The sequence below is a fragment of the Rhinolophus sinicus genome, linkage group LG07 (assembly GCF_036562045.2).
Source record: "Rhinolophus sinicus isolate RSC01 linkage group LG07, ASM3656204v1, whole genome shotgun sequence".
Taxonomy (NCBI): Eukaryota; Metazoa; Chordata; class Mammalia; order Chiroptera; family Rhinolophidae; genus Rhinolophus; species Rhinolophus sinicus.
In genome coordinates, this window is record NC_133757.1 from 97,270,945 (window position 1) to 97,392,840 (window position 121,896).

The following is a 121,896-nucleotide window of genomic DNA, read 5'->3' on the forward strand; positions in this document are numbered from 1 at the left end:
CTGACACTACTGAATGAATGGTATGTTTTAAAAATGCCAAAGATGGTCAATTTTATGCTATGTATAATTCCACCATAATTGAAAAAGACAAAAAACAAAAATGACAACATGGAGCGTGGGGAAACTTGAGTACTACTTTTGAAGTACCTAAAGGAATATGTGGTGGAACCTTTTACAAAACAAATCATTAAAGACAGTTTTTTATCTTTTGTGTAAGTCTGGATTTTCATATGTGAGTTTGCTTAAAGCTGATCCACTGGTATTCCAGCTTAGCGCTGGATCTTCCTGATTTGTAGGTGGAATGAATACACCAAGTTTTCCTGTTTTTGAAACTCATCAGTCACAAGAATACACTGACACCGACTGTATGCTCAGCACTGGGCCGGTATAGAAGAAGCTATGAAAGAAGAAATATGAGTAAGAAATAATGTGAAAATAGAAATACAAAAATAGAAAATACGAAAGAAGAAATAACTATCATGTTTATGTATTACTATTTGCTATGGGCTGAGTGTGTCCCACCGAATTTCTACATTGAGGTCCTAACTCCTAGTACTTCAGGATGCAACTGTATTTGGAGAGTCTTTTTTTTCTCTTCTGCAATTTGTAGAGATAGAGTCTTTACAGAGGTGATTAGATTAAATGATGTCATTGGATGGGCTGCTAATCCAATCTGACTAGTGTCCTTATAAGAAGAGGTGATGAGGGCAAAGACACACACAGAAGGAAGACCCATTGGAGGACAAGGAGAAGGCTGCCGTCTAAAAGTAAAGAAGAACAGCTTCGGGAGAAACAACCCTGCTGACACCTTGATCTCAAATTTCCAGTCTCCAGAACTGAGAAAACAGACGTCTGTTGTTGAGGCTGCGATGCACCCCCACCCCAGCCCTACCCCTAGTCTATGTTATGGCAGCCCAAAGTACTATTCCATTTTCAGAGTACTCTTTGAATCCTTAAACCAGCCCTGCAAGAGAGTCATCGTTTTCTCTGTTTATAATTGAAGAAACTGAGGCTCAGAGGACTTGAGTTACTCACCCAAGGGCACACAACTGGAAAGTTCTGGGCAAACCTAGGTCCTTGACTTCAAACCCATGTACGCTTTTCCTAGTTCTGCCCTGAGAGTAGGAGGAATATGAAAGTAGATGAAGAAAAATCATTGCAACAGACAGACAACAAAACACTGTGGGGTACCACTAGAATCCCAGAGGGCAGGGGAAACCCAGTGAAGGGTGTGGGAGGTTGTATTAGGGTCTTTGAAGGCTTTTCTTTGGGGGCCACAATAACAATAATAACAGCTAACATTTCTGAGCATTTACCATAAGGCAGGCACTGTGATAAATGCCTCACCTGTCCTATTTCATCTACACCCGGAAATGAGCCTATAAGTGTTACTAGTATGCTCATTTTACAGATGAAGAAACTGAGACTCAGAGAAGTCAAGCAAAGGGCCCAAGGTCATCCATCATGGGAGAGAAGGTGCTTGAATTGAACCCAGGTTTATCTGACCCAGAAGATCTTACTGTTATTCATTTTACAATAAATGCAAGTGTGTGTGTGCTGGCTCTGGGATGGAGCGAGAAGGGAAAAACACAATCTCTACCGTAGGCAAGAAGGCGCCTGGGGTCCAAGGCGGGGTATACCCCTCAGCAGAGTTCTGGGTGAATGAGCAGCAATCACATGCTCCAGATGTCTCAGGCCTGGGCCCCCTTTCCAGCATCCACACATGTGAAGATTAGGTTGGGAGAATAGAGTCTCCACAGCCATAAATAACCTCCCCTCCCACTGGGAAGTCAAGTTCGCAGAGCAGGAACTGTTGCTTTTGCCCATTCATGCTCTCTCTCTCTCTCTGTTGTTTCTGTCTTCTCTGTCTCTATCTCTGTCTCTCTGTTTGTATCTCTGACTCTCTCTGTCTCTGTCTCTCTCTGTCTTGCTGTATCTCTCTCCACACTCTCACACTTCACTTTCTGGCTGGGAATTGGAAAGCTTCTTGTCCTTTCTAAACACACTCACATACCTAACAAAAACCACAAGGACACGCTGCCTCAGTCTGGGCACTGCTGAGGCGAGTGCGCCTCCTAGTGGGGAAAAGTCTCGCTGGTCCTTCAAGGGTTGGCAGCATCTTACCTTCCCCAGGCATCCGCTGCCGCAGGAGGCGGAGGAGGGGATGTGCTTACCTTGCCTGACAACTTGCCTCTGAGAAAGTGCGGGGTTTCTTTTCTAGTTTCCGCAGGTTGTCACTTGCATATCAGAACTGGAAAGAGCCACAGGCATGAGCTGGTCTTGCAATTCCAGGATCTGAGCATCAGACTAACCCCGATTGACTTATAGCCAGCCTCTCTGGAAACGGAACTTCCAATCCCGTAGAGCCGAGCCCAGTGGTTCCCAATCCTGGCTGAACATTGGTACCAGCTGCGGATATATAATATATGCTGATGGCCAGGCCCTGCCTGGAATCCCGGCACTGATAGTTTTAAAGGTGCCCTCTCCACACTTTCCCCTACTTCTATCCCACCGTAATTCAAATGTGCAGCTGGGGCTGAGAACCATAGGCCTAAGCTGGGAGTCACTTAGACTGCTTAGGAAAGATGGGTCTAAGCTGGAAATCACTGATTGCTTAGGAAAGGTGAAGTTTCCACATCCTGCCTTAGATCTGCAGACTCAACATCTCAGAGGGAGAGGTCTAAACACCTGTGTTTTAAAACGAGAAGCTGATGTGATTTTCATGAATAGTGAGGTTGGCAAAGCACTCAGTGACCCATTTCTCCTTTAGGGGAAGGTGGGGGGGTCCAGAGAGGTGATGAGCCAGCCCCAGGCCTTGCAGCTCATGGATGGCTAGGGTCCAAGTTATGGGAAACTACTTCAGAAGGGCAATGGGAGGTGGGAAAGTGGGGAGGTGGTGCCCAGGTCCATGGTTCAGGCTGCAAAGCCAGAAGGAAGGACTCATCCATCAACACACTGGTATTAGCTCCTTCCCCAGCCCTACCTCCAAGGTACCAGTAGATCCTCTCAGGGCCCTTTTCATCTGTGAGCCCCAGGGGCTCAGATTTGTGTCAGTCTGGTGCCCCCCTGGCAGGGGCAGTCGACTCTGGTGGCCTGCATCCCAGCTTAGTTCCCACCAGCTACACTACTTCACCCCACGTTCTGGGCCAGGCAGCCCCACATCCCGGAGATTCTGGTGGGGGGGGGGGCAGGGAGGGAGGAGCAGGGTGTAGGCTTACCCCTAGTGGTTAGCCGGAGACTGAGCTGTGGGGTGTTGTTTTTTTCAGAGACTCAGCAGCCATCTCCCCCACAAAGAGCCCTTGATTCCTGGGGGAGGTCAGGGACAAGTCTCTGGAGCTCTCATTGCCCCCAGGACAGTGTTCCCTGCCCCTGGGGCCTCCACATTCAGCATCCTGGACATCCGGGGGGAGATCTGTCCAAGCCCCAGCCTGACCACATCCCTGCTCCTGCAGGAGCCACCTGGGAACTGTGCAGGGAGCCTGCCAGACCTACTTTTGCAGACACCCCTTCTCTGAGAATGCAGTGCTTCTCCACAGCTCTTATGGCAGGGGCTGGGGGCAAAGAATGGGTTCAAATCCAGGGTCCAGCACTGGCCAGCTAAGAGCCTCTGGGCAAGCCTGGTGGTGTGGAGTCTCTGTGGGTTTCACCATTTGTGGAAAGGAGCAGGGACATACTTAAAATGGTGATGCCTATCTCCGTCCTTTCCAGGGCTGTCTGAGAATCCAGACTATATGGGGAGCTTCTCTAGAAATAGCCAGTACTCTACACATGTGTGTCCTTCTTTGCCCAATCACTTCTGTTCCCCTGCAGAGGCAGCCCCTCTAGGGAGGTTCTCCCAGCCCAGCACCCCCACTTGCTCTTCTGCCGCAGCCCCACAGCTCTGTTCGGGTCCATATTCCCATCCAGCTACTAATGAGCGACATGACCCAAACCAGGCAAAGTCTTTGTGCCTCAGTTTCTTCCTCTGTACACGGGATGGCAATAGTCCCACAGGATCAGAGGAGTCACAACATGACAAGTTAGTGGCCAGAGGTTCAGAGGGAGGGAGGGAGGATAGGTGGGGCACAGAAACTCTTCTGTGTGATAGTGTAATGGTGGCGACACGTCATTATACATTTGTCCAAACCCACAGAAGAAGACATACAACACAAAGAGTGAATCCTAATGGAAAGCATGAATTTAGTGAACAATGTGTCAAAACTGACTTATCAGTTATAACAAATGTACCATACTATGGCAAGATGTTAATAATAGGAGAAATTAGGGGGGCAGGGTTGAGGGGTAAATGGGTATCTCTGTACTTCACGCTTATTTTTCTGTTAATGCTCAAAAAAAATTTATTGCAAACAAAACAAAAAACATGGGAAAGGGGGGCCTCTGTGAGCAGTGCGGGACCGCCAACGTTCCTTGGTGTTACCATTCCATCGTCATCCGCTCGTTGTTTATGTGTCTGGTCCCCGGGATGGGAGTCCCGAGCGCTTGTTCTTCTTCTTTGGGCGCGCCCCCAGCAAGCGCTGTTCCTTCTGTCAGCTCTGGATCTGTGTTAAACTCAGGGTCCCCAGCTCAGACCTAGAGGCCAAGTATTTCTGAGGTGAGGGCGCCCCCTGCTGGCCCTGCTCAAAGGCAGTGACAGCTGGGTAAGCACAGTTGTCCTGGGGCTGGGGATCGAAACCAGCGTCATCTGCGAGTCCTTACAGGCGCCACTCATGCACCCATGCATGGCATGGGTGCGACTTCCAGTCTTATCACCAGTAATGACACGGAAAATGTTAGCTCTCTTGACTTTATTGCAGAAAAGTCCCAAAGCGCTGGAGCACGGTCCACGTCAGGGATCCTTGCCCAGAGCCTGCCCAGGTAGTCGCTTCTCAGAGCCTAAGTCTAGGAGTACCCAGACTGCGCGGGGCGTGGTCCGCGCAGGTGGGAGCATGGCACTTCCGGTCACCTATGTCAGCACAGGGAAAGCTTATATGATAACACACACTGAAGAGTGTGTCAGGCGTGTGCCAGGCACTGTTCTGAACATTTTACCCGGGTTAATTGATATAATCCTCATGCGGAACATATGAGGTAGGTACTATAATGGTCCTTCCTGTTGTACAAAGGAGGCACAGAGAGGCTAAGTAACTTGCCCAAGGACACACAACTGGAAAACGGTGGGACTGAGATTGCATCCTGCTCAGAGTCCATGCTGAGACCTACCTGCCAGGCTGCCTCTAGTTTCCTCATCTAAGAAATGAGCGCACCAGTCCCTCCCTGCCTTTCCAACCTGTCTGGGGCTGGAATAAGAGCGACAAGGTTAACATGCCTTGTCAGTTCTGTGGGTTGGGCCACAGGTGTGCGTCATCCCTGAGCTGTGATACCTGGACGGGACTGGGGAGACCCCTGTGATGCCATCGCATCCCTGAGCTGGGCTAGGGCTGCATTTCGTACTGCTGCTCAGTGGCCGTGTGGAAGTCCTCGAGCACCGACTGCAGGAACTCGAATGTGGGCCGCTCCTCGGGCCGGCTCCGCCAGCACTCGGCGATGACACCTTGGTACAGCTCAGGTGGGCACGAGTCCGGGCGCGGCATGCGGTAGCCACGCTCCAGGCTGCGGATGACCTCGGGGTTGCTCATTCCTGGAGGTGGAGGTGATGTAGAACAATGCTGAGAGGTGGCAGGCGCCACATACCATTGTCTCCTCCCTCGCAGGTCACCTGGCTGCCCACCTGGTGTCACCTTTAAACATTCTTTTATTTACTTTTCATTGCTTGGAGAACCACTAGAAATGAGGCTGTAGATTTTCTCCTTAGTGAGAGCAGTTCCTCTGTGGATGGGACCCGAGCTTGCTTATCTGAGATTGCCCTGCACACAGCCGAAGCTCATCACTCCCTGGGCAGGTGCTTCTTGAAAAGTCACCACCCGCTAACGAGGAGAGACCCTTCTGACATGGGGCTCGGGGCTGGGGGTTTTACAATCAGGATGGAGATTTTGGGAGTACATCCAAGGTGTCAGGCCAAGAGAGGGACAACCTGTCCTCAACTGAGCACAAACCAATTGGGAGTGAACTTGAGTTCAGACTCTGACCTTCACTTAATTTCAGGTTTGGGAGCTCACTGACCCCTACTGGAGGAAGGGAACACAGCCCTGTTGCCAAGAGCAATACTGAGGAAGGGGGCAGAAACCCACCCTTCGACTGGTATGCCTGGGTTTCTGGCCCCACCATCGAGACTCCATTCTGACATATTTGGGCAGCCCCAGGCACATGGATGGGATATCTGCCATCACAGCTGTGGGGACAGAACCCCAGAAAGCAGTTTCCAGGCTCTCGGCCTCACGTGGAAATGTGCTGGCTCAGGTAGTAAATGGCCATCAACTGTGATTGCATGGCCATCAGCTGTGGCTAATTGGCCATCAGCTGTAACCAGTGAGCCATTGGCCACTAATATAACTGCCGTGGCTACACTAGCAGAGAATGGGGGCTAGCAAGAAGATGGTAGCTGAGCCAGCAAGCAGCGGAGTGAGGGTTGAGAATTGTGTGGCTCCTGTTTCCTGTGTCTCCAACCCAGCCGCCAGCGAGACTATAGTGGTGTGACTCCCCTATCTATGGCTCCGTGGGTGTTCCTTTTTGGCCTCACCATATCCTGCGTTCTTATGTGGGGAGCGGGAGCTGAGACCCTGCATGACACCCTGCACAACACATGGCTCAGCAAGCAGGGTACGGTGCCGCCAAAGCTCTCCGAAGGATGGTGGAGCAGTGTGTGCGTATGGATACCCAGTCTGAGGAAGACCAGGAGGAGCAGCTACTGGAGAGCTGGACCCCCATGGAGGGGTGGGAAGACATGGACGGTTCCCCAACCAGCATAGGCTGGAGAAGGCGAAGGTCGTTGCAGCCCTGTAAGCTGGGAAGTGCTTGCTGAGGCCCTCACCCCCAGGTTGGGGAGGACTTGGAGCCCTCGCCCTGTGGAGGGGGCACAGATTGTGAGGCTCACAGCCCTGGCAAATGACTATGGACTATGGAGAATTGCCTTCCATCCCTAATTTAATGGACCACTTGACTGTTTGCTTGGGAATGTACCACCATGTAGTGGAATTGGCGGATTATGTTTGCTTTTGTGTCTTGACAGACCGCCATCGAGAATATGTAAGCACCTTGACTGTGAGTCGCTGTTGTTCTAGCACGGTGCCCTGAGAGGCCCAGAGAGTGGCAGTGCCCTGCGAGCCCTGGCTGTGTCCAGGAAGTTTGGCTGTGCCCAGAGAGAGTGGCAGTGCCCTGAGAGCCCTGGCTGTGCCCAGGAAGTCTGGCTGTGTCCAGAGAGAGTGGCAGTGCCCTGCGAGCCCTGGCTGTGCCCAGGAAGTCTGGCTGTGTCCAGAGAGAGTGGCGGTGCCGAGACGTCCTAGCTGTGTCTGGGGAGACTAGTGGTACCCTAAGAAGCCCAGGAAGTCTGGCTGTGCCCAGAAGTACTGGTGGTGCCCTGAGAAACCCTGGCTGTGTCCGGGAAGACTGGTGGTACCCTGAGAAGCCCAGGAAGTCTGACTGTGCCCAGAAGCACTGGTGGTGCCCTGAGAAACCCTGGCTGTGTCCGGGAAGACTGATGGTACCCTAAGAAGCCCAGGAAGTCTGGCTCTGCCCAGAAGTACTGGTGGTGCCCTGAGAAACCCTGGCTGTGCCCAGAGAGCCTGGCTGTGTCCAGGAAACTCACTCAGACATTCTCTGCATTTTCAATTGATAGAGGAAGAAAATGAGGCAGAAAATAGAAAACTTATCTCTTCAGGCCTGTTCTGGCAAGAAACCAGCACTAGAATTGATCCCACCTCTCCTTCAGTTTCCATTTGTATTGGTTTATCCATTCACACATTCATTCATTCATTCGTTCCTTCACTAAATCATTCCTTCGCTATATCATTCCATCCGTACATTTACTGGCATGGAACTGTGGGGACTGTAAAGCTGAATCCCAAACATCGTATATCTGGACAGCACTTAGCAGTACTCATTCCATTAATAAATATACCCATATTGAGCAGTACTAGGAAAACAAAAAGTTGAGTAGAACCCAGATCTGCTTTTAAGGAGAAGAGCCTGCCACGCACGATGCTGATGAGAACACATGAGCTAAGTTCTCTCTAGCACCTTTCTGTCCAGGGAAAATGTACTAGAAATGACATTTCACTTGGGTCAATGAACACTGATTAGGCTTCTGCCAGTTGAGAAGAAAGGCAAAGGCATTCTGAGCAGAGGGGACAACCTGGGGAAAGGCTCACAGGTGTGACAGGACATTGTGGAGCTGCCATGTGGCTCCTGGGCACCTGGGGCCACTTGCACTTACATTTTCCTGGCCACATCTAGCTGCAAGGGAGCTTGGGAAATGTAGTCTTTATTCTGGGTAGCCATGATGGAATGAAATGGGTTCTATCATTAAGGAAGAGAGGGAGAATGGATGGTGTGGGAAACCCAGAGAATTTGCACAAATTCCATTTAATATGGTAGGCAAGTGTTTTGTGGTGGCACCTGGGGTTGTGGCTGGAGGGGAACTTTGCATTTCATCCTGTAAAGCAGGAAAAGGAGCACACAGAAGAGCATTGAGTGTGTGTGTGTGTGTGTGGTAAGGTGTTAGCATGATCAGAACATCATTTAGAAGCTGTTCACCTGGTAGGTTCTGATTTTTGGTTTCTTTACCTTCAGATTCTTAATCACACCTAGATATGATTAGGTCTGAACACTGATTAGGCTTCTGCCAGGTGAGAAAAGAGTCAAAGACATTCTGAGCAGAGGGGACACCTACGTATACACTCTGGTGGCTTTTCCCATCCTTTGCCCCTGGGTGACCTAAGATTTCCCAAGGGACTGAATGTAATACAGAGGAGAGTGAAAGAAGGAAAAGAAAGAAAGGAGTGCACTGGCTTATGTGATTTGAAACCTGTTATCAGCCCTAATTTTCTGAGACCATCTCACCAACCTCCTCAAAGATGTCTGTGCTCACCTCAGTGGAAAAAGGGTGTCATGACATCAGTTCCTGCACTGATACTAATAGCAGATAAATCAACCAAGGTGGGGACTGGGTGGTGGGGGGTAAGGGGAAGTTTCCTCTCTGGAGCCGGATGTGTGCGTGTGTTTACATGTCTTACAGGTTGACCACAGACCAAAGATTTTCTGCTGAGAGTTCCAGTTTTAACAGACACACACTCAGAGCCATCAGATGGGTTTTCCTGCCAGTTAGAGCCCTCAGCTGAAACCCTTGGGGAGGAAAGCTCCTTCCTGTCCCTTTTCCCACCTGCTACAGTACCATCTGAGAAAGAAATGAAGTCACCACAAAATACTTGCCTACCATGTTGAATGGAATTGGTGCCAACTCTCTGGGTTTCCCACACCATCCATTCTCCCTCTCTTCCTTAGTGATAGAACCCACTTTATTCCATCATGGCTACTCAGAATAAAGACTACATTTCCTAAGCTCCCTTGCTGCTCAATGTGGCCAGGAGGATATAACAGCAAGTATAATGGGTGACTTCAGGGAGGAAGGTGGACTTTTATCTCGCCTTACTTCCTCCTGCTGGCTGAGAAGAGGACAAGATGGTAAAATGTGAGCAGCTGCCTTGGGCAATCAGATGACCTACTTAGAGACCTGGCAAGTGGAAGAAACCTGGGTCCCTGTAAATTTGAGGGGCAGACCCACTGACTGCCCACCTTTGGATGTTTATAAATTTAAGCCATTTTTACTTTGGGTTTTCTGTCCTTTACAGCCCAGCCTAAATCAAATTGATACAACTTCTAAATAGTTGATTTTGTTAAGCCACAGGGCAGGAAAGAGAGGCCTGAGCCTCCATGAGGGGATTGGTGCCCTCAGGCCCCACTGCTCTTGGTAGCTCACAAACCTGGGCAGACATGTCAATCAGTCTTGGGAGGGACAATCTGCTACCTTCATCTGTCTTCAAGAAATCCAGCAAGCATCCTAAGGAAATAGAATTCACAGCTGCATTTCTGTAAATGACCCTCCCCTGGCTATGGCAGCCTCCCCCCGGTGTGGGCTGCTCTCTACCCAGGGGCCGGAAGTAAGGTGGCGCTCTGTCAGATCTCTTGTCCACAGAGAAGATGTCCACCCACAGCATCAGAGTGTCTTCTGCTTTACAGGATTCCACCCTTGGTCCTCAGAGCACCCCTGAAGACAGCTAACATGCTCCCAGCTGCTCACAGAAAGTTAAGTTGCAGCCAGGTTCAGGGTTGCATAGCCAGGGAGCCAGGAGCAGAACCTACTTCTCTGACTCTAAGTATCGTGCTCATTCCTGGCATAATATTCGTGCCCCCTTCACCCTCTGTTGGTAGAGATTCTGCCTCTGAAGACCAAGGGTGCGAGAAAGCACCAGAAGGGAGAGATCTATCCCCTGGGGTTTGGTGCAGGGAACAAATGCAGCTCCTCTGTGGCATCTAAGAGCTGGGAGGGAGGCTCACCTGAGGTGTGGCTGAGAGGTGAGCAGGGGAGCCATTATGCCCCAGCTCAATGGCGACTTTTAAGAAACGATATTAGCATGGCCCCTGAGGATCCTACCAGAAGCACTGTGTGGTCAGTGTCACAGGAGGGAAGTCAAAGGCCAGGCCTGACTCCAGGCCCACGGCCCCGAGGGCTTGGCCACAGCCTGGACCTCAGAGGCCACCTCACCCAACCTCTCTTTCCATTGTGTTGTCAAATGTTTATATGGCTGTAAAAGGTCCCTTGGCTGGTAAGTGTTCGCAGTGGAACTAGAAGCATCTCTGGATGCCCAGCCTTCTGCTCTTTTGACTTTGCCTTGCTCTGCCCTCCCCAGTGGATGTCAGTCCAGGCACAGAAGACAAACTCCTAAATGTTGGTTGAAGTGCTCCTGAACTGAGGACACAGCTCTGCAGAACCATGTACCTGTCTTGTTTCTCACTGTCCTCCCTTCCCACCCCCATGCACGTGGAACAGCCAAGATGCACAAGACGTTGGCTAGTTGATTCAGCCCTCGGCTCAGCAATCCCCTGCAGAGGTCCCCTGGCCAGGCAAACCTACAGCAGCAGATAGGTCTCCACCTTAGCCCCCTACGTGTGGACCTTGTCCCCGCCCATCCCTGCCTCTGTCTAAGGAACACAGGCCCACGTGGGGCACCACCTCTGGCCATGTACTCGGTGACGATGTAGATGGGCTCCTTGGTGACTACGGCATAGAGACGAACCAGCCTCTCATGCTGGAGAGTTTTCATCAGGTTGGCCTCGTCCAGGAAGGCCTCTGGGGACATGGCTCCTTCCTTCAAGGTCTTGATGGCCACCTTCATGTTGTTTTTATAATAACCTGATCCCAGGGAGAGGTGGGGTGGGGTGGGGGGGAGAGAATGAAGAAGTCATTCAGAAGACCCAGAGGTCATGGGAGGTGATCCCTTAACCAAAGTCTACATAGACTTCTAGGAGCCATCTACCTGTAGAATATACAGGTGGGGAACTGAGGCCAGAACCCCCCCTGCCCCGCCTCCAGGCCCTGGGCTGGAATGTACAGCTCCTGAGGGTGATGGATGTGCCAGCTTATCTTGTAGGATGCCAGCCTGTCTCAGGCTATTGAGGAACAATGGTCTATGCTTCCATTACCTCATCTGTAAAATGGGTATCATAGCCTCTGTACCTTCTCCCTCACAAGCCTTTATGGGGAAGCAGGATGTGCTGGGCGAATCCTGAGCTTTCTATGCTTCAGGACGCAGGGTAGGGAGAGAGAGGCTCCTGGTGTGTCATATACTTACCCATCCAGACTTCGCCAAACTGCCCAGACCCGAGTTTCCTGACCAGCCTGAGAGACTGCCGGGGGATTTCCCATTCATCCTGAGCCCAGGGGTTCTGAGGAGCCAGGCTCACACAGGGATGAGTCAGCCTCTGGCATAAGCCATCCCCTTTCTCTGCAGTAGGGAAGAAGACATGGGGCTGGAGGTTACCAGAGACGCCTGACTGACATCTCTCCCTCGGGAGCCATATCATGTCCAGGAGTGTGTCCCACCCCTTCTTGCCAGCTCCACTCCCACCTCTAAGTGCGCGTTTGCACATGTGCACACACACTACACACACACACACACACACACACACACACACTTTGCAATTGTTTTGCATAAAGCAAGGCATGTTGTCATTGGCCTGCTCTCTCTAAGACTGAAAATACTTGTTACTCTCTAAGAGGTCACATGCTGAGCTAGCAGAGGGGATTAGGGAAACACACTTTGAATCATTATATTGACAGTTGTCAACTCCTTGGGTCTAACCTGGGGATAATCTCCCCCCTCTGCTCAAGAGGCACCGATGATTCATAAAATCTTGAGATTTTAGCAATAGGGAGATACAAGGGCTGCTCTGGCACAAGCCCCGCCCCCATCAGACACCCCCCTCTTACTAGAATAGTGCTGCACCAAAGCCTGGAGAGTGGGGAAGGTGATTCGGGGGGAGATGTAGTAGCCCCCTTCATCCAAGGAGCGGATCTTATAGTGTTTGATCACCTCGCCCTGGGTGGTCACATCCTTCACAGACAAGGAAAAGGCACCTAGAGGGATTAATAAAGACACAGGCATGAGCGTAAAGCATAAAGAGGGGAAGTCAGGATTAGGATTTGGGCTTCATTTCAATGCCTTGGAAAAAAGTTCCCTAAATTCTACTCTCCATTTTGACCACTTTCATCCCAATTATCTTTTCCTTCATCTCAACCTCAGCCCTCCTTGAAGCCTTCCCTATTGGCTCCATCTGACTGTTCTTGAGGTTTCTTCCAGAGTATCCCCAGGGAACCACAGAACTCTACAGCAGAGAGGACGTTCTCTTAGGAATCAAGCTGTGCCTCCGCTTGGGCATTTGGTCACTTTGCAATGGAGGGACTAGGAAGTTGATTGATTCATTCATTCTGGCTGACAAGGCTAGTTTTACTCCCACCTGCAATAGCAAATCGCCACCTCATCCACCCATGTCCAGGAGGAAGAGCATAAGCTATTTCCCAGGTGTTCTGTTGACATTCATTCACATGTCTATGTATTTTGTCATCTATGTTAATATTTACCTGTAAACAGGGGGTAGCAGATGCCAGGGTTTAAGAGCAAGTTGAGGCACGAGTCTCGAGTTGAGAAACTTCCCATAAGCTTAATGTTTTTATAAAATGTCTCTGTCCAGCTCTCTGGGAACCACGTCCCCCACTCTTTTTTGGAAGACGAGGAAGCTGAGGCCCAGAAGGGGAACATCGTTTGCCCAGGTTATTCTGCTAGTTAAGAGGCAGGTTTGGGGTCTCCGGGGTCCTCTCTCATGGTGCGCCTACCGCAAACAGTACCACTCTCCCCCGCCAGGGGTCAGGCTCGGACACCTCTTTTTCTGGGTGTGTAACTTTGATTTTCCTCTGCGTGGTTGGTCTTTAGGCATCTTTCCTCTCTTACCAGACCATCATCTTATCTCAAACCACTTTTCCCCTCCCATCTCCCTTAGCCATTGGATCTCTCTCATCACCTACTTGCGAAAGGATGCCACAGACCACACCACTCCTGAAACCCTAGCTCCAGCTACAAGTTGCAGACTGCCTTCCCCACCTCACCCTGGTAGGTGCAACTCTGCCCCAGTATCTAAGAAGCCAGAGAGTGGCTCTAATGAGTTCATTCATCCTCTCACCAGAGGAGTGAGGAAAAGGGTTTTCTCCCCATTTCCTCGCCTGCACCCTGTGTGCAGGGACTCAGAAAAGCCAAGGAGGCCTCGCTGCCCTCCACGCAGTGCCACTGCCCAAGCTCATGATTTAGGGCCTCTCACTTGCTCAGGCTCATCTAAGGGCCCGTCCCTGATATCTTTTCTACAATTTGGTATCCTTCTTAAAGGGGACCTCCAAATCCTATGAGCTTCAGATTCACAAAATCTAGACCCCTGCCTGCTTTTGGGCCATGCCTGAGCTCATGTAGGGTTGGGCTCCCACAGACTGAGAGTTCTTCACCCTACAAGGACCTGAGACTAGACCGAGAAGCCGCTGGACTGAGAAACTAGTTGGTCCTCACATGGCCATCAACAGACTGAGGTTTGAGAGGCTAAGGCACGTCCTGGAGACCACATGGGGCTAGAACTTGCTCCCCCTGCTTCTGAGGGCACTGTTCCTTCCTGCCTTGCATCCACTGGCCGTGGCTTCCAGATGCGGATGGAGCCGCCGGCCCCAGCTCCATCCGGCCAATGCCCAGCTTCCCAGGGTACCAAGAACAGGAGGGGCTACCCCACCCTTAGAGAACCTTTTCCTCTTCCACACTAAGGTTGGGGGCCCCTATCCCTCCAGAGGGACCCTTAGCCATAGGCAATGATAAAAACATCATCTCCAGGATGAAATGACACGATGTCTGGGATTTGCTTCAAAAAATAGGGTCAGGTGGGGATATACATGAAACAGGACTGACTGAGCTGATCATGGTTGAAGCGGAGTGTTGGGTACAAGGGATTCTATTACGCTTGTCTGTCTACTTCTGTATGTGTTTAAAATATTCCACAACAACAACAAAACATTTACGTCATCTCCAGTGATTCCCATGTTGTTTCTTGGACATAGGTGCTCTGCCATGAAAATGGAATAGTGGCAATATCCTATACATATCATATAATTGAATGCATCCATTGGCACATTTCAGGAAATGCTATACCGAGCACCCCGACTTATCAATGCACCCCTCCTCCTCCTTAAACGGCCCTGACCTGTTGAGAGGCAGTGAGGCCGAGGGCTGTCCCTGGAGCCTCACAGTGTGTTATAAGCAGCTCTTTGTCCAGCTTTTGCTGCTCTGGTGCTTCCACTCACGGCAGATCTCGAGTCATGAATGGAGCTGTGGGACAAGGCTGTGGGGTTCTCCTACTAGGCTAACCTCTGTCCGTTCTCACTGTCCCAGCCACAGGGAACCAAACTCACAGTCCAGCCACCCTCCTCCCCTTCCACTGATGTCACTGTCGTCACCTCCTCTAGTTAAAAATTGGCTGCAACAGGTCCCGATGTGCAATGTCCTGATAAACAAAGGTTTTCTCTACACTACTTGGGAAATTTCCCTCCAGTCATCCCAAGTTAGGCCAGCTTGACACATTTTTTAGCTTGAGAAGCTATTCAGAGCCTCTTAGATGATTGGGCTCTGACATATATTCACTATTGATCTCATGTGAGTCATTTCCTCCCTCAGGGACTCAGTTTCCTCATCTTTCAAATGGGGATATTGGCCCAGTATATCAAAGAAGGAAGACTAGTGGTAAACGTGTTCCAGGAAGCATATACAATAAGGTTCATAGCAGCAATGGTCATATTAGCCCCAACCCCATGTCCCCCAACTGGAAACAACCTCATGTCTCCCAACATTAAAATGGTAAAATAGCTGCCAGGATGTTCACATACTAGGTTCTGCATAGCAATGAAAGTGAGCAGACTACTGCCATACTCAACAACGTGAGTGAATCCATTATGAGCTGAATTCCGTCCCCCCCAAATTCCTGTGTTGAAGTCCTAACCCTCAGTACATCAGAATGTGACTATATTTGGAGATGCCGTCTTTAAAGAGATGATTATATTAAAGTGAGGTCATTAGGATGGACCCTAATAAACAGACTGGTGTCCTTATATGAAAAAGAGATTAGGACACACACACACACACACACACACACACACACACACACACACACACAAGACCATGTGAGGACACAGCAAGAAGACGGCCATCCCAAGCCAAGTAGAGAGGCCTCAGAAGAAACCAACCCTGCTGCCTCATCGTGGAGCTTGATCCTGGACTTCCAGTTTCCAGAACTGAAGAAATACATTTCTGTTTTTTAATACCCCAGTTTCTGTTACTTCGTTACAGTAGGCCTAGCAAACTAGTATAGAATCTCACAGATAATACTGAATGAAAGGAACAAGACATGAAAAAATAAAAATAGTATGATACCATTTGTATAAAGCTGAAAAACATAAAACAAAGAAAAGCAAGGAGGGATTTCCCTCAGTCAGGATCGTGGTGACCTCTGGGCGGGTGGGGGCGGGGGGGAAGTTGAAAGGGGTACAAGTGGAAGAGTGAGGGATATTCTCTCTTGTGGTTACACAGGTGTTTACTTACTATGACTTTATGTTTATACTTATTATAATTTACATATTTTCATTGGTAATTTATGCATTTTTATATTTTATAATAAAAAGACTTTAAGAAGGAAAGAAGGAGATAAAACTATGGAAGGGAAAGAGAAAATCCCAAGGCCTCAAGGTGGTGGCAGAAATGTTTTGCTGAGTCAGTGAATCCCTGGGTCCCCCCAGTTCTCCACAATCACTGCCCCCTTCTTTTATATCCAGCCACAGGCCATTCCCCAAACTTGTTACCTTCCAGGCTCATGCAACTGTTTGAGGTCACAGCCTCTGGGTGAGATTCTCTCTAAGGATTCTTTCCGCTCCCAAATCCTTTGAGTCCAGAATGTGGCTCTGGGTTACACCCCCTCTTCTGACCCCACCAGCCTCAGTGCTCCTGCTGACCCACAGCTGATACAAGCCAGCCTGGAGTGGGAGCAGCTCTCCAATTGCCTGGCCAACTTGAGCTCCAGGTGCATTTCCAGCCTGGGTGATGGCAGAACTGTTCGTGGGTACAGCCTCAAGCTCAATTGCTGGGCACTAGCCAGGCTGCCCAGGTGGGCCTGAAGTGGGAGGGAGACCCAGGCTGGAAGCTGTCAGGATCTCCTGGCTGGCGTTCCTCTCCCATTGCACTCACAGCAGCCAGGCCTCCGGTGGGGGCTTCTGGGAGCTGCACAGGGAGGCGAAGGTGGCCGCCCATGCTTACCTTTGTTGGTTTCACTCTCTCTAATAAGAAAGGAGCCCGCCTTATTGATTGGAGCCAGAAGCTGCCTCTCAGCATTTTTCCGGCTAATTGATCTGAAGAACCACCTGGAAAAGGACAAAGGCAGGCAAGTCTCAGAGAGTGGCCATGCTTCTCAGAATATTCTTATCCAACCCTCCCTCCTAAGCTATACCCCTCTCCCAAAGAAATGCAATATGTCATCACGTTTTCAGGTTAACCCTGAGGAGGAACTCAGGGCATCTTGAGACACAAAATGCCCCCTGTCCCTTTGCTCCCTTTCCTTTCCTCTTTCTATCAGTGGATGGACTTACTGTTTTCTTGAAATGAAACAAGAACATTATTTGGGTGCCCTTTGTTAATTTTGTTCTGGGAAAAGGTATCCAACCACCTTCCCTCAGAGCACAGCCTCCTTGGAGCATGATTCCCACCAGGGTCCCCCTGAGCAGGGACTGGTCAGTGTGGAAGTGTCCTATGGTCCTGCATGCTGTTCCTGGGAAGGGCACAGGTCCCTGAATGCTGGGTGAGGAACCGCCCAAGGGCGACCATCACTGGATAAGGAACACCAGGTGAGGTCACCAACCCCATGCCAGCACTTTGCTCACGAGTTTGACAGACTGAGCTCTTGCAGGGGAGAAGCCACGTCTTACTCATTTTGCAGCTTCCCCAGTCCTCAGACAGAGCCGGGCTCTGGGTTCTGGTTGCATACTGCATACTGTGAGAGTGAGTTAATGTCTGAGGCCCTGGCTGGACCAGGAGGACCTTTCGGTGCTGTGTGGAAATGGGTGTTGGCGGTGCTGCTCTCCTGTCAGCCAATTCTGAATGAGGCCACCGTCCTGGGGATCCCCTTGATGTCTGAGCCCTGGATGCCTGCCCACTGGGGACACTGGAGGAGTGGTAGCTGATCACAGTGCCTTGCTGTTAGCTTGCAAGGCCAGGGGACATGAGGGATGTTTCTATCCAGGTAAGACAGGAAAGGGATCGTTCTCGTTTTATAGATGGGAAGAGTCAAGTGCTCATAGAGGGGCAACTCCCTCAGTTTCACAGTGATTTAAGCATTGTCTTGGCTGGCACACAAGCCTTGCCCAGCAGTTCCCGTTCCCTGCCCTTTCCCTTCTCCCTCTGTGCTGGGTGCGCATGGGCTCACTTTTGAGCCACTCTCTAGCCTCACCCTGCACAGCAGCCCACAGAGCAGAAGCAGTGAGCACTCCTCTGCTTTGAGGGGCCTTTTGTGTGTCTACTTACTTTTCCACTTCCAGGGTCTCTACTTGGGCCACAAAGTTGCTGGGTACATAGCCTTCTCTTCCTGTGACGAGAGACTTGGCCAACCACCAGTCTCCAGCTCTAAGGGACGAAGGGAAAAACAGAAATGGCACAGTGGCTCGTACAGGCCTCTCTGTGGGGCCGCTCACAGTCTCTGTGACATGGTCTCACCCCTGCGAGGCCGAAGGCTCACAGTGGCACACGGTCTGGCAGATGACAGGGAACTTGTGCCAGTTGCTCAGTGAGGTGGGAGTTATTTGGGTTATTTGAAACTCACCGAGAATCTGACAAGCCTAAGGTGTTCCTGCTCCAGGGGAGAAGCAGGGATGTCACAGCCTGCGGGGGCAGTTTGTCCAGATAGCCTGACCAACCCAGGGGGCCCCCTGTCTTATGTGAGTAGCCTTCCTCTTCATTAATGGGCATCTTTTAGAATGCAGTGAGCGAGTTGGGACCGGGCAGAAATACAAAGCAGGCAGAAGGCTGCTGATGAAAAGAGGAACCGGGCAGCCCACCAATGGACACAAGTTCAGGGTTTGGGCTCAAGGTCATTGCAGAAACTTCAAGGACAAAAGCACACCCTCAGGACTCTATAGGATAAGCCAGACATTTGAAAGCAGATTCTGGAGGATTTTTTGAGGAGGAACACTGGAAATAAACGCTAGCTGGTCTCACCAGTAGAATCCCATGTGAGACCTTGTCTGGGAAACAAATATGGACACAACTGACTCCAACCCAGAGTAGTAAAGGAGCAGGTAGGCGAGTGCTGTGTATGTCCGGAGGGCTGCACAGAGCAGGTGACATCAGAGGTTGGTTTTGAAGGAGCAGTTAGATTTCGACAGCAGGGCAGGAAGCCACCTCACCAGGAGGACTTTGGAAAGGCAGGTGGAAAGAAGATGGTTTGGTCAAGTGCGAGAAGATGCTGAGTGACAAGGCTGGGCGGCAGGGCAGTGGAGAAGATATTCTGGAGGCAGCCGTGGAAGGCGAGCTGGAGTGGGGTGAGGCACATGGGCGGATGGGTGGCAATCACGCAGGGACAGGGAGCCGCAGAGACCTCTGACCCAGGGACGGCATTCTGGAAACTCACTCCTTTAGGATCTGCAGCTTCTCCCCCTTCAGCATCTGCAGGTCACGGTCATTCGCTGCCGTGTAGTCATACAGCGCCACCGCGAAATGATCCTCTAGAGGGAACAAGGAAGAGAAGGCCACTGCTGGGCCCACTGCACTAATGGGAGGGCCTGGGGTAAATCTGTGCCACGAGCCATGGTCTGACCACTGAGAGGGTCAGGAAGAGACAGAGACATAGGGGAGCTCGGGGAGCCTTCTTGTTCACCGATGCAGAAGAGGAAATTTTGTCTGGCAGACCAACCTCCTGACCCTGCTGCTGGGAACAAGGGTGAGCTGCCCCTCAGAGTTCATCCCGCCTACACTTCTGGACCCCATCTAGAGGCTGCCAGGCCTGGACAGGGCTGGTGTGTAAGGGAATCCATAGCCCGAAGGTCTAGGGAGATCTGCTATATGGACATGATGGCCGCAGACCCAAGTTTGAGAACCAGTGTTGGTTAATCCCTTATTGCCTCGGGGACACTTCAGCTTCCTCTGTCTTCCCCTTCCCCACCTGCCTCTTCCTACTTCTATTGCAGAGGGGGCAGTGGTCTTGGAACATGGCAGCGGTCACCATGCCCAGGGCGCCATCGTGGAGCTTCTGGCTGGCAGTACCCCTGACTTGCTGGTGGTCCCTGGAACAGAGGTGGGGAGAGAGCTTGGCATGTCGTCTTTCAAATGACCACTGCTAGCTCTAAGGGCTTTTCTGCACCGCTCTGGGGAGCCAAGGCCCACCTGGAAAAGGTCACCTGGAGACCACCAAGCATCCCCCAGGAGTAGATGACTCATCTCTATTGCTAATGTGTGGCATGGTCGTGGGCTAGTCACATCCCCGTGGTGGGAAGAGGGGTTTTTGAATAGATGACAGAGGCCCCCTCTCGTTCTGAGATTCAAGTTCTCGTGCCAAAGGCAGTTAGTTTATTTCCTTCCTCTGGGTTTCTTTCCTGGAGATATGAGCCCTCTTCTCCCCCACCACAGGAAGTGAAGGATGGCCTCTGTTGGTAGTTAATCATGATCTCCAGCAGGATAAGAGACACTAACTCCGTTCCAGCACTTTGCTCATGAGTGTGACAGACGGAGCTCTTTCAGGGGAAAAGCCACGTCTTACTCATTTTATAGCTTCCTTGGTCCATCAGCTGGGCTCTGGGTCCTGTTTGCTCCATGCATACCGTGTGAGTGAATGAATGGCTGAGCAGACCTTTCCTGGCGTTGTGTGGAAATGGGCTATGAGGATGCTGGGTATTCTGCTCTCCTGTCAGCCCATTCTGAAGGGGGCCACCATCCTGTGAGCCCCTCCCTCAGGAATGCTGAGGTCGTTTGTTATGCCACCTCCACCGTCCTGCCCACCAAAGTGGAAGAGGAGCCTGGGGGTTGAGGGAGGGTGGTGTGGGTGGTTAGAAGGTCAGCAGGGCCTTTTGAAAGTGGGCTGGGAAAGTAGGAAAAAGATGGTGCATCCGCACAGAACAGAGCGAGGGCTGAGGGCGGAGGCGCAGAGCCATGGGCCCTCGCCCTTTGAGGTGGGCGGTTACATCTTTGAAAGCCTAGGTTTCATGATGCTGTTTGTATTTACTGTAACTCATGTCTTTTTGTGTTCATTTAGTGTATAAAGTCCTTCAAAAAAAAAAACACACAAAAAACTCAGGCTCAGGTACACTATAGGAACTCGTACTTGTTTCCTAGAGAGGCCCCCAAGGGCAGGTGAAGCTGGGTCAGAGCTAGGCCTTACCCCTAGCTGCTCCTGGCTCAGCCTCTCCCTAACCCTCTCCTGTCTGACCCTACAGGGCCTGCACTCCCCCTTCTCCAGGAAGCTCTCCCAACTGAGCCCCTGATCTAACTGCATGAAGCCGGGACCTGGGGAGATGCCCTGTGGAACCTTAGCTTCCAAAGTGGCCCGTTCTTACCGTGATCCGGATTTGTGTCGAGAGGTGCAGGAGCCAGGTGGTTAAACACGACCTGCAGCAGAAACACACGTACTCTGCATTAGTTCAACGCCCCCCGGCCTGAGCAGGGCCAGCTGGGCGGTGGGTAAGAGGCTGTGGGTCTCAGCTGGGTGGTCTGTGGGGAGCTGCTCTGTTGGCACAGGAGGTTGCTCAGGTAGATTCTATACAAGCTGCCGCAACTCCCAGGTCCCAGCGCCATACTGCACAACCCCGGGCCACCTGACCATATACATAGTTAGAGGAGGGGTATGTGGGGATGCCCCAAGTTTGTAAGAGGCAGCTGTGGAATGGGGTGAGGGTGGGGGGTGAAACACATCACCTGGGTTAAAATCTTGGTTCTGCCATTAAATGGTGAAGCTGAAAAAGGGTATTTGTTCTTAAGGAAAATTATTTAAAAGTGTATTTCCCTAAAACTCGTTCAACTTGACATATGTGCTATAAATAATCTTTGTGTTTGTAGTCCATATTTATTAAACACAATTTTGAAGTAACATTTTGCAAACTGGCATGTACAGTATGGTTCCATTGAAAATATAAACACATAATATAAATTACACCGAGAAAATGGTCTGGAGGTAGGAGCTCTGAAATGCTAACACTGGGGATCACTGGGTAGTGGGATAATAAGTACTTATAATTTTTTCCATAATTAATATGTATAATTAATTGACATTTTAAAAGTAAAAACATTCCAGGCTTGACTACTTATTGACATGCAACTTTGGGGACATTACTCAGGCTAAGTTTGAGTTGGCCCTACTATCATTCATTCATTCAACAAACATTTCATTGATCCCTGCCCAGCCCTGCACTAAGTTGGGACAGAGATAGATAAAATGCCTAGTTTATCTGAAAAATGGGAGTAGCAATCCCCACCCCCATCAGGTCACAGTTGGAGTAAAGTGATGGCCAGATAGATGTTCCTGTGGGGGTAGAGAGAGCAGGAGAGGGGAATCCAGGCGTGACTTCCAACTGCCCCCAACCAAAAGGGAGTAGGTGGCCAGGCAGGGGGGACACAATTGTCTGCTAACGGCCTTGCAAACAAACCAGAACTGCGAGATAGGCTCCATGAGCACTTGTGGGCCTGCTGGGGAGGTGAGTATCAGTACCCTCCAGTCTTAGGATGTCTCAGACCAAGGGAGGAAGCTCTTTAGAATGCTGGCACAGTGCCAGGAAGTGGACAGTGATTTCCAGGAGCTTCAGGGTAGGGGTGGGGGTAGCAGATATTACTAAATGCCCTAGACCCTTCCCCACCACACCCTTTTCTCAAGCTGATCTCCTTGATTTTATTTTCTCTTCAAGGCTGTGCTTGTTCGATGAAAACTGGCTGAGAATTATTGGGGGCTAACCATGTCCAGTCCTGTGCTAAAGGCAATATGTTATTGTACTGCATACTTGTATCTACATGGCATCTTGTTACAGCCCTATCAGAAAGGCACTTTTACTATACCCATTTTACAGCTGCAGAGACTGAGGCATAGGGGAGTTAAGTAGTCTACTTCGAAGACACAGCTAATAGATGTAGCAATCTGACTGCTGAACAGCTTACTATACTGCCACAGCAACGTGAACTGGGGTGAGGGTCTTTTGGTCGGAGCCCTGAATTATCTAGAGATGGTGCTGGGGCTGGCTGGAGACCAGGAGCAGCCCCCAGGCAGACACATGCGCTCTGGGCTCTCCCTCCTCCCCCTCCCTCTCCAGCTGGGAACAGCGATCACTCACCAGAGGCGGCAGGGGTGGGGGTTCTCTGCTTTGGGTGCTGACCTTCACAGGGCTCCATCGGCCCTTCCCCTTCTCCTTGACCTGCTTTTTGCTGCTCACCACTCCCATCCTGTCAGAGAGCACACAGCAGATTGGCGATGTGAGTAGGTCTTCAGAGCCTCTGTAAGAAAGAGCTCCTCCAAACTGCTTCTGGGTGGCCAATTAGAAAGGTGGGGTGGAAGTGGGAGGTAGTGAAGATCAGAGTCAGAATATAGAGTCACCGGAATATGGTGAAATAAACTTGCAGCCATCTTTTCTCCAAGAGCAGGAAGAAGTGGCCCAAAGAGAAGAAATGACTGGATTTAGGAATCAGGGACCATATGACCTGAGGAAACTACCAGAAACTGTTGGGGTGAACCTCAACTCTGTGGGGATGGGAGTCTTGGCATCTAGAAAGAGTTTGACCAATGTGACTGGTGGTCTGGATTTTAGTTGTCATTTGGTTTGCCACTTGGGAAAGTCACATTTCCTCTCTTGACCCATGTTAGAACACGTCTGAGGTTCTTGCCAGCTCAGATTTTTCAAGTCAGATCTTATAAATTTAGGGCACACAGATAGTACAGGCAGCTAAGGCCGATTGCATCTTCTTCAGTAATACTGGGAAATCTTTTTTCAGAGGTGAGAGAAATATGGTCAAGATGTTTCCTGGGCAGAGAATCATAGGATGATTCTAGATTCACATAGAATCTAGATGGGGAAGACTCTAGATTCGTGGCCACCACCACCGCCACCCTCATTCCAGGGGCTGCTATTTAGGGAGGGCTTACTCTTGAGCAGGAACGTCACAAACCTTCTCCTGTATTATCCTTGCAGCTCTCTAAAATAAGTGTAAGTAGATATTATGACTGTCCCAGGACTGAGTTTCGAGACGTTAAAGACCTGGTTCATGATCAACTAACCCATGCAGAGCCAACCTGGCTTCTGGCTGACCCCAGACCACCACACTTCACCTCACGCCTGGCCCCTCCCCAACAGGAAAGCACCTTGAGTTTCTGCTCTTGTCTGATGGGCTATGTGGTTGGAGGTGGGGTCCTGATTGCCCTTGGACGTATGCACTGTATTTCATCAATTCTGAGATGCACCTTTCTCACATTTTAATATCTCTGAAACCAGAGTGTGTCTCACACTTGATTATGCTTCATAGAGTAATTAGTAGCATCTTGTTTTCTCTTTTAGTGATACATAAAATAAATTCCCGCCTTCTAAGCAGTGGTGTCTTAAATTCAATAAAACACGGAAATGCTTTTCTTCCAGAGAGCTGAAGGCACATGCCTTATATTATTTCTCCTCAAACTCACTATGGAAAAAGAAAAGAGTATAATAATTTTGAATGTAGAATAGAGAGCCATAGTAGCAAATAATCCATAAGTATTTTTCGAATACGCATATGCTTTACATACAGAACATTTGTAACACTGTACATTTGTAAAGAATAATACTTTCTATATTTAAGTAATTTCTTTATGTCAGATCAGCTTTAACATCAGATGAAATATAATGCCAAAGTTACAGGTCAACATTGAGTTTTCAGAGATGTTTGGGTATCAGAATTTTGGATACAGGATTATGGGCTTGTATTAGGAATGGCAACTGAATTTTATCAGGTGCCTATTTAGTATCTGTTAATATGATAGTTTTTATTTTTTAATATGTTGATGTAATGAATTACATTGATAAATTTTTTGGCATTAAAATATCCTTACATTTTGGAATAAAAGTTACTTGGTTACAGTGAATTAGTCTTTTTAATATGTGGATGAATCCTATTTGCTAATATTTTATTTCAAATGAGAATCTATGTTCTCGTGTGGAATTTGTCTCTGAGGAATTAGCATTAAGATGATGCTGGTTTCATAACACATACTGTGGAGCTTTCTGTCTTACTCTATGGTCTTGCATAGTTTGATAATGTTGGGATTGTCTATTCTTTAAAGGCTACATAGAACTCAGCTGGTAAGTCATCTGTTCCTGGTGCCTTTTAAATTGTAGATCTTTAAATACAGTTTCAACTTCTTCTATTGAAATTTATCTGTTCAGACACATCCCGGTTTTTTATGTTCCCATTTTCTCTCCTCCTTGCATCATTTTGATGATTTATATGATTTATAGGAGATCTTTAATTTCCGCCACATTTTCCAATTTGTTGCCATAAAATTCTAAGTAGTATTGTCTTATAATTATTTCAATCTCTTCTCTTTTTGATTATGTCTTCTTTCTTGTTTCTAACATAAATTAAGTGTACTTTCAATAATAATTATAACTTTTAATTGGATAAAATTATCTGAAGGTTTCTATGACTGAATAAAGTTTTAACCTAACTTTAAAATTATGAAAAAGAAGACTGTAATCAAAACAGCATGAAATTTGAATAAGAATAGACATATCACCTGTGGAGCAGAACAATAGGCATGCAAACAGAGTCTAGTACATATGAGAACTGCATATATGTAAAAGGTGGCATTTTAATTTAGTGGAGAATTGAGGGCTTAGTTTAATAAATGGTATTGGGAAAATGGCTATCTACCTACAAGAAAATAGTTGGACCCCTACCTCATACCATATTAAGAGATAAATTCCAGGTGTACTGAAGAAAAATATTAAAAAAATAAAAGAATTTAATTGGAAAAAAATTTAGAAGACAATACATGTGACCCAGAGTTTGGAAATAAGAATTGACAGAGATAGAATAGCCAGAAGCAAAAAGACGACAAAAAGACACAGTCATAGCAAAAAGATAAATTCATAAACATTAGAGGTATTATTACATGGTATATAATAAACCATCATGAAGTTAGTAGATACGCAACAGATTAGGGGAAAGATTTGCAAAGTGTATGGCAGATAAATGTCTATTTATAATATACACAGAACTCATGAGCATTGATAGGAAGTATGGGTCTAGCATACAATCCACTCAATAGAAAAATGTGTAAAGATTATGAATAGGCATTTCATCCAACTCAAATCCAAACAGCTAAATAAATGAGAAAAATGTTAAAATTACCAAATGGAAAATCCAAGTTAAGATAACAATAAAATATCACATTACATCAGTAAATTTTGGGGGGGGGGGAATGAAAGGAATGATAATAACAATTGTTGATAATAAAACAAGAGAAAATTGTGTTTTTCTACATTTCAGGTACAAAAGTATTTATTAAAGTTACTGTAATTTCATCTGTTCTTCCCCACTCCATTTCTAGAATGAAACCTCTATGAGGTTTGAGATATTTGTTTTATTCATCATCAAATCTAAATTGCTAAAACAATGCTTGGCAAGGTATAAAAGCTTAATAAATATTTATTGAACAAATAAAATATAAAATATTAATGACCTTTTAGAAAGCAATCTTGCAAGTTCTATTAAAATTTTAAAATACACATACCTTTTGATTTACAATCCTACTTCTGAGACTCTCACAGAGTAATAAAACATCATTATATAGGAATATGTGAGATATCAAAATGTTAATTGCAACAATAGTTGTAGTAGCAAAAAAAAAGAACAAAACATTTAAAAAAGTTTTGTAATTCCTCACCAAGTGGGGAATTGTTGAATAAATCTGTACTCTAAAAGTCTGTAAACTATTACTCAACTATTTAAAAGAATGTGCTAGATCTTTACCAGTGAGGCTAAGCGGGTTTTCTGCAATTTGCCATTACGTGAAAAAAGGAAGATGCAAAGATGTGCATGATGTTATTCTATATTTAGAAATACTAAAGAATGAGAAAAGAAAACTTTAGGTTAGGCATGTGTGCGTGTTTTTATACTACATGAGAGAGGTTTGGGAGGATGAACACCCAGTTGTTTACTTTGATTATTGGCGGGGGAGGTAGAGACAGAAAAGGGAGGTGGAAGGCAAAAACCAAAAAAAACAAGTTAAAAAAATTGTGGGTGTGTGGTTGGGTGGGTGAATGGTAATGCAAAGCAGTGCCCCAAAAAGATATTTCCTAAAATGTTAATATTGTTTATCTCAAGTGACAGGACTTCAGGTTACTTTTACCTGCTTTCTGATCATTTTATGTATTCCTCGAATTCTTTAATAATAAGCCTATATTTCTGGTACAGACAGAGAAGTACAAATAGAATGTGAAAGATTCGCCTAGCAAAAGAGGGGGCATAAGGCCTAGAGCAGGGCCAGCCCTAGTTTTTAAGAAAGGCCACTGAAAGACCGGCCAAGGTTGCCTGACCCTCAGGCTTTTCCTGACCTATCCCAGCCTCCTGGCTCAATGAAGGGGGAGCAAGCAGAAGCTTCTAGAATTTCCCTGATTTGGACTCCTGTTTCTGCACCTGCCCGAATGACCAGCCTTACCCGGTTAGCAATATTGCCACCAATTTTAAACTTCCTGAGAAAAATACAGTGACAGGCCTATGACTCTGAATTAAAGATGAAACCAAAGAATTTAAATTGAAACCCGTTGTATGAGTCTCAACTTCAGGATAAATCAACCTGAATGAGGCCACCTCACCTGTGTCCCCATTTGATCCCTCCACATGTGAATATAAAATAGCAGCAGTGTTGGCTCTTAGAACTCCATATTCTGGTGTTCATTCAGTCACTGTCAACCATGTACTGAGTCAGGCATAGCAAAGACATGGAGATAAAGCAAGAAAGGAGCCTGCTCTCATGGTAAGCTAAAGAAGTGGGATATATACCCTAATCACAACAATCCAGGGTAGGCAGAATTACATACTGGAGAGGTTATGTGAGCTCAGCAAGGAGAATCACTTCCACCCAGGAGAAAACACCAGCTAGACCATAAAGGATGGTTCAGATACAATTTTTTAGTGAAATACAGTATTTTTTCAGACACAATATTTTAATGAAAAATTTTAAAATATAAAAAAATAAAGAGTGTAATGAACACCTACATACTGATTACCCAATTCAATAATTATCTTTAAAAATTATTTTCTTAATTGAAGTAATTTAAGGGAAATTATTTCATAAATAAAAGATTGAAACTTAGATATGAAATGAAAAAGATGGCTTGAAACATGCCATGTCACCTCCATGTACTTGGCCTGGAGACATTTTCTTACATAACCACAAATGTCATTATTATACCTAACAAAACTAGCAATAATTCTATGATTATCTAACATCCAATCCATAATTAAATTTTCCCAATTGTCTCAAAAATGGCTTATTGCTGTTGGTTTGTTCTAGTTAAGATTCAAACAAGCTTCATACATGACATAAGATTGTTATGTTTTCAAGTCTCCTTTACTGCTGTTGCCTCCGGCCCCCAACTTTGGTTTGTTTCATGCCATTGATTTGCAAAAACCAGGTGGTTGTCCTACAGAATGTTTTGCATTCTGGATATTGCTTCCTTTTGATGGCTCATAACTTCTCTATCTCCCTATTCCTTGCCCATAGAGTTAATGCTACAGGCTCCATTAGATTCAGGTTCATCTTTTTCTGGTAGGGAATGCCTTATGGGGGTGACATATGCTCCGTGTCACATACTATCAGGATGTGTCACATGGTATCAGGCAGTAATCACACAGTCTGTCTGTACCACTTTAGTGATGCTGCCTGATCCTGCCATTGAAAAGATCAACATTCCAACTAATGGTTCCATTGGGGGTTGCTAAATACTGTTGCTCTCATTCCATTGTTCCTTCCACATTTTTTAGTTGGGAATCGAGAGAGTAAAGGATGAGAAAGAAAGAACACCAGAAAAAATGCTGTGCATAATTCCATTAGGACTGGGTAATATTTCGACATAGAGAAATGATGCTTTCCCAAAGACATTGAGACAGGAACCGTGTTCAGAAAAGAGAGTTTTTACATTGTCTGTATTGTAGAGTATATGATAGAATTATTCAAGAAACCACAGTGAATGCCTTGTGTGATGCTTTTAAATACTAGTAGAATATTTGCCCAGTGCTAGCATAGGACATGATACAGAGTTATAACTCTTGGCTGAGTATGTAAGAGCCTCTGCACACATGTGGCCCCCTGGCAAGGGGCAAGCTATCAGTGATGACCTGTGACTTATGTGTGTCCCTGGTCAATATGGCTGCCAACTTAGGCACAGTGAGGAGGAGACACGTATGTGGCTATTTTAATTTTGTAACATGAAAATCTTTCCGCAGTGGAAATTTACTCCCCACAATGATAAAGTTGATAGAAAACACTTTTTAGGTGGTCAAAAGTTTGAGGGTGCTGTGCAAAACTTCAGGAAGGAAGACAGCATTTTTGTGAAGCTGGGTTAAGTGAAATACAGACACATGTTACTGAGTCACCTACATTTGATTCTTCTGACATCGAGAAACTTGAAATTTGTTAGGCTTTTGTGGCACTGTGTTGATATTTAAATTCTTGTCATAATTACTAGCCTGTGAATAAAATTCTTTTATTTAGAGACACTGTGTGAATTTATATATAAAAAACCCACAGTAGTGATCATTAAAATGTACTACTGATATACCAAAACATAAATACAACTACTGTTGTATTTTGTATTGATGGGACTATGGACTTGAATCTACTTTGCAGGTCCTAAACTTTTTTTGCATTGTTTTCATTTTCAAAAATTAAGCAAAAAATTCAATCATGAGTTCACTACTTCCTAATGGAGTCAGTTATGACTCCCTAGCACTGTCGTTCTCAAAGCTGAGTTTGCATTATAACCAGTGAGGAGTCTGCAGATTCTTGAGGCCCAGGCCCAGTAGTTCTGATATACAGGTCCAGGGTGGGACTCCAGGGCCTGACACCTACGATGCTGACGCAGATGGGTTCACCAGCCCCACCTCATGAAGACCCTTTCTTTTATTTGGCTGTGTTTCAGGAGTAGGAGCTAGGACAATTAAGTTTGTGAGCTCATCCTAAAAAAAGTGCTACATATCTCATTTCTGAATATCACTATGGTCGCCTTTGAAATACTCCCTTTGGAAAGCTATGCACCGATGCCAGTGCCTAGTCCACTCTCCAAAACAATTCTGGAATTCTTTTTTTGGAATGGCCATCAGAGCTGCTATTGTATTACCCTTGATGTCCTGAATGCCATCAAAATGTCTTCCTTTCAATATTTCCTTTATCTTCAGGTAAAGAAAGAAGTCATTGGGGGCCAGATCAGGTGAGTAGGGAGGGTGTTCCAATACAGTTATTTGTTTACTGGCTAAAAACTCCCTCACAGACAGTGCCATGTGAGCTGGTGCATTGTCATGATACAAGAGCCATGAATTGTTGGCGAAAAGTTCAGGTCATCTAACTTTTTCACGCAGCCTTTTCAGCACTTCCAAATAGTAAACTTGGTTAACTGTTTGTCCAGTTCGTACAAATTCATAATGAAGAATCCCTCTGATATCAAAAAAGGTTAGCAACGTTGTGGCAACAAGTTCACAAACTTAATTGTCACACCTCGAATAACTTGTAAAAAGGATTAAAGACAGTTTTGCAGAACTTGAGTATTTCTTCACGAGTCCCTCCTAAATAATGCTCACAATTTTCCTGCCAGTGATCACCTTATCTTTAAATGAAATGAATTTTTTCTGTCCTCCATACACCCATTCCTTATATATTAATATGTCCTCCATACAAACATTCCTTACATATTAATATTAATAAATTTCTGCATAGTGTTTTCCACACGGGGGAAGTAAGGTCTCTTTCTATAAAAACAATGACAGCATCTTTCTGATAGTGGCCAGTTCACAAAGCGTTTGCACACACAATATCTCAAGAGCCTCCAAATGACCCTGTGAAATAAACGGAGTCATTATCCTCACGCCCATCCTCAAACAGGAGACTGAAGACAGAGAGGTGATGATACTGAAGCGTGGAACAAGGATTTAAGTCGTGTCTCTAACGAGAGTGCCTTGCTCTCTCCCACTGAGGCTCACAGGGGTCTTTCCCAGATGCCCATCCATCCGTTCACCACTTGAGTTTCTTTAAAAAGACGCTATCCATCATTCAGTTGTTTTGAGCCACCTCACCAATGTTTATTAAGCACAATCCAGAGAAGGGATTTGTAAACAGAAGGGAAGCATCTCTACCAGGTGTTGGGGGTGGGGTGGGGTGGGGGGTGGGGAATTGGACTGAAAAAGTTAGCTCTATTTTATGCTTTCCAACAAGAATTGGAACAAATTAAAGATGGGGGGGGGATGGGGGGAAGGTCTCAGATCCCTGACACTTTTGGGCTAATTATGATTATTGAGTGGATCTAGAGACACGGATGTCCAGCTAGAGACACAGACATTTAAAATTCACTAATAAAACTGCTTGTTGTAAGAGTTGCCTGTCATATGAGAACATGAATACTAGGGATGACTGGCACAGTACCTAGTACTCCTTCTGACTCAAGGCCAGACACTACGCTAATGTATGTGCTTGACATATAGTATATCTAGCCCTACAGCAGACATACTCCTTCCCATTTTACAGATGAAGAAACTGAGGCTCAGTTAGGTTTAAGGACTTGCTCAAGACCATACAGTGAGTCACAGACTGATATTTGAAAACCAGTTCTATCTGACTCTGAAGTCTGGCTGATCCTATTCCAAAGTATGTGAGGTAATGAGAATAAAACATTTGTCATGACATCTGTGAAGAATACGAAACTGATTAGAAAATTATGTATAAGTGAATAAAAGTGGATTATGGTAGGATTTTAGAACAGAATGAGGGTCTTAGAGATTTTCAATTTATTCATTTATGTATAATCACTCTTGTAATTCTCATTCTGGACCGGTTTTATTATTTCAGAGCCAGGCAAACGTGTATGAGTGAACCACCTTACTGAGTGGTGCTAAATAATAGATTAATCTCTCATTGATGAAGGTCTGTGGTGGCATGCTTTAGGGTTCTATCTTCAGCCTCTTTTCGTCAATATTTTATGAACAATTTTATGCAGACATAAAAATCTGGCTCATTCGAATTTTAGAAAACATAAAATGAGAGGAAAAACTCATAGAGTCAGAACTTCTAAAAAAATTCCTCAGGAGTGATTGCTTGAAACTAACAAGTCAAATTAAAATAAGTATGCAATTCAGGCTCAAAAAAATCACCCAGGGAGGCACCACAGCAGAGAAGACTGACCCAATTATAGTGTGTGAGGGACAATATAGTGGGTGTGACAGAGAGACCACTTCTTGCCTTTGGAAACTCACAGAAATGTGTTGAATCTTGGCTTTGATGCTTTACAGCTCTTTGACAAAGATAATGTGATTTAGTCACTCCAAGCCTCGGTTTCCTCATCTGCATAATGGAAATAATATGCTTACCTTGCATAATTATTATAAGGAATAAAGATAGTGTATATAAGGGGCGGGTGTCTAAGTGCTTCCTAAAAATAGAAATTTTTGTCTGGAAAAGACGTGCCAGTAGATAATAAGTTCACAAATCTGGATACAACCACCATGGACAATAATAGCAACTAACATGATTATTGCTGCCAGGCACTACCATTAGCATTACATACCTTCTCACTTTTTAAGAAAGCCAATCTCATTGCCTTCTTACCTCTTTCTCACACCTTCAGAAGAACCCACACTTCTTACACAAAATGCATGGTCTGTCCTTCCATTCAAGGAAGGGGCCTGTAGGGAAATAGTTCTACACAACTGCAGAGAAAACCTGTATCAACTAGCAATACAGAACAACATAGTCCTTTATCTATAAACAGCCAACCAACTGTCAGAAGAATCAGAAGAAAAAAATATTAAAGAGAAGATTCAAAATAAACAAATAGAATTATTCAGGAGGAAATAGAGATAGAGTGTAGAAAATAACTTTTAAGCAACTCTCTAATTAGTATCCTAAGAGAAATTCTACAGGTTATTATATAAATTCAACAGGAACAAGTTGATGTGAAGAAAGAATAACCAGAGAAAGGAAGTTCTTGCAAATTAAAAACGTGATTAAAAATAATAAGATGGAGATGGCTGAAGTACACATTAATGATCTGGACTATACGGTGAAGAAATATCCTAGAAAATAGTTTAGAAAGACCAAAATATAAAATATCAGACAGCAAGTGTGTCCAGTCTCATCATTCTTATTCAACGTCAAACTGGAAGTCTGAGCAAATACAATAAGATAAGAAATGGAAATAAAAGGTATAGAGATTGGGAAGGAAGAAATAAAACTCTCTTTATTCACAGATGACATGACTGTCTATGTAAACAATCCCAGAGAATCAGCAACAACAACAAAAAACTCCTGTAGCTAATAAGTGATTATAGAAAGGTTGCAGGATACAAGGTTAATATACAAAAGTCAATTGCTTTCTTATATACCAGCAATAAACAATTGGAATTTGAAATTAAAAACACAACACCATTTACATTAGCACCAAACAAATGAAATACTAAGGCATAAATCTAACAAAATATGTTCAAGATTTATATGAGGAAAACTACAAACTCTGATGAAAGAAATAGAAGACCTAAATAAACGGAGAGATAGTCCATGTATGCAGATAGGAAGACTCAATATTAAGATGTCAGTTCTTCCCTTCTTGATCTACAGATTTGGTGCAATCCCAATCTAAACCCCAGCAAGTTATTTTGTGGATATCGAGAACCTGACTTAAAAGTTTGTTTAGAGAGACAAAAGACCCAGGATAGTCAGTACAAAATTGAAGGAGCAGAGCAGTCAGAGAACCGACACTACCCAACTTTAAAACTTATTATAAAGCAAGAGTAATTAAGAAACTGTGGTATTGGTGAAAAAAATACACAATTAGATGAACGCAACAGAATAGAGAACCCAGAAATAAACCTACACAGATATAGCCACCTGATCTTTGACAAAGGAACAAAGGCAATTCAATGGAGAAAGGATAGTCTCTTCAACAAACGGTGTTGGAACAACTGGACAACCATATACAAAAAAAACAACAAAAAAAAACACAGTGGTTTTGTTTCTATCTTTAACGCTAGCAGAGGAATCCAAAATAGACTGAGGTATATGGAGATATATATATATATATATATATATATATATATATATATATATATATATATATATATATATATGTATATGTGTATATATATATGTAGTTTAAATGTAACAAGAAAATATTTGAACTATGTACACAGAAAAAGAGAAAAGGATTCTTTCATGTCAACATTTTGCTATTCGCATTTTCTGAATAAGTAGAAACTAAACACATTTTCATTAATTTAAAACTTAGGACGAAATTATACAGCTTTTGTGATCAACTACTTAAGTTGTCTTTAAGCATAAAATTTAAGAGACTTTGAAATTTTGAGTATGAAGTAAATATAGGCACAGAACAGAATATAAATGTTAAAAGAATATACCGTGTTTCCCCAAAAATAAGACCTAGCTGTACAATCAGCTCTAATGTGTCTTTTGGAGCAAAAATTAATATAAGACCTGGTCTTATTTTACTACAATGTAAGACCGGATCTTATATTAATTTTTGCTCCAAAAGATGCATTAGAGATGATTGTCCGGCTACATCTTATTTTGGGGGAAACATGGTAATATAATAAATGTGTTATATATAAAAATAATAGTAGAGCAAAAGTTGGATTTGAAGTTGAAAGGAGCATTTCTGTGGGGGGGTCAATAGATGCTGTCTAAAGTTAATAAATCAAGATATAAAGATTTAACCATATTATTTTAAATCATAAATTCGATCACTAAAAGAATAAAAAATAATTGATAAAAACTTAGGGGATAGAGAAGAGAGGTACAGGTATAGGGAAGGTAAGGAAGTACATTCTACATCCTTCATAGTGGAATCAATATAATTAGTTCAGAGATATATTTAAAATAAAAGTGTTAGTATTCTTTAAAGTTGTAAAGGTAACAAAAAGGAGATGTTAAAACAAAAACTGTTATTGTGGCTTATTTCTGGGGAGGGAAACTTTTATTTTTCATTTTAGACCCTTTGGGATTGTCCACATTTTAAGAAACAATATTCATGGATAACTTATATAATAAAAAAAAAGTCTAACTCAGTAAATAAATGAGCAGATAAATAAATTACTAAAAGAGATCTAACTGACAACGAAAATGTCCAGAATACATTATCCTTAAGTGAAAGAGTAAATTGCAGAATGCTTTGAATTATATGATTCTGGTTGTGTAAAAAAAAGGGTGGGGGGAATCTATAAATGTATTTGCAAATGAAAAGAAATGTCTGGAAGCCCTTGGTATAAATGAAACTGCTAACAGGGCTGGTTCCAGAAAGTGAAATTCACAAGCAAAGGGATGGAGGACTTTATATTTTTGTTTTACATACCTCTGTGAGGTTTGGATTAAACAAAAAGCGATACACTTAACTATGTAATACCCTTAAATGCCATTTTAAAATGTGAAGTTAAATAAAAGAAAATAGACAATTTCCCGCTGCCCCCCAGCCCCCGCCCAAATATGGGGACGTGTGCCACTGAGCAACATTAGAAAGGACGAACGAGGTGACAGAACTCTGTCCTTTATGTGTTTGAGCCATGCTTGGAGGACTCGGCCTCCTCTTATGCATCACATTAAGTATACTTTCCCCTTTACTCCTGTAATTTGCTTTTGTTGCAGGAAATTAAAAAAGTACAGAGGAAGATAAAAATTACCTACAACACCATCATCCAGAGATAACCACTGTTAATACTCTGGTATGTAATTTTTCCATTGCCATTTTTCAAAACAGCAAAACTGGGATCATTATCTATATCCTGTTTTGTGACCTGCTTTTAGAAGAGTATATCATGGCCATCTTTGCTTGTCACCTGTTCTGCCTGTAGCATCCTATGCAAGGCGGTGGGACATGTTATCAGAAGGTTGTACCAGACTGATTTCACCCATTCCTTTTGTTACACACCCAAGCTGTGTCTTCTTTTTTCTTCAGTATCAGAAATAATTCTGCAAAGATGTCCTTTGCTTGTGTATTTTACCCTTATTTATGTCCCCCGTTAATCTTTGTTAAGGTTAAAAATCCTAGAAATGGAATTGCTAGGCTGAAGAGCATACCATGCTTAAGTCTTCTGATGTATGTTGCAAATTATCCTTTAGGCATTTCACCCAGCAGTACGTAAGTATGTATTTCCCTGCACTGTTTCTAGTAAGAGTTATTATTCTTTTTATACTTATTAAATTAATTTATTTAAAAAGCTATCTTATTACTTTTTAACCTAATGTTTGTTAAGCAAGTGATACAAGCATGTTGAAAATCAGATCGACGCAAAAAATAAAATAAAAACAAAATCATGTGAAATCCCACCACGTGAACATTCTGGTAATGAATTTCCAGGGTCTTTATATATGCACGTCCACTTTTTAAAAAATGGGGCCGAACTGTTTACACAGTATTATAATGAGGTTATTTCAGTAAACAGTACAGTATAAACTGCACATAAGTAAATACAATCTTGCAACCAATATTATTAATTACATAGCATCGCACAGACTTAACATTAATTTAACCACTGTTCGAGTAAGTTTGAAAATAATCTTTGACTATTATAAGGAAACCTACAATAAAAATCCTTATAAAATATATACCGGGGATGCCAAAAAAATGCATACAAGTGGACACTTTGGTCAGCGTTGCTCAAGCAGTAGTTCGTAGTAATCAGAAGTGTCTGGATGCTGATGGTAACCACTCTGAGCACCTCTTGTAATTGCAGAAGTCAAACGTAACTTGTATTCGTCTTTTGTTACTGGTGTATATTGAGTATTACAATTTTAACACACTTTTCTTAAAATGTGTATACATTTTTTTGGTACCCTCTGTATTTAGTTGTTGGCTCAATATTTTTAAAGATATTTTTATATAAGTGGAATTACTAAGTCAAAGAAGATGCACACTTTTAAGGATATTTGACCTGTGATACTAAATTGGTACTACGAAAGTAATACTGATTCCATTCTCACAGTGATGAGGAAAGTCCACCTCCCTGGCTTTTATCAAGTTCTAAGAAAAATCTTTGTCAATTTACTAAATGAAGAGTGATAGATAACATAGTTTTAATTTCATTTGCTATTAATATTTATCATGTATTTATCAACCACTTTTTTTTCACGTGACAAATTAGTTGTTCATGTCCTCTGCTCATTTTTACATTGAGATATGTAGAATTTTCCTAATAGGACCTCTTTATATGATTAATATACTCACTTTACACATGAATTTGTCATATGTATTGTAAACATTTTTCTCAATTTATTTTTTGCTTTTTAATTTTATGGTATTTATTGTGCACAAAGGTTATCAGCATTATCTGGTCAATTTATTAATCTTTCTTACCAATCTTTGCCTTTGATGTTCACACTTAGAAATTTCTTCCCCACTCCAAGATTATAGAAATATGCAACTAGTTTAAAATTTTTTCACTATTAATTATGAATATTTTATATGTATAAAAAGCATAGAAGCTTATGTAACAATACTAATGCCAGATGTTAATATTTTATCACATTTATTCAGTTCTCTTTTTCTTCTTCCCTTCCTCTCGTTTTATGTCACAGATATAACTAAAGCTTGATTATTATTTTCTCCTCTCTGTCTCCAAAAGTAACCATTATCTTGAAGTTAGTGGTTGTCATTACCATGCATGATTTTGTACATTTATGACATATGTAAGTAGGCAATGTGTACTCTCTCTTGCTTTGTACTCATGTATTTTGCAAAAGTGACTTCATAATACATGCAACCTTTTTGCAACTTGCTTTCGTTTTTACCCAAAATTGTGATTTTTGAAATTTGTTCATTTTCCTACATAGATCCCTAGTTCTTCTATTTGTTTTTTTTATCCTATTCCACTAAGTGAATAAACAGCATTTTATTTATTCATTTTTTTTTACCAAAGAGCAATTCAGTTGTCTCCACTTCAACATAATGACACTCTGTACTGTGATGAGCATATGTCCCCCGTGTACATATGTGAGAACTTCTCTGAACAACATAGCTTTAAGTTACCTTGTGGCCCTACAAGCTCTTTCAGCTCTACTACGAATTCCCCAAATGGTCCAAAGTACCAATTTACACTCCCAACAGCAATACCTGAGAGTTCTCATTTTCCCCATATTTTCTCCAATCCTGATGACATTACTTTTCACTAAGTGGAGGAGTGCTAAATCTTCTTGCTTTAGTTTGTTTTTTCTTGATTACTTTTGAGATGTTTATCGGTTTTGTGGAGTTTTCCCTCTGTGTATGGCCTATTCATATCCTTTGACCATTTAAAAAGATGCAGGGTTAAAAAAAAAAACACCACCAAAAAACTCATGGTAGATGAGGCTAAAAGGGACCCAATACATGGTGATGGAAAGAGAACTGAGTCTGGGTGGTGAACACACAATGTGATATATAGATGATGTATTACAGAATTGCACACCTGAAATCTATGTAACTTTACTAACAATTATCACCCCAATAAACTTTAATTAAAAACAAAAACAAAAAACTTAAGTTTAAATAAAACTAAATCCTGCAACCCTCCCAACACAAAAACTCATTTCTAATACCAACTAAAAATATAATTGCTTAGAAATATATCTAACAAAAACATGCAAACTTGTATGAAGATATAAACTTTTTTGAAAGACATTAAATAAGTACCTAAACAAAAGGAGAGATACACATTGATCACGACTAGGACAACTCATATCTTAAAGACGTACATTCTCCCATCATTCAAGAACTGAATGTGTTTTCAATCAATATCTCAACAGGTATTTTTGAAGAACTTTACTGGCTCGTTCTAAAATTTTACAGATGTGCAAAGGCCCAAGAACAGAAAATATATTCCTAAAGAAAAAGAATAAGATAGAAAGGAGTCCTTTACCAGAAACCAACGTTTATTAAAACCTGTAGCAATTAAGAGTGGAGTTGACATAGGAATATACAGATAGAACAGGGATACAGAACTGAAGGGCCCAAACAGACCCTCACATACATGGAAACTGGTACATTCCAGAAAAGACACTGAAGATCATCAGGGAAATCATGAGCCATTCAATAAATGATGCTGGGACAACTGGTTTTCCATGTGGAAAAAACATGAAACTGTATCCTTACCTCATAATCACTCTCAACTATCCAATCCAAATTGAGACTTAAATGTCAAAGGCAAAAATGAAAACATTTTGATTAAAAAAATATAGACTATCTCCAGAAGAAAGGGAAATATTGATTGAATTGATAAATCAAATATTATATAATAAAAAAATTTTAAAAACCCATCTTTCTCACTGATTTGAAATGCCTCTCTTATCACATACTAAATTCTCAAGTATCCATGAACCTATTTCTGGACTCTCTTTGTTTCTGCATAGAACCACACATATTAATTACTCCAATTTAATTTCTTCTCTTTAAAACTTTCTTCATTATTCTTTCTCACTCATTTTCTAATTGAAGAACAATTTTAAAAAGTACTGTGTTAATTTTTATTAGTATTGCATTTAAACTCATATATTATGTTTAGAAAAGTTGTTTGCTCATGTTATTATTGGAAAAAATTAAGCTATTGGTTTTTTGTATATTTTAGTTACTTTATTAGTTCTAATCGTTTTTCAATTACTTGTCTTAGATTTCCCAGGAAGACATATATATCACCTGGTGTGCGTTTTCCTTTAATCTGTAGAAGTTTTACTATTTTTTTCTTGTTTTATTACACTAAAATTTCCACAACAAAGTTAAATAATCTTAATGTTAGCAGGCATGTCTGACGTATCTTGAATTTGGCTGTTGGCTTTCAATAGATATCTGGAAAGTTCCCCTTGTCCTTAGAAACTTTAACAGGAATGTCATTGAATTCTGTTGAATGTCTTTTAAAGTACTTATCAGGACAGCAACAATTGCATTTCTGTTTTGACTTACTACTGTGACAAACTGCACTCACATTTTTCTTAATGTTGAATTCTTTCTTGATGGAATGAACCTTAGTCACAATATATTCAATGTCATGTTTGACTCAAATTGTTTTTTAAAAAACATATTTTTTCTTCTACTTTGATAAGCCAAATTTATCTGCATTTTTGTGTATGACAACTTATTTTTTTATAAAACTCAAAACTTTGTATGAAAATAATATGTGCTCATTATAGAAAAACATAGATACAGGAAGTTATAAAGAAGGAAATTTCCCATAATCCCAATATTCAAAGGCCACCTCTATTGAGATTTTGGTGTATTTCTTCTCAGCCTTTTTTAGGGGTGGGATATGAACATTTAAACATTTTTTACAAAGCTGAAATCAGTATGGGGCATGGTTTAAAAGGGAGTCTTTGGTATGGATTTAAATCCTCACTTTATGATTTATAAACTATGCCACATTTATCAACTTCCTTGATCTCTTGAAGTCAAGTTTTCCCAGTCAGTTAATTAATAACTGCCTCCCAGGGTTGTTGAGAGAATTAAGAAATATAAACTAAAGTCCTTGGCATGATGCCCAAAACAGATAGCCTCTAAATACATATTAGCCATTATGACCTCATATACGAGTCCACTTTTGTATTCTTCTTATCGTTTAATACTACAGCAAGGCCTTTCTCATAGCATTTAAACTTATCATAAACACATTTAAAATTTTCTCCTACTATATGTGTACACACACACAAAACTCCATCTAATATTTGTGTATAAATTGCTGCTCAGATTTCAGCTATTTCCCCCCATTATCTGGGCTCTTGGTAGGGAAATTGCTTTGGACCAATACCATGGAACTGTTCCTGATCCAAACTGTCAGGTTGCTTTCTAGAAAGACTGTGAAAATGTGGACTGCCAGCAGCTGCATGTGAGTGGGCCCCACCTGACGGCAGTGGGGTCCTCAAGCACCCAGGCCAATCCAGAATAGTCTCTCTCATTTCCCCCTCTGAGGAATGCATTTTCTCGCCACCAGACACCTTTGAGCACAGACCTGGGCCAGGCTGGGGGGTGAGCGCTGGGCAGATGATGGGGAGTAACACAGGTCAGGTTCCCAGCCTGTAGCTTGCATGCTAGTGAACACAGCAGTGACTGAAGGGGAAACCAGAGAACAAATAAGCAAAGTAAATGGCCAATCATTTCCAGAAGATGTCAGTGCTATGAAGAAGGTAGAGGATGGTATGACAGAATTGCCACAGAGGCACGGGTCATTCAGGTGAGGAGGAAAGACCTCTCCTAGGAGGTGAGATTTTTCAGCTGGTGTCTGAATGACAAGTAGGCAGGTCAGCAAGGGTCTGGAAGGGCAGGGGGAATGGCTGGAAAAAAGGCCGTAAGGAGGGCATACACTTATCACATTATAGGACCAGAAGAGTCAGTGTGCTTGGAGCAGAGAGAGCAGTTAGGAGGAGGCGGGCAGGTGAAGGAGCTGGGCTTTCTTTCAAAATGCCATGGTAAATCATTGGATGGTTTTAAGCAGGGCCAGCTTACCGTTTAAAAAGATCACTGTGGCTGCTGTGTGAAGATTGTGAGGTGCAAGCCCGCATGCAGGGTCACTAGACAAGAGACCACTGCAGGAGGTGGGGTGAAAGGTGGTGGGAAGAGGGTGCTGTCAGTGGAAATGGGGAGAATGGCTGGAAATCGGGTGACAGTGACCTTCAGATGTGAGAGGGGCTGTCTGTGGAGGGGAAAGAGATACCCTTCAATCCTCCTGAAGCATTAGAACCTTCTGCTGCACCCCCACCCCCTGCTGTGGCTTAGAAACCAGCATCCAGCAGGGATTGGACAGGTCAGGTTTAAAAATTGGATGTGCTGGGTTAACACACATGAAAGTGGAGGTTTGATCTTGGAAGCCAAGCTCCACCAGGAGTACCCACCACCTAGAGCAGGGGTGTCCAAACTTTTTTCAACAGTTTTCACCAAGGGCCGTATGCGATAAAATACACAAACAGCCGGGCCACTCACTCGAGGTGAAGTACGTATTGCCTCACCTGGTTTATTTAAGTAAACATAGTTTAAGTGAATATATTTTTGGAATTTGCTGCAGGCTAATTAACAATGGATCACAGGCCGCAGTTTGGACACCCCTGATCTAGAGCCTTAGCTGCAGCCCAGACACTTCAGTCTGATTTGTTTTACTCCAAAGTCCTGATCCCCACCTGACACTATAGATTTACTGATTGATTTAGCTTCTCTTCCCGTACTAGAAAGTGAACCCTGTGAAGACAGGTCTTTATTTTGTCCATGGATGTAACTCCAGTGCCTCTAGTAAACGTACACAGATACTTTTGAGTGAATGGCATCTAATATGGCATCCATCCTAATATCTACAGTGATGATTGAATGTCATCAAATTTGGTCTTTGCAAAAGTGCTGTGAGGTTTTGGAGGGGAAGGTACTAAGCTTCGGGATTATTAAATGATGTATCAGGATGGAAACCCGCCCTCATTTTAGTCCGTCGCCTTTTTAACTTCCCCTCATAGCCCAGCACTATTGTTATCACTTTTCCCAGCGTCACAGGAACAGTAAGGGTTTGAAATCACAGTGAAGTCTGCTCTGGGCCTCTCCTTAGTTGAGCTCCACTCTCCTTATCTCAGAGCAGCTGCGAGGAGCTCCGGTATCTTAGTGTGCAGCACTTCATAAAAGTTACAAACCAGGTGCTAATGGTCGCTGCCTCATTACACACACACTCCACACTTTCACTTTCAATGGGTTTCCCTCCACAATTGTCAGAGAGAAAGAATGTCTCCCTTTGGGCATAGCTGTGGGGCCACTTCTCCAGAAGGAGACCTAGCGTGCACTCCTGAAGGGCCAGCAGAATGGAGTGCTTTGCCCGTTTGCTTCTACAGAACAGGCCCAACATTTCCAGACCCCAGTTCAAGCCCTGGGAAGGCTTCCAATGAGTTTCTTAGCTTCCTGAGATTATAGAGGATTTATATAAAATCTGCAAGTCTGAGATTTTAGGTCACATCCATCTTTATTCCCACCTCCTTCTTTTCTTCCTTCCTTCTCTGTCTTTCTCTCTTCCTTCCTCTCTCTCTTCCTTCCTCTCTCTCTTTCCTCCCTCCTTCCCTTTCTTCCTTCTTTCCTCCTCCCCTCCCCCCTTCAGGCATCACCAACTGTGGGGAGCCTTTCCCCATGTCTGGTATCCATTAAGGCAGCCACTTCTCTGTCCTACAGCACTTCTTACAGCGCCAGTCACAGCCGCAGCGTATTGGGCCTTTTGTTTAATGTCTGCCTTCTAAGTTAGACTCCATGTGAGTGCCTCAAGAAAAGTGGCTATTTGTTTTTTTCATCTTTGTATCTTCAGGGCCCTTCTCAGCACTTGGAACATACTAGATATGCAGTAGATCTTTCTCTTCTTTTGAATGAATGAATTAATCAATCCGTCAGGGAAAACCCAAACGTAAGAAAACGCCTACCTATCTGCCTCCCCTAAATACCCTACTGCCATAAGGAGGAAACAGTTTAATTTATTAGGACAAGGGTAGAAAGATGTCATTCATACCATTATTGATCATTAGCCAATACTTTGGGGCCAACAAGGCACATTGATCTAATGTGTAATGTCGTATTATATCTAAGATGCCCAAGATGAAATTAGAATTTACTCTTCTACTGCATGTTTATTTCCCGTATCTCAGAAAGTGTTTCCCCTTTAAAAGCTGCCAATTGTCAGCAATAACAGTCATTAATTTAGCAGAGATTCCCAGAGGAAGCAAGGAGAGATGAAACTGAATTATGCCCCATCTTTTTCGCTTTTAGGTATCACTCTTGAGTTTAAGGCGATTCAGGACAGGATTACTAAGAGAGAAAGGAAATCAAACACCTTTGGGAAGCCAAAGTCACCTACTGGTGTCAAACAATTTGTTGTTAATAAAAACACATACATGAAAAGGTCCAGTGGTATTTAGGAAATCATGGGCTCAAGTTTCTCAACCGTTGGTTTGAAGTATTGGGTTTGGTCTGTTGAATTTCAACGTCACTTTGGGTCCTTAAGCCTTGAGTGATCAACACATTTCAGTTTAATAAACACAGCTTACCTCCTACAGTTAATACTTGTAGCAGAAAAGAACAGTTAACCAACCACAACTATTTTGGTGTCAGCCTGACTCCTTGGAGAGAAATGCAAGGTTTTAGAAAACGCCAAAACGCTTCCTTTAGTTAAGAACCATAGGTGGCCATAATCATGGCAGAATCTCTTTAACACAGAATCTCTTTACTAATTAACAAAGGTAATTAATATTCATAATTACCTTTGGTTAAAGAAGTAAAAATAGAAGCAACTTTCTTAACCATAAGTCACTTTAACCAACATGGGTTTGCACACACAGACTTGGCAATGAAACAGACTTGGGTTCAAATCCACGGCTCCCCACATGCTAGTTATGTGCCCTTAGAAGTACTTCTGAACCTCAGTTTTCTCACCCTTAAAATGGGGGAAACTATGTTCCCCATCCCATGACTGGAGCTCTGTATGCAGACACAGATGTTTAGTATTCTTTCATTTCAATCCCAGACTCCCAAAATGGGGACAGGGAGTCGAGCTACAGAGAGAGATAGAGATATCAGTTGTTTTTTAAAACATTTTTTGGGCCACAGCCTCCTTTGAGAATCTGGTGAGAGTATAGATACTTTCTCCAGAAAATACATTTACGCACATACATGTAAATTTGGTGCCCAGTTTTAGGACGCCGCCCAGCCCACAAGCCCCGCAATGATGCACGGACCTCTGATTCAGATCCTTGGTGTAGAGTGTGGGACAAATGAGGCCAAAGCCTTGGGTTTTGTTTCCTTATGAGTCATTTTACTCTTATTTCAGAGAGGAATGTCTGTTCTCTGGCCAAAGACCACATCAGTAACCCTGGCCAGCAAATATAGTTGCTGACAACAAGGGAACTAGATGAGAGAGAATGAACAACGCAAGCCACTTATCACCAGGCAGTTCAAAGTCCACTGCACTCCATCCCCAAGGGGAACTGTCCCCTGTGTCATTGTCATTCCTTGAAGGGATTAGGAAAGAATAGGCATCAGCTGTGTGATGTTGTTCAGAATAGAAGCTACGTATTATTTTGTAGCTTTTATGATTTTATGTAATCATAGTACTTTCTAATATTTAAAAAAGGAAGCAAACTAAATGTCTGGTTGAAATGGTGAAATAGAGTTAGCACAATGAAATATTATGCTGCCTCAAAAACGGTCATTGTGAAGACATGTAGCCACGGGAAAGATGTTTATGTTGTGATGGGGAAAAAAAAAAAAAAAAAAAAAAAACAGAGGAAGAAAAAAAAAAAGCAGATTCTAAAGCCAGAAGACTTTTATGATTCTAGTGATGAAAAATTATATCATATGAAGCAAGATAAGCAGCTATTGGGTAAAAATGTGAGGTTGGGGGAATTATTGATGGTTTGCATCTGTTTTCAAAAACTTTTTTGGTATTACATAATTTGTACAGTTTTAAAGTAAGAAGATAAATAATGACGCTGTACAAAATCAGCCTGTTCTTCCAAATGCCTGTTACCAACCTCCAGCCTCTAAGCCCAGATCTTTGCTCCCCTGGTAGGCTGAGAAGGCAGGCCGGCTGCGCAGCACCACTCAGAACTCCTGCAGACTCAGACAAACACAAAACCCAAACCTGCAGGGAGTGTGCAGTCCCCGTTCCCAGCAGCCACCCTGCTTCCCAGCAGACCCTGCATGGTTTAGGTCCTCAGCATCAGAGCCTGGGCTGGCTCATGCACACAGCACAAGGAATTTCAGGTCTTAATCTATGTGAGCCTCTGATTTTTAGATTCACATCATCCACAAGTAGGCTAGGGCACAGAGTCAGAAGTAAATAACTTGTCGAGGAGAACAGACCCATTCCTGGTGGGATGGCATCAGAGTCCCTCCCCTGCCAAGACTGGGGCCTGGCTGAGCATCCTGCTCCCATTTGCTGATGCTAGAAACAGATACAGGGGCCCCATGGGGTCCCCATGTGTCCTGGGAGGTTAGTTACTCTCACAACAGCCACCCAGAGAAAATTATTAAAATGCTTCCTGGCGTGTAACCTGTAGGAGTGGCAGCAGCTTTATCCAACAGGAGGCCACTTGACTGTCCTAGGGGTCATGGTCGGCACACTTGTCCTTAGCACAGAGCCTCCTAAGTAAAAGTAGCACACGCTGCAATGCGGCTCTGACCTCAAGGCCTGGCTCACCTTCGCAAGCCCCTGATCTCAAGCCCCTAACCGCCTCCCTCTCTCTGGGCTCCAGCACCTGCAGCTAGGGGGACATGAACAGTAAGAGCAGCAGTCAGCCGATATCCTGCACAGGTGGCATTTCCTTTCCAAAGTGCTCAGCAGATGCAGGGCTGCCCTGGTTCCTGTGAAATACTTCCTTTCCCGGCCGTCTTTCTGGCCGCCAGATAAGTGAGTGGCTCCCTCATCTGATGGTCCCAAAGCTGATGGCAGGACCTGGGTGACAGCCCCATTACAGTCCAGTTGGAGTGGGAAGTGTGGGTGTACATGTCTGACTTTGCAGAGACTCTTGTTTCTGCACCCTTGGGGACTAGCATGAGTCTGGCTGTCTGCCTGTTGCAATAAGTAATGACTGACGACTGACAATTTCAGGCCCAGGAGACCATGAAATGGGGAATTCCAAGAGAGGACTGATCCCAAAGGGTGGGCAGATGTGAGAGCAATGGGGAGCTGAAGGGCAGCAGCAAGAAGGCTTGAGAGAGTAAGTAGACGAGAACATGCCCACCAAAAGGGCATCTTAGGGAAAGGGAAATTTGCATATACTGACCCAGCCCAGGATGAGGCAAGACTTCTCTGAAAGGCCGTTTCCTCAGGCAAGATTGTACCAAATGCCTCCTAGAGGAATAGAAGCTTCCTCAGGCAGAGGTTTCCTGGATGCTGTGTGAACACACCTTGAGCTCCTCTGTCCCTGGCTTTCCATTTCTACCCAGTTGCATATGCCTGCAAGCTGGGGACGACTTCAGTGTATGTGTGTAGCTCACCCCGACCTGGGTGACCAGCTTCCCTGGCCTCTGTAGCACCCTGATCAGTGCTCTGCACACAGTAAGCAGTTCATAGACTGCCTGATGGAGAGTTAAGAGCACTGGTTTTGAAGTCACAGACCTGAGTCTGCATCTGGGCTCTGGCCTTCCAGCCTGGGCCCTTCGGCAGGTTCCCGACGACATCACACGGCTGATGTGGGGATTATGAGGGCTCATGAGCACAGGGCACTGGCACACTTCCTGGCACGTAAGTACTGGCAGCTATTCCACATTTGACCAGTGTGCCTTACGTGGCAAGTAGACCCATCAAAGGGCTGACTGGAAGGAATGCTCAGAGGCCGTTTAGTCTACCCCCTTGTTTGGCAGAATGGGAACCTGAAGTCCAGAGAGAGAAAGTCACCTGGTCAAGACGGCAAGGTCAGTGTCCAGTTGTAGAAACGCAGTCTTGGGGACAGAACCAGCTTGGCACAGGCTGGCACTCTGGGACCCATTTTTCCCAATGCTCCTGGTTTCTTCCCCCTCCTGGTTGCATGCTCCTGCTCCAATCTCAATTTGAGCTCACCATTCTGTCTTGCTAAAGCCACCTGCACCCCCACGCCTGGCAGATCAGCTTTATCTCCACATAGACCTTTGTATCCCCCCCAAATGCTCAGGTCTACCCACTGGAATTGTCCGATTAGCTGCTCCTAAATTCTAAGCACTTGCTGGCCTCCTGAGCTGGACCTTTTATCTCCACTGGAGTCACTAGACTGCTGTCCCTTTAAAGTTTCTTTAAAGCATTGACTTCCCGCCCCCTGACAGCACCCAGCAGCTGGAATGTGAGCGGTGTCTTCCCCTCCAACCAGGACAGCCTCACCTGCTCTCCTCAGCATCCATTGCCACTCACCCGCATTTCTACAACCTCCTGGAGGTCCAGGCCAGACTCACCAGACCCAGGATCATTCGCAGGGCCAGGGTCCAGCACAGGTAGGAAAGGAAGACGTTCTGCTTGCTTCTTTCAAGATCCGCGTGTCCAACTTGTCCTACTTGACAAGCCGTCCTTCCTCCCTCATCCTGTTCTGCTCCCTTCCTCCTTCACTACTCCCATTCTTTGGGTGTTCACACAGCAGCCCTACTTAGTCTGCACAATTTATAAACAAAGTGCCCATTTGTAGTCTGTCGGAAAAAATATCAAAGCTATAAGCCCAGTGTTGCTTACACACCGCTTCTGTCAGCAGGTAGAGCCGACACGTGTTTTTCGAAATATTAGTGGATGTTCTTTCATCTATTAGTTTATTATTTTGCTCCTGACCCACATTCAAGCCACTGCCACAGGGAAGCAGAAAGTAGAATCAAGAGAACTTTCTAGGCTTAGACCAGACAATGTGGATCAACTGAGAGAAATGCTGTGAGTCAGTCTGGGCAGATGGACTCAGGAGGTCTCACTGAGAGTCCATGGCCCAGAGTGCAGCAGGAGCCGTGTGACCCCTGCACCCGTGAGGTGGCCCAGGAAAGGAATCCCACATCGAGCCCGGAGCAGGCGGGACAGCCACCTTCTCCCCTTGGGAGTTAACTGGAAGCCAAGCCTTGCCATGCCAGCAGCCCCAAACCTTCCTGATTTGATGTAATAGGATGAAAGCCATCAATGCTCTTTGCACAAGGGCTGCTCATGTCCACAGAAGCTTCATGCAAGCTCAGGGATCTCAGGCTCCATGAAAGTCATCACGGGTCCCTGCTCTCCAAGAGTTTGGTCACAGCTGCAGCAACTCGTGCAGGGATATGACAGCTGTGGGGAGAGGGGCTCCACCCAGGGCTGTGCACCTCCCCTCTTTCCCACCAAGCACACAGTAGGGTCACCGGGTCACCAGGGCCAATTCTGCCAGGCTCAGTACTCGGGGAAGCCCAGGTCATTCACTACTTGTCCCTGCTCAGCAAAGCCAGATGCAGACAGGGGCCTGCGCTGCAGTTTGGCACTGAGATATTCTGCCCATCAGTCAGTGGTGTGCTGGGCACAGCTTGTGCTGGTTTATAAGAGTCAATTGTTAAACTGGGGAGAATGTTCTGAGCTGTTTGTTAAGCACCCCATTATTCAAAATTAAACCATACAAAATTAAAATTACATAAAATTAAATTATATAAAGTATAATTAAATGAATATATTAAAAACAAAGATAAAAAACACTCAAACCTCTTCCTAGTATTTATGTCTTACTATTATCTCTGCTCGTGACGTTTACTTCAATTGCATCTGTATGGTGGAAATTCTATATAATGGAGTCTACTGCATGCCTGTTCCCAAATTCCTGTTCAGCCAACTCATGTTTGCAGCTTAAAATTGGCAATGGTGGGTGTGTTTACACCACAGGAATAGGCAAGTGCTACAAATAAGGGATTCATTAGTTTCGTTGATTTTCCAGAGTTAATAAAGTGATGGAAAAATGTTAATAATGTAGATTAAATAGAAAAAGGTGTCCTGTTTGCAGCTGTGAATAGCACACACAAAAAATTGAGGACTTTTTTTGAATAATTAAAAACTATTATCCAATTTAACAAAGAAGTTGGTCACCTCACTGACTAATGAGTGCAGTTCCAACACGTCCTTGCTGTCTCGCTTTTGTCTCACTTCTTAACATACATGACAATATCAGTTAAAATTCATGCCAACACCATATTTGTGTATCAATTGCAACCACAGCTTGACAATAGATACAAATGTTTGGCAAAAGTCAACAAAACCATTCTATGGATAATCAGTTAGATACCTGGTATTTATAATAAAGGATATTGTATATTTTGTTATCATTTGTAAATTGTGTTATGCATTTTTTATACTGGTAAAAATTTATAATAAACTTATGCATGTACATGTGTATATATGTTTCCCAGAAAGCTGGTTGTTAAACATTTACCAGAATACCACTGCTCTCAGTCTAGAAGATACCTATCTTAACCCAACACCTCTCCCACTGCACTGACAGGAGTCAGGGAATTCATCAAACAGACAGACAGATACCACAAAATGGCAATGATTCCTTTTCTATGTTAACGTGTAGGAAAGGAAACTTCAGCCTCTCCCATACAGCCACACAAATAAAATCATGAAATGGGTTATTACTTTTGATCCTGTCTTCAAGTGAAATACTTTTTAAAATAAAATTAATTAATTTTATTTTTAGAAGTCTGATTGTATTATAGAAATGGGAGGAATAAAAAGTCTTAAAGTGAAATAATTATATATAATCTTTGTAACAATACAAGGTGGACACTCTGTGAAAATAGACAGTTGAAACTGAGGCTATTTATGTAGCTAAATAGACTCACAGCTGAATATTTCACCATAGATTGGCCCCCTTGCTAAAATTTAAAAAATAAGGAATTGTTCTGTGTTTTGTACATAGAAAGGGAACAAATTCTTACTGAGCACGTACACCATGCATCAAGCTCTTCCAAATACGTTGTCCTGTTTTTGGTCACCCATTAATTTCTTGATGCTTCCCAAAAGATTTGAGGCCACTTATACAAATAAATATGAAACAACAGGAGAGAAAAATAGATGAAGAAATCAGACCTAAGGGTAATTTCGGTCAGAAAAGCAAATTTGAGGGTAAAGCTGGTAACAGAAATTCAGACCATAAGGTGGGGCGACCCACCCGCTAATGATTAGATGCAAATTGGGCTCCAAGTGTCCTGGAGTCCAAACAGAAAGTGGGAAATTGTCTGTTTGAAGAGTCTGTATCCATAAGACATCCATTGCTTAGGGTGGTCCTGAGTGGAATGGTGGGCGGTTGTCTCAATGGCGTGGCAGCAGCGATGCCACAGGGAGTGTCCTGCCTTGTCTCTTCCAGCAGCTGTCAGCATGAGCCTAGGAGGGCACGCCCTTTCCAAGAAAGGGCACCCCAGCCTGATTCTGGAATGCGGTCCCTGAATACCCGAAGCTTTGAGATCCAGACACGCAGCTCTCAGACTGACTAACTCCACACAGTGGGGACACCCAACATATCTAAATTCAGGTTTCTCAGTCTTATTAAACTCATTTCCTCTTTTGAGAAACATAAAGTTACACTCTCCCTTTTCGAGATTTCAAAATAAATGTTGTGCATATAAATACTACGGAAGCTACACTGTGAAATGTGCCTTTTCAAATTACAAAGACCCCACTGGTGATTGTTACATGGAGAAACAAATAGCATCTAGAGGGAAATAGTGTGGACTCTTCAGTTTCAACTCACCTAAAAATTAGGGCTGTAGGGTTTAATTCTTATAACCCTCAACAAAGAAAGAAATAAGACTGAAGGGTACAAGTAAACATGAGGTAGGTAAGGCGCCAGTATAGAGTGAGGTCAAGCGATTGTTCTTTCATGGAGACATCTGGTGAGTTGCCGAAGGTCACAGAGCCACACACAGGCAGGACTGAACCTTGAACTCAGGCCCTCTGGTCATAAAGGCAAGCATTTAACCCCTACACCACAGGACCTCTCAGCCATGGCTGCTTTGTCTGACTCCTGTGTCCAAGTTCTTTCCACGCCCTCATACTCACAACACACTGAGAGAAAACATCAAATTATCCTTACTAATTACTGCACTTAGTGATTCCACATATTTTGGGGTTAGTGGATCCTTTTGGGAATCTGATGAAAGCCGTACACACTCCTTGCAGAAAGGTGTGCACACCCATAAAAGCTCGCATACACGTTCAGGGAGCCCATGGGCTGCATGAACTCAGCAGGGGTGCGTGGTCAGAGGTCAGAACTCCTGCCTTCATCCATGAGACACAGAGCATGTCGTACCCTTGCAGACACCACGTGAACATATGCAAACATTCCCTGTTTTTGAGCGATGCTGAGAGTCAGGGCCTTCTCACATTTTGTACCTCCAGTGCCTCACTTGCCTCACCCTGGTCCTGGCCCAGCAGCCCGGGTATCAAGATGTGCAGAGGCCAGGCGAGTGGTAATGACAAGGCACCCAATAGAAGCATCAGCCTTTTGTGAGGAGGCACCCATGAGCCACACAGTGGCCTGTGGAGAGTGAGGGACCATGGCAGGGCCTCTTCTATGCCTCAGGCTCCGTGCTCTTATTCAATTTAGTTCTCACATCTGTGCTTGGAGTTACACACGACTGTTCCCATTTTACAAAGAGCTAGGTCATTGGCTCAACCCCCCATCACCCCAGCTGGCAAGTGGTACAGCCAGGTCCCGTGCACAGTTGGCTGGCCCCAAGGCCCAGCACCTTCCTCTGGCCCACACCACCTTGCAGGGGCCAGAACACACCAGGACAGAGTGACACACCACCGCCCTCTTCAAAGGCCCCTGTTAAAACAACAGGGAAGTGATGGCACTGGAGCTCATTGTGGCTAAGAGTGACCATTAAATCTGACATGCGTTTCCTCCTTCAAGCTTTCTCCCTCATGTCTTCATCTTCAATTGCATTCAAGAATGTGTCCTCCTTTCTCTCACTCAAGAACCATTTCACAGGGAGCCCACCCTGTGCCAGGCACTGTTCTGGGTGCTGGGACCCAGAGATGAATAAAGGGAGGGTCTGGTCCCTGTCCTGGAGGAGTTCAGGTCCAGAGGGGCAGCAGATATGAAAACAGATAGCCCCTAAGCCTGTTCTTGGGGACACAAGGATGAATTTGGGCACTGGCGACAGAAGAGAAGACACTGGCACTGGTCCTGAGCATTAGAACAAATGATACTTGCCCAGATGCACAAGTGGGGAAGGGACCGCAGGCAGAGGAGCCAGCAGGGCATGGCCTAGTGCGGTCCAGAGCAGTAAGTGGCTGGTGTAGTCAAAGGGTACAGGTCGGCAGTGGGGGGAGAGGAGATGTGACAAGAAAGGTAGTTTCGGTTTAATGGTAATCATCGCTCTTTAGTTTTGATCTTCATCTAAGGGTTGTGATTTTCATCTAAGCGCTGCCTTCCTGCAGCTTCATAGTTCTTTCTTCTTTCTCTCCTGCTTCCGAAGTGTTTCTATAATCTGGTTGAGACATTCCTTTGAACAAGGGCGCACCTGCTCTGCCAGGCCCGTGGGGTGTGTGTGTGTGGGGGGGGGGCGGGGCCCGGAGGGGGTATCAGGCTTCTCTGTCTCCCTGTCATCTCTCCACACACCTGACTTTCACAAGCATGGATGCTGGCCCCTTGTGCCCTCATCTGGCTGCTGCAGATTCGAGGGCAGCAGAGAAGGCTCCCAAGGCCAGGTTGTCACTCAAGCAGGAGCTGGCCCTTGGAGTCCTGCTGTAGGTCCCTAAGGCCACAGCTTTGCCCAGAGAGGGAAGTGTTTTCTAGCACAACTCACAGGTGCTTGTCTGGCCACAGATTCCATGGGGATGGTTGAACCCAGAGGACGGCAGATTCCACCTGGGTATTCTATGCAGGGTCCGGGACCCCACTTGCCTCCATTCTTAGCCTCTACTTCCTAACCTAGGAGGGGTCGTGTTTGGGTAGCTGGGCATGCATTTGGAGGCCCAAGAGCCTGATCCAACCAGTGAACTCTGCTCAGCCGATAGAAGGTGGGGCATTTGGCCCTAAACCCCCTGACGCAGAGTGAGGGCTCAAAACATGCGTGATGAATGAGAAAACAAATGAATGATGAGAAATACTTCGACGAGAGGGAAATAGCGAGCTTTCCAGGAATAAGGTGGGGAGTGGGCGAGAGAATGGTAGACAATGTAAAAGACCTGATATGTTCTAGAATGTTCAAAGAGAGGGTGGAGATCACTGGGCCATGGTTGCTCGTTTTTCTCAAGCTCAGATTTTGACCACTTCTGCTCTAAGACAGGACGAGTATACATTTATTTTTGGCTTTTTAATTTGGAATAATTTTAGGTTTACAGAAAAATTAGAAAGATAGTATCCCCTTCGCTCAGTTTCCCCTAATGTTAACATCTTACTGTACCATGGTACATTTCCCAGAACTAAGAAATTCACATTGGTACAATGATATTAATTAAACTCCAGGCTTTATTCAGATTTCACCTATTTTTCACTAATGACTTTTTGCTGTTGTTCCAGGATCCAACCCAACTCAGAATGTGAATTCTGGATTTAGTTGCCATATCTCTTTACTCTCCTCTGCTGTGTGACACTTTGCCCACCTTTCCTCATTTTTTCCTGACCTTGACAATTTCAAATTGTCAGACTAGGCTGTCCCTCAATTTGGTTTTGCCTGATGTTTTCTCATGACTAGACTGGGGTTATGCATTTGGGGAAAGAATAGCACAGCTGTGAAGTACTTTTCTCACAGCATTGCAGCAGAAGTTGTGCAATGCACGACTGACCCCTGAAGATGTTACCCCGATCGCCTGCTGACGGTGATGTCTGCCAGGATTCTCCACTACAGAGTTTGTTTTTCCCTTCCCATAACTCAAATCTAGTCCTCACTCAAGGTGAGGGGAATCCAGCTCTTATCCAGGAAATAGAAGTATCCACACATGGATCACGTGGAATTCTTGTCTATAACTATGGAAGCACCATGATGACAAGTCTTTAGTTTCTTGGTAATGTGGTTAGTTGAGGGTGAAAGCAGTGGCCGATTAGAAAATGACTGGAAAGTTTGTCAAAACCCTAGAATTTAAAAAATCCTCCCAAGATATGTTATCAACTGTTCTTCCCCTTTTGCAGTTGGCCAAATTGATACCTTAGCCAAAAAGAGCAGCATTAAACCTATTCCATCTCCCCACCCCTGAATGCCTGAAAAATGGAAAACCTTATTCAAAAACAAACAAAACAAAAGCAACAACCAATCATTTACCTTCAGCCAGACACTCCCCACATATCACTGCTGGCCTCTATCAGCTCTGCCTTGTAGATACCATTACCCTCCGTTATAGAGAGGCTGGGTAACTTGCCTGGAGCCTCCACAACTGGCACGTGTGTGCCCACCCATACCCCTGGCCCACAGCCTTCTCTGTCTTTCCTCTGTGGCACATTCATTGCCGTTTCCAACTGTAAAAGCCCAGGAAGCAGACTCTCCCCAGGAGAGATGAAGTTTTATAAATAAATAAAAAAAACTCTCTAAAATAGAAACGAAACAACAACGGGACAATCTATTCACAGCTGTGGCTCAGATCACATTAACATCTTCTCTCTCCATCGATAACATCCATAGTGAGGTTCCTGCCTGCTCTTCCAACTACGGGCCCCAGAGCACTGTTTGTACGGTTTAAGGAAATGAGATGATCAAGAAGGCGGAAGATGCAGGCTTACCTTGGCAACACTCAGTGGCTTTTCACCATAGCTCTTCGAATCCCAGCGCCCTTGTGGTACAGTGGCCTTCTAATTACAACCAGTAACACCTGATGCAATCCTAAGGGAAAAGCCCATGCCAGCCGTCTCAATTAGTTCACGTAGCTCGTGGCTTCCTGCCCAGGCAAAAAGGTAGCAGGTTCCCCGGTCTGTGGTCAGAGCTGCACCAGCCCGCCCCCAAGGAGCCCCGCCCCTTCTGAGCACTTCAAAACCCTCCATGGGCTCATTGGGTCCAGTGAGTGCCGCTGCCCCAGAACAGCCTGTGAGGAAGGACCACGAGCAGCTGGTCTTTCTCTGTCCCTAGGCCACACTGGTCCCAATACCCCTGTGCCACCAGAATGTTTTCTCATGGGGTTTTGGTTTACCAACATGGATGGTGTTTTTCCTCCATGAGCCTGGCCGAATTAGTAAACCTTCAAGCTAACTCTACCAGGTATTTTGCTCTCCTTGCAGCATTTGTCGGCAAGACAAGAAAGAGCTGGGCCTCTGCTGCCTGGTGCCATCTATATGAGCCAGGGCCACCATGCTCTCAGCCTTGTTGATTTCGTTTCGTTTTCCAAATAGTGCTGATAATACCTGGCCCGTGAGATGCTATGAGAATGAATGATAGAATGGGTCTGAGAAACGGGCACAGAATTGATTTTCAATAAATGCTATTTCCCCATTTCTTTGTTTGTTTTTTATATCACTCTAGTTGATTCTGCTCTCAGAGCCTCTTCCATGTGCTACTTCACTATGAAAACTCAGAGGAGAGAAGAATGATGGAATCAATGGGGAAAGGACCCTAACATCTTAAGTGGTAAGATGTTGTTTTGGACTCTACCATCCAAGGGAACAACAGGACCAAGATGATTGCTGAGATGACCTCAGGAGACTTTCTGGTCCAGCTAGACAGGTGAGCCACTGGTCACCTGCTTTCAAATCCATGGACCACAGGGAGCCAATGGTGGGCTCCCTCCTGCCTTTGTGTCTGGGAACCTTGGGGGGGGGTGGAATTCAGACAGGCCTGCTTCTACCCCTGGCCTGGGACCACAGTCCACAGTCTCAGTTTCCTCATGGAGTTTCTTTCCACAGATTTTAGGACTAAGACAATACTTGCTGTGACTTCCTGGTAAGAAAGAGCTATTTGATAGATGTCATAGCAACAGAGTTCTTGGGTTCTAAGTCGCCTTGGAAACACTCTGCTTCATTTCCCCAAAAGGTTTTGTGAGAATAAATGGATTGATGTATAAAAATTATCTATTACAGTATTTAGAATTTAGTAAACCCCAAATAAGCGGTAGCTGATGTGACTATGCCTAATCTAAGTCCTGAATCTGATCTTTAAAACTGCTTTGTCTTTTTCTATCCTTGGTAGCAAAGGGCCCAGAACAGTGTCTCGAGCCGGCTGTGCTCAGTGAATCATAGCTATTATTAGTTTATCATTACGCCTCCTGACACCTGAGTGTTAGACCTATGCATTAAACACAAGTTGAAAGAATCCCAAACTTCTTAAACTTATAATTTGACAAGTTATTGATTTGAGATGAGATTATTTAGTCTTGTTATTTCAATTCGATTATTATAATAAACTTCTGTAAATGTCTGCTCTGTGGTAAGCACACACTAGAGCTGGGGGTAGAGATATAAACCCTCCACTGAGGGACTCAACGTAAGGAGCCTGGGAAGGGGGTCCAGTAGATAATTAGAACAGGGCATGGTAAGTGAAGCCATGGAAACCTCCACAAGACACTATATTAGAACAGGACAGGGGCAGTAACTCCTTCAGGGATTGTTGGGGGAAGTCACCAAGGAGACAGCCTTGAACCTGATTTGTGACTAAGAATCTTACAAACTCTTAGAAGCAAACACCTAAGTAGAACTTTTTACTGAACAAGGAACCAGTTATGCTGACTGAATTATATCTAATGTTTTTATTACTAGGGACTAAATAAGTGACCTTTGGACAACTATTACATACTTGGACCTGAGGATACAGAGAATATAGTGGGGAGCAGGACATCCACCTCCCAAAGGAGACAATCCATTTTCCTCTGACTCTGGCTCATCTATTTAAGGTCGGAGCGAAAGGGGAATATGACAGTTTGCAGGGAGAAGAGGTTCAGGGCAAGCTGGCCTTTGTGTGTTCTGGAAAAAAACCCTCATCTTTCTGTCCACCTCTAACAGACAGGGGTTGGGGGGGGGGGGACAAAAAAAACCAAAAATGGATTTCAGCAGTCACTCAGAAAAGAACAAGGAAATGACTTTGCTCTTGGGTTGCAGATGTCTGAGCAGAAGTGAAAGTTAATTTCAGCCATTTTCATCGTCACAGAGTCATAGAATCCATAAGAAAGGCAGAAGGGAGGGGGAAAGACCCAGGGGAGAAGATGGGAAGTACTGAGATGTGTTAGGTGAGAAAAGGGGTGTCCTTTTTAGACACTTTTGTTAGAGAACCCCAGTGAGAGCTCTCAGGGCTGCACTGAGACTAGACCCCAGCACTGAAACCCCCAGTTCAGTGTTCTGCCTCACTGGCTTCCTCTTTATTTTTGCACATTTGAGGTAACTTATGCAAAATTCAGAGCTCTCCTTCCATGTGTGTTTACCAACCTCTGACACCAGTACATTTCTGATCCAAATCAGAAGCTGTGGGCAATAGAATATTTGAGCGGAAGACACATTCAGATAACCCAGTCCAAGGAATGGTGGTGTAAGAAGTTGACCAATTTCCATCTAAAGAAAATAAGAATATAACTAGACAAAGTTGTCAAAACCAACCATTTTAGGGCACCAGAAAATGACCAAAGGCAGACAAAAAATTGAGAAGTCTTTAATCTTGAAAAACTGCTGTTGCATCCAAATGGCCATGAATCTGTGGTCTTCTTGCGTAGGGGTTCTATCCCGCCCCCACCCCTTAGCTTGGGTGATGAGAATCACAGGTTTTTCAGGGGAATATTTAGCTTGTTTTGAGGGCTGTTAGTGAAAATCAGCAGCTTTATCAGCTGGAGGTGACAGATTTGGTCTGGAATGGGGAGATGAAAACCTGTACCGTTACGTTACGGGTCATGGAATCAGTTCTCTACAGAAAGTGTAAAACTGCAGCTTTACCAGCTTAACCTCTTAACAGTTATAACCTCTGTTCAGAGGGGGTAGATGAGCACCCAGAAATGCAACAGGGGAAATCCTAGAAGTTAAAGAGCCATGAAAGGGCTGTGATAATAAACTACCCATACACCCGTGACTGACTTCTAAAATATGCTTGAGTCACTGAGATCTGAGAGAGTGTAGCAAAAAACGGAAGCCAAGTGAAATTGTAGGACTTACTATAGATGTGAATTTATTCCTCCAACCACACAACTTGGGCAGCAGCAAGTGGAAGGTTTGCATGTTCAGGGGGTCTGAGCATAACCTCTGTCCAAATAATTGCCTGACCATTAAACACTACAGAAACAAGTGATACCCTTAGAAAACAAGACAAAAAAACAAAGTAAAATACTAAAAATAAAAACTTCAAAGTGATATCAGTGGCTAGACACCATGGAGGAGACCAACTTTGCATTTAAAGTGCAGATAGGTTAGTAAAACAAGTAACAACTTTCAGGAAAATAAAACACAATTCAAAGTCACTACAGTGTCCAATTTTCAACTAGAAATTACTAGACATACAAAGACACAGGAAACTATGACGAGAAGAAGTCAACAGGTTCTGATTCCAAGCTATTATAGTTATGTTCAAGGAAATAAAGCAGAATATGCTCAAAGAACTAAAAGAATTTATGTTAACAATGAGTCAACAGAAAGGGAATCTCATCTGAGAAATGGAAACTATAAAAAAGAATCAAATGGAATTTCTAGAGCTGAAAATGACAAAAACTAACATTAAAAATTCACTAGAGGGTGGCTGGATGGCTCAGTTAGTTACAGTGCGAGCTCTGAACAATAGGGATGCCGGTTCGATTCCCACATGGGCCAGCGAGCTGCACCCTCCATAACTAGATTGAAGTCAATGAGTTGCCGCTGAGCTGCCAGAGGAGTGGCTGGATGGATCAGTTGGTTAGAGCGCCAGCTCTTGACAACAAGGTTGCCAGTTCAATTCCCACATGGGATGGTGGGCTGCACCCCCTGCAACTAAGATTGAAAATGGTGGGGCCGGCCTGGTGGCTCAGGCGGTTGGAGCTCCATGCTCCTAACTCCGAAGACTGCTGGTTTGATTCCCACATGGGCCAGTGGGCTCTCAACCACAAGGCTGCCAGTTCGATTCCTCGACTCCCGCAAGGGATGGTGGGCAGCACCCCTTGCAACTAAAGATTAAACACGGCGCCTTGAGCTGAGCTGCCACTGAGCTCCCAAATGGCTCAGTTGGTTGGAGTGCGTCCTCTCAACCACAAGGTTGCCGGTTCGACTCCCGCAAGGGATGGTGGGCTGCGCCTCCGGCAACTAGCAACGCAACTGGACCTGGAGCTGAGCTGCGCCCTCCACAACTAAGACTGAAAGGACAACAACTTGAAGCTGAACTCTCCACAACTAAGATTGAAAGGACAACAACTTGACTTGGAAAAGAGTCCTGGAAGTACACCTGTTCCCCAATAAAGTCCTGCTCCCCTTCCCCAATAAAATCTTTAAAAAAAATGAAAAAAAAATGGCGACTGGACTTGGAGTTGAGCTGCACCCTCCACCACTAGGTGTCTTGGCTATTTGTGGAGCTACCCCAGGCCTGGGACTGGTGGCACCAATCCTCAGTTTACAATGTGGGCTCTTCCACACGCCTTCAGGTCCAGTACATGCAGTGAACAACAGTGGATGGCTTTGTAGCTCCTACCAGGTAGTCCCCAGCCAGTCACAGGCTGTGGCTGACCTGGGCCTACACCAGAGCCTCTCCCAAGAGGCCCTAGAACCAACATACTTGGAGGTTGGCTTCAGACCACAGCAGGGCAGAGCACCGCCCAGTTAGCCCCACAAGGGGCACACACAGAGGATGTTCTCAACAGGCACCAGAGTCTGCTGGGGTGAATCCCACTCAGTGGTGTAAGCCTCACACACAATAACCCATAAGCTGTGGACGTGGCCAAACCTCACAAGTAAAAATTGGTAGTTACAAAATAGTCATGGGCATGCAAAGTAAACCATAGAGAATATAGTCAATGATAGGGTAATGACTATGTATAGAGCTAGGGGGGTACTAGACTAGTCAGGGGGATCACATCTTAAATTATATATATATATATATATATATATATATATATATATATATATATATATATATATATTATGTAGGGTTCCTTAAGTACACTTAACTGTGTACAACACAGTATATATATATATATATATATATATATATATATATATATATATATATATATATATATAAACACTGTGTTGTACACCTGAAATTAATATAAAATAATATTGCATGTCAACTGTAATTGATAAATTTAAAAGGGGGGAAGGGTAGGGGAATAAGAGGCCCAAATTTCCAGGTATAAAACAAATAAGTCATGGGGATGTAATGTACAGCATGGGGAATGTAGTTAATAATATTGTGATAATGCTGTGATGGCATAGTATGGTGTCAGATGGTGGCTGGACTTATGGTGATCACTTCTTTAGGTATATAAATGTTGAATAACTATGATGTACCCCTGAAACTAATATAATGTTGTATGTTAGCTATATTTTTAATACAAATCTGAAAAAAAAATTACTAGATACTAGGTTCCACAGCAGATCTGCGATGGCAGAAGAAAGAAGCTGTGAATTTGAAGATATAGCAATGAAAGTTATCTAATTCAAAGAAGGAGAGTAAAAAGAGTTAAGAAAAATGAACAGCCTTAGAGACCTGCCAGACAATGTAAAGTGTTCAAATATAAATGTAACAGAAGTCCCACAGGAGAAGAGAAAAAGGCACTTGAAGAAAAGAGATAACTTACTTGAAGAAAAAAATAGTTGAAAATTCCCCAATGTTAGTGAGTAACATTGACTTCAAGAGGCCACGCTATGGTCTGAATGTCTGTGTCCTCCCCCCCCCCCTCCACCATTCATATGTTGAAACCTAATGTGATGGGTTAGGAGGTGGGGCCTTTGGGAAATGATTATTAGGTCGTGAAAGTACAGCCTCAAGTAGGTTGGATAGAAATAAAATCTCTCAGTTCTGCTTGTCTGGAAAAGAATTAGAATTAGTGTCCTTATAAAACAGGCCTCCTTCTCCCATCCACCACGTGAAGTTAGAGCAAAAAGATAGCCAATTAGGAAGCAGATCCTAACCAGACACCAAATCTGCTGGCACCTTGATCTTGAACTTGCAGTCTCCAAAACAGTGGAAAATAAATTTTTGCTGTTGATAAGCCACCCAGTCTATGCTATTTTGTTACAACAGCGCAAACGGACTAGGATTGGTCAAGAGACTTAAGGAACCCTACATAAGCTAAACACAAAGAGAACCAAACCTCGACAGCATGGTCCAAACACTAAAAATCAAAGAAAAGACATAATCTTGCAAGCAGCAAGAGAAGAAATGATGCATCACATTTATGGCAACAATACAATTAATGGTTGACATCTCATAGGAAAAACTGGTGCCTGGAAGGTAGTGAAATGATATATTTAGAGTGCTAAATGAATAATAAAAAGAGAACTGTCACCTAAGAATTCACTGTCTGATAAAACTATCCTTCAAAAATGGAGTTGATAATAAATATTTTTCCAGATAAACAAAACTGGACAGAATTTGACTTATACGACACAAAAAACTAAAGGAAGTCTTCTGGCTGAAAGAAAATGATACCAGATGACAACCAGTTCACAGAAAGGAATGAAACGCCCTAGGAACGTCAAGCATATAGGTAAATAAAAACATACATAACAATATAAATACTGGGGGTGCCAAACAATGTATACACATTTTAAGAGATGTTATCTATGTATTACTTTTCAAAGTTGAATTGACTTATGTAGCAATGTGTAGTATGACGTTCCCTCAAAAGATGGCGTTAATCAAACGAATGCTAGCGTCATTCATTGTATTACAATTTTAATACAGTTTTTTCCTTTTTAAAAACGTGTATACATTTTTTCGGCACTCTCTGTCTATATTATCTTTTATTCTCTTAATCTTTTAAAACCACATGATTGCTCAAAGCAGAAATTATAACGTCATACTGTGGGGTTATAACCCATAGAAATCCATTTGACAATAGTAGCACAGGAGGCATGACAAATAGAGCAATAGTAGTACAAAGTTTATTTTTTTCACTAAAAAATCAGTATTAATTTAAAGTAGATTGTGGTAAGTTGAAGATGCTTATTGTAATCCCTAGAGCAGCCACCAAAGAAAAAAGTTCAAAGAAACTTAGTTGAAAAGTAAAGAGGAGACGTGATCTCAGCAAGTTAGCACACTAGGAAGTCCCAATGCTTGTTCCTCCCACAATAAAAGCCCCAAACAACAAAAGTAACAAATAAAGAACTACAGACAGATGAAAATAGGGCCGTGATTGCTCTGCAATGCAACGATGGACTTGCTGCAGCACAGTGGAGAACAAAATCCAAGGATAGCTTCATAGAAAAGCATAAGAACTCTCTTACCTGGATCACCCTACCCCCCAGTCCTAAATAGCTTGGTTCCAAGAGGGACCCTCTCCACGTGACCTCCTCTCCCCATAGACATCCAAAGCTTTCACCACTGATGACTCCAACAGTGTTTGCTGGTGCTGACCCCAGCTGACCCCAGGACTCTCCCTTGGATCACCCAATTTTATTTTATTGTTGGTATTTATAATTAGCTAAAGTTAACATTGTTGGTTGGTTTACTTAATTGTTATTGCCTGTCTTTGCTCACTACAATGCAGGTACGCCCCACAAGGATGGGCCTTATCGTCTTGTCCATTGCTCTATCCCTGGCCCCTTAAATAGTTCTTAGCACATCCATGGTGCTCAGTCATAGTTATTGAATAATTGAAGAAATTTCCATCTGGGTCATATCATCCCTATTTTATAGGGTTAAGAGAGGGAAAGAGGTTTGTTCAAGGCTGCAAGCTGGCGAGCAGTAACCCAAGGATGAGGTGCCAAGTATCCTGACCCACAGTCCAGTCTTCTTTTTGTTCCAACACTTGGCCTCTTAGAAAACTCTTCCCTGATTTCCATTCCACAATCCCACTAATGACTGGTTGGAGTTGAGAGCAGATGTTCTGGGAGCTTCAAACCCTGAAGGCTGAGCTGCCACAAATCAGACTTTTGCAGTCGTTTAAGGAGATCAGCAATGTCTGCAGCTTGGCAACTCTAGGCCCTCTCCAGACCTCCCGAGGGGCCACCCTTGCCTGCTGGGGCCCACTGCTGGTGAGTCATGGCTGAGTCAGCGGAAGCTCTTTCCGGGCTGAGTGCCCAGGGGCCTGGGCTCACACAAGGCAGTAGCTGAAACTGAGTTTGAGCTGGTCACTCAGTGGACACAGACTACGGCCCAGGAGCACAAAGAAATAGGTACGGGCTAGGGCGGGGGATAGGGAGGCACGGTGGCTATAAGGGCTGGGACCTGAAGAATTCTCCTCAGTGAGGAAGAGGAGGCTCCAGAAGACCTTGGAGCCCCTTAATTCACTGGGATCAGGGCCCAAACATCTCCCACCACTACCTGAAATACTTCACTTTAACTTCATTTACAGATGGCCCTGTTACCTTGTTCCAAAAAAGGACTGCAGTCTACCTAAAAAGATGCACACCTACAATACCCCAAAAGAAAACATTTTTAAGTCGATGGAGGGTGATGAGTCAAAGGGGTGAATAAGAGTAGAAAAGTAAGATGGAGCCAAGAGTGAGAAGAGGAGGCCCCAAGCCTGTCATGAAGTCCTTCCTACTTGCTAAGGAGGGTCACACACTTGGCTCTGAGTTTTCTAGAACCCAGAATGAAGAGCATAGCACCACATCTCAAGAATCAGTGTCCACAAGAGAAAAGCCAGCTGCTCAAAGAAGCCTAGTTCTCCTGAGGCTGAGGTCCCAGAAAAGTCCATCCAATGCCCCAGAGTGGTCTGGTGGGTCACGGCGTAAGGTAGGACATAATCTGTCCCCATGCTCCTCACAAAAGCTCAGGGCTGCTTTCTGTAGTGCACCATGGTCAGTTCAGGTCCCACCAAAACGTGGCAAGGCCCAGAGTAAACAGAGCAGGCAGAGGAATCAACAGAGCCGCCTTTGAAGCCCCTGTCAGCCTTGGGTGCTGGGTGATACAGGCCATGGGCAAATCATTTTAGTTCTCTCGGCTTCAATTCCCTCATCTACGAAAACAAAATAATACTCTCACAGAATTTCTATAAGGATTAGAAAAATTATATTGTCATTGTTATGGACTGAATGTTCGTATCCTCCCAAAATTCCTATGTTGAAATGTGATGGTATTAGGAGGTGGGCATTTGGGAGGTGTTTAGTCATGAGGGTGGAGCCCTTGTGATGGGATTAGTGCCCTTACCACAAGCAACACAAGAGAAAGCATTTCTTTCTTTCCCATGTGAGGACACAAGGAAAAGGTAGTTTGTCGGGAAATAACCAGGAAGTGGCGCTCTCACCAGGCACCGGATCTGCAGCACCTTGATCTCCGACTTCCAGCCTCCAGAACTGTGAGAAATAAATGTTGAAGCCACCCGGTTTGTGGTATTCTGTTGTAGCAGCCCTAAATGACTAAGAGAGGCACCCATATATTTTAAGCTATAGTCATTAAAACAGTGTGGTATTGGTTGATTCAGGAGTAGACAACTAGGTCAAAAGAATTGAAAGAATAATGTATATATATATGGAAATAAAGTGTATTGAAATGTTGCCATTTTCAACTCGTGGAGAAAGGATAAATAATTCTATAAATGGTGTTGGAGTACTTGGGCATCCATAGAGAAAAAAAATAAATTATGCTCGTATATTTATGAGTATAGCATGCTCGTAAATATACGCCAGGTATATTTACGGTCTATACCTGAGGTAGCATTCTCCCCCACCGCACACACCAACTCAGACCATCTGGACTTGGCTTGGTTAATAAAGGGCAAATGGGTCCTACTGGTTGGGATGTAAATGGTTACATCACTATAGGGAGGAAAATTTGTCAGTATCCAGCCAAGAGGAAAAGGCCCAGTCACGCATGAGGTCACCTGTAGGGACCTATGTTGGAGAAGCACAGGTAAAGGAGGATCACACTGCACTCCTGTGACTGGAACGATGGCAGTGCCCATCAGGAAGGGCGTGGGTCACTGACGTGGCTCAGATCCACGTGTATCAATATCAAGCGCCTACTGGAAAAAGGCACGTTGCAGGACAGTACATGCAGGATTACACCGCTAGGGAAAAATGCAAGTGAACAAAATGAAACTGTGTGTGTCCGCTTTATATAATCATGGGTATAGAAGGAAAACCACGAATAAGGACAACACACCCCAAACTCATAGCAGTGACTATTTCTGGGGAAGTGGGGAAGGGCAGTGGCTGGTCAAAAGGGATTTAGCCTTACCTGTAATATTCTAATCTTTTAAAAAGAAGAGTCAATTTAGTTACAATTAATATACTTTTTAGGACGATAGACAGTATGGAAAAACTTAGAAGCAAATATGCTGAAATAATAATAGTTCGTTATGGGTGGTGGGAATATGAACGATTGTTCTTTTCTTTTTGAACTTTTTGATTTTTCCTTCTTTTTCAAATGCCCCATATCTGCAAAGAAATGGGACAAAAACTAAAACCAAAGGCTCCAAAACTTTTGTCCCTGGACTATCCCAGGAATGGGGCTGTGTGGTGAGCAAACAGCCCAGGGGCTGGCAGGGCCAGGCCCAGAGTCAGCGGTGAGAAGACCCAGGCTCCCTTGGTCTCTCCAGCTTCAGTTCTTCTCCTCTTAGGCCTCCCAAGAGGTGAGTCTTTACTGCTTTGCCCTCACAGCACCCTCCCCCCTGGCCCTTTTCTTTCCCACAGACTCTGGCCTTGCCTCAGCCCTGGCCTCCACATTTCAGCCCAGTCTTCCAGGCAGCACACACAAGAGACTTTCTGGCCTATCCAGGGCCTAAAGCCAGAGGGGCCTAGATTCTCACTGCCTTGCTCAAGCCATCGGGAAGGACTAATGTGCCACAGAAATGAATTCAAGGCCCAGAAATGCACTGAGACCGGTCTTCCCTTGCTCTGCCCCCACTTGGTGCACACACACTCCAGATACTCAGGGGTAAACACCTCAGCTTGCCTGGGCCTTGGGGAAAGGTGGGGCAAGTCGTGGAATTTCCCCAAGTGGTATCTGATGATTTTACGCACCTTGCTCTGGAGCCCAAAGCTGGAGGGGGATGACAAGTTCTGGCAGGTGACCAGCTTCCCATGTGAGCTGCGGACACACCAGGGGAAGTGACCTCTGTCTCACCTCAGCCTCTTCATCTGCAGAAAAAAACATTGCAAAGTTTGCCCGTTGCTGACAAAGAACATGGAGTAATCTATTATTACCCTGTGTTAGCTCCTTAGGAAAGAGGAGGGATCACACAGGCCCATTCATGATGGGGAGAGATCCTGTCTTGTTTTTTTGTAAGTCAGTGTAGGAGGGCCAGTGGTGGCCAGATCACATCTGAGGTGAACTAGGGGGTCCCTTTCAAGCTCCTTCCTAGGATGGGAGAGGACAAATGGCCCAGCTCTCAAACTACACACCCCATCGCCAGCTGCCCATCTAGAACATTCCTGGCATCCCTGGCTTGTGTCCCTCCCCTTTCTTCTTTAGCAAAGGAAACAGCACAAGAGTTTATAAGAATGTGTGCTCACTCATTTGTTCATTTGCTCGCTTATACATGCATCATTGACTAGGTACCTGCTATGTCCCAGCCCTGGGTGGGGCACTGGGGACATTTTCAGGACTGGAAATGAATGAGACACCCTCCCTGGTCTCACAGGGCTTGGACTCTAGAAGGAAAGACAGAAAAGAGATCGGGGACCTCAGGGTTAAGTGTTAGAGTAGCAGTTCGCCCCAGGTGAGATATGAGAGAACACTCATTATAGTTAGAGGAGTAGTTATTGGGAGGAGGAGAGAGGGAACTAGAATCAATACATTTAAGGGAAGGTTAGAGAATCTATGTATTCTAGGACCTGCAAATAGGTACATTTGATCAGATTTATTAAACATTTCTCTACTCTCTTCTAACACTTAATTCAATCACACAACAATTATCTAGCCCAGAACCTAGTATTTTTCAGGCCCAAGTACTAGATGTATTGGTGTTGGCCTGTTTATATGTGAATGGCTTTTTAAAACTTAATACTGCTTCTGATTGCAAGAAGGCTTTTATAAAGACAGAGTTCAGATGGACTATAACGTTCAAAATATGGATCGTAACTGTATTTTAAACAGCTTCTGTCTGATTTCTTTTTTGCCTCCATCTGATTTCTTTAGATTCTGAAGTCCCAAGGCCTGAGCTGTTTGTATGGCTGGATTTCAGGGTAAGAAGGGTCAATTGGGGAAGGGGTGGAGGTTGAGAGGATTTTATACAGTCACTAAGATGCTATTCTCTCCCAACTGCCAACAGTTGATTTTCCCCCCTTAGAAAACAGTTTTCCCCCCTTAGAAAACTTCAAAGATAATCCAACCCTTTCAGTGCCATAGGCCCTGACTTGCAAGGATGCAGAAATGCCCATGGGGGAATCTGGCTCAGAAAACTGAAGTCAGCTCTAAGGAGAAGACGGTGGGTCCTATAGAGAGAAGGCACGATTAGGATGTCCTGAGGTAGGGATGTGCCATGAGTGGGGCCCAGCTGAAGAATTCTTAATCCCAGGCTGACCTGGCGCTTCCTGCAACAGCTCGACCACCCAGGCTTTCGTGGACCAAGGCCTCTATGAGAGGGCAGGGGGAAGAGTCCCAGTAGTCCTTCCTGGCAATGTCCTGTTCACTTACACATGGTCTGGACTCCAGGCCACTGGGGAAGAATCTCTTAGTCCATTGGGACAGCTCTAACAAAATACCATAGATTGAGTGGCTTATAAACAACAGAAATTTATTTCTCACAGTTCTGGAGGATGGAAGTCCAAGATCAAAGCACCAGCAGATTTGGTGTCTGGTGAGAGACACCAGATTTGGTGTCTGATTCATAGTTGGCACCTTCTCCCTGTGTCCTCACATGGCGGAAGAGAAAAGGGAGCTCTCTGGGGTCTCTTTATAAGGGCACTAACCTATTCATGAGGGCGCCATCCTGAAGACCTAATCACATCCCAAAGGCCCCACCTAATAGCATCACCTTTAGGGGTTAGGATTTCAACATATGAATTTGGGGCAGGGGGACACATTCAGACCATAGCACTCATTCTCGACATATCCCTTCTCTTTTCTTCCTCCCACCCCTCCTCTTCCTCCTCTTCTCCTCTCCCTGCTTCCTGTCCACCCCCCTGCCTCCTTCTTCCCTCCCTCCCTCTCACTGTTTCCCTCTTGCTCTCTCTTTCCTTCTCATAAGCCTATGGTATCATCCCCAACAACCATTTTCAATGAGGGCTGATTCTGCTTGCTAAACATTTTGATCTGATCATGAAACATAAACCTAAAAGTGATTCATCCGGGGGTCCTGCAGACGTGATTTCTCTGTGCGTTCATCAGTCTGTCATCTGTACGTTGGTTTCTCTCATCCCAAAGTGCATTGAATAAGCCCATGTCTGTGTGCCTGCATCTATTTTTCTTTTTCTGTGTGCTGCCAGTTCTCTCTGTGAACCAGAAACAGTCATAGTCATAAGATGTTCGTCGGTAGAATGGCAGCCAACCGTGCTGAAATGGCTGGCTGCAGCCCCGTCAGGAAGTGCTCTGAGACTGTGCCTGAAAACGTTGGCTGAACCATGGGGGCATGTTTGTCTGCTCCATGCTCCATCCTGTTTGCTTGGTGTCAGGTTCCAAACAGAGCTACCTCGTGTCCAAAGGAGACAAATAAGGCAGCTAAGATGTTTGGGGATCCTGCCAGCTTGATTGTTCAATATTTGCTCACACTGCATTCGACTAGAATGCACCACAGGCACACTCCATTTCAAGTGGTGCACAAGGAGTTGGCTCCCAAGACATGGTAAGAAACGTCATTTATTGGGTGCCTACTGCGTGTCAAATGTTACATCAGGCATTTTATAGGCATTAATTCTAACACTCACAACAACCCAGAGTGGGAGGTATTGTTACCCTCAAGGGGTGAGTGAGGAAACTGAGGCTCAAAAGGGTGAGATATTTGCCGAGAGCAGCGCAATAACAAATGACAGAGCCAGGACTAGACCCAAGATCCCCAAAGCCTGACCTGTGTACTGTAATCATAGTTGGCCCTTGAACAACATGGGTTTGAACTGCACAGGTCTACTCTTACATGGATTTTTTTCAATAAATACTGTAAGTGTATTTTCTCTTTATCATTTTCTTAATATTTTCTCTCTAGCTTACTTTATTGTAAGAATACTGTATATAATACATATAACATGCAAAATATGTGTTAATTGGCTGTTTGTTACCACTAAAACAGGGAGGTAGTTAAGTTTGGGGGGAATCAAAATTATACGAGGGGTGGCCAGTTGGCTCAGTGGTTAGAGCACGGTGCTCATAATACCAAGGTCATCGTTTTGACTCCTACATGGGCCAGTGAGCTGCTCCCTCCACAACTAGATTAAAAACAACGACTTGACACACGGTTCCCCAATATTCCTAATTAAAACCCCCCCACAAACTTATACTTGGATTTCCGACTGTGTGGAGGGTCAGTGCCCCTAACCCCCCCCATCCCCATTCCCATTCCCATTCCCATTCCCACCCCTAACCTCCACCCCTCATGTTGTTCAGGTCAACTGTACTTCCTCCCCATGTCACTCTATGGTCAGGGTGGGAGGGAGAAAAAGTGTGTATCCCATTTGCTTTAACATCTATGGGGAAAGGCGGTTTGAATTGATTTTAGGAGAGCAGTTGAGTATAGGGGAGATTCAGTCCCCCAGTTAGGCAGTTGCGTACTTGGGGTAGAATTCCTGGAAAGGGGCTGAATATGGAGATCCACAGACGGGCTTCCCCTAGAATTCCCTCCCCAGTGCTGTGTGATGGACAAGCACACCTCTAAAGTCCGTAATTGTGGTCTAGATTTTCTTAGTGATAGAGTGTTTAAGTTCGACTTCATCCCTGTTTGCCACAACTTCTCCTGACACGCATCCCTGTTCTAACGTATCATCAGAGGTCGGCTGGTTGGAAATGGAAAGGATAAACTCATTAGCAGCAGATGTTGGCTCAGCCACTAGGGGCGCTGTTCAGTTCGTGAAGCAATTGGGCATCTCTGCGTTCACTTCCACAAAGGGCAGAGTTCTACCTTACGCCCTAGATTTCCTCATCCTGCCTGCGGGTTTGGGACCACCTCACCCTGCCCTGCCCTCTACCACACACACACCCTATGTAAAGTAGGGCAGAGAACAAAGAGGCTCTCGTCCAGGATATTGCGGTGTGGTCTTGTTCAGAGTCTCACGGATGGCTCTCAGCGCAGGCTCAGGACAAGCCCACCAGACTCTTTCTGTCGGTCCATCTAGTTTTGACCTCTTGCTGGCCCAGATTTATAGTATCTGCCAGATACTCCCACTTATCGTGTTTCCCGGAAAATAAGACCTAGCCGGACAATCAGCTCTCATGCATCTTATTTTATTATAAGACCGGGTCTTATATTAATTTTTGCTCCAAAAGACACGTGAGAGCTAATTGTCCAGCTAGGTCTTATTTTCTGGGAAATGCGGCAGCAGTTTCTTATCCTGCCTCCTGCCACCACTCAACATGATAGATTTGTTTAGTGGGTGGGAAGTATCATGGAATCATGGGTCAGAAGATGCCATAGCTTGACCCTCTCATGCCAGTGGTGAGGAAACCATCCACCAGGAAAAGTGATTTGACAAAGGTCTAATTAATAACAAAATCTGGACTGGAACCTGGATCTCCTGGTTCCCATTCAGCACTCTTTCCATTGTTCAAAGGAGCCTGGCTTCTTGGGTGGGATGACACTTAGAAGAATCTAGAAGGCTCTTTCTTGCCCATCAGGGCTGCTTCACTGTGGTTGTTAGTGGCATCATTTCTGGTTTCCTTAAAATGCTGTGCATGCCTGTGAAGGCCTCCTTCCAGTTGTCACCAGAATGTGCTGGTCTTGGGCCTGGAAATACTCTCTATAGCATCTTCTAGATGATGATTCCTACAAGTGTCCACAAGATAAAAGGGCAAACTCTGCAGGAGATGCCACTATGGAGAGGAGAGTGATTCAAATGGTAATAGCTCATATTTATGTGCAGCAGGCGGTGTCTTTTCTTTCTTAAATAAACCAGCAAGCCAAGTCTATAATCAGGTCCACCCGTAACATTTGAGAGGTCCAAAGCAAACACATAAATGGAGGCCCACAAGCCATGTGTCTAAATATTTAAGAGTCATAAACCAAGCTAACAAACAGTTAGACAATGTTTGCTCTTTCCTCTTGCATTAACAAATATACTTTTATAACAACCTCAAAGGCAGGTTCCAATTCTGCATCCTTGGGCCCTGGAACGCAGAGGAGTAAGGGGAGTGAGACCTCAGATCCACCCGTGGGCTTCCCTCTTTCTTTTCCCACTCAAGGGCTATTGCACTTAGGCAAGGGACACCCCAGTCTGAGACTCCAACCTTCAGCCACACTCTACCAGAAAAGAGGAGTCTTTTCTGCACAGGTCCGAATGTGGGCCATCGGAGCAGAAAATTCGTGAGTCCTGATACTTAGAGCATGGAGTATAAGGGAAGGAGCAGACTTCAAGGGGGCAAGTCCCCTGACCCCATGGACTTGAGGAAGCCCAGAGGAGGGCTTGCTAAAGTGTGGGGTCCAAGGCAGGCCCCCTTGCCCATGTATAAGGATGGTATTATTGAAATTATTTACATTTCATAGATGAAGTAGCTGCAGCTCAGAAAATTGGAGTGACTTCTTATAGGCACACACCAGTAACCAGAAGAGCCAGGACTCCAACCTGCCTCCAGATCCCCTGCTGTTTTCCTTCCCCATGCTACTTTACTCGCTGTCCACCATCATCTGGGAAATGCAGTGAGTCTTGCTGTGGGTCTGGACTTCCATCGCCTCTCACCGCTGGTAAAATGGAAACCTTCTCTTTTTTGGTCTCCTTGCCTCCTGTTTATCGATCTAGCTTCTCAGAGATACAAAAGCCATGACATGCTTCCTTCTTAACCCCTCACCTTCAGGGTCATGTCCACAGACCTTATCTAGACCCATAACACCCTCTTGTATTCTTCTTTACAGCCATGCTTTTGTCCCTCTCTGTCCTGACACGTACTTGCAAATGCTGTTTTCTCTCCTGCCACATTCCTCCTCAGGCCTCCCCACTACCTCTCCTAGCCAGCCCCCACTTATCCCCCTCATCTGGGCTCAGATGGCATCTGTCACCCCCCCCAACTCCTGTTCTAATGTAGATGCATTGTTAATTATCTTCCTTCACTAATAAGCGACAGGCACCGTACCCCATGCCTAGCACCAGGTGGCACAAAATGAGCTGTCCACAAGTACTTGTTGAAATAATGGGTTCCCTATGAGATGGGAAGCTGGCCCCCATCTCCCTTCTGTGCTTCAGGCTGAATCAACCCCTCCTGAGAGATAAGGGCAAAAAAGAGCCATTCCTATTGCCAGCATCAATACTAAATGACAGACACTTCCTGGATCCTCTTGAAACGTTTGACCTCTGGATGGGAAAGTCCCTGCCCCTCTCAAAGGCAGATGGTAGAAACTCGTGGACGCTGGCCCAGGACTGTGAGTCCTCATTGCTCCCTGAAGCAGGGGAGGGTGTCACCACCCTCTGTGTCCTTCATACAATAGAACCAAACAGACATTTCTTCCTTCCTGCTTTCTCTCATTCAAGGAATAGGGACCAAATTTTAATCACCATGAAGAATACACAGGTGCCTTAGACAATGGAGTTTGCCATTGCGTAGCTTCAAAACTCTGGTGGGAACAGGTAAGACTAATTTAGAAAATGCTTTGTGCTGTGTGAGTGCCAAGTAGGCAGAGACCCAACCCAACTGTGTATTCTCTGCATTCCCTTGGGAAAAAGACAAGTTCTTACACTGGTCTGCTAAGTCCAAACGATTGGCCCCAGCACCCCTGCCCTGGCACGTCCTTGGCATCCATGGCCCACAGCTGTCATCACCCCCCTGCTCACTGCACTCCAGCATGAGGCCCCTTTGCTCTTCCTTGATTGTGGCAGGCAGGCTTTGCACTGGCTGTTCCCTCTGCCTGGAACACCCTTCCCCAGATACTTCATGATCAGCTCCCTCATCTCCTTCAAATCTTTGCTCAGCAGTCGTCTTATGAATCAGGTCATCCCTGCCCACCATGCATGGATCCAGCACATTGTGGCCACTGAGGCTGACTCTGCCCATTGCTTGGAGGGACTGCAGGGTCGGTGAAGGGCAGGATGAAGTGCCCTGGACTCAGAGTCACACAGTCTTAGGAGCCCTACCACTACCTGCTGTGTGACTTTGAGTAAGCCCACAAACCTCTCCAAGCTTGGTGTTCTCGGAGGTGAGACAAGGAGAATGTTTCTTGACTCCCCAGTTTCACAGGATTTCTGTAGGATCAAAAGAGGCAATGTCTCACTCATCTTGGGACTTCTCTGTAACCTGTAAAGTGCTGTGCTCATGTCAGTGAGGGTGCTGTCAGGCAACATGTGCACTCACTAAGGTGGTCCAGACACCTGCGCCAGCCATCCTATACATAATTACGTCTTGCCTCTTGAAAGTTAAATTGGATGGATAATACTGATCCAAAAGGCAGCTCTAGAATCAGTGCGTCATTGCCCAGGCCACTCAGCCCAACATTCCCTGGTCCAAAGAATCAAGTGGAGGGGAAGAGTTCCCAGGTGGCCCTGCTGCTCTGGGCCACAGGGATCCCCCCACCCATCACTGGGCTCCTGCCTAGCCTCACAGCACCTTGTGGCAGCTCCACGCAAAGCAGGAGGTATCAGGTACCCAAGCACAGGGCCATTGTGGGGACAGAGCCAGGAGTGCCGTTTCCAGGCTCTCAGCCTCACGTGGAAAGGTGCTGGCTCAGGTAGTAAATGGTCACCAACTGGGATTGGATGGCCATCAGCTGTGGCTAGTTGGCTGTCAGCTGTAACCAGTGAGCCATTGGCCACTAATATAACTGCCGTGCCTACGTTAGCAGAAAAATGGGGACTAGCAAGAAGATGGTGGCTGTGCTAGCAAGAGCGGATTGCAGTTAGCACGGCAAATTGCAGCTAGCAAGTGAGGTTGGTTGGCAGACAGACGTGGACAGCAGGTTGCGGATAGTGTGGCTCCTGCTTCCTGTGTCTCCAACCCAGCCGCCAGCGAGACTATAGTGGTATGACTCCCCTACCTATGGCTCCGTGGGTGTTCCTTTTTGGCCTTACCATATCCTGCATTCTTTTGTGGGGAGTGGGACCAGAGACCCTGCCTGACAGCCATCTTTTTTTTGTAGTAGTGTTTCTTGAGGTTGCTAATTATAAAAACTATTTATTGTAGAAAACATAGAAAATTAATGGAAGTCTATAAAAGACATTTAAAATCCTCTGTTATCCTGCCATGCAGAGATAACCACAGCTGATATTTACATGTACCCTCCCAATCTTTTTTCAATACATATAAAATAATTAGGTATTAGAATGAAAGTCTTCATAATGTCTTATTACTTAGACATTGGTGTTCCAGTCTTATTTACTTAGCATGAAATCATTAGCATGTTTTCTATGTCACCAAATATTTTTTGTTATCAAATATTTTTATATACTGTCCTATGCTAGAGCTCTACCTAGAACTCATTGGGCCACTGCATATGGTTAGACATTAGAGTGGAGACTCTTCCAAGGGAGACTCCTCTTCCTTTTCCCTCCTTCACTGAATCTTCTGGTCCTCATCACTGACCACCCTCCTGCCAGGCATATGCCAGGCAGAACGGGAGGAACCAGGGTAAGGCCCGTCCCTGCCCTGGACAGGCTGCCTGTTTATATGAAGATGGAAGACAATGCACCTACAAGAGAGCAGAAACAGGAGCCCCATGCCAGATGAGGGGCTCGGTGGCTGAAGATGGGAGAAAGCAATTCCAGATAGGGTGGGACGGCTCTACAAAGAAGACATTGGAGCACTTACCACCTGCTGGGGCCAGAACACACGAGTGAGCAGTTGGGCAAGCACTCGGGGTTCAGTCCAGGACTGTGTGGCCAAGGACAGCCAGCAGGGGAGGCTGCTGAGTCCCTGAGTCTGGACCAAACGTTCTACTTGCAAACATGGTTCCTGTCCCCACCCCCAGCCCCAAGCCTACAGCCTCAGAGGGAGACAGATACTAATCAAATAACCTCACAAATAGAGATAAAATTACAGCTGGTCCATGAAGGAGAGGTAGATGTGGCTGTGAGGACATGTAACCTGAGGTTCCCTCCGGAGGCAGAAGTGTGACCAGCCAATGTGGGAGGAGCGGGTGTGTAGAAGGAACCTGGGAGAACATCTCTCTGGAGAGACGAGCATCCACACAAGGTGAGGCCTACAAGGTGGGCAGAGCCGGACCACGCAGGTCCAGTTAGCCACGCTGGGTTTCACTGGTGGGAGGAATGGGGACTGTTGGAGGACTTCAGGCAGGGAGAAGCCAGGATCAGATTTCCATTATTAAAGAGTTTGCTCCGGCTGTGGAGGGACAACTGACTCAGGGGGAGGGAGGTGGGGGCCAAGAGTGGGTACGTGGTGGTCAGTAAGAGGCTGTGACTGGAGGTGGGGCAAGCTCATGGTGACTTGGGCCAACGCAGAGGCAGAGGGGATAGAAGTGGAAGGACTGGATCAATATTTAGGAGCTGGAATCAAGAGGTTGGGTCAATGCCGTGACTCTCCCAAAGACCCCTGTTTAGGTACACTAGCTAGCTTAGAAGCAGTAATCCATTAGCATGAAGAAGTGCTCACATTAGCAAAATGTCTCCTTAGACAAAGTCCCTTAGCAGAGGTGCCAGTGAAGGGGGAAAGAAAGGAAGTGGGACAGAGCCCCAATGGGGGAGATGCAGTGAAGGACATGGGCACCAGGGGGCAGCACAAGTGTCTCTGGTGGGGCTGACGCCCTACAGAAAACAAGGCCAGCCACTTCCCCAGGGAATCTGGGGCAAGTCACTTTGCAGCCCCATGCCTCAGTGTGAGCATCTGTCCATGCACATAACGATGCCCTCCCTGCACCCCCGGTGCTGCTGTGAGGATGGCAGATCAGATAACTCTGAAGGTCCTGCCAACCCCCGGTGGCTAGACCAGGTACTGGGCCATGCCTCAGGCTGCCACGAGAATGTGGCCAACTTCCAGGAATCAGTCCGGAGGCCAGGGATCCCAGAAGCCGGCATACCCCTGGGATCTGGACTGCAGGCTCCTGTCTGCAGTCAGGATTGATCCTAAAGGTCAGGATGGGGCAGCTCTGGCTGCTGTCCTGTATGTGTCTTAGATGCCTGGAGCTCTAGGCTCTGGTGGAGCAGCAACTAGATTTAGAATATAACTGTCTCTAGCGGTTGACACAGCATATAGTATTATATGCCATGAGGCACCCTGTAGTTAGTGGGGGAAACACATGCCTTGGGGCAGGTCCCTGGGACTACTCCCAGCCGGTCTGGAAGACAGTTCTGGAAGAACGTCTGTTTCTACTTCATTTCTGGTTTCTACTTAGCCTCTCTGAGGTTCAGTTTCCTCATCTGTAAACCGGAGATGCCCACATCTGCTTGCTGAGTTGTTGTGATGGTGTGGCACGTTAGGTGCTGGGCAATGGGAGCTGCTGCTGGGAGTTTGAATGCAAGCCGCTTGTGGGTGGAGTGTAGGCTCTGGGCTTGGCGACGCCAGAAGGGGATTCTCCTGCCCCCTCCACTAGGCAAATTGCTGACAGTGGCAAAGCCACGTTGCCATGCTTGTGGGGAAACTGCCTTGGCTTCGGGTTTAATTTTTTTTTTTTTTAATGGATATTTGGGTTTGGTTTCGTCTAGGATTTGGCAAATGGGTGAGGTTTGCTTCTCCTTGCGGCGGGGAGGCTGCTCTGGTCCAGGTCCGGGCTGGAAATGTGCAACAGCAGGGCTTTAGGACCCGGTACACGTCAGGGCGTCCCAGTCCGGGAGCCGCGGGCGGAGAGGTATGAATGAGAGGCTGGAGGGGATCGTGGCTGAAAGGGATTGTGGCGGAATAGCTCTGCCGTCGCCAGGCAACCGTCCTGACGCAACGCAAAAAAAAAAAAAAAAAGTCCCTTAAAAAAAAAAAAAAAAGAATAGTGCTGAGAATTCACAAGAGCACGAGAGAACCGCAGGCAAGAGCCAGCTCAGCCCCCGAGGCCAGCAGGGCCAGAGGCTGCAGAGCAATGAGCCCGCGTCGGGAGGAGGAGGCGGGGACATCGGTGACACCCCTGGAACGGGCCTTCGAACACCCCGGAAGGTAGGTTCGGAAGGTGGGTTCCTGGCAAGGGCGTGGACATTTCCAGGGCTGGGGGTCAGGCTGAGGATGATGTAGCTGTGACCGGTGATTCTGGCACGGGAGGGGCTGGAGCAGTGTAGGTCCCCAGGGCAGGCAGTGGTGGGGAGCAGCCTGCCGGGGTCTGAGGGAGCGCAGATCCCAGAGCACCCTGTTGTGGGTGGACACCCCACCTCACCGGCTCCTGGGGCTCACCACCCTCAGTGGCAATAGGACAGCGTGGCTCCATCTCCCATCTCCCTGCTGGCCCCTTCCAGGGTTAAGATCTGGGTGGAGATTTGGGGCATCAGGTCTGAGTAGGAACCCCACTCAGTCCCTCCAGGTCTACTCCCAGACTGCTAGTCATTTCTGAGCCCTCCATGTCCCCTCTGTCTACTTCAGGCTCAGTGATATGAAGTTCCTGCTCCAAGGATGCAGTGCCTAAGTCAGGAGATGTGACCAGGGGCACTTGGGTCCAAGGGTGCTCTGAAGGGCCGAGACCAGTGTGATAAGGGAAACTGCACGGCCCAAAGAGCCCTTGGGAATGGGCAGGTTAGCCATGAGGCTGGGCACCCAGGTCACTAGGAGAAGGCAGGAAGGTCTGCGGTGCCCTGCAAGAGGGCAAGTGTCTCCTTCCTCCAAGTCAGGTTAGATGTTCTGCTTAAAAACAAAAACAAAAAGCAAAAACAGCCCTATTGCCTGTATCTGGTGTTCGTTCCCCTTGGTGTATGGTTCTTCCTGAGAGTCTGGAAGGCACGTTGGTTGTCACCATCTCCCAGCCATTCCCGGTGAGTCCCAGGTAGGATGAGTCCAGGTCTCTGTAAGAAGGGCGATCCCCAAAGTGCCCAAGGGAGGCAAAGCTCTAAAGCAGCTTCCGTTCTGATACAGAAAGTCCTGCTGCCCGCCAGGCATGGATCAAGAATGGAGAGTGCTGGGCAGAGTCCTGGGAAAGCAGAGGTGGCTGTGGCGCCTCCCGCCTGACCGCGTCCACAGGATGGGAGCTGCTGCCAGCATGTTTGTAAGGGGCTTGGCAAAGCAGCCATGAGCTGTACTTAGAGTGGATAAAGATGACAGCTCTTCTTTCTTGAGTGCATTTACCTCTCAGGCACTGTTTGAGAAGCCTTCATTGGTCATTTTGTCCTCACAATTGCCCTTTGAAGGGACATTATATTCCCATTTTGCTGAGTGGACTCGGAGATTAGTAATTTGGTGCAGTGCACATACCTGGTGAAAGAGCAGGGATTCAGCCTCGTGTGCCTGACTCCTAAAACAGTGCTCTCAAAGGAAGCCTGCTGTAGAAGATAGGAGGAGAGAGGCCCAGAGAGGGGGAAGAAACCAACCTCACCCAGACAAAATGAGAGCTGCGTGGTAGCTCATCCTGTGATCTGGGAAGGTCCTTTGCCATCTCAACGGACCCCATGGAGCCAAAAACTATTTCTTATATCACGGGCTGAAAGGTTCTGTAATCAGGCCTGGCTTGCTTCAACCCCACTGGCTTGAAGCAGAGAGGAGGGTCCTCCTTCACCCCTCTTTTCCTCCTTGCCCACCTGAAAACCCCCCAATTTCTCATGTACTTGCTCTCGTTTTGTCCTCCCAACTGCGTGCATGAATTTCCACTAAATTATCAGTCCACTTCCATATTCACCAGCGTGATCTCCCTCCAAGAGGGATTGTCTGGGAAGTAAATTAAGGCAGTGCCTAAGTATTTGCTGAGAGAGATCCACAGAGCCTCAGACAAATGAGGAAGAAACTACTTGGTAGGCTACTCACACACTGGACAGTTTTCTGTAGGTTGATTTTGCTAAGGGAAAATTCCCTTGGTCATAAAGGAGCATCTGGAATTCCCAGAACCCCCTGGGGCTGTGCTCTCCCTGCAATGGCTCTTTGCTTGGCTGGGGTGTTGAGCAAAGGTGGAAAGTGAACGATAATCTGAGCAGTTTTGTCCTTGGTTTACAGACAAGGAGTGGGGGATTGCTCACACTCAAATTAGAAATCCTTTAGATTAACCAGGATAGCTCTTAACATGCAAATGTTCCCTGGGATTTGAATTGGGGAGAGGAGAAAGGAAGGCAAGGAAATTCTGAAACAGACCTTGAAGGGGTGAGGATGGGTTACATGAGGGCAGTAGCCATGTGGGAGCAGGAAAGATGAGACGAGATGAGAAAGGGATTTAGAAGGGGGGTAACAGGTAGTAGGCCTAGCCAACGTTTCAATCAGCCTGCAGTTAGAGCTGCCACAGAGGGCCAAATTGCCAATGCTTGGAAAGCTGCAAATAGCAGGTCTTCCATGGTTAGGACAGTTTTCCTGGTGCTTGAAAGTCCAGTGCTTCCCCACTCTCCACTCGCGCCCCCCCCCCCTTTCTTCGGAGAGGTGTGGGAGAGGAAGGAAAAAAAGGAGACAGAACGTGGGCAGTAGGAAAAGTTAGAGGCTTGTGCTGCCCCATGCCTATTTCCTTCTAAATGCTACCCAACCCCCTACTCCTACCCCACAATAATGTTCACCCATGAAAAACTCCTTAGAGAAGGGAGTGCAGAGAGGAGCAGCCCATCTCCCTGCGGACACTTTCCATCAAGGAAGGGCTCTCTGATCTCTAGAGATAGAGGGGTAGTCAGCTCTTCAGCATCAGGGGCCTCTTCAAACCAGAGCCCCTGCCCAGCAGCCCCAGGAAAGTGCAGGGGTTCAGCTTCTCCCAGGGCACAGACTGAACCCCCATTTCTTCAAGGCAATCTCCACAGTATGGCCAGAAATTCTCCTCAGGTATCCTGATCCAAATGTGGGAGCTGTTAATGGGTCCCCAACGACTTTCTCATAGCGCTTGTCCCATGGGATCTCAAAGGGCAGGTCCAGTTCAGAGCTGGTTTTCCAGATATGTAATGGGCCCAGACAGTGACCTCCGCCGTGGCCACAGTTTCAGGGCTTATTGAAGGCTCAGCAGCATTTCCTCATTCCAGACAACCAGTAGAGCCTGTGGGTGTGACCCGGGCACTTCAGTCCCGGAAGGCCAGCTGGGGAACTCTCGGGGCTGAGTGTCCAGGAAGGTTCTGGATCAGGATCCTAGACTTGTCTGCCATCAAGTTAGAAGAGACTACCACCCTCTCCTGTGAACATTTACGTGGGCAAGGCCCTGGAGACATCGCATGTCGGTGAACTGACCTAAGTCTGTTGGGTCATAACTCTCCAGTTTTGCTGTGTTGGTGTTTGGTTTATTTGTTTGACAGCAGCCACTGAAAACTTAGAGGAAGTGAAGGCAAACCTCATTATCAAGTCAAATAAAAGCAAGCCTCAGACCAAATTCTGCCACAGATGTGGATCATTTTGGGGCAACTATGTATTTGCAAGCGGATCCAGCAGATTCACACAGACTGTTCTGGGGAGTCTGTCTCAGCATGCCCAGACAGAGTCACAGCCATCTGTGTCTCTTGGTGCCCTGACTGTACCCCGCATTCCCCCTCCCCCACCCCCACCCCAGGTCTCACTCCATTCTTTCACCTGCTCTTACAAGAGTCAAGAGTGTCTCAAAATTCATTTGGCCAACCCACATATCTTAAATACCTCTGCTTTCACCGAGGAGAATGCATTTCTAACATTTACTCTGCTAATTATCAAATGCCTGGTGTCGGGCAGACAGAAAGACAGCCAAAGTGCTGGCCCTAGCCTCCTCTAAAATGGGGACACTGCAGGAGGCTGCCACAGGAAGTGGGGACTCCTGATGTGAACATATCCTTACTGAATGCAGCTGGTGGCAACTAGCCCAATGATACCACACACGTCTGTGAAGGATTCTAAGATCCATAACAGACATTCTACCAAGGAGGCATAAGACTGGCCCTACCCTCAAGAAGCGTGGAGACAAGAAAAGACAATTTGTGCAGCCGAGAATACTGTGCTCACAGTAAAGCAAGGTTCCGAATATTCTGGAGCACACAGCTACGCTTGAACTAACTTTAGAGGCTCAGTAGCTGTTCTCTTTTGATAGGCCCAGGAGAGGTCCTGCCAACAGCTGTCATGGGCAAGAGGTGACACTTTATTAGAGACATAACTAAAAATTTGCATACAGTCTATCTCTTGGATCCTTCCAAGATTTTGAGATAGGTTCCAGTATGATCCCATTTCATGGATGAGGAACCTGACGCCCTTGGGGGTTAAATCAATGACCCAAGGTCATAAGATTAGTAAGTGTCAGGGCTGGGCTAGCAACCCACGTCCACAGCACCCAGCCCTGTCCCATCCCTAACTTGCTGCATCTGTCTCTTCTGCTCCTGATTCCTTCCCTCTGTGAAGTGTAAACTCAGGTAGCTCAGAAGCCCTGTTAAGTTCAGCTCAAGCTGACACAAGCGTGGAGCAAGGTCACACGTCCCGTTTTCTGTTATGCCTGTGTAGTGCCTGAGCCAAATGTCCCCTCCAAGCCCCAGTGTAAAGGCAGTATTGCACCTTGGATTAACTGCAGGCAGCAGGAAACATTGCTATCCAGGCTGAGGCCACATGGGAACTACTCCCAACTCCCTACCCCCAGTGTCCTTAGGACGGGCCCTACCCCCCACCCCCACAGGAAAACTCTAAGGGCCCTTCAACCCCTGTGGGAGGTCAGCATGCCCAGACAGAGTATTAAAGTGAAGTGACTTACATAAGCACAGAGCACAACATGAAACTTCTTAGGAAGTCCTTGTGAAACCATTGAGTTTTGGAACTTGTAATGCAGAGTAAAATAGAAAGCCAGCCATCAGAACAAATCCCACTTGAGCTGGAGTTTGTTGATTCTGCTCATTTGATGTCGGAGCCAATTATCCTGTGGATTTGGATAGTCCTAAATCTGCCTTGTTTGGGGGCTGAGACAAATGCCAGGTAGGAGACACTTTGGTGGGCTACACCCCACATGCGAGTATGTACATCCCCACTGTCATTAGTTGTGAAATGGTGCCCTGAATTTCAGTGACCCATTCCTTGTTCTTATAGCCAGAACCCCTGCTCGAACTGCGTACTACTTTGATCTCTGCAAATTGCCTTAAAGGCTACTCTGTGTCTACTTTCTGCTCCCTAATCCCTGCTGCGATGGCCTGTGGCCAGAAAAGTCCTGTGGTCACATGCAGCTATCAGCTGGGGTGGCCACAGGCTGCCTCAGCTCCTCCTGGGTATCTCTGCCTAGTCAGGCGTTTTCATGCTTCAGACTCTGCCTTTCCCATGGCTAATTCTGCGCCTCCCCACCAGACTCTCAGATTCCCAGGCACCTTTCTCCCTGCCTGTCACAGCAAAGCAGCCCTTTCCCAGGGCCTGGAAGCCTTAGAAGGGACACGGCAGGGACTCTGGGTGGCCCAGCAGTCCCCCCCCTACAGCAGTCCTGTACTTTCTCCTCTCCTTTCAGTGAGGCAATAAATTAGATCTATGGCTCCCAGGAGCTAGGGCCTCCCCCCACCAACAGGGAAGCACAACTCTTTCTTGGTGATTTTCTCAGCAACTTCATTCACTGGGCAAAATGATAGGAAAGGTCTCCACATTCCCAGCCTGTGTGTCTGCTCCAAGCAGCCAAGAGCAGAGGCCATCAATTATTCAGCACAGATGGAGCATTCTGAATGTGCAAAGGTCTTCACAAGTATTTTTACAGATTCTTACTTCACAATATCCCAGCAAGACAAAACAAGGTTTCCCTGGATTCGAGATAACAGAAGCTCAACTTGGAGTCCAGAACAATCCAAACCCAGCCAGCCTCACTAATGGTGCTGTGTGACCTGGGCAAGTCTGGCGACTTCTCTGGTTTGCGGTTGCTCTGTGGTCTAACTCGGGAAAACTCCTCCAGCCTAAGCCATCGTGTGTGGGGAAAAAAATGTGTAAACTACAGTGTGATTTCAAAATATTTGTGATTGTTCTTGTTATTCCAGGTGTGCAAACGGAAGCTTTGAATGATAAACTAAAGTGCAACGGTCAGCACAGGACATTGCAAACCGAGCTGTACTGGGAGACACAGCTGGGAGGACACGGGTAAGTGGATTCCTCTGTCCCTGCTCACGATGGGGGTGGCTCCATGACATGGCCACAACCTCACAGGTGCTGTGCTCTAGCTTCTGTGCTTGTCAGGGTGGAAGGAAGCACAGAGGTCATTGCACCCAAATCACGCATTTCCCAGGGGGAGAAGCAGGAACCTGAGAGGGGAAGTGAGTTACAGCAGTCACTCAGGGTAGGACAGGGTCTCTGGGGCGGACTCCCAGGCCAGGGCCTCTTTCCATTGTTGACCCCAGCGGAGTGTCCAAATGATTGTCTCATTCCCCTCTCCCAGTAGCAGTGCTGGGTCCCAGGTGGGAGGTGGCTTGGGGCTGCCTGGAGCAAGAGAGTCAGGGGGAGAGAGGAGTACAGCCCATGGGTCCCCCTGCCTCCTTCTGAGTCCCGGAGGGGCCTCACACCCCTCTGCCTATCCTTCCACACGGGCTGCCTCAGGTCTGGGCATCACAGCTGCCCCAGGACTGGCCCAGGAACCACTATACTCCCTCTTCCCACCCCCCACCCACAGAAACACCATGGACAAAGGAAATGAATTCTGTCCCAAGCCAGGTGCTTCGCTCCAGTTCCAAGAAGTCATGTAACTTGCCCAGGAGAATTTCACAGTTGGGAATGGCAGAACTTTCCTTAGACTCAGGTCTTCTCACCACCAGGCCCTGCCCTCAGAGAAGGGCTCTCGCCCTGGAGAGAGACCCTTAGGCTCCACTAGCTTCACTCACCAGCATCAGCAGAGATGGACTTCCGTCTCAGTGCTTGAGTCTTATCCGCCTGTCTGCCCAGATCAATTTCACAAGAAAACAAAACAGTGCCATTAGAATATTTAAATGTTATTATTTGCCCCTGGCATTCCTAACAACGCTGGGCTTTAAAACACTGAAATACTATAAAGTGTGTGTTCCTGTCACTTTATTACATATGAAGCCGTTTGGGGACATGGTCACAACCATGGAGTTGTGACGACTTGGGCTGAAATGGTGGTTTCTTCACTTACTTGCCATGACCTATCAAGTAGGGGTAATGCTAGTCCTATCTCAGGGTCATTTCAAGAGTTCAGGTAGACATTTGCACAGTGCCTGGCCCACAGTAGCCCTGAGTAATGATTCTCTTCCCCTCTACCTCTTGATTCTAAGAATTTTCATTTGTCCCTGTATTCAGGTAAAGAGGCATAGGCATTTATTTATTTCTCTTATTTGTACAGAAAATATACATTAAAGTTGAACTGTATAGATATACCAAGCAAACAGCTATGAGATGTGTGGGGAAGACTGGAGACAGATTGTGCCCTCTAGGATATCACAGTCTAGTGTAGGTAGGTTACTCAGATCCCTTTGATGGCAAGAGACAGAAGCCCAGTTTATATTAGTTCAAACAAAGGAGGGAATTTTTTTACTGCATAGAATTGGGAAGTTTAGGTCTTTGGGTTCTGCTGGGTCCAATGGCTCAAAAGATGTTGTTCTCTCTCTCTCTCTCTCTCTCTCTCTCTCTCTCTCTCTCTCCCTCCCTCCCTCCCTCTCTCTCTCCTTCCCAAAGATTTATTCCTTCTTACCACAAACATCCTTTCTCTTTAAGAAAGATGGACCCTGGAAACTCCAGGTTTATATCCTTCCAGCCAAGCTACCCCAGATGAAAAGACACCTGGTTTCTCCAAGTGTCTATATTTAAATCCCATTAAAATAGCCAGACTGGCCTTGCTTGGCCATGTGCACACCCACTGGACCAGCCACTCTTGCCAGAGTATGGGCTGAAACGAACGTCTAAGTCTGGGTCACATAAGTGTTCCTGGGGGTAGGGGCGATGAGCAGAAAGCTATGACTCACAGACCACCTGAAGCGATACAGGGGTAGTCCCCACAGAAGGGATGCTGAACACAGACATATCTGTCCACCTAACAGGCACATCAGAATGTAACTAAGTACTATGATTCACGAAGACAAATGGTCAGTGCCTAAGACTGGTGCAGAAAAGTGCTAAAAACACTTATTAGGGGAGGAAATGATCAGTTCCATCCAGAAAGCGCAAAGACCGTAGAATGAGGTGGTAAACTAGGCTCAGACTTAGTCAAATTCAAACATGAGGTTATAGGGGAAGGATAAAACAAAGAGTTGAGACCAGCCTCCCAAGCCACCCTGGCTCTCAAGTCAGACTTCACTAGAAACATTCTGACTTTGAAAGTCTTACCCATGAATCTGCAGGTGGTTTTCTCCCAGGTAGGAAGCCACCTGGGGGTGTGAACTATTCCATTTAGAATGTGTTCAGTGATTCATACCATCTCCATCCTCAGCATTTATTGAACATCTGCTGTTGGCAGAACCCTGCGCTCAGCACACAAAAGAGGAAATAATGCCCTTCCCGTTGAGGAGCTAGACATCTGATCAGGGGGACAGGATGCTATCACAGTTCAAGGTCGTACAGGCCAATGTGCAGTGAGCATGGTGGAAGCCAGTGCCAGGAGAATTCAAAGAATGGCCTGGAAGGTGTCTGTGTGTGGGGAGGGTCCTCTAGGGCTTAGAAGAGGAGGCAAGCCCTCAGTTGAGCTCTAAAGCAGAGCTTTAAACTTGGTGAGGAGCAGGGAGTTCCCAGGTGGGCCAGAGAGGAACAAGGGGATGAAACAAACTGCCCAGAAAATCCTCCTTCATTCATTCATCTATTCATTCACTTAACAAGTTTATTGAGCACCTACTGTGTGCCAGGCACTGTTCTGAGCACTAGGGGTCACCACAGTGAACAAGGGACAGTCACTGCCCTCCTGGAGCTTCCATTCTGGTGGGTGAGACACACCATAAACAGGTAAACAGGTCGACATATCACATCATAGTTATACGAGTGATAAGAGCTACAAATAAAAATGAAGCAGGGACATTTTGATAGGATGGTCAGAGCTGGCCTCTGTGTGGAGGTGACATCTGAGCAGACATGAGTTAAGCGGCACGTGAAATCAAGAAGTCAGGAGATAGAGCCAAGGCTTGAGGGCAGGGAACACAGCCTCAGACTCTTAGAAGAAATGGCTGGATTTTCACAACGGTTTGCTGCCAGGAGGATGGGAGAAGTGATCCAGGTAGCAAATGGATGACTTCCAGGAAGCAGAAAATCGAGGGTTGTCCTGACCGGGCAGTATGCAGCTCTAGCAGCTATGCTCACCCCTGAGGTCTAGATCACCGGTGCATTTGAGAAAGACCCCACTGTCACACAACCCTGATACCACCCCACTTCCCTTCCTGGCATCCCCACTGCAAGCCCAGAGCACATAGGCAGCAATATAATCCCCCCCCACCCCTACCTACAAACACACACAGTGTCCCACCATCCACACATAATTGGTGCTAAGGGGCCGGCCTCTGCACAATGTCATTCTCCCATCTCAGGCGCTCCCAGCATCGGCTCTGACCAAGACCTCGAATAATGACGAGCTGGGAAAGACAATCTGTGTAGAGCCAGACCAGCGGGTGTCCCCTCCTGCTTCGGTCACCATGGCAACCTCTGACAAGGAGTGGAAACATGCTTTCTGGCAGCTCCCTGAAGCTCCCTGGTTCCAGGGGGCAGCTCTGTGGGGCGCAGGGCTGTGCCCCCAACCTCTCAGCCCCCGTCATTAGCACTCCTGCAAGTCTGCAGAACACAGACGGAGATTTCACAGCCTCCATCAGCCGACCCTGGAGGTCAGTCCTGAGTCCCAACCCCGGGATCCTTGTTTAAGATAAGCATCAGGGTTTATGATTAAACCCTGACCAAAAAGCCAGCCTTGTCACAGCTCCACATCCACATACCCGACCCTTGTCACAGTTCCACCTGGGATAAAAAGGGATCAGCTGCTTAAAAAAAGGAGAAAAAGATTCAGGTGTGAGTGTGGCCTGAGCCACCCTGCATTTTTTTTTCAGTTTATAAAACACATTATAGTCCACCAAGCCCTTCCATCCTCACTATGGCTCTGCAGGGTGGATGCTGCAACACCCCATTTTCAAAAGAGGGACCGAGATCCAGGTAGGGGAGGCAGTGACTCCCCAAGTCCCACAGCTCCCACTGGAGGTGGCTCTGATCTCAGAGTGCAGACCTGCCCCTGGGGGGAGCTGAGGTCACCCTTTGTTCTCAGCCCTATCAGCCTCTGACCCACTCTCAGGTCAGCCCATGGGCCCTGCTTTGGTCTGGGGTAGAAGGTGGGGCCCCGCAGCTCAGCTGAGAGGTGGGAGGGGGACCTGGCTTGGCTAAGACCGGAAGTCAGTGTGGGTACTTCAGCTCCCACTCCTGCAGCCCTCTGCCTCCCCACAAGGGTTGGCAGAGGACAGGGAAGAGCAATGCTGCCTGTCCTTAGGCCGCTTCTGAGCTCAGGGAATGACTCTCTCTAATGAGGGTTTTTGGCTTGGTGACACATGCAGCATGCTCAACAGAAGTGCTGGGTTCCGGGAGTGACCCCTCTGACCTGTTTCAGGAGTGTGACAGCCCACAGAGGGAGAAGGTGAATGAGAAGAGGTGGCAGAAGGCGCAGCAGCAGATACAGAGCCAGAGGCACTGTCCCCCAGGAGTGGGCCCTGCTGCTGTGGTCTGTCTCCTGCAGTGACATTTCTGCAATGAATTGGCTACACTGTGGCTAAGCATCCTGCAGAATCTGAATTTCCTTAGCAAGGCAGGTCTGGCAGGAGGATGGCATGTTGTAAGGGTCCCATCCTGCCTTCATGTCCCCACCATTGTCTATTATCCACAGCAGTTCTGTTGCTGGAGGCCGGGGCCAGCCTGATGGTGGGCAGGGCCTCACACGCGTGTGCACAGCAGTCTGTGGCTCCTCTGTTGAGCGTACTGAGTGTGTCCCCAGGCCTAAAAACAGAGCATGTCAGTTTATGCACAAGGACCCCTGCCTGGGTGGCACTTCTGCTAGAAGGAACAGTGTAAGTGTAAATTTACACATACGGAAATTGTTATCACGTCCTCATCATGCATTGCCTGTAGTAGATTATAAATTAGGAAACATATCAGCTATGAATACAGATGGACTCTGAGTAAAAGCTTCTTCTTTAAGAGGACAATGGTCATCCACCCTGTGGTTCTCACTGGAGGTGGCACCAGTTCCCTTTAAGGGACACATAGAAATGTGGGGAGGGGAGTCACACTATTTTATGACATTGCTTTGCCCTCAGTTATGTAATTTGCCTCCCCAATGAATTGTATGTTTCCCCTCACTTCAGCCAGGACTCTTGGTTATAAGCAACAGAAAATAACATTATTATAAAGCATTCACAGAACTGGCAGGAGGTAAAGACCCAAGTGCAGCTTGGAAAGCAGACAGGTGAGAGACCCTATAAATTAAATGATCCGTCAGAGACCAACTCAGTGGGATGCTAGGTTTTTACTCACACAACACCCACAGAACACCAGATGTGTGAGTGAGTTTTCCACACTAAGCAATTCTCCAATTCTCTGCAGACACCAAGTGGGCGTCCTTACAATTTAGTTCATTCTGACACTATCTACCTAAAGTTAGTATCTGATTCTGCCCGTTAAGGGCTCAGTCACACAAGACTGTCCCCTCCTTCACACACAAATTGCAAGTGCCAGGTTGTCGCTTGTATTTCTGAATGACTGGCTCTACATCAGGAATTACCCACAAACCCCTCTTTGGATTCAGTAGTTTGCTAGAATGGCTCACAAAACTTAGGAAACCATGTACTTATTATATGTACTAGTCAGATGAAGAGACTTACAGCACAAGGTAGGGGGGAGGGGTGCAGAGCTTCCATGCTCTCTCCAGGTGTGCTGCCCTCCTAGCACCTCCATGTTTTCACCAACCTGGAAACTCTCTGAACCCATTCAGTTAGGGTTTTTATGGAGGCCTCATTAGACAGGCATGACTGATTAAATCATTGGCCATTGTTGATTAACTCAACCTCCAGCCGGGTCCCCTCCCCAGAGGTTAGGAGTGGGGCTGAAAGTGCCAATTCTCTAATCACATGGTTACCCTGGCTGCCAGCCCCCATCCTGAGGGGCTTTCCAAAAGTCAGCTCATTAACATAAACTCAGGTGGGGTTGAAAGGGGCTTATTATGAGTAGCAAAAGATGCTCTTTACACTTTTATCAGCTTAGAGTTGTTTCAAGAACTGGGGATAAAAACCAGACATTATAACAAAAAGTATTCTTACCGATCTCATCACCTAGAAGATTAGGAGCTCTGTGTCAGAAATTGGGGAAAGAGACCAAACATGTATTTCTTATTATATTACAACATCATACCTTCCAACAGTTCTTTACCAGGGGTCGTTTAGCTGAGATTAATCCCCCTCCACCCCACCCTTCACATCTGCCTCGAAGGCTCGATATGGCCACAAGTGACCCCTAACTGTCCCTCTACCTGGCTTTACACACCAGATTCAGAGGCCTGGGCCTGGACATCTGATTGGCCAAGCTCAAGTCACATGGTTGCACCTGGTTGCCAAGGCACCAGGTGGCCAGGAGGGAGGGATGATATGATGCTCTGGTTTCAGGGGAGAGGTGCCCAGCCTATCTGCTGTCCCACACAAAATGGGGAGCTCCCTAAAAACAGGATATGGCAAACAAACAAGCAAAAAAAAGACAAATATCAACAAATATGCACCATGTTATTTTATATTTTTTGTCCAATACATGCTTATGTTGGTTACAAATGTCAGAAACCCAGCTGAAAGAAGCTTAAGCAACAGAGAACATGTAAGCTACATAATCAAGGTCAGGTGGGATGGCTTCCAACAGGGCCTAACTGTGGGCCTCTACCTCCCTCATCGGCTTGTCTTCGTTCGTCAGGCAGACCCTCTCCCTGTGGTGATTGAGATGGCAAGCCAGCAGCCCCAGGACAGCCATGGAACACAGGCTCAGGATGGTTCTGGCACAGAAACCCAGGAGGGCTCTGATTGGCTCAGCTGGAGTCATGTGACCACAGCTGGGCAAGAGAGGGCCTGTCAGTCCCATGGGAAGCACATGGAGGGCTCCACACAGGAAAAAGAAATGCTTTTCCCAAAGGAGGGAGGTGTTGCTGAGTAGAAATTACCTCGTGATGCTGGACAGCAAGGAGGTCCTCGAGCTGTACCTGTGGTGCTACATTGCCCTCTCTGTGCCAGCTCCCTGTCCTGGTCCTTGATGCAGGGTGAGGCTGTTCCTGTCTTTCGAGGGCCTGACAGCCTGTGTCTGGATTCTGAGGTCAGGGCAGGTGTCATGAGGACAGGTGGTGAGGATGCTGTCACGGGAAGCCCAGGTCCCCTCTGCTTCTCTGAGGCGGTCCAGCATGGCTCAGACTTGAGTGAGTATAGGCTGCAGCGAGTAGGTGGGAGTGGCTGGGGGAAACCTATTTGCTTATTTATCCTATGAATGCTTAAAGAGAGCAGCATGGTGCTACGTGCTGGAGGTTCCCGGATACAAAGCTGGGTAGAGGAGACCATCATGAAGCTCAGAGTCTGGGTAGAGCAGACCATCAAGAAAGTTTCTAGTAGACGTGCGATGGTTTGAGAAGGCCAGTAAGCCTCGTGGTTACAAGCCAGGCTGGAGCCAGCCTTCAGTTCCAATCCCAGCTTCCCCTCTTAGTTCTGTGACCTCAGGCAAGCTATCCAATCTCTCTGTGCCTCAGTCTCCTCTTCTGTGCAGTGAAGACCATGATGACACCTGCCTCATAGGGTTGTTGTGGGGATTAAATGTGTTAGTGCGTGTAAAGCTCTTAGAACAATGCCTGGCATGGTACTCTCTGAGTAAGCTTAGCTAATATTGTTGTGATGACATAATTGTTTTTCTGATGTTGTCTCATGCATCCCAGGCACACAGAGCTCAGGCAAGTTAAGGAAAACTGAAGGAGAGAATTCCTGAGAACAGCATACAAGGGAGGAGAGGGCGTTCCAGGGAACAGCTTGTGCAAAGTCACAGGCTGTGAAAGCGTGATATTTAGTAGGACAGGAGTGTTGGAAAGTTTGTGTATTATGGAGAAGAAATGAAATGGGTCTAGGGAAGAACCCAAGACTGGAAGAAGCAGACACAAGCCTGTGGATCCAAACAGAAAGGGTTGGTGTTTTAGTTTCTTAGAACATAGGGTGATAGAGAGTGAGAATACTGCCAGGAAATGGGCTCACACTATGAGAGAGAGAGAGAGAGAGAGAGAGAGAGAGAGAGAGAACGGATGAGCAGCCCCTTGCACCCTTCTTGCCCTCAGAGACCATCTAGGAAGTGGGTTTGAAAGTTGTCCAAGTGAACAGATTAGGTCATCATGAGATGAGGTGTTGGCTGAATGAGCGAGCTGCCCCCACCTGGCTCCTCCAGCAGACAGAAGAATTAGCTCATGGCTGGCAGGGCCTCCTTCGCTCCCGGCAGCCACTGTGGGCCGGAACGAGTCATGCAGCGTGTTTGAACAGCAGTGCCTGTGGGCAGTGTAGGTCCCGGGGCACAGGCATGTCCCTGCTGCAGAAAGACTGACACTTCCCTCCCCGCCCCAGGGCTGGTCCTCTGCTGCGGAATCTCAGGTTCCCCTGCAGCTGGGGGGCCTGCCTGGCGGGGCACGTCTGGGCCTGGTGGGATTATGGTCTGACTTTGTTTTTCCGGATGCTCTGGGTCCCGGGTCTGGCTCTCCTCCTCCAGCTCTTCATCTTTACAAAGCCTAGAAAGAGAGACAGAAAATGTGCTCCCTGGAGCAGGAAGGACGTAGGTTAGATGTAAAGAAAGACTGTCTGCCCAGGTTTTGAAGGGCTACTCTGCCCAGGGCCTGCACCGTCCAGCTCCCTGCTTGTCCAGATGGAGGGAAAACCCCCACGGCCCTTCTAGCCCAGGAAGCTGTCGGTGCTGGACTCTGCTCCCCCGAACCTGGCTGGCACCTCTCCACCATCTTAGCGTGGGTCCAACTCAGTCACCCCTGGAGTGGTCTGCGTGGATGACATTCTAGCTGGCGGGGAGGGAAGAAACCCTACTGGGGGGGGGGGGGCACTGGGACATCGAGAGAGGCAAATGTTCCCTGGAACACTGTCTGGACCAGGACAATGGATCCTGTCTCAGCAAATCCTGGTCATGTGGGCATGCTGGGGACAATGGCAGGCAGTCAAGCTTCAGCCCTCGCCTGCTACGTGAGCCCATGCCTCCTAAAGTTCCTGACACGAGCCTCTCAGGTGTGTACCACTCTTTACAGTGTGCAGAGAGCTTTCATGGTACAAGAGTTCAGTTGATCCTCACAGCCTCCTTATGAAGCAGGTGGGGGTGGGGTTGGGGGTGGGGGTGGGGCACCAGTATATAGATTAGGAAACTGAGGCCAAGAGGAGAGGGCTGATCCCCGGTACTTGGCTTATTGGTAGCAGATCTGGGGCCAGAACCAAGATATTTGGCCCCGGTCCTTGCTCTCACCAGGTGGTTAACACACTGTCAAACCTGGGTCATCCTGAAGCCCTGAGCCATCGGGAGGGGTGTTTAAAATGTGAGCAGGGAGGGAAGGGAGTAGGTTATAGTGTGGTGTTTTTGTAAGCTGGGCTTCTTTTTTCTTCCTGAGGCAGACCTGCTAGTCAGGGCATGATGAACATGCAGTTGAGACCCGAAAATCTAGGGGGAGGTGAGGGCCAACCGATCTCATCTCAGCTGGCTTCCAGGGAAGGATGGGACGGTGCCGAGATTGGCTCCCGCTGCCCAGCAGGTCAGGGACCAACAGGATGACAGCTCAGTGCAGCCAAAAGGGATCTGTCTGGCGATGTGACTGATGTGGCACTCATAGGTCTTATCTACTTAAGAATATTTTTTATTTAAAGTGTGACTTTGTCTAGGGTTCACTGTATACCAGACACCATGTTAAGGGCTTTATATTTGTTACTTTAATCCTCTCAATGACCTATGACGTTGATAGTATTACCCCACTGGCTGGCTTCATGAGCAAGGAGGGACCCAGGCAACCCCTGGGGCCCTGCACTTGAGTTAATGCTCTGCTGTCGCCATATTGAAATTCTTCATTCTTTTTAACAAGGAGTCCTGCGTTCTCATTTTGCATTGGGCCTGGAAAATTATATAGTCAGTCCTGGTGACCCCCACTTCTCAGAAGAGGACGCAGAAGCACAGAGTGGTCATGATGCGACATGCCCATGATCAGAGAACTGGGGACCCCAGGGGTCTGATCCCAAGGCCCCCGCTCTCTGGAGTAGAAAGAGGCTGACCAGAGTCAGAAGACTCTGTGCCCAAGTCCTGTTGCCGGCACCCACCTGTGGCCACGGGGGAGTCCCTTCATCTCTCCCAGCCTTGATTTTTTTCATCTGTGAAATGGGATGATCCCACCTGTTCTCAGGGCTGCTGAGAGGAGAAGTGATGGGCCCGTGGGTGCTTTTACACATTCCCTAAAGGTCAAGGGATCAAAGAATCATCATTAGCTGACTCACAGCGCACTGGTGCTTCTGTTAATGCCTCCAGGTTATCCTGACACTGTCTTCGAGGGCCTTCTCCGGATTGATTAAGAAAGAGCTAATTAAAATAAGCTCCCCCTTCCCGAGGAGGTAGCTACGTAAAGTCATCAAATCGTAGCTGTTGCCCACCTGAAAGAGAAGACTTTTCCCTAACAGTTTCTCCCTCCAGCCGCGGATGGCCTTGCCCTCTGTGGTGATGGTGCAGCTGGGAGAGACTCCCCATCAGTGTCATCTGCTTATGGCTCTCTGCAATTAGATCCTCTCCAAAAAGTATCACTGGAAATAATCAGAGCTCCTGTGTCAGTGGGAAGAAGCCCTATAGGGGAAAGCTGCCCCAAGGCACGCTCAAAACAGATTCTGGCACCTCAGCAAAGAGGCTGATGGCGCCTAGGAGGGGCTCCAGAAAGCAGCTAATAGGCCTTTAGATTTGGAGAGATTCTAAAGAAGCCTGTGTGACAGGAAAGACACCCATGAGAACACCCTACCTTTGCAGAGCGTGCTAAACCTACAGAGAGTGTGGACAACACTTAGTTCTGCCGATGCCCCAGACCTAGGATGTTGTTAGTACCGTGTTTCCCCAAAAATAAGACCTAGCCGGACAATCAGCTCTAATGCGTCTTTTGGAGCAAAAATTAATATAAGACCCGGTATTATATTATGTTACATTATATCATACTATTTTGAACCTGGTAGTATATTATATTATATTATATTATATTATATTATATTATATTATATTATATTATATTATATTATATTATACTATACTATACTATACTATACTATACTATACTATATTATATTATATTATATTATATTATATTATACTCAGTCTTATAGTAAAATAAGACCGGGTCTTATTTTAATTTTTGCTCCAAAAGATGTGTTAGAGCTGATTGTCTGGCTAGGTCTTATTTTCCAGGAAACGCGGTATGACCCCATTTTACTTGTGAAGAAACTGAGGCTCAGCTAGCCTGACAGCACCTACAGCTAAGGCCATGTGGTTCTCAACCCTGCTGCTCACTGGACTCTGTGGCAAGCTTTAAAACTATGCCGATGCCTGAGTTCCACCCAAGATTAACTGAATTAGAATCCCCGGAAGTGGGGCCTGGCAATCCATGTTTGTGGAAATTCCTCAGGAGATTGTCACATGTGTGGCTGGAGGTGCAATCTAGTTTTCTCTGCCATCAGGTGGCGTGGAATATTCCTACTTATTCCTCAGGGATGCCCCAAAGCAGGGGTATCAGAGTGTGGGGAAGGGCAGCCAGCCTTTCTCTGGTCAGATTGCATGGCAAATGGGGATTATAGAAGCATCTGGAATAGACAGCAAGCTCTGCTCTTCTTGAGCATCTCCATGCTGAGATTGGAGAGGAGCCACACACCTCTGTGGGTGGCCCAGCCTGGGTTTTGATTTTGCCCCCGCCCTCCGCCCCCCTTCTCTGCCTCCTCCTCTGCTTGCCTACCATCACCCAGTGCCCAGTTCCCATCACCCCAGACAAGCAATCACAACTCTTGGTTTCCGTTTTCCTCCTTGCCGAGAACATTGTAGGTACATACAAGTCAATACAAATCTCTCTTCCTTCCCTTCCTGTCCCACACCAATGGTGGCATACTCTCTAGGCTGCTCATGTCTCGTTTTTTGTATGTAAGCTTTATCTGGGACATCATTCCATATCACTTCCTTATTTTTCATAGCTGCATGCCCTCAGCACAGATATTTAAAACTCACCCTGAAAACCAAAACCTTCTCTCCCCAGGGCAAGTCAGGTATCTCCCGCTCTGATGCACCCTGTCCAAAATGTCCCTGTGGGCCCAGAGGCTGTGGGGCCGCGGCCTAGTTCTAACTCTGAGTGACTTCTCTACCCCGTGCCCTGATATGATGAGGCAAATACCTTGGCTCAAACCGCCTCCCTAGACGTGGGGAGGCCAAATCAGACCAGAGCACTGAAGCCCTTGCCCAGTGGGCATTTCAGGTGAATGTGAGAACCATCTCTCTATAATGGTGAGTCACCACCTTGCTTGGTTTAACAATCTACCTTGAGTGCAGTCGTCTCTTCCTTCAGCTGCTGCAGGTTTATTTGCTTCCTCTTCTGAAGAGGTGAGGTAAGGTGTTGTTCTTGGAGGAAGAAGCTGAGAGTGTGCAGTAAGACTGGCCTTGAAGTGCTGGTGCCTGAAAATGGGTGCTGTGGTGGGTGGGGTGGGGTTGGGTGGGGTCAGTGGTCTGTGGACCCAGCAGCAAACCTGTGTCTGCCTGGGGACCTGCAGGCAGCTGCCGCTCAGAGACATAAGCCCTCAGACTCCGACGACCTGGACTTCTCCTGGCTAATTGCTGGGAGCTCTCGGGTGAGTCATTTAATCTCTGGGAGACTCAGGTACCGCAGGGATAAAATTGGGACAAAAGCAAGTAACTACAGACTTGCAGTAAGGATTAAATGAGATAACAGAGGGGGAAGCATTTCATAAACGGTGAAACAGTATACAAAGTATTGATTTATTATTAACCTCTCTGCATCAAGTTAAGGCATTGCATCATTTCCCTTGTAGTCCTGAAGTAGCAATTAGCAGCCCTGTCGCTGAACCTCTGTGAATCTCCATTTTCCCTCCTTGGGAGCTCAGGAGCACACAGGCCTCGTGCAAAGGAAGGGATTAGTACTGACACCCAATCCTTCCTGCAGGGCCAGCACCAGCCAGCAGATTCGCACCACCTGCCCTTCCCCATGAGGAGGGAGCTCAGCCCAGCTTCCCTGCCAGTCTCTGATCTGCCCGCACCTCCAGGACTGATAGATCTTGGCAAAGCTGCCCCCAAAGATTCCTGCTAACACTTGTCTGTTCCTGCCTTTTGTGAAGCATGGCGCCCACAGGACTCCGGGAAGAATCTTAAAGCCCGGAGCTCCCCAGCTGCTCCAGAGGGACTCTGTGTGGCTCACCCACAGTCTCTCTCAGCTCTCTCAGTCTCTCTCAGCTCTGGGAGCTGCTCCCACCCCAGCGATGCCCTCAGGAGCCTTGGCCCCAGCTGGTTGAGACCATTCCAGAGTGGGACCCAACCTTGCCACCCCACCACCTCCCATGTCTGGCTGCCCTGGCAAGATTCTAGAATGTCTGTGCCCCAGATTCAAGTAGAAGAAGTGGTGGTGGGGGAAGAAGGGCCGGCAGGAACAGCCCCACTTCCCGATGACCACCTCCGGAGCCTGAAGGCTCTCACTGAAAAACTGAGGCTGGAGACCCGCAGGCCCTCCTACCTGGAATGGCAGGCCAGGCTAGAGGAGCAGGCATGGCCCTTCCCGAGGCCGGCTGCTGCGCAGGGGGAGTGTGAGGAGGGGCAGCCCTCCCTCTCCACCAAACAGCCCAGGCCGCATCCTCCACCTAAGGAAAACGCCAACCAGGATGTTGTGACCCGGTCCACCGGCAAGCTGGAAGGCTTTGAGAATATTGATGAAGCTATAGCCTGGCTCAGGAAGGAACTGGTAAGTGGCTGCCCGTCCCAGGGTCCCCAGAAAAGATGCCATCGTGTGTGTGTGTGTGTGTGTGTGTGTGTGTGTGTGTGTGTGTGTATCTCCCTGTCTCCATCTCCCTCTGTCGGTCTGTCTTTCTGCCTCCACCTCTGTCTCTCTGTCTCTCTGTCTCTCCTCCCCATCTGTACCTCTCCCAGTTGCACATCTGTCATCTTCTGATTAAATCAAGGGTAGACCTTATTAGTACATGGTTACATGAGATTCATGTGTCAATAAGCCCCTGATCACAGGAGGTGATGGAGGAAGCAAGTGTTGCCCCTGAGAACCTGAGCCCATGGAGGTGCCCTCCACCTTCCCCAGTGCCACTCCTGGCATCAGAGTCTTATAATCTTGTTCTTGGGCTTCTCACGGGACTTCTGGAGTGTGACTGCCCCTCCTTCTCTCTGAAACTCTCTCACCCTGCCATTCACCCAAGCTGCTGGCCGGCTCCTGTGACCACCTGGTCAGCAAGCGTGAGTGTCTACTCACCCACAGTGCTGTGCTGCCCAGTGGGGTGAGCTCAGGGCAGAGCCATTGGGGCACAGAGCTATGGGGAGACTGCTGTAAGTGGCCCAGGCTCAGCTCAGCAGTACTCTACTGATACTGAGCCGTGTGCAGGAGCTACACAGAGGCCAGCATGGCTGATTAGGCCTATGGTGGAGGCTCTGGCCTGGGCCTCAGAGGCTGAGTAGGAATCTGCTCAGAAATCAGGCCTGGGAGAGTGTCTGGGTGAAATGAGTGTAAGCAATGGGTAGGGGTGTGGAAGCTGGGGCCAGCAGCTGGACCTTATTTCTGCCCATGGGCACAGCAGGCTCTCAGCAGAGCCAGGTATGATGCTAACCTTCCCCATCACCTGCGGCCCAGGTCACATGTGTGCTATCAGGCCACTCTGGCCACAGGTGAGCCAGCAATTAAGAGCTAACTGCCCGCCAGAGCCGCTAGTATCTCCTGGGTCAACAGGATAGGCCTGCTTGGTTTGTTCTGCATAATCCTAAAAAATACACCCCTACTGGGGCCTGGAATTCCCCGTAAGTTGAAGTAAATAACTGGAGTGGGGCAGGTAGGGGTGAGGAAATCGGGCATCTGATTAATTGTAAATATTTTTTTGGTTTTAATCTTTGAGACTGCTTCTTAAAATGTTCCATTCTACTATGTCTGTCTTTAGTAACTGGAGTGTTAGTTGGTTTGCCTAAAAGACGGGATACCTGTGGGTTCTCGCTATGTCACCAGACGCTCCATCGCTACTGGGTGTTCACGGGGGTGAAGAGAGATGGACTCTCCGTGGCCGGGATGGACCCTGGAAGGTGCTGTTTAAATTCCTGTAGCTGAACTACTTTCATTTGTTTTCAGAAAGAAGAACAAAAAATATTTCCATTAACCAAGGATTCAGTTTGTTGGTTTAGGGTTCATTTGAGGTTTTATTGCTTTGGGAAGCAGATGCTTTTGCTTTCTAAGTTAGCATTCTCCATGGGCCCCACTTTGGGGTGGAGATCAGAGAAGGAATTCCCTGTGTGTAAACCAGTAGGGAGTCCTCTGGAGCTCTCCTCATCCTGTAGATGAGAGCGGTGCCTCTCAACCCAGGGTGCATATTAGAATTGTCGGGAAGCCTTGAAACCTCCCAAATCCTAGGCCATATCCCAGACCGATCAAACGAACATTTGGGTTAGGGGTACCGAGGTGTCAGCAGTTTGTAAAGCTCCCAGGTAAAGCCAAGGTCAACAACCATTGCAACAGACCTACAGGCCATGCTCATTTTCCTTGCCCAGCCACTGCAAGCCTAGCAGCACGAAGTGCCCTGGTCAGAGGATGCTGGCTGAGAGGAGGAAGGTGGGCCAGTTCAAGGACAACCATAGGTAATATGTAGAGTAATAATACTCTGTAAGTGGAGAGAGGAGCATTCATTGTCAGGACTAACTTGGCTGCTAAAAGCTGTCTTAAATAAATACAGGGAATATCAGCATTATTACTAATACTTTATATTTGCGTGATGTTTTCCACCCTCCTGCCATGTGTCTGTGCTACCAGGGTTGAGTAATAATAGTGATAATAATACCACTGAGATTTGTCACTAATTGAGTGTTTACTGTATGCGAGGTACATCACATACATTACTTACCTCTTCCGACTGTCACATCACCTTCCTGTTACCCCCATTTTACAGAGGAGGGAACCAAGGCTCCGAGAGTAAGTGAGAGAGTAGAAATTTGAACAGTGGCCCATCTGGTTGCACCATACTGCATAGTATCTTCCAAAGATATTTGACTTTGTGGTGTGATTCCTAAAAATATAAATTCACAAAGATGTAAGGAGTCAACAGAATGCATGGGGGCGGAGGGAGAAACAAGATTGAATGACAGAGTCCCAGCCCTCACTCCATTATCTCTTTGATTCCTACAATGGACCTGTGTCATTGCAGTTATTGTCTCTATTTTACAGGCGAGTAAACTGAGGCTCATTGAAATCAGATGACCTTCCTAGAATTAAATGACTAATAAGTGGCAGTGCCAGAGCTTGAACTCAGCCTTCACAATTGAGAGCAGAGACCTTGGGTAGAGGCGAGAGATAAGGCTGGAGAGGTGGCCCTCTGGCAGCCGGGGCTGGTCAGGCATGCCTACTCCAGCTGTGTGGCAGAGTATCTCTTAGAGCGGTGACTGGTGACTCGACTCGAAAACTCTAATGCGCATACAGATCACTCCGGTCTCTTGTGAAAATATAAATTCTGTTCCTAAAGGTCTAGGATAAGGTCCATGGTCTTGAGTTTCCAACAAGCTCAAAGGTAATGCTAGATTGCTGGTCTACCCACTATACTTTGAGAATCAGGACTGAAGGGCAGGTATGAAAGACAAGGGCCAGAGGACCAAGAAGGGACCTTAGAGAAAGCCCCAGGGATCCCCAAGCCTGCACCCCGAGCCCTGTCCCTGCCATAACTGCCCTTTTGGCTTGGGCCTCAGCCAGTGAATGGGCCTCCGGGAACCGCCCTCAGCATTCCACACTGAGGGTCCAAGAACTGAACTCGTTCAGAAGAGGGTATGTCTGAGGTCAAAAGCAGCCCAAACCCAGACTGGCAGTCTGGTCAGCTCAAACGTGCAATTCCACACAGTTAGGAGATTAAACAGTAACACGGCAACTTAAAATCCTTTGATTGGATTAAAAACAGATTTCCACATTTGAATAACAAACCCATTCTCCTGATTTTAAGTCTCAGTCAAGACATTAAACTTCAAGTTATTTGTTTTTCTAATTCATCATCTGTGAACACATTCAAGGTGTCATTAAAAGTCAATCTATTTTTTTTTTTAACCCAATGAAAGCAGTCTCAAGTAACCTGTTTCATTTTAAGCCCAGCATCAAGTTTTCTCTACACCTGGGCAAGCCCTCTATGCCAATTTGTCAGGCTCATGTGCAAATTCGTCTTTTCTCATGACTTGACCAAGGAAGCATTCAAAATCGGACTAGTTGTGTGGCCGTTTTCCCTATGCAAAGCCAAACACTCAATTTGATTGAAGTTTTGGCTCACTTGTGGGTTTGTGCCCCGTGGAGGGCAGGCCCTGAATGTTTCTCTGACCATCACTGTGAGGTGGCCCCAGCAGCAGTTACTGCAATCAGTGAGGCTTTGTTGTCAATGTTGATCCTTTTAGACCAGGGGTGTCCAAACTTTTTTCAACGTTTTTCACCAAGGGCCGTATGCGATAAAATACACAAACAGCCGGGCCACTCACTCAAGGTGAAGTACATATCGCCTCACCTGGCTTATTTAAGTAAACCAAATATATTTTTGGAATTTGCTGCGGGCCAATTAAAAATGGATTGCGGGCCACAGTTTGGACACCCCTGTTTTAGAGGCAATGTTGGGTCTGGAAGGATCAGCTAGTTCCCCCTCTCCTGCCCCCCCCCCAAGTCTCCTCCAGCTTAAAGGCAAAGAATGACTGTCTGTATCTTGACTTATTTCCAAGGCAGTGAGTAAAGGGTCCCAAAAGCTCCCTCAGGGGTCCACTCTCCCTCTTACCTTCCACTGCAGGGAAAATGACAGCCCCCAGAGACCTGCAAGTAGAATAAGTTTTCTTTCAGGTTCATGTATTGAGGGACACAAAAAAGGTGGGGCTCTTCAAATCCTGTTGGCATTAGTCCTCCAGCTAGGAAGGCCTGACCTTTGACTTCCTGAGTATTCAGAAAACATGCTGTCATCTGGCTATTCGGGCAGGGCTGCTGCCTCTGCACTCAGTGGCTTTGGGTCTCCTGGCTTCTCCATGCTGATGCCCAGCCTTGTTGCTTGTGGGAGATGGAGACCGGAGACCAACTCAGAACCCGGTGAGGTGGCCATTGTGCAACTCTGCTTGCTCTGGGCTGCTCACTTTGCCAAAAGGTGGCAGCCTCCAGCTTCCTACCTTCAGGCCACCCTCCGTAGGTGGCCAAGTGGCCTGAGGTGGGGTTGGGGGCAACGCTTAAGGAAGGGGTGAGCTAGAGAGGGCACAACCCTGAAGCTGAGGGACTCAGCCCTCTGACTGAGTCTGGAATTCAGAACATATCACAAAGGCCTCTGACTGTGTTTGGGCCCAGAGCTGGCAGCACTAGGGGAAAAAGGAATGTTCTCTTCTGTCTTCGCCCTTTAATCCTGCTGAAATGTTTCCCTTGCCAACCTGAAAGGTAAACGGGAGAAATCTTCTACTTGGCCTGTATGATACCAAAACTAAAAACAAAACAAAAAACATTCCAGCTTCCTAAGGGGTTGTCTTGGTGGTGAGAATCCCTGGGCGTCAACAGATATTTTTCTTTGAGCTTCACACAGGTGTTGGATCCCCACAGACAGAGCCCCTGAAAGGTGTTTATGGTTTTTAGAGAAAGGGAGAAGAAGCCTGACAAGTTTTCATCATTCTGGGGCCTGCTGTGGCAGGAAGGGGTGGACCTGGACTCAACTGGCCCCTCCTGGTGGCAGCTTGAGTTCATCCTTTCCTGGTTAACCCTCTCCCGTCTATGCTGCCCGCTTGGCAAGCATGAGTAGAGTGTACAGGCATCCCTCTGAGGCCAATCTTACCCATTTCTGCTGAATGATATGCCAAGTGACAATTCAGATCCACCAAGCATCTTGTGATGGGGATGGAGGTGAGAAATGTGAGGATGGCAGCCATGTTAATACCTCCCATCTGGGGAGTATTTTACATACTGTATCCTGTGTGAGGTGTGGAAGTATTTGCTCTTCCCATTTTACAGATGAGAAGACTGAGGCTCAGAAAGATCATGAACCTAAGGGTCAGAGCGGTTAAGTGACTCACCCAAGGTCAAAGGCAAGGATGTGGCTAAACTAAGACTTAGACCCTCATCTCCTGGCTCTGGATCCAGATCTCTTTCCTTTGTATGAAGTACAGGTATTCACATCAAATGTTCAAATCACTGGGGCCATGAGTTGTCAAAAAGCCTGCATTTAAAACTATTAATTTCAGAACAGGACACATGTAAAGGATTATAGAATTATTAGCTATGATTCATAACAGTCCTTTAGCAATGTCAGGGCAGCTGTGCCTGTTCTATGATAAGGATAATAACTTGCTCAGAGCCGCCCAGGGAGTTGCTAGCCAAGCTGGTTTGATTCACAAGAGAGGCTTTTTTTGTTTTGTTTTTTCCCTTTCTTCTGCCCCCCCCCCTTCATGCTGTTGTTTCTCAGTCTAGTTGTGTAGGACACAGCTCCCTGGCCACTCACGCTGGCCACCGGCCACTCCCGGCAGCTTGCAGAAGCCCACACCATCCTCCAGCTGCTTACAGCAGCCCAGCTCCAGAGAGAGCTATTGTTCACAATCTTAGTTGTGGAGGGCGCAGCTTACTGGCCCATGTGGGAATCAAACCAGTGACCTCAGTGTTAGAAGCACGGCACTTTAACCACCTGAGCCACTGGGCCAGCCCTCACAAGAGAGTTTTTAGTTCAGGTGTCTCTTAGCCGCAGGCAGAGTCTTCTCAGTCTGGCTTGAGGCTTTCAGCCTGTCCACACCAGCAACCTGCAGGAGGAAAATTCTGTTCTATGAATCTGGCCCTTTAGTGGTTACTGAAGAATGTATACACAAAGTTGTCAGCAAAGGAAATAGGATGAAACAGCAATCATCTTTACTTTCTGGGAGCTAATATGATTCTTTGGACTTTTCTGTAGTTTATGAAATTTCTAAAATAGGAATATAGTATATATAATTAGGGAGAAAAAGAGATAAAAATAAAAGACGAGAGAGAGAAAAGAACGAAACTCCTCTGTCTTGCCAGTGTGATTGGTACACACTCCCTACCTTGTAGTCTTCAGATTAAATAAAAAGCATTGAACCTCCTAGATAAGAAAAATGAGGCCCGTGCGCCCCAGAAATTCCCCATGGAGCATTAGCGCTGATGAGGTGGGGGCTGTTGACCAATGAGATGCAGCGGACCGCGAATCAGGAGGTCTCGCCTCCTTTCCTTTTCTTGGCTGCCTTGCCGTGCAGAAGAGAAGGGAAAGGGAAGGAGAAGAGGCCTGATGGCCGTACCCAGCCAGAATAACAGCACAAGGTGGTCCTGGGCTGTACCAGACAGCCCGGGGTACGTTGATCCAATCCTCTGTCTATTCACTACAACTCGTGTTCACTGAGTGCCTCGGCTTAGGCGCTGGTGCAGGTGGGGGCCCAGGTGAAGGGACAGGGTTCCTGTCTTTATGGGGTTTCCCCGCCTGTGGAGGAGAAAGACATGTAAACACAGTGACACGGTGTGACAAGAGCAGTACTAGAGGTACAATAAATATGGTTCCAAAATGCTTGGGGGAGCTGAGGTCCGTGATGAGTGGCCACCGTGTGCCCGTACAGCAGACAGTGAAATTAGCCAAAGGGAAATATACAAATCCTTAACTTCCTCAGCAACCAGATTCACATCTTTAGGCATGATGGACATTACAGTTATAATAACTACACAACATGCTAGTGTGTTGTGACTATTGGATGAGGCACCAGGACGTTTGTTAAGAATACAGATCCCTCGTGGCCCTTCATAAAAATTCAGATTCCATACATCAGGGGTGATGTCAGGAACTTGACAAGTGCCTGTGCGTGATTCTCATGCAACTGGCCTGTTAGCTGGTCATAGGCAGAGTGGGCAAAGCATACCATTTCTAACTGGATTGGACTTCCAGTCAAATTCTGTCACATCCTCGTTGTGTGACTTTAGGAAAACCAATTCATGTAGCCCTGGGTTTGTCATTGTAAAATAGGGATAACAATACCTACCTGGCAGGGTGTTGTGAAGGATGGATGAAGAAGGCAGGAGCGGAAGGGCAGTGAGTGACTGCTGAGTTCCTGGAACAGTCAGGTGCCAGGTTTTGCACATTTATTTATAGGTCATTTTCCTTTCATGGTCATTTAATTCTCACAGCACTCTTTTAAGGTAGGCACTATTATTATTCCCATTGTATGGAAGAGGAAACTGAGGTAAAGTGTGAGGTGTGATCACAAAATACAGTGAATGTTTAAATAAATAAAATTTATTTCAGTAGAAGAAACACTGCCATTAATGCTCTCTCAAAACACTCCCCCTTGCTTCAAACACACTTATCGCATTGTTCTCGCCACTCTCTGAAGCAGTTCTGGAAGTCCTCTTTCCTGAGTGTCTATACTTCATCTTCCATCATGACAATGCTCTGTGTCACACATGGCTTCTGGTACAGCAATTTCTGTCAAATAAAAACATTACAGTGTGTCCTCATCCACCTTATTCACCGGATCTGGCACCAGGTGACTTCTGGTTCTTCCCCAAAGTCAAAATGACCATGAAAGGAAAATGTTTTAAATCGATTCGAGGCATTGAGGCAGCCACGACAGCGCAACTTAAAGACACTCACTAAAGAGGACTTTCAGAACTGCTTCAGAAAGTGGCAAGAACAATGAGATAAGTGTGTTTGAAGCCAAGGGGAGTATTTTGAGGGGAAAATGTGTCTTTCACTGTAATAATTTTTTTTTATTTAAACATTCACCATATTTTGTGACCGTACCTCATAACTTGCCCAAGACCAACCAGCAGAGCAGAGACTGAAACCCAGATCTGCTGACCTCTGAACCCCTGCTCTGTACAGTTGCTAAACAGACAATTGCTCCTGTGATCTAATGAGCATGAGTGCATTTTGTGTTTCATGAAGTTTTATGCTCATTCAACACATTCTATGAACTCCTGGGATTTTGGGCTGCTACTCTCCAAAGTTTACTCTATTTTGCCCTCCTTCCTAGAAGTCCCTTCTGTCTCCTTTGTTCTCATACAAAGGCCAGGTCTGGTGGCAGATAGATTCAGAAGGGTTTGTTCAAGACCAAGCCATGCCCCTGGGCTAGACAATTCCTTTCCGAGGTCTGTATTATTTTGCAAGCTTCTGGACCTACCCCCTGCCCCCAGGCTACTGCCAGGGGCCGGAAAAACTGGGCACTGCCCAGCAGGTGTTAGTTGAGTCCCTGGATGCAAGCCTGAACCAGACACAACCCAGTGAGCAGACAAAAGCCAAGGGAAAGTTACAGAGAGGTTCACTCAAGGCGGCTAAGCGTCAGCAGCGTGGAGACAGTTTCCAAGTCTGTACCCAGGGCCTGGCACTCAGGAGACACACCTCTCTACCACCGGGGCCAGGCTATAACGTGAAGTCTGCTCAGGAGCCAGGGGAGAAGGTGGGTCCCAGGTGGGTCAAGAAGCTTCTTTCTCCCACCCAGCTCCCACCCAGGGCAGGCACCCCACCAGCACCTGTGACCGAGGAGGACAAAACCTTTTTCTGATGGTGCTAATTCTAATAGTACTAGTTAGAATTATGAACAGAACCATCAAATCTTAGAGCAGCAAGGAACAAAAGGGATGGTCAACCCTCAGTTTTCAATGAGGGAAGCTGATGTGAGGAGAGATTCTGTGAGGGCCTGTCAGACAGCAGCTCACAGGCTCCAGCCCAGCCCTCTCCACCCACGCCCTTTCTCATCTCTCATGTCAGCAGCCCTCTTGGTCAGTGGTCACCACATTTCACAGTCCTCAACAGTTCCAGAGACCTTCCTGAGCACACAGGGTGTGTGTGTGCGGGGGGAGGGGCAGCTCTGATTTCTCCCCTAACTCTGCAACATGAGAGGGGGCCAGGTCACAGACGCTCCACAGGCACAGCACTCTCCTGAGATGGGTTCTGAGTTCACCCCAGTCCTGCAGGCTGCGCTGAGGCCCCTCCAGCCGATGAAGCCTAAGCCATCTGTTCTTCCTAAGAAGGCAGGTTCCAGGCTAATGGCGTGTAAAATGATTTTGGAGAGCAAAATGGCCTTAATTATGCCTGGAAGGTGGAGCAGACACTAGATTTGCTTCACCTCCGATTGAATGCACAGCTGGGAATCTATATATAGAAACCGCAGGTGCGTGGGAGCCTTAATTACTTACACAAGACTCAACTCCACCGAGCTCCCCTCCCAGCAGCAGCCCTCTATCCTCTTGGTCAGTGGAGTCACGTCCCCTCTGGGTCAGATTCATGGGCTTGCTCAGCATCAGAGGGGAAACTCCACTTGGTTAGTTTCCAAGCTGGGAAGTTCAGAATCCAAGAACTCCTATAACCTAGTAGGAGAGACGAGAGTGTCATGTGGGAAATAATAACAACAACAAAAAAGATAAGTTGAATGCTTAGCTCTGTGACTCTGAAGAAGGGATAAAGTAGAACTAATATTTATGGAACCCCATGTCCCATACTAAGTGTCTTATTTTTTTTTTACTTATTTAATTCTCAGAACAGGAGTTATTATGCCCATTTCACAGATAAAGAAATTGAGGCTCAGACAGCTTTAGCAACTTGCCCAGAATCGCACCACCAGTGAGTGGTAGAGAAGGACTTTGGCCTCACGAGCCAATGCTCTGTTCATTCTATTTGCTAGCTCCCCGCAAGCCTGGAGGGCAGCCTGAGTGGGAAAGTCAGCAATAGTTTCCTCAGGATTGTCCCAGCTATGGAAAATCAAGACTTAGCTCTGGAGAGATTCCTTTCCTTTCCTTTCCTTTCCTTTCCTTTCCTTTCCTTTCCTTTCCTTTCCTTTCCTTTCCTTTCCTTTCCTTTCCCTTCCCTTCCCTTCCCTTCCCTTCCCTTCCCTTCCCTTCCCTTCCCTTCCCTTCCCTTCCCTTCCCTTCCCTTCCCTTCCCTTCCCTTTCCTTTCCTTTCACAAATGGCTTTTGCACACCAGAGCCGCACACCAGAGCCACACACCAGGCACTGGGATGGTCCTAGTGAACGCACAGTCTTCATGTCTCCTTGATGTTTTCCAAACCCTGGTGGGGACGCAGGTGATTAAGCAGGCACCATCAGTGGCATGTGTAGGTGTTATGACAGAAGTTTCCATGGTGGGGTGTGTTACCCGACATGCAGGGATGGGGAGGCAAAGGCTAACCTGGACCTGAAGGATGATGGGGTGTAAAGCAATGTCTGTAGGGGAGGGGACAAAGACCCAGTGTGGCTGTGATGGCAGGCGGTCGGGAGGCGTGGGGGTGGGTGAGGGGCTCTGAATGGCAGTGCCGAGGCTAGAGAGAGCAGGGGAGCCAGGAGGGCTGGTTGGACCTTTGAAGGTTTGAAGAAGGGAAGAGACCTGCCCATTTGCCTGTTGAGTATAGAATTGAGTCCAGAGAGTCGGAGGGGAGGCAGGGAGGAGACTGGTGAGGAGGTGAGTGAAAGGTGCTGGGTGAGAGGTGACTGTGGATGTGCTAATCTGCGCTTGTCTTTCCCAACCTGGGAGCAGTGCCCATCTCTCCTGCGCTTGCTTTTGGGCACAGAATTCATTTCTTGGGCAGATAGTGTCCAGCGCCCCCCTCATGTCCAGAATGCAGTCTTATGAGGTAGGGAGAGGTGATCAGCATCTCCTTTCCACAAAGAGATCACCTCACCTGCTCAGAGCCACTCCTCTCATTAGGGGTTGGACTAGGACAGCATGTGCGTCCCTTTTGGCGGCTACCACAGATGAGCTGGCTTATAAACAACAGCTATTTAGTTCTCACAGTCTGGAGGCTGCAAGTCCAGGATCAGGGTACCAGCACAACCAGGAGAGGGACCTCCTCTGGGTCACAGACTTCTCACTGTGTCCTCACATGGTGGAAGGGGCACGGGAGCAATCTGGGGTCTCTTATAAGATCACTGATCCTATTCCTGGGGGCTCCACCCTTATGACCTCATCAGCTCCCAGAGGCCTCACCTCTAAATACCATCACACTGAGGGTTAGGTTTCAATATAGGAATTTGGGGGAGATAGGAACATTCAGACCCTAGGAGACTAGAACCCAGAGCCTCTGGGGACAGATCTGGGAGCCCATCAGCATTCATCACCCCATCTTTCCCCAAGGCCAGTCTCACCCATGAAGATGGCAATTTGGCCTACGACCTTCCAAGTTTGCAAATCAAAGACCTTGTCGTATATGTAGAGCTCAACTCTTGCCGTCGAGGACAGAGAATCCCTGGCAGGTCCTGAGGCCCCCGCTGCTCTCTGTCCCAGTTCTGGGGCTCTGTTCAACTTTTCCTCCCAGCAGACAATGGCTCCAAGGGGAGCACGACAGCCCGTCAGAGACGCCCAGAGAGACAGATAGATGAGCCATCTCCTGCTCAGGTGATGGGCGCCATGGTGCCCTCCTGCCCACCACAATCCAAGCTTGGGGCATCCCAGAGAGCCCAGGACCAACCTGGCACCTGCTCTGGCCCCAAGGGCAGCATGTGGCAGTCGTGAGCAAAGCCTCTGCTTGCCAGGAGCAGTGCTCGGCTCCCTCCAGAGTAGAGACCTTCAAGAACACATTTTAGTCTTTGCCTGAGTTGACAGCTTCCCCTGGAAATAAATTCACAAACTTAGTTTGCTTTCTAAGTGTGTTTGAAAAAAATGTTTTTAAACTTTTCCCAGATTCTAAAGTTGCCATCCAGCAGCACACTTCAATGACCCCACTCACCTTTCCTAAGAGCATTATTCTGGCTCTTTCTCAGAGGCCAGACGCAAGCTCAAATACTGAATAATATTTTATCCAGGCTTCTAAATGCGTTCCTACACAAGACTGATGAAAACAATAAGCTGGACCTTTCGGTTAAATTGAACAATCATGAGACAGGTTACACAATCTATTTTCGAGGTTTAGAATTAAGTCTCATAGACAACAGAGAGTGTTCTGTTCCTTCACATGCTGCTGAGAAAATGGCCTGGATTTTATTCCCAGTCTCTGTTCAACATCATTCAGGGACTAATGGAAGCTGTTGGGCTGGGATAGCTTAGATACAAACCTCAGGATTGGGGATTAAACAAAATTCCCTTGATCACCTTGAGATTTTTTTTCTGTCTACCCAGATCTGTGCTACTTACCATGCTCTCCAATCCAGCTCATTCGTTCACCTCTGGTTGGCCCCTGGGTGCTGGGATTTCTCTGGGGCAATAATTAAAGATGCATTAGGAAATCCCTTCCCCAAATGTGCTTGCAAATTTGCACAGGGTGTTGTGTCAAGCCACTGTCACTGTCTTGTTTTTCCAAACTAAGAGAACAGAAGCTTCCACAGGCAAACGTGCAGAATTCTCCAGAAAATGAAGGACTAGAGAATAGAAACAAAGCAGATCATGAATAACGTTCCAGGAAAGACTTTTGTTGGAAAGAGAAGGATCTGGGTGACAATCCATACATTGCACCTGTTTTAGGAAGCAGAGGCTGTAGTGGGTGAAAGATGGCACCTTCAAAAGAATTGCTCCTTCTGCTCCTGATGGTCTGATATTTATCTGTCTTTTTTTTTAAGCTCCCAAAGTCTTCAGGACATTTTAGACCTGTAGATATCAGACCCAATAAAGTATTCAAGCAGATCCCATTAGCAACTAGGAATAAGGGTATTTGCTTCCCTGAGACACCAAAAAATTATTCAGTGTTTTAGACAGAGCGAGTGAACACAGAGGAAGTAGGCAAGGGGTGCTGAGGAAGGAAGCAAATTCTCCAGATTGCCAAAAAAATGCTGCTTCTCCCAATGCTGCGAGAGCCGTTGGCAAAGAACAAAACACTCTGTCCCTTTGCCAGTTGGTCTGAGTCCTCCATGTGTGACCACCGCTCCTCTAACCCACCTCAGAGAGGCCGTCAACCTCCCCACCACTCAGCCTGGGTCAGGATCTGGTCAGTTCTCAGTGTTGCTCAAGTTACAGTCTGCATCCCACTACTTACACGGGTGGTGTCTCCAACTGGCCAGGATGGGTTCTCAGTTGCCCACGCCTGCAACCACACTTGCTGCAGGTAGGGGGACCAACCATCCCTGTCTGCCTGGGACTGAGGAGGTTTCCAGGACTTTGGAGGCTAAATCCAGGAAGGTCGTGGGCACCTGGTGGTCGGGGTGGTCACCCCCACTTTGCAGCTTTTGTTGTTGCTTTTTAAATTGTGGTAAAATGTGTATAGCATAAAATATACCATTTTAACCATTTTTAAGTGTACAGTTCATTAAGTACATTCCTATCGTGGTGCAACGGTCACCACCATCCACCTCCAGAACTTTTTCATCCTCCCAAACTGAAACTCTGCATCCGTTCTCCCCTCTCCCCATCTCTGGCAACCACCATTCTTTCTGTTTCTATGAATTCGACTACTCTAGGTACCGCATATAAAAGGAATTATATATATTTGTCCTTTTGTGTCTGGGTGTTTTAACTTGTATATTGTTCTCAAGGTTCATCCTTGTCGTAGCATGTGTTAAAATTTCTTTATAAGGTTAAATAATACTCTATTTTATGTATATATCACATTTTGTTTATGCATTCATCTGTCCGTGGACACTTGGGTTGCTTCCACCTTTTGGCTGTTGTGAATAGGGCTGCTGTGGACGTGGGTGTGCAATTGTCTGTTTGAGTCCCCGCTTTCACTTCTTTCGAGTATATACCAGAAGTGGAATTGCTGGATCATAGGTAGTTCTATGTTTAATTTTTTGAGGAACTGCCATATGTTCTCCACATCATTTGGCTGCAGGTTTTGTATTTATTTCACCCATCCCAGAGGCAGGAGTCACCCCTTCTTCTGACTTCCCAGGAAATCACTAGTGACCCATGAAACTTGGCTAACGAGACCTCACAGCAAACTGTTCCACCCTTGTAATAGATCTTTCTGTCCTCTGAATTTCCTTGCTGGCCACCCTCCCAGTGTCTCCTCTCCCCCAGGTCTCTCACCACTCCTCACCTCACAAGCACTCCTCACCTCACCAAGCCATGCGAAATAAATCTTTTCCTCATCTTGCAGAGCAGTGTAATTATCGCCTTTAGTTACTTAATCCTACCCTTGGGGATTCACCTTCTACCTTAAGACACAGCCAGTCTCTTCTAAGCATGCTTGTCTGACTTGAGGAAACAGACCTGTGTTGGCTATGGCCACACATAGACCATAAGCGCAGTTATTGCAAGAGGCTGCTGGTTGTCCACTACCCCCCTTTCTGTGCTTTCTCACCTGATGGGGACACACCCTGTCACCATAATGCACTGACAGTGACACAGTGACATTTCCTTCCCTTTCACCAACTACTATACCCTAATTACAGGATTGCTAGAATTACAGGCTGCCCCTCCAAGAATCAAGCAAGCGCCTTTATCCCGGGAATGGGGGAGTAGAGATCGTCACGTCCTATAGTTGAGCCTTTGCCAGGAAAGCATTAAACCCACATTGACAGTTGAGTCACTGGGGCTAGCATCTCAGTTTCTTTAATAAAGTCTTAACACTGGGAGGGCCTGGCTGGTTTCCACATCCTGCACCTTGGCCTGGAGAGAAAGGACTTAAGTGGTGAACCTCTTACCTTTATCTGACAGGCATTGTTCAGTTTATTTGGCATATTACTTACTATCTAATTTGCTTCTCACGGTTTTTGGAATAGGCATTATGCCTTTTCTGTAGATGAGGAGACAGAAATTCAAGGAGCATTACTGGTTTGCCCAAAGCCACACAGCTAGTGAGGGGTAAGGTTCAGCATGAAAATCCAGATTCTAAACGCAGGACAATGGAGTTCTCATTTCCGCTGCCTCTGGGACCCAGCCCACCTCCGGGTACAGAGGGGCCACGGTGAGGCCACCAGCACTGAGCTTTCATGGGCCCCGCTGCGATCTGAGTACCACCCTGCATAGTTCCGTAACTTCTCAGAGCTGGTTTCCTAAACCATAAAACAGATCAAAATGCCTATCATCTAGAGTTGTGAGAAGATGCAGTGAAATAATATATGAAACCTGTATCTGATAGTATGTGGCAGAAGATAGGTGTGTGTTGTCATGGCCTCCCAAGTGTCTCCTTGGCAGAAAAGAGAGAAAAAGAAAGGGGGAGCTCCATTCCCAGACCCTTCTCTCCACACCCACCCTCAGGATCTGCTGTTCTTCTGACTTGCTCTCCACAGGATCAGCAAAGACATGTTCAATAAAATTTTCTAAAAAGATGTAATTTATAAAAAAGCCCCTTTAGCTGTAGGAACTGTGAAGACATTGTGGTAAGTGAAATAAACTAGTCACAAAAAGACAAATACTATAGATTTCACTCATCTGAGGTTTGTAACGTAGTCAAATTCAGAGAGCTAGGAAGTAGACTGGTGGCTGCCAAGGGCTGGAAGGAGGTGGAATGGGGAGATGTTGTTTAATGGGGGCAGAGTTTCAGTTTTGCAAGATGAAAAGGGTTTTGGAGATGGATGTCGGTGACGGTTTCACAACAATGTGAACGTACTTAATGCCACTGAACTGTACACTTTAAAATGGTTATGATGGTGGAATTTTATGTTATGTGTATTTTACCACAATTGAAAAAAAAAATCTGGGAAAAAACCCTCTTAGCCCTGCACATTTTGCTCAGGTTTCTTTGGAGGCTGTGTGAACTTTATATGGATCTGGTTTGATGACAGCAGAGTTACTGCTGAAGCATGGACTCAAGTTAGTATTTAAGACTTAAGTTACCCTTGGAAAACCCCTGTGTGGCCCACAGAGTAGGTGAGAATAGGGCCAACACTTCCAGTTTTTCTTGTAGTGTTGGAACAAACACTGTTTCTTTGAGCATCGGATAAAACAGTTGATTTATATTCATGGGTCATAACAAAATATACAGAGGGTGCCAAGAAAAATGTATACACATAATGTATACACATAGCTTTTGTCCTGTCAAAGGAAACTAGACATGTGCCTTACTACCACCCCTCTGTCTACCTGATTCTGATGGGTTTTAAACCCTAAATTGTTCCTCTGACATTTGACCAGATCTATCGGCCATAGAAAAGTGGCCCCTTCCCCCACCGGTACCCACTATAGGCCACATCTCACAGATTCTCCCAGACACCTGCTCACCTGGAAGTCTCCCACTTTAAAGGGTCTTTTCAGACCAAAGATCCGATTCCTGAAGCCCAACTTCAAATCTAAACCATATGGTTCCTAGCTTTTCAATGAGATCTGTCTTCAAATTACAGAATACTCCAAAGAGAAGTGGTTTGAGTAAAACTCCCAGGTATTATCAAATAAAACAATGGGTGTGAACTTGCACTGTCTTTCAGATAAATTTGACCCCTGTCTCAAAAGGGTTTAGGCAACACCTAACCCAGTTTCAGGCATGGCCAGGGGCTCCAAATAAATGAATAAATGACTAACTGCCCTGCAGTGAGCCCGCCATCATTCATTTGGTGCTATTCTAGATCAACATAATTTCTGATGGGCACTAAATTTGGGTTGTTACACCCAGGGATTGAGAAGTAAACTAATGAACGGGAGCCTATGAATTTTAATCCCAATTCAGCCATTAAATACTTTGCTTATCCCCAATCAAGACTTTCTCTCTTGATTTTTATCATCTGTGAAATTGGAAGAAAAGCCATCTATGGAAGTCCATAAAAACAAAAAATGAAAGAGGGGAAAAAAAGAATAATGAAACGCTTACTGGTGAAGTCACTTGTTTTTCTACTCTGCAATAAACTCGATTCCAATCCTGAACAGGATATAAAGTGAAAACATTTGGATTCGTTTCCATAACCTTGGGGAGGGTCCCTCTGGAAAAATCATGGTTGATTTTTCTGAATCAGTTTGGCTCCAAACACCAGGGGAATGACACAGCTGAGACACACACACACATGACACAAAACCAATAACCACTTGCAAAGCACAGGAGGAGGAATGGGTGAGAAGGAATTGGCTCTCGTGTCAAGCGGGAGCAGCTGGTGCTCTGTCTTCGTGACAAAGTGTCGTTCATGGGAAACCCTCTGCAGTAGGAACCTGAAGAGGTCCTGTGAGCTCCAATCCCATCTCTGCCGTCACACAACCGTGAAACTGAGCAACTCACTGAAACTCCCCTGGAACGTGGGAAACGCTCAGACTGTCCTGCTGCTACCCCAGGTCGGGCTGTGAAGTTCCAACGAGGTTAACGTGTAGGTGAATTGTCACATCCCTTCCTAACAGGAAATACTGAGGCCCTAGAACTATTATGAACCTTCTAGTAGGTCCTTGAGCACAGAACTCTTTCCATAACCCCACACTCCAACTTTACCTGAAGAGGAAGAAGAACTTAGTTGTCAGGAGTTTGGGTTCCTGGGTTCAATTTTTCTGGGTTCCCAATCCCAGCTCTGTCATTTATGAGCTTTGTGACTTGACACAGGGACTTACTTGGCTGAGCCTCTGCCTTTTCATCTATAAATTGTAGATGATGATGATAAAATTACAGAGTTGTAGTGAAGACTAACTGCTGCATGTTAATATAACCTGTTATTGACTGAATGTCTGTGTCCCCCAAATTTCACATGTTGAAGCCTTACCCCACTCTGTGATGGTATTTAGAGATGGGGCCTTTGGGAGGTGATTAGGTTTTGAGGTCATGAGGATGGGGCCCTCATGATAGGCTTAGTGTTCTTCCCCCCCCCCTTCCTTCCACCTCCCCCAACCTTTCTTTCTCAGTCAAGTTGTGTAGGACACAGCTCCCTGGCCCATGCTGGTATTATGAGCCTTGCACTCCCCCCAGCTGAGGCAGTCGGTCGCCAGTCGTTGGTCGGCCGCTCACAGCAGCTCATGGCAGCTCTCACCGGCTGCTGGCCACTGGCAGCTCCTGGCAGTACATGGTAGCCCACGGCAGCACAGCACTCAGCAGCCCATGCCAACCTCTGGCTGCTCACAGCAGCCCAGCTCCAGGGAGAGCTGTTGTTCACAATCTTAGCTGTAGAGGGCGCAGCTCACTGGCCCATGTGGGAATGGAACCCGTGACCTTGGTGTTAGGAGCTGGGCGCTCCAACCACCTGAGCCACTGGGCCTGCCACTTAGTGTTCTTATAAAGAAAGAGAGAGAGGAAGAAGGAAAGGGAGAGGGAGAGGGAGAAGGAGAGGCAAAGGTAGAGGAAGAGGGAGAGGGAGAGAGAGAGGGAGACCAGAGCTTTCTCTTTCCATTATGTGAGGACACAATGAAAAAGTGGCCATCTGCAAGCTAGGAAAAGGATCCTTACTGGTAGGAACTGAATCAGCCCTCACCTTGATCTTGGACTTCCCAACCTCTAGAACTGCGAGAAATAAATGTCTATTGTTAAGCCTCCCAGTTTATGGTGTTTTGTATGGCAACCCGAGCTAGTACATACCTGAAGAGCTTAGGACAGTGCCTGGTTTATAGTAAAACATTCAATAATTATTAGCATATATTTATGTTTGGCTCTTTTGAAACTTTATTAAGAAATATGGCAGGCATTCCAAAATGTTTAAAGAATAATATAATAGCATAATGACCACCCAGCATAAGATTTAAGACAACTTCAACTTCAATAGAAGGTGAAGCCTCTGTGTACCTTCCCCAATCACATTCCCTCCTTCCCACCCAGAGGTAACCATGCTCCTGAAGTTGGTGTTTATCATTCCCATGCTTTTCTGTATACTCTTTACTCCATTTGTAAAAATGAGTCTGCATCCGAAATGCCATTAAGCCAGGACTGACATGTACCTCGTGCGGAAGGATTTTGACATAGTATCTAGCTCAGCACAAAGTATTGCTTGGCAAGTATGTCCTCATTTGTCACCTTGATATGTGTGTCTTTTCACCTCTCTGACCTGGGAATGTGCTAATATCTCCAGGTGGCCCAATCGATGATGCAAACCATTATTTAGGTCTCCTATCAGCAGGGAACTATGTCAGGGATGCTGGAGCTGCAGCCCCCCTCCCAGCTCAGCACTGATGCCCCTCCTCCCTTGCAGACAGAGATGCGGCTGCAGGACCAGCAGCTGGCCAGACAGCTCATGCGCCTGCGCAGTGACATCAACAAGCTGAAGATCGAGCAGACCTGCGATCTCCACAGGAGGATGCTCAACGATGCCACCTACGAGCTGGAGGAGCGGGATGAGCTATCCGACCTCTTCTGCGACTCCCCGCTGGCCTCCTCCTTCAGTCTCTCCACGCCACTGAAGCTCATTGGCGTCACCAAGATGAACATCAACTCCCGGAGGTTCTCTCTCTGCTGAGAAGCCCTAGAAGGGGGCAGAGGAGCCAGAACAGAGGGTTTGGGGCATGGAAGGGAGTTGAGGCCGAGTGGGTCTCCCCAGAGTCTGGGCTTCCCGGAGACTGGTGATCTGTGGACCCCCCAGCACCTGTCGGCAGGTGATCTCTCCCGGGGTCCCAGCTTTGGACCCCAATATCTCCATGACTCGCTCTCATGGGATACCCAAAGCGCCCTTTAGAAGGGCCACTCCATCCAGATGTTCAATGAGACCTGGGCTCCCAGAGTGATACGCCTCAGTACTCCCCTCAGTGACCCACATTCTTGTTTCCCAGAATCACTGGTGCTATGAGAACTGGGATCCCGAAGGGGGGCCTCCAAAAGCTGTGATTCTCGCAGAAGGCTTCCCACAGGCACTGAGCCCCCAGAGGGAGGGGATTAAATATATCAGAAGTGCCCATCTTGCTGTGGCTGTCCTCTAAGTACTGGCTGGAATTACCCTAAATAGGTGACTCAACAACTTTGACAGGGACCCACCAGGAAAGGAAAACCAAAAGGAATAACAAAGTGCAGCTTGGGGACGCAGGTGCCACAGTTGGCAGTTCATGTGCCATGTAAATTGTCCCCATTGTGTGTGGGGCCACAGCAGTGTAGCTTGGGTGGAGCAAGCAGAGGCCCTCTGTTGCCTGTCTGGCCACATACACCAGTCCCAATCTCCAAAGAGCCCCTTTGCCGCCCCACAACCCTGGGGGAGTGCCTAGGAGACCACTGGTGATGGATTCAGGCAGGTCTGTCTGTGGATTTCCCATAACTGAGTTCTCCCAGAGGGCAGCAGAGGCCTCCTAGTGGATCCCAACAATGTCCCCTATGTCACCTTCTTGCCCTACCTAGAAAGATTCAAGGGAGCCCAGTTGCTCGCCCTGAGCTCCTCTGAGATTCTGTGCCTGACTTAAATGACTAATTTTAATGGAATCAGACTGTTAGTAATCTGTTGCTAACTTGTTAATAACTGTTTGATTTTTGTCCAAATGGCAGAGCCAGTTGGGTAGGTCTAGTACAGAGGTTCAGGACTTTATTTGAAAAGGTTCATCCTAGTAACAAGTGTGAGCATCAGCAAGGTGAGGACTGAGACCTCGACAGGTTGGGAAAGTTAACCTGTAGAGCACCATGTCTCATTCACAAAGGAGTAAAGTGAAGCCAGCGGAGGAGAGAATAATTTCCTTCAGGTTACACAGCTCATTAGTGGCTTTAGAATATTGATGTGTTAAATCATGATTGATAATTCCTAGACAGATCATATATCAATGAACTTGAACTCCAAAGATGGTCCTAACGCTTTGCCAAACCCACAAACTGCCAACCCCTCTACTGTCCACCTCATTCAACCCTCACAGGCACCTTCCACTGTGCAATTCAGAATATTTGAGTCAAATTCAGAGCAATGTCTGGACGGCAGACCCACCGAACACATATTACCAATCACAATTCCATAGTTGAAGGAAGGTGTCCTGCCTTTCGGATTTTGTCTTCCTGTGTAATGTCATTGGGGCACACACACCCACATACCCCAGAACTCACGCTGGGAAAAAGTGGCTTTTCTTTTGTGGACAGGGAGTGGGAGGATACAAATGACTGCTCCCTAGTTAGACAGAAAAGAAGTTGGTTTCTTCTTTGTGATTTCGAGGACCTGGAGGGTTTATACTTCCTTCAAAGAAGTTATAACCACATAGCCGAATGTGTTTGGGCCCCATTCTCAGCAGTGACGAGAGTCTGAAGCCCAGAAAACTCATCCATGGAGACCTCGGGCAGAAGGCCAGGTCCCCTCAGGCAAGAAAGGAGGGAGATTTTCTTCACCCCGCGATGTCTCTCCTCAGGAATCCGTACAAGCACTGCCAAGGCCTGCAGGGGCATTCCTGCCAGCCTTCTCTGAGACAAGTCCTGCGGTTGCGCTCTGTCAGGCGGGCCTACACAAACTCACCACGCACTCCGTACAGACACACACGTAACACATACTCGGTCTCACGCAGGAAAACCCCTTCCATATTCTGAAAAAAAAGTGCCAACCTGATGTGTTTTTTCTTTCTAGAAATCATTCATCACAGAAACTGAAAAAGTTGGAATCAATTAAAGCTGAGTGATTTAGTTGAATTTCGTCAGCTCCATTGGATTGGAGTCAAGTGGACAATTTAGTTGCTCCGCTAGCCTAATGCTTCCTTCCTTTCTTTGTTCTCTGGGAGGGAACTGAGCTCAAGGCACACTTTCTTGGAGAGGTTTGCTGTCTCAGCTATTTTGCTTAGTTTATCTCAAGAGAATTTTAGTTTTGGATAAGCAGGAAGAAAAAGAGAAGGGGATCAGAGGAGAGAGGTGGAAGGGAAAGGACAGCTGTGTTTTCTTACTTGTTGTCCAGTGTTGACTAGCTCCCTTATTTCCACAGTGAATACAAACATCTAACCAGGTCAGTTCAGCTTTGTGAAGTCCCTGCCCTGTGGGGGTCAAGAGGTGCCTGAGTGAGCTACCACCTGTCTTGTGTTGCCAGCTCCCCAGGGCAACCTTCTGGCTTACCGTGTGTATACAATGCCATTTGCAGTTTCACTCATTATCTACCCATCTCCCTGCCCTCGCCAAGGACCCCTGGGTGTAAAGCTCAGAGTCTCCATTGACACTGCCATGCGTGGTAATGTCTGATGCCTTCGTGGGCTCAGCTGTGATCACAGAGGCCTGGAGAGCCTGGGCAGGCTTGAGATGGTCTGACCCGGGCCCGGGCTTCCTCCCTGTAGCAATACCAAGTGCTATTACATAATCGATGGACAGTTTATAATTTTATTTTTTACGATTATTGGTTTCTATATTGCTGTTAGAAAAAGTGAAATAAAATATTTCAAAAGAAAAGATCAATGTAAAGAGAGATTTGTTTCCTTTTATCTGCTTCCTGTTACAGCACACACAGGGCCAAACACTTAATTGAAAGAAAGAGAAAGAAAGGAAGAAAGAAAGAGAGGGAAAGGGGCGAGGGAGGGAAGGGAGGGAGGAAGGAAGGAAGAAAGGAGTAAGAGGAAGGGAGGGAGGGAGAAAGAAAGGAAAGGAGGGAGGAAGAAGGAGGGAAGGGGGAGGGTGGGGGAGGAAGGAAAGGAAAGGAAAGACAAGCAATCAACCACTGGATGGAGTTATCGGAGATAGAAAGTGATTCACCCTAATCACTCTGCTTCCTTTCTCATGCCTTCCCCCAAGGGGCTGCTTGACACTTGTTGCCATCAGGAGCTTCCCAGCTGTGGACTAAGTGAGCTCAAAATGAGGAGCTAAGAGATGCAGCCATTATCCTGAATTTGACCAAGACCAGAGCCAAAGTAAATCCATTTTCTCCTACAGAAGACCCTTCCAAAGGTGACTCATTGGTTTCAGAGTATTTGGGTCAAAGTCAGAGCAATGCCTGGACAGTGGACCCACAGGTTACATATTTCAAATCACAATTCCATTGTTGAAGTACAGTGCTTAGCATTACCACGCTCCGAGAACTTGTGCCTTAAACCTTCTCAGTCTCTGAATGCAGCACTCCTCACCATTAAATCTGCATGAGGATCACCCGGGGTGCCTATTGCAAATGCATATTCCCAGGAAAATTCCTAGGCTCCACCCCAGGGATGCTGGTATGCAGCTCTGGCATGGGGCCTAGGAATCTGTTTTTAACTAATGCCCCAGGAGACTGACACAGGTGGTCCGTGGACCTTTGAGAAACCTTCAAAAGGCCAGAGCGGGCAAGGGAGGCCATTGTCTGCATCATTCCTATCTCAGTGGAGAGGCTTATATGAGAAGGTCCATGCAGGGGTTAGTAGTTCCGTTTTGTGGAAAGAACCGCCTTAGAGAAGCTCTCTGCAGTCCCCTGAGGTTATGTCACCTGCCTGTCCCAAGAGGGTGAGTGACTAGATCTATTCCTCTCAAAGAGAACACAGTATAAATTGGCCACGTGGAGTATGGGGTACGAGGTGAGGGGCGGAGTTGGCACTTGGAAACCCACCATCACCCTCAGCTATGTGGTTCAAAGGGCACATAAGAAGCTATTGGGCCTTTCCAACCCTACAGATGGGACCATACATACTCTTTTCCAGCTCAAAGTGAAATTATTCTACTTTGGCTTCCAAACAAATTAAGGAATTTTAAGTGCTGCAGAGAAGATAAAAATGTGATGACCGCATCATTGTGTGGGAGGGGGCAGCTTTTACCCTGTGCTCAGAAGGCTTCTCTGAGAAGGTGCTATTTCAGCTGCAACCATGCAAATATCAGGAAAGAGATTGTTGTTCTGGACAGAAAAACAGGGACCCAGACTCTAAGGCAGGAAGGAGCGTGGTCTGTGGTGCAGCTGGAGTGCAGAGAGGTGGTGGAGGGTGAGCTGCAGAGACTGCAGGCCTGTCACATCAGCCTCATAGGTCAGAGTGAGGAGTCTGGGTTTTCCTTGGGTTGTGCAAGAAGCGTTTTGAGGTTTCTGAGAAGGGGAGTGCTATATGGGCTGATAAAATGCTAGCACAATCTATGTAGAAAGTAAGTGGGGAGTGGGGCAGAAGTGGAGTCCAGAAGAAGAAATAGGAGAGTGACTTGGAGGGAGTGGAACGGTGGAAGTTCAAGGAGGAAGACATTTTGAAACAATTATCCGAGAGAACGACATGTTAGTTTCTTAGGACAGGGTAGTCGAATCATCCTCGGCTTTGGCTGCCCATGTGAGGCTTGTGGTCATACATGTGAAGGGAATCCAGGCAATATGGTTGAGTGATTTTTCTCTCCAGCCATGATTAGCTGTCCCAGTGCAGACACAGGCATATTGCAGAGAGCGTCTATGCCAGGCAGGGATGCTGGAGGACAGGGAAGGCAAAAGTTGAATTGTTTTGCAAAGGAGCAATCATAGTGCTGGACCAAGGAATCCAAACCCAGTAAGGAGGGAAGAGAGGACATGGGGACCCAGGGAGGAAGGTAATCGCAGGGCTAGAGTAGTAGGGTTCCTGGTTGGAAGCCTCAGGGACATCTGGGAATTGCTGGTGTGCGTGTACTGGTAGAGACAGAGACACTGAGTAGAAGGTGATGATTCAGAGTATGAGGAGACTAGAGGAGACATTCCAGGGAGGGCTTAGCTTCCTTTGGCAGAGACAGAAGCCTGAGGCTGTACTGTTAGCTCCCAGTGACCCCAGCTAAGTGTGTGCATGGTGGACTGCTGGTACCAGTCAGAACCACGGCTTCCAGAGCCTCTCATAGATCTTGTCTATCTTATTTAGAAAGGGAGTTTTTTTAAAAAGATTTTTAAATATTTAATTAGATTTAGAAGGTACTTTCTGGTGTTTTTTTTTCGTTTTTTTAAATTAGTTTCAGGTGCACAAGACAAAGTACTACTTAGACGTTTATCATTTATATCCCTCACACT

General features: G+C 46.5%; 2 protein-coding genes and 1 long non-coding RNA gene across 7 annotated transcripts; 2 read left to right on the top strand and 1 right to left on the bottom strand.

Moving 5' to 3' along the window:
- Positions 1 to 4,767: 4,767 nt before the first annotated feature.
- Positions 4,768 to 55,044, bottom strand: BLK (BLK proto-oncogene, Src family tyrosine kinase). Its single transcript, XM_074338724.1, has 12 exons — positions 54,853 to 55,044; positions 22,802 to 22,910; positions 21,041 to 21,092; positions 19,123 to 19,216; positions 18,021 to 18,119; positions 16,761 to 16,864; positions 12,362 to 12,508; positions 11,724 to 11,876; positions 11,105 to 11,284; positions 9,774 to 9,931; positions 8,935 to 8,962; positions 4,768 to 5,728 (listed from the first exon to the last, which is right to left on the bottom strand). Exons 2-12 carry the CDS (start codon positions 22,907 to 22,909, stop codon positions 5,412 to 5,414), a joined length of 1,440 nt encoding a protein of 479 aa, XP_074194825.1. The 5' UTR covers position 22,910; positions 54,853 to 55,044; the 3' UTR covers positions 4,768 to 5,411.
- A 98-nt stretch (positions 55,045 to 55,142) lies between these two features.
- On the top strand, positions 55,143 to 61,832 carry LOC141572823 (uncharacterized). Of its 2 annotated transcripts, none has more exons than XR_012498313.1 (3): positions 55,143 to 55,324; positions 55,586 to 55,786; positions 61,571 to 61,832. It is a non-coding gene; the product is annotated as an uncharacterized LOC141572823 (long non-coding RNA). The 2 variants fall into 2 exon arrangements; XR_012498314.1 differs by lacking the exon at positions 61,571 to 61,832 and adding an exon at positions 56,815 to 59,906.
- A 14,992-nt stretch (positions 61,833 to 76,824) lies between these two features.
- Positions 76,825 to 119,381, top strand: FAM167A (family with sequence similarity 167 member A). 4 transcript variants are annotated; one of them, XM_019733174.2, is made up of 4 exons: positions 76,833 to 77,266; positions 83,155 to 83,254; positions 96,306 to 97,094; positions 116,254 to 119,381. In XM_019733174.2, the coding sequence occupies exons 3-4, from the start codon at positions 96,726 to 96,728 to the stop codon at positions 116,515 to 116,517; spliced, it is 633 nt and encodes a 210-aa protein (XP_019588733.2). In that variant the 5' UTR covers positions 76,833 to 77,266; positions 83,155 to 83,254; positions 96,306 to 96,725; the 3' UTR covers positions 116,518 to 119,381. The 4 variants fall into 4 exon arrangements, 2 of the variants coding, with proteins under 2 accessions (XP_019588733.2, XP_074194443.1); XR_012498134.1 differs by lacking the exons at positions 96,306 to 97,094; positions 116,254 to 119,381 and adding an exon at positions 84,800 to 86,264 and having other exon boundaries at positions 76,825 to 77,266; XR_012498133.1 differs by lacking the exons at positions 96,306 to 97,094; positions 116,254 to 119,381 and adding an exon at positions 84,843 to 86,264 and having other exon boundaries at positions 76,826 to 77,266.
- The last annotated feature ends 2,515 nt before the right edge of the window (positions 119,382 to 121,896 follow it).

What these genes read in the sequence shown, in the direction of transcription:
- BLK (XM_074338724.1), bottom strand. Translation starts at nt 22,909, where the DNA reads ATGGGAGTGGTGAGCAGCAAAAAGCAGGTCAAGGAGAAGGGGAAGGGC. An exon ending in CCCCACCCCTGCCGCCTCTG is followed by an intron (nt 21,093 to 22,801) that starts GTGAGTGATCGC and finishes TTTCTGCTGCAG; the next exon opens with GTCGTGTTTAACCACCTGGC. An exon ending in AGAGAGTGAAACCAACAAAG is followed by an intron (nt 12,509 to 16,760) that starts GTAAGCATGGGC and finishes TAATCCCTCTAG; the next exon opens with GTGCCTTTTCCTTGTCTGTG.
- FAM167A (XM_019733174.2), top strand. Translation starts at nt 96,726, where the DNA reads ATGTCTGTGCCCCAGATTCAAGTAGAAGAAGTGGTGGTGGGGGAAGAA. An exon ending in CCTGGCTCAGGAAGGAACTG is followed by an intron (nt 97,095 to 116,253) that starts GTAAGTGGCTGC and finishes CCTCCCTTGCAG; the next exon opens with ACAGAGATGCGGCTGCAGGA.